Genomic DNA, 114,145 nt, shown 5'->3' on the forward strand with positions numbered 1-114,145 from the left:
GGAGGTGCTCGTTAGATTCCAGAGTTAGAGAGTCACAGGTTAGGTAATTACAACGGTTAGGTTACTCTGCAATCCTCAGGTGTTCTCTCTGTATATGCATTTTAATGACAAAATCATACTGAATATTTCTCTCCCTTAAAGTAGTTGTTTTATTCCCCCTTTTTTCTGTTTTTGTTTGGTTTGGGTGGGGTTTTTTTTGCTTTGTTTTTTTTTTAACACCGTTTTATTTAGATCTGAATTAATTTAAAAATGTAGCTACTTTGATATGACGGCTCTTTATTACTTCATTTATATAATTGTTACTGTTGTTGGTTCATGCAGTGCTGCATTCAGCTGCAAGAATAAGATTAAATAGATATATTCTGTTTATTCCTGAATTTTTCACAAAGAACTAGACTAAAAGGGTACATATGTTGCTTGAGTTCATCTTGGATATAATTCTACTTGTGGAGTTAACCAAACCCAAACTTAACTTTGAACTTCAGTCGTTTTCAAGTTTTGCTGAGCCTGAACCAGAACCAAACTAGAAGAACTCTAGTAACGGATGAACGTAAACTGAAACCAAATGGAAAAATTATATTAACTTCAGTAGAGTGATACATTTGTGTTCTGCATGTAACCAATCTCCTTTGGGACATTATTTTAACAAATATGTTTAAATTGTTTAGAATAATCGGACTTGTATATTTGCCTCAACCCAGAGCCGAAACGTATGCATTAATTGGTATAGAGTGGTAGCATTCATAACTTGGAATAAGCAAAATTTAGTCTATGCAAATTGGGTAAACGTGCATAGGGAAGCTGAAACATACTTTTTTTCCTGCTTTTTTAATAGTTTTTAAGTCTTTGCTTAGAGAACAGTGGTATGCTTAAGGAATTCAATGGGAGAAGTTGTACAGGTAATACAACGTCATGACAATAGAAATGTATGTGAAAATTCACTACTTGCCATCAGAAGAATATGGAGTACATACAACTGAAAGAGATGAGAGATGATTAAGTCTAACAAAACAGTAATTTCAAATACTGTTCATGTATTGGACAATTTTTAGAGCACTACGTGGTTTATATAAGCATATGTTTGATAAAGTGAAAATTGTTTTTTAGAGCACCTGAGTGGAAAGGCTGTTCTTTACTCCCAAGTAACACAAAGGAGTTAGTTGAAGAAATAACTGTAACTGATACACTAAACAACAGGAAGCATATTGAAATTCATTATCTTTGGTGGAGAAACCATACCAAATCCCAGCACTGTAACACGTAAGTGGTAGTGTTTCTGAATGCCTGAGAAATGAGGAAGATAATAAAAAAGAAATTAAAACCTCTGTACTACATATAGGGGCTATATACACATTAAATCTTCTCAATGTTTTCTAAAACATTTCCCATTGCACATAAATTTCTTTTTCATCAAAACTTATCCTTTAAAGTACATCAGACTTAAAAGAACTACACATGTATATAAATAAGAAAAGGCTACAGAAGACAACAAAATACACCTATTTGTTCTAATGTTAAGGTGGAAAAGACTAGTTAGTCTTGATTAAACAGCTGAAGAAAAATCCATACAGACGGTCTAAAGAAATCCAGATAGTATGTCATGTTAAAATTAAGAGAGGTACAAAGAAGTAAATGCTCAAAGACTTGGAAACAAGAGACGCAAGTAGAGTAGAAGAATGCAGATGTAGATTCTTTGTCCATGTTAATTAGAGGACTGTGTTCAGCCACTAGAAAGTCAAAAGAACAAGGACTAGATTCTGTGTTATTGAAACCTACAGAGCTTTTTGCGTTAACTTCAGTGGCAGCATGATGAGGACTCCTCTAAGGAGGGTAAAACCACTGCGAACTGATGTGTCACAGGAAATGTAGAAATAACTTATTTTATTTGTGCCAGGCGACAAAGCAGTGCTGGAAGCTGAGGTGTTGAAAAAGCAGGAAACAGTGATAGGAAGGCAAGAAACTAAATGCAGATAATACCATAAACTAGATAGTATTGGTCAAGGAGTTTCAAAGGTATTTAAGAATGAACTAACTCATTTTCCAGCAAAAATGCACAATTTTTAAAGGAATTACCTCAGAGTAAATATCATTAGACAGATGATAGTTTAAAAAGGGCTTGAACTGACTGAAAATTGCACTGAGCTTTACTTCCCTCTCAAAAGAATTCGCAAATATGGAAAATAATGTTATGAAACACGTAGGGGGTGACAACCAACAGTGGCTAAACAAAACAAGTGATTTAGACATTCAAAAAAATTACTGAATGAGTCTGGCAGGAAAAGAAAACAGTGACAGGTGAGGCCTTATCCGGAATAAGAGGTACTTTAGAATCAGAAAAAAACCTATGGAAATAAATGGTAATTTTTCCTAGTGCAAAATGTTGATACTGGGTGTTGTGGGATTCTGTATGATGATGTGCAAGTGGATATCTTTAAAAATGTTGTGGAAAGAAATTCTTAATGAAATAGTAAAATCTGCAGACATCTGCGTGAGAACTGATAGATATAAAGGAACTGTTTGGTAAGTTGCCAGATAGCCTATGGCATGATACAAATATGTAGAATAAAAACAGGAGAAGGTAAGTTGCACACTCCTGCTGAAACTTGTGTATTCTGCCAGCAGCAATAAATTGAAGTAGGCAGTGTTGAAAAAAAAGGTTTTTTTTAAAAGAATGTTAAAATAATATTAAAATAATCACACATAATTAATGTGTAAAATTGACTAACTCTCTGAGTGCTGATAGCACTGGAAAAGTAATTTGATATTTATATAGATATTGAAAACATCCATAGTCATATTAAACAAAAAAAGTGTTGCCCAGAATTTATCTGGGAGCTGGATATTCCATAATTCTCCATGATGTTTGTTATGACAAGTCTTACGTAGATAGCAAAATCTTGGATCAATCAACTCACTAGTTTGATCCCACTTGATCATTTTTTATTACTTTGGTCATTAAGCCCAGTACTTAGGTCAGAGCAGCACTTGGAGAATCAGAAATTGCCATGTTTTCCCAGGAAACAGGAATATGTGCTTGCTAATAATGCAATATAAACCTCACATTTTACATCAGCTTTTATAATCAACAAGCTTTGCATATCTAAGGTTTGTAGTGGCCTCAAAGGAGACTTGAATCTAACAGAACTTTTTAAATTTATTTTTTTTAAATATTGATTTGGGACTAGAAAAAAAAATGATATCACTAACTGATATCAATACTCTCAGCTGTTTACATTTTAATGTGATATAAATAGCTTTTAAGACTCCAAGTCTAAAATTACAATTTATGGATTAGTTTTTATCCACTGATGTTTCTTTCTGCTAGTTGTAAGGAGTATGTAAATGGACATGCAATTTAAGGTATGTTAATGACTGGTTATTTACAACCTTACTATTCTGATTGTTGGACTGTGGAGCTAGCTGAGATAGATAGTACACAGATCTTTTTTAGTTTTCTTCTTGTCACATAAAACTAAAACTCTGTAACTTGGTCCCTAAAATAGCTTTTTTCTTTGGCATATTACAGATATAGTGGCAATGAGATACCATCACAAAATGTTGAGTGACACTATGCATTTTTAATGGCATACTTTTCTGTATGTTTGGATAGCAATATTTTAAAATGGGGTGAGGGACAGTATGGAAATTATTTTTAACTTCTGTATAGACACATACACACATGTACACAGTAAAGTTGTCTAATAATTTTCAAAGGCAATAAGGCACGTATATGTCTAAGATTCTTCTTAAAAACCATGCTAGTTTTCAGTTTTAGATCTCTTCCAGCATTGCAGAGGCAGATCCTCAGCTGTTGGTTGAGCAGGACTTGGCATTGACTAAGAATGTCAGAGGAGAAAGAATCCTTTCATTGTGGAGAAGAAAATTTCTGTTGACAGGAAGATGCAAAGTAACTCTTCTGCAAGGTAAATTCTGGCCTTTAGGTCTATTCTCTAGTATTCAAGAGAAACCTAGTTTTCATCCTTTTGCTAATAATGGGCTACTCCAGCTTCTCAGAACACTATAAAGACATAGAAGAAGAGGAAGCCAGCATGCCTAAACAACAAGGTAAGGGAAGTTATTAGGAGCAAGAAGGTATCCTTTGGAAACTGTTTTTAAGTTGCAACAGGGGAGGTTTAGATTGGATATTAGGAAAAATTTCTTCACCAAAAGGGCAGTCAGGCACTGGAACAGGCTGCCCAGGGAAGTGGTTGAGTCCCCATCCCTGGAGGTATTTAAAAGACGTGTGGATGTGGTGCTTAGGGACATGGTTTAGTGGTGGACTTGGCAGTGATAGGTTAACGGTTGGACTCAATGATCTTAAAGGTCTTTTCCAACCTAAACGATTCTATGATTCTATAAATTCTGTTACGTTAATATGATAAGGCAGATCACAACTGAGCTTGAGGAATGACTTGCAAGGGCACGGAAATTAAAAAAAAACAGAACAACAAAACCCAAGTCCTTTTCTGTAAGTATCAGGAACAGGAGGTTTGCCACAGAGTGGGCAGGGCCTGTGGACCATCCAGGTAAAGAAGGAACACTCAGAGAAAGCAAGACCGTAGGAGAAAAGACTACATTCATATTGCATCTGTGTTCACAGTGCAACAGCTTAGGGAAATCCAGAATTTTGCATTATGGGGAATTTAGGAGATCTGTCTCAAACATAAGTGCAGGGCAGAAAAGGTTAGAGAACAAACAGATAAAATAAGCAAGACATCATAGGGACCAGGTGGCCTCCATCCAGTTCTAAAAAACTCAGGTGTCAAAAAGCTGAAGTACTAACTGCAGTGTGTTACTCTAGTTTTAAAAGCCCTTCCCCTGTTAACCAGGTGGGGAAGGCAAATGTGAAGACGCAGGCAACTACACGAGTGAGCCTGTTGTGTTGTCTACGCTGGGCAAATAAGTAATATCTGTCCTACAGAGTAGAATCAATGGACACACATATAAGTATGACATATTGAGGAAGACAACACAGCTTTTGTTACATTATACATTGGTGATGTTAACATATGTGTGGACAAGGAAGATCTCATGTTTAAGGGCTACTGGGATTTCCAGGGGCAATGAGGTCCTTAGACAAAGCTTCATTTAAAAAAAAGGCAAAAAAAAAAAAAAAAGGCACCTATATGCAGTAAGAAGCAAGAGGAATGGATCAAAAAGTGGCTAAATGACAGGAAACAGAAATAAAACAGAAATAAAAGGTCAGTTTTCATAGAAGAGGGAGATCACAAGAGGAGTCTGCAGGGACCTGTGCTGTGACTTGTGCTGCTTAATGTATTCATAAATGATCTGGAAAAAGAGGGTGAGCAGTGAGATATCACAGATTGCTAATGATATTAAGCTATTCAGGTAAAGGAAAGTTAGAGGACAAATTGTGATGCAGTTAAAGGGCTGACTGTGAAGAACTGAAGAAATGAAGAAAGACCGTATAAGACTGAGTGACTGGATAATAAAACAGCAGATAAAATTTAATGTAGTTGTGTAAAGTAGTGCACATGGGAAAAAAATTATATATACAGTGATGATAGGCTGTAAGCTGGTTTTCCACTCACAAATGAGATCCTTGTGTTTTGATGAATATTTCTACGAAAATATCAGCACAATGTTCCCTTTTACTCAGAAAAACAAATCAAATATTTGGAATTATTAAGAGTGGAACAGAGAACAAAACAGAGAACATGGTAATACATCCAGCCCAGTATCAATCCATAGTTCTCTGTATATTGAGTAGTATGTACAGTTCTTTTCTTCACATCTCAAAAAGGCCATAATAGAACTGGAAATGATTCAGAAAAGGTTTGACAAGGATAACCAAAGAAAGAGAATGGTTCTCTATGAGGTACACCTACGGGCTCTTAACTCTGAAAAACAGATGACTGAAGGGAGATACGACAGAGGTCTGCAAAATCACCAGTGGCAGAGAAACGATGAAGATGGAGACACTGCTACTGACTTTTTCCAATATGAGTACCAAGAGTATTAATGAAGCTGGTAGGAGACATGCTCAAAACAAAAAGATGGGTTCTCTACATGATTTTAAGCTTTGCTGCAAGATACTGTAAGATGCTGCAGGATGCCAAAGCTTTGGGAGATGAGATAAACCCAACCAAACAGAATAACAGAAGTACAGTTACATTAAATATAAGGGCTGTGAAATAAGAAAACATCACCCACTGTCCATACTGCAGAAGCCTCCAAACCACAGACTACTGGACACTGGGAGTGCTTGGGGACAACACGCTTACTTTGTTCATAAGCTCTTCCTTAGGCATCCTCTATTGGTTGCTGCTGGAAACCAGATACCAAACTAGATGCGTTTTAAGTTCCCAATATAGCAGTTCTTCATGCAAATACTATAGAAAAGAGAAGATTAAAAGGCCATGAGGTTTACCATTATGACATGATTCAGAGTCATGAAAGGTTAGGAGAAAGACCGATGACTTCAGGAACCATATAGCTGGAAAACAGTGTCAAAACCAGTTAAGCAGTGAAGTAGGTCACCCGTGTGTAAATACCTAACACCAGCCCTCTGCAGGGAAGGCATGATGGTGTCTGAGGGTTCTGCTGGTGATCACTGGGACAGCTGCTAGCTACAAAGGCGTATCACTGAGCAGAGGGAGAGAATTAACTTAGAAAGCAAGAAAAGAAAGAAAGAGCACATGGTGGAAGAAAGGCTACCTCCTTGTAGGAGAAGAGGCCACCTCAAAATCCTTCTCCAAAAAGAAAAGGAAAATCTCCGTGAATTGTCCAAAACATTTTGTTTTTTTCAGGTGGCCACTGCCATTGTGAGAAACAGAAAAGACAAGAGTGCAAATGTGAGAGGTAGTGTTGCAAGAGAGAGCATGACCGTCAGATAAGAAGAAAATGTAATTTCTTCCCTTTGTATTTGTATACTCAGAACTTCTCTCCTTTTAGATGTATGGTAGAACATGGCATAATACTTCAATGCAGCCTGAATTAAAACCTTTTTATTCATTTGCATAAAGGTAACCTGCAAACAGACTGCATCAAAGATGCTCATCTTACCTCAGCTGTTTGCACATTCACCAGATTATAATGCTTGCTGCATTGAACTGTATTAGCTAAGGTTGTAGTTAAGTATCCTTTCTAATCTCCCTTTTTCATCATTTAAAAAATCCTTTTGCACTGGAGCTTTGTGTGCTTTGTTTCAACTCAAGAGTTATTGGGAAACTTAAGCAAAATCAGTTATTTTTTACTTATATAGCATGAAGGAAAATACATTTTCCATTAGTTGCCAGTTGAAATGTCACACAATCATAATGCAAAGATGAAATTTGGCTTGTGGGGCCATTAAGGACAGGAAAACAATCTAAGTCTGAAGAAAATCAAATCATTATTTTGATGCTGCAAATATTTAAAACTGAAATATCTATATTTATGCAGTAAAAGACACTATTCATTCTAGGTGATATATAGCTAGAATTGTTTATAGTCCTATATGAATATCAAGCTGCTGTAGTACTGATTACTCTCATCACAAAGTTACCTTACACCCTTAGTAATCGCCTTAAAGGATTATTTGGTTCTAACTATTCATGAACTGGTCTACTGCCATTGACATTTCTGCTGCAAGTGCTGTGCCATTTTGAGGTGGCAGGTCCAGGCCCCCACGTGTCTCCTATCCAAGTAGGGGACTCAAAGGTGACAGTCTTTAGAAGATTAGGCAGCTAGGAAGGGCTGATGGCTCCATCAGTAGTGTGTAAGCTCTAGAACTTAAGTGTGATCTGTGTACCACAGGTATATAAAATCTGTGTCAGACAACAAACCTTGACACTTGACTAGGAATACGACTAATTTATGAATAGCTTCATTTTATTTAAAGAAATATGTTTATGCTTACTATAACCATAAAATGAAACATGTAAAAGAAGATGTACTTTGGAAGTCATATCAAAACTATAAAGTGCTTCCGTTGGCTCTGAAGAAGCAGTGACTTAACACCTTTTCTTTCAGAACTAACTGCAGCAAAGTCACTGACAGAATTTCACGATACCACTGGAAGCTGTTGCAGAAAGCCCTGTTTTCTGTAGTTTATGATACTCTGTTGGGAAAAAGAACAACAAATGCTTGGAAAACTTCCCTAATTCAGAAGTAACTTTTAAGCAATTTTTTTTTCTTCTGTGCAACACATACAGCAACACTTGTCTGTTTTCTGTAAAAAAATTGTATATTGTTGTCTCTTTGGCTAAGAAGTAGATGATGCTTAGAGCCATCTCGGGTTTGAGTAAAAATTAACGACAGAGCTGGGATGTTTACCATAATTTATTATACGCTGATGTCACTGCCCTGAAAAGCAACATGAAAAAGACAACAAAAAGCTCTTTCTTGTGAAAATCTAAGCTAGAAATATTTTTGCTGCTGTTTTCAGCCTTTTAAACTTGTATTTGGTTTGCTGTTGCTTATAAATTTCCCAAATCAAAATATTACCCTGTCCAAAATAACCCCAACTTCTCCCTATTCCTTCCCATTTAAAAAAAAAAAAGGCGAAAAAGAAAAAAATCAGCCTGAAGCAACACCCAGGACAGAAAACTTCTTCCAAGTAGTTAAAGCTTGGCAAACCTATAAACAATGGGAAATAAACAAACAAACAAACAAACAAGTATTAGTTGGATGTTTGCCTCAGCCTGAATATTCTGGACATAAATTAAAAAAAAACCCAAACCATCACAAAACCCAAAAAACAAGGCCAGAAAGGTTTCAGCTGTTTCTCAGAATGAATTTAGGAGGAAATACGTTATGTTAAATTTCTGTAAAACCCTTAGACTTTAACTGAAAACTCAGTCCTCTGGAACCAGGTTTTAATAATCAATATAGGTGCTGCCCTGGTGTCAGAGAGAGTTTTTCTATTCCTTTCAGATTTACCCCAAATCTCATATTATGAGTGCTCAAGGTTCTGACCACCATGCAGGCAAGTACAGCATGTCCAAGACACCCGATGTATCCCACGTGTAGAATATGGCTCTCCATCACACATTCTTCAAGAGAGTCTGGTCTCAGTGACTACAGGCCATGTACATCAATTGATTATATTTGGTGTCAGGCTTATTGAACATTGGCTTTGGGACCTATTTGAAACTGGGACTTGGTTCTCGCCCCAGGGCCTAAGAAGACAACCGTTCTTATTATCCTCCCCAAGCAAAATTATAAACGTCTAAAGAATCACAGTTGCCCATGCACAGTAGAAACTGATGAATTCCCCAAAGTTCCTGCTTCTCCAAATAATACAGCAGTGGGCTAACTGAAGTTGCTTATTCCAGCATGTGGTGGCATCTGAGTCTGGGCACTCGCACCTACAGCGGCGAGAATGTCTCTTCTGTCTCTTCAGTGTTGCTGCTGCTGAGGTGCAGAGGAACCAAACACCTGAGTGTGAGGGGACAAGGAGCAGGGTTACTGTGGGTGAGGGGATAGGTACAAATGGGGAAAAAAAAAGATCCCTGGGATGTAGGAGATGATAGAGTCAGATGAGACAGACAGGAGTTTCAGCCTCAGCAAAAGAAGTGTCTGTAAGACTAGCCTTGGGCCTCAGGCTTCTTTCGATAAATACTGGTTTTGCTGTACTTTCTTGGGTTAGTACTATGAGCCCTTGCTTTACACCTTAGATACATCCTATGATGTTTTGTAGTATTAGGACTCTGCCTAATTTAATAAAAAGTTAATAACTTCCCATAGCACAACTCAAATATGACATCTTATTTCATCTAGTTGAGCATTCGATCAGAGTAGCTGGCTTTTCAGCATATTGGGGAGGTATGTGCTCTGTTCAGTGGCCACTGGCGTTAACCTAGCAATTAAGAGTAGTATTTGGAGTAGTTAAGTACCAGGAAGGGAGAGTTAGTGATTATAAAAGAGAGGAGCTAAGTAACACAGCGTTCTGTACTCTTTTTCAGGCAGGAAAAACTGTACGCTCTGTCCATTCCAGATATAAAGTACCTGTGTAAATTTGAGCACTGTTTTTTATTAGTCTCCCATGTATATAATTAGTCTCCCATGTATATAATTGTCACTGTGTAATTAGTATTTTATTAAACGAATATAGTCTAGTTCTTCAGAAAATGTATTAATTCAGACTTCTAAGTGTCAAATATGGGATTTACATTCAATACTGATACACCTAGAATAAACTTAAAAAGTCAGAGTAGGTATGCTACATTAATTTTTTTATATACTTACACTACTACAGATGCATCTTGGCTACAGCAAAGATAGGGTTGTGTTAAAAAAACCAGCTTAAATATTAACGTTTGGGATTTTCTCTGAAGTTAGTGGGATTTTGATATGAGCGTTCACAATTTAGTTTTTAGGCACCTTGAATTTTCTATATGCTTTTCATTTAGCTCCGTTATAATTTTTAACTGCAAGTCTTCAAAATTATGTTCTGCCTGCAATTGGGCTACAGTAGCCCAATTTCACATACCTGAGGTAATATCTTTAAAAAACTCCTCTGTCAATACATACAAAATTCCGTTGAGGCTTATTGTTAAAAGACCTGCTACGACATACGTGTTGGAAGGGTGAAAAAAAATGGGCTTGAAGTAATTTTTCAGCTTTTGTTTTTCATAACTGAGTTTTATATACCAAGAGATAAACTTTATGTGCTGTGAGCATAACTGTTATGTGCTCTGCTTATAAACTTGATGATGTGTGCACTCATAAGCATGACAGTCTGTGCATTCATAAACTTGATGGGCCCTACTCATAAAAATATTAGCTATCTGGAGTTATGTTAATTTTATTCTCCAGAAGGGAAAGAATTTATGAGCAATGCACTTAGCAGAGAACAGAGAAGTGGTTTTGTGCAACCGCTGGCATAGTGAGTTTCATGCGCAGCTGCTGCTGAAGGAAATCTTCCACATCTCTACAGACTTGCCACCTTTACCAGTCCATTCTACAATTTAAAAAATGACAGATTTCTTGTGAATGACAGATTTTTTGTGAAAGTGTAAAATACTATTTATGAAATACCACCAATGCAAACGTACAAAACCCAGCCACAAATGAAACAGCAGTACAAGTCCTCTTTCTCCTCCACTCACAATCAGGTTTCACAGCACTTACGCAAACAACACATCTCATCTTCCATTATGCTACCACTGCTTGCCAGTATTCCATCATCCCCAATATAAAACATTTTTTTCCATACATCATATAACTGTATCCACCTTCCACAATTAATACTGGTGCAGATAAAGGGGAGCTGAAGGAGGTCTAGGCTAGTTACATACACATAACAGAAGTAATGTGATTGCCAGTGGTGGTAGATAAAGTCAAACATAGTTCAAAATGCTTGGCTTCCTGAAAGCCAGAACACCTCCGTTTAAGAGCCAAAAGGCAGTTTTAGACGTTTACATTTAAACTAGATCTAAGACTTTATTCAGAAATGCACTCAAACATTGACACTGATAACACTTGACCACAAGTTTAGGCAATCTGTAGTTACGACTTTGTTGGTGTATAAACATATCCTAAACAAATCAGTGTGACTGCAGGAGTTTCAGGCAGCTGTAGCACACTGCTGTACTAGCTGTGCGTCTTGTGTTGCCATAGATTTACCCAATGTACAAAGCCTGGAACTGACCTTAATAAAACAACACGTGCCAATACACACTCCTGCAGAGGGAAAAACCACTAATAAAGAACAGTCCAACTATCTATTCTGTAATGCTTATAGGCCAGTTCTTGCCCAGCAAGTGTTGCCAAAACGCAAGCATCTGGCCCAGCTCAGGATTTCCTGAACTGATTTGGAGATGGTTCAAGCCATTTTTTGCTAAGGTCTTTTCACAAGTGTATCTGGGCTGAATAAATGAACAATCAGACCTCCTGACTGCAGAGGAAGAAGAAAAAAAAGATTCATTACCCCAGATTCTTTTTGGGGGGCTGGAACCCTTGCAAGCTTTTGTCATTTTCTGAGACCTGAAAGCCATCATTTCTCCAACCTAATTTTTTTTTTCATACTGGCAGTTCAGCTGGCAGTCAGTTTAATATTAGAGTCCCAGCACAAGAGAATTTGGGGTGGAAGCCACTAACACTGACACTAGGAGACAGATAGCCCTGTAGCCTCTTTAAAAAGAACGGGGATGGAGAACTGTAAGATCCAACAGAGTCAAGCCAGCCAGTCATTGCAAACCATCTGGTGACCTTCTGGACTCATCCCCCTTATTATACCTCCAAAGGGAACTGGGACCTGACTTAACCACAGGAAGAGCAGGGCTGGCTGACATGCTAGCACCAAATTGTTTGTATGACATTATTCTTCCCACACCGGTTTCATATTTGTGTCCACGTGTGCGCATCCCCCACAGGTGCTTGAAGCTGTTAAAAAAAGCCTCGGGAACCTACAGTAGGAATACTTAAGGGATATCCTTGCACCAGCAGAAAAACCCTGCCTGGCAGCCGACGCGCTATTTTAGTAGCTCTGTTCTGGCAGGGCTACCCCCGTGGGACTTGACACCGCAGGCCTGGCGGGCCGCACCGCCGGCATGCAGGACTGATCATGATGAGGTGGGCAGGGCCATTCTCAGCATAAGGTCAGCACCAACCTTGCCTGCCTTGCCAGCTCCCTGGAATAGCTCGCGAAGGTGAACCTGCAGGCCCCTAAAAAGCGTGCCCTACAAAAAAAAGGAGTGCTGGCCCACATAGCAATTAGCCTACATAAGTGATGCCACAGAACATGCTCGAGGGCCACAGCGGTGTGGACAGCCAGGGAACTGAGTCTGAAATATAGGAAGGTAATATACACACAGCTGATTGGTTTGACATGCATATTGGAAAGAAACAAACTCTTTTTATTCTGGTTTCATAGGGTGGGGTGGACTGCCTCTTGACTAGACCCTCAGTCCATCTCTCTTAATCGTTTTTTAACTCCTAGTGATCACTGGCCACTTCACGATTTGACAGATCTGTCTTGGGCAGAGATCTCGAATAAAAGAGGTTCAAAGAAGTTTTGTGAAAATTGGTGGCTGGGTTGAGGATTGATCCTGGTTAATTAGTTAACCGTTGCTCACTTCGAGAAAAGCTGAACTGTAAGCTGAACTGTTAATGGTTCTGTTTGGTCGGCTAACTGGCCAAGCTGCACACATGTAACCCCAAATAAGCCACAGTTCACAGTCCCCTGTGCTCAACAGACAGTGCAGGGTCACATGCTGCAGCTTTGGGGTAGTTCAGTGCCTGAGGTACAAAGGGAATCTGAAAACCTGAAATAATATATTGGACTGGGAGGAGATAGAGGATCTGGAAGGAAAAAGGGATAGACAACCAAACATTCTTGCTTCTACTGCTCAAAGAACGATTTCTTAGAATGGTGAAATGCCGTAAGTGGCCAGTTTAGAGAAATGTAATTTACAACTCGTCACAATTTCCTTTTTTTAGCTAGCAGGAGCTTTTATGGTCATGTAGGCACCTAGCAGAACATACTTCTAAGAACGTTCTTGAACAGATTTGTGAAGTCAGGATACTGCAAATATCATGCGTTGGAACTTCACAGACAATATCCCTCCAGAGGGAGCACAAGAAGCTTTCTCCTGACAAGAAGAACAAACTTTTCATTTTAGCCAGCAAAGACATACATTCTGCTGCACAACTACAGAGTAAGGAAATTGTCCTTTGTGTGACTGGATAAGCTTCAAAAGAAGCTGCCAATGAAGGACCTAATTTTAACAGGATTGAGGACAGTTTTTGACTCTTCCAGGAATTCCTACGGAGTAGCAAAAGCTTTATTCTGAACAGGTATAGGTAGATTCAACTTAGCTATGTTACAATCAGCAGAACCAAATACGAATTTTTAGAGAGACATGAGTTGTGTTGCACTAGTCCTCTTGGATGTGAGTGAAACTTTATGATTAAATTAACATAATGTCTTTTTCATCTTTCCAAACACAGGGAAACCAGATCCCTCTAGAAGCTGGAAATGGAGGATGTAGAGGAGTTCCCAGAGGGGAAATACTTGACATTGTAGCACTTGATTTGCACAATTTTTAAAGAACCACAATTCTTCAGGGTGCCTGATTTTAACAGAAAACTGTTCTGCACTCCTACAATGTATTTATCATGGAATGTGATTTCAGGAGAACTTCTGTGATACAACTTTGAAGTACACGTTCCCCTAAAATAAGTAACACAGCCTCTTTCCCAGAGGTTTCTTCCCCCAAAACCTCCAATGTTTTAGGGAAGGACTTTGAAATTGGAGTGAGGAACTTGTCATACTTAGGAGTGTGATCTTCAACCTGCCTCTTTATAGAGTGAGAACATCAAGGAATATATGACTGCCATTCAAGAGAATATCAGAGAAAACTCAGGGAGTCGCTCAATTTTTTTCGTAGCAAGCCTCATCCGGCAGCAACAGCAGCAATTCCAGGACCTTCTGGTCCAGAGGCGTGCCAACCTACACAATATGCAGTACTGGCTGTCAATCCAAACGCTGTACTATCAAAGCTGGGCTCTGATGATGACTCAAAAGCATATCTATCTACATTCCAATAGGTTACCATGGCAACCTCTCTGGCCTAAAAAGAGATGGACCACATTAGTTACTTAGCAGCACCTTTTTGACAGGCGAAACACAAGCTGCTCACTCCAGATGATGGTTTGATTTAGAATTAAGTCTGTCTGAGAGCTGCCGTGGCGTTCTCTGAAGTGTTAATGATGTAACCCAGAGAGAAGAACTTCTTCTGGGACTTAACTTCAGAACGTGGCCTAGTACCAAAGGGATTGAGCTGTATGGTGGCTTTGCCTGAGAAACACAAGTTAACAGAACAGTTGACATCATAACCTTTTTCCTATATTACGAAGAAATCCTTTCTGAGGATCTTCTAAGCTGGGTCTGCTGGCCTAAGAACGCCACTCTTGCAGAGGATGTGCAGGATACCAAGGATAATTTGAATTGCTACTGGCACAACAAATCTTCTAGATTGAAACATCTATTCCAACATTAAGCCCTGGAAGGGTCAGAGTGCCCATGACTGGTGCGAAAGAGGTCCGGAGTTCAGACAGAAATGCACACATTCCAAAGGAAAAACTGCTTGGCTACGAGGGCTTTTTAGGGTTTGGATCACAGAATGAAGACACCCAGAATGTATGGTCCCCTCTACTCAATGCAGAAACGTTGAAAAGGGAAAAACTGGGACGTATTACCCATGGTCACACTCCACTATCAGGCAACGGTGTGGCTGAAACAACAAAATGATTATCTGTAGTCTGAAGCAGGAGGAGATGGAACTACGCTGATAAGATACTGAACAGCTTCCATAGACTTGGGAAGTACTTAGCCCCTTAATTAGGAAAATGTCTTCATCCCCAAAATGGTAGAGATGATAGTGTTACTGATATAATTCTGAAATTATCTACTGCTTCCAACATCTGGGAACCCAGGTAAGTAAATCTGGCATCATATGCAGACTTGTAGACTACGCCCATAATCAGAGACAAACAAATGAACCAACAAATAAATGAGCGGAACTGGCCACTGTGGACGCAAGAAGTGCCACATTTAGCACACCAACAGTCCATCCACTTCAGTAGTGTCTCTTGCACAGCAGCTTTCACTACCAGAAATTTTAAAGAAAACAATTACAAACAAAGCAGACCTAACAACTAATTCCTTTTTAATCTTTACTGCGTAGAAGACTCAAAGGGTGAAAGTAATGTTATGTAATTTTCAGCTTTTCCCTCTGATTTATTGATCTCTCTAATCTATTTCTTTGGTAAAACAGAAGGTAAATAGGAACACACAAATATTTATTTATTACTTTATATTCATCTGCCATGCCATATTCTTTTATTCTTCACTTAGATGACAAAGTCTGTGTTTTTTCTAATACTACTACCAATAATTAATAGCCATCAGTCTGGGAAACCCTTTGTTTCTATAGCATACTTTCTGTGGTAGTCCTGCAGCTTTGGGAACTCTTGGATTCTTTTAAATGCCAATTACAACCATTTCTGCACAGGTCCTACGTCTACTTTGTTGACAGCACTGATGTAAATGCACACCAAAAAATAGAGGAAAACAAGAAGGATTACATTTCTCAGCATAATCATACTGAAAGACAGGAGAGGCAGAATAGGCAACCAAGGTTAACTGTAACGTAAATTTCTGTCCCATTAAGTTACTGTAATTTAATGTTTTGAATGTTGTGTCTCACCTCACCTTGTACCTACTGAACTAAGAAAACTTTTATACTGTTTTGTTGTTTCTTTTACATGTTCTGTTTCTCTAGACTGTTGTATATTATTTTCTCTCTTAGATCTTATTTCTCCATACTATATTCTTTCCTCATTTTTATGTACTTTCCCCCTTATTTTTTCTCAAGTTTTCTCCTTATTGTTGTTCTTTTTGGCCCAAAATATTCAGCTTTCTGAGGGGTTTGTCTCTTAGGAAGAGAAAACCAAGTATTTCTTAGGCGCATGTCTACTAATTCATAAAGAATGTATGCAAACTCCTGTTTTCAAGTGTGATACTGAAATAGTGTCAACCTACTCTAGGGGGTTTTTGATGAAGAGTTTAAAAAAAAAAGAGACTCAGTCTTTCCTGTCTTGACAGTTCCTTCCTTCCTAAAGAAGAAAAAGTGAGATATGATAACTCATTATAATGTTGAACAAAGTAGAAGAAGTTAGCAAGTATTTGGATCCCCTTCTTCTAGATCACAAACTATTTCTCATTGCTCCATCTTCAGTCTGTATTATCTCAACTACTTCTCTCCAAAGCTGTCTCTTGCTGTAATATTTATTTTGGCCTGTTGTATGGAGTTCACTAGCAAAACCGGTGAAAGTGTACCTTCATCTTCTACCCCTTACTCCCACCCCACATCTATGCAATACCGACTTCTTGGTTACTCCAGTACAACTACTTACGGGATGTGTTACACAATGGATCAGGAAGTTGACCTGGTTTTAAAATCAAAACAAAACTTCTCTGGATGGAGCAAGATTCTGGCGGAGCCCCAGCTTGGAAGACCCTCACTTCCCAAACGCTACACCCAACCTTTACCCTGCCTGTATCTGCAGCACAGAAGAGGACTCCTAACTCCTAGTGCTAAAAAGCTCTGTCCTGCTCCCACCCTGCGTGCTAGGTTTCCAGGTGAGGCAGGATTCTGGTAGAGTCCCAGCCTGGAAGACCAGCTCTAATCCGAGATTCTGTGGCTGGAACAGGACTCTGGTAGAACTGCAGTTCGCAACGGCCTTGTTCCTTAATTATAATAATTACCAGCTTCACAACTGTTGAGGACCTAAACAGAAAATGTTGTAGACTATCTGTAGTGTGTACACATGCTTTTAATGAAATGGATATTTAAGAGAATACTGTTGTACAAGAAAAGAACTACAAAGGTTATTCATTATCAAGATAATATTAACAAATTAAAAATATATTTAGTTGTTTGTGCTGGAAAAAAAATTTAAAAAAAGGCCATCACCTTTTAAAGGACATTTTATCTCAGTCCAAGTTGCCACATACCATAAGCTTGAGTATAGACAGCAAAATAAAAGTAGAGGACTACTGAGAAAGTGCACAAACTCATGAAAATTCTGTAGTATTTTTTAAGTGTTAGCAAAAAAAGCCCTATGAAAAGAACCCCAGACCCCAACAAATTATATGCTGTAACATACTCTAATACAGGAAACAGTGTGACAACTTTCTATGAGCTTTGTAGCTACCTACATCGAACAACAGAGAAATTATTCCGCCACTGCACATCACCATTCACACAGAATGGCAAAGAGAATTTAGCAAGGTTTTCAAAATCCTCATAGGGATGGACCCCACTGGCCCCAAGGGAAGAGCTGCCCTACGTTACTGATGAATTGGGCAGAGCATATGTAAGACAGCCAATGCTATTCTGTATGTTCTGGATTTCCTCTACAATACACCGTGCATGCAGGTACCCTAGGCCAAAATATGATGATACTAACTTGGGAGTCCTTGGCTAGAAGCAGGCGATCCTGTGTGCCGTTGTTACACTGCAGAACACATGTGTTGGTTTTCCTCATCCTGAGGCAAGAGCTGCATTCTGGTCATACTTGAAGGCAAAGAGAGAAGTGTCAAAAGCAGCTCAAAGCGACCTCTCAAATGTTTTCTGGGGCTGAAGGGAATGAGAAATGACTGCTTAAATCATGGTGCTCCCAGACACCTACCACGGCTTTAAGGTGCAATTTCATGGGTGATTTAATCTAACCTAACACCGTGCTGTTACTCAGTGGGGTGGTCCCACAATTCCCCCGCCACATGTTCCTGCTGTCTCTCCTGTGCATCAGTATTTCTCCTAGCCATACAGAAAACTTTTTATTTTGGATGGGTATTTGGGTTAGTTTGATCGTGCTAGCATTCCTGCTGATGTAGAAAAAAGAGGCAGAGGGACTGCGTGGCTGAAGATAGAGAGACTCTGGACTGCTATTTTCAGCTGCAACAAAATTTTAGCTTGGTTGAACTGTGTGTGATACTGCATTTGTAAAGCAATGCTTAGATTATTTGGGGGACCTACGACTTTGGCTGTTGCTGCACCTGTCTCCCTCTCCTTGGCTGCTTATTTCCACCTTTTAAGCCGAGATAAAAAATATTAAAATAGAAAGAAAAGCAAATGGAACAAGTGTTAGTAATATGTCCTAATTTCTTCAAGGAGGCTGGCTGTGAACTAAAATGACTAGATTAAAGTATCACACGTTAGAATTAAAGTATTAGATAAAGGCCATACTCTACTTTTTGATCTTTGTGGGCATTCCAGAAAAGAAAGATTAAAAAATCCCCGCCACGGATTTAGGCTAGCTGCACCGACGCCGCAACTCCACTCCGCTCCGCAGTTACGGGCGGAAAGGAGCCTTCCCTGAGCAGCCCGAGGCTCCCTGCACAGAGCACACCCACACCGCGCCTGCCAGGCGAGGCAACTCCGGCGTGGATTTTTTTTTTTTCCCTCTTTTCTGGGGAATATATTTATTTTTAGAGGGGGGGATAAGGAGGACCCCTGCCCACCCGAATCCCCCGGACACACCACAGCGCTCCGAGGCCGGCCTTCACCACCCCCGCGGCGCGGGAAGCCCAGCCCGCTCGGCCTCGCCTCTCCTCGCCTCGCCTCGCCTCGGGCGGCCGGCGGGCCCCGCTCCCCCCGCCCGCCTCCAGCACCGCCCGGCCCCGCCGCCGCTGTGCCGGCGCCCCCTGCGGGCCGGGGAAGGCGCCGCCGCAGCCCCGTGGGGCGCCTCTGAAGGCGGGCCGCGGCGGTGAAGGGGGGCCGCTCCCTCCCGGGCGCTCACCGTGCGGCGGGGGCAAGGGCGGGCGCCCGCCGCCGCTGCCCCCGGCCCCGGGACCGTCCCGCCGGCGGCGGCGCGGCCGCACGGCCACCGTCACACGCCGGAGGGCGGGGGCGTCCGGGGCGGGGGGGGGGGGAGCGGTTGCCCAGGCGACCAGTGCCCGCCTTTCACCCCTCGGTTTCTTCCCCGCCCTCCCCACGTCAGCGCCGTCTCCCGCCCGGCCGGGGTGGGGCAGCCGGGGCCGCGTGATTGACAGTTGCCATAGAAACAGGCTCGCCCCGTCGCCATTTTGTCAGTTGGCTTTTTTTTTTTTTTTAAAAAAAAACACCTCTTCCCGCCTGAATCGTGGGTTTTATTTTTTTTTTCCCCTTCCTCCTTCCCACCTCCACCCCGAAAGCCGTTATCGCACAAGAAAACGAAAGAACACCCGCAAAAAAACAAAAAACCAAAATTGTCCCCGGAGGGTCCGGCGGGGGCACGCGAGAAGTTCGTCCCGCGCGGGCGGGCGCGGAGAGGCTCGAGGCGGCGGCGGCGGCAACAGCAGCGGTGCGGCGCGGAGCGGAGCGGCCCGGCGCGGGAGGGGAGCGGGGCGGCGCAGCGCCCTGGCGAAGCCGGTTCGCAGGGAGGGGGAAGGAGGAGCGGGCGGGGAGGGAGGGAGGGAGGGAGGGAGGGAGGGGGAGGAGGTAGAGGCTGGCAGGCGGGGGAGGGAAGGAGGGAGGGAGCGAGGAGTTCCCGGGGGCTCGGTACGGCGCTGCGCTTCCCCCCCACCCCCTCCTCCTCCTCCTCCCCCCGCCCGCTCGCTCGCCCGCCCGCCCGCCGCTGTCCCCGCGCTGCCTGGCCGGGGCTCAGGCCGCCGCCGCCGCGCCGAGCCGAGGTGAGGCCGGGCCCTGCCGTTGCCGCCGCCGGGCGCTGCGCAGGTTTGGAACGCGCGCCATTTTGTGAGCGATAGAAAATCCAGCCCGGCCAGGAAGCGCCGCGGATCCGCCCGCCGGGCCGGGCCCCCCCGCCTCTTCGCCGCCCAGAGAGGAAGGCGCGCAGCGGACAGACCCCGCGGCCGGTGCCCCCCGCGCCCCGAGCGGCACCGGCACCGCCGCCAGCCGTGCGGGCCCGAGCGCGACGGGGCGGCCGGACTGCGGAGCGCACAAGAGGGAGGCGCTGCCGCGCCGGGGCCCCTGGCCGAGGCCGGGGGAAGCGCTCGCTCCTCGCCCTGCCTGCGCCCGCCGCCCGAGGGGAGAGGCCTCAACCGGGAGAAGCCGGGCCGGAGCGCAGGGCCCGCCGCCCCCCACACGGGTAAGTGAGACGCCTCAGCCGGTGGCGGGGAAGCTGCGCAGCGGGACGAGCTGGTGCCACCTCCCGGCCCGGCGCGGTCGAGGGGGGCGCAGCGCAGGGGGCAGCTCCGCTGCCATCTTAGAGAGAGGAGGTGGGGAGAGCGCAGGGGCCCGCCGAGCCCCGGGCCGGAGCTGGCAGGGCCGGGACCCGTACCGGGCTTCGGACCTGGCCTTCTTCCCCGCCCTCCCTACCGCCGCCCCCTTCTGGGGCAGGCCGGGCATGGCCGGGGGGCAGCGGCGGCCGCGGCCTCTGCGGCCCTTTTCCCCTCGGCGTCCGGGAGAGGCTGTCGCTGCCGGGTTGGGAAGCAGAGCGGCGAGCAGGGCCGCGGGACCGGCAATGGAGGAAGGCAGCTCGCCTGGCTCCTCTCGCTCTTATGCGCAACGCCCTGCGGTGGGCGGGTGCGAGGTCTCGCCCCGGTCTGGGAGCTGGGAGAGGGAGGCGAGGAGGGCGTCAGGAGTTGAACCATCAGCTGAGCGGAGGCACCTGTTGTGGTGGAGGCTTTAGGTGCCCCTGCCCGCAGCCGTGTGAGGGACTCGTGTGGTAGGTGGGGAAGTTGGAGGCCGATGTCGAAGGAGTACCTGTGTGAGATGACTGTCATCTGAGCGGGGGGTGGGGAGGAGGAGGGAGAAGCAGTTGGGAATAGGCACAGGGACACACAGGCACTTCTGTATTTTAATAGCTGGTTGCAGTCTTTTAGGAATTTAGCTTTGTGTTGCTGAAGAAATTGGAGACCTCATCTGATACGTCGGGTGCTCCTTCTCTGGAGTGGCGTTCCCTCCTGCCGCCACAAAATCAGAAAAAGCAATTAAAAGTACTGTAATTTGAAATTTCGAAATTGGTGCATTTTTGAATCTCAGTCAGCTTTGAAGTTTTCGGTTTAGTCTGTCCAAAGACTATGTAGGGGTTCTTTGATCGTGTGTCTAGATTGCTGCTGTTACTTAGTTCTCCTATTACTCCACAGTCATTGGGGGAAATAAACATTCATTGTTCTTTAAAATTAACAAAGACAGAATATCTGGCTACAAAACAAATCAACAAGCATGTTTTTGACAACCTACTGTTTTAATCCGAATGAGAGCGTGCTGTTAACTTCTGCCAGCAGGTATATATAGTCACACTTACATGGAAATGGGGGGGGGTCTAGATAAGTGGAAGTTAACAACTTGTTTTATTATCATGTTGGTATTTCCTTCTCCGTTCCTTAAGAAAAGGAGTGTAAAGCTGAAGAATACGTCGATGATGTCTGGTGATAAATAAGCAAACATTTTGTTTGTAGTAGTATTTATTTATCTGCCTGCAACCAAGCAGAATTTAACTTATCTCATTGGAATAGTCTGTAGCCCTAAAAAGTTTTGGTAAACTTGTTTCTCTTTTTTCTCCACGCTCCCATCCCCCCAACCTCTGTAGGTTGGGTATTTTTGGAAAATTAATTATACTTTATAGAATTAGAATAATACTGAAAATAACTGTTGAGTATGAGCTAGTATTTGTTAACTATTATCTATATATATTTGGTGAACTCGGTGTGTGTATATATATATAGACTACTTTTGTAGGCTACGCTTCATTTTTTGGGCTTATATGAATTATTTAGAACTAGAGTGTTTTTATTTGCAGTCTGAAGTAGAATACGTGTGTGATGTGTTAAATTTACCTTTTCTGCTGTGAATTAAAAATTCTGACAAAGTTTATGAAGCTTATTGAGTTAATTCATGGTTTTCGAATATTCTTTGAGTAAAGCAAGTGTATCTTGTTCAAAATTGAATAAAGAGCACCGTCTTCTTAAATCAAGAAAAGAGGGCAATTCCTTTTGTTAAATTATGGTGTACGCGTTTACATATGACAATAGTTTAATATTGTTTCCAGGCAATAGGGAAGAAAGACAGTTTGTTACAGGAGCAGCAATGTTACAGTTCCTGAATCAATACTTGGGTGGATTTAGAACTTGTCATTGGAATCCCCTCCCCCACATTGGACAGTGACGGAGAAGCTGCAACAAGGATAATTTTACCTAATAGCAGCCAAGAGTTCTCTATTTCAGTGTCGATTTATGGGTAGTATTGTCTTACTTCTGTAAAATAATGAGGTAGTCATCAGGAATTTATCAATTTTTAAAGTACGTGGGTTTTGCGTAGACTGGGAATTTACATGTGATGACCGTAAATGACTTTTAACAAACTGGTTGATAGTTTACACAAAGTAGAAAAACATGACTGGTATCTAGTAAAAACTGTGTGCCTTGTCTAAGCTTTTATAGTTACATTTAATTAGGACATACTTGCTAACATGTATACCACATTTTAAAGTCTTAATTCTGATAGGGCCTTGCACAGAAACATGTGTCTGGGTTAACTGTGTTATTAGGCTTTGCCTTAATGGACTTACTGTGAGATTTTTGTCATTTTAGTTCAAATTAGTTAGTCAACACCTTAAAGTGAAAAAGTCCCTTTTAGGTTATGCTGACATATTTGAAACTGTACCACCTGGTCATATGGTAGTATGCGAAAAGACTAGTTAATAAAATGCATGAGAAACTGTACCTTTATTTGCTACGATAGCATTTTACAGTTTCATCTGAACTGAAATGGGTGGTGATTTAAAGACTAAAACGTACTCTTACCAAAGAAGCAATTTTGCTACTATAATTAGATTCTCTTTTCAGCATTCCTCTTAAAACCTCTTTATTTCAGGTGTTTTTAACTCTGGCTATGGGACTTTACGTTGAAAGTTGTTGTTACAGCTTATGTTTTTGAGTAAGAATTGAAGACTGGTATATGTTTAGTCTTTCTATGGTAATTTTTAATGCCATTTGGAGAATTGTTCTCCAAAGTGAAGTCAAAAACTTTCTGATATCTCTGTTTTATGGGAGCATGGGAGACTTGTATAACTTCTGAAATCCTTTTGTAAATAGATCTGTTGTTGTAGAATAGGATTATTTACAGAGAACTGCTGCTTTTGGTTTTATAACTGAGTACAATAGATTATTTAAGTTTACAGTTTCATCTCTTTTTCAGTAAGAGTTTGGTAAGAAACATCTTTTTTTTTTAATTTATGTAATAACTTTTTGCGAATCAGACTTTAAGAAGTCTAAGACTTGATATGTTTATACAGTGAGACTTCTTTTTTGCTCTAAAACTATTTGAAATAATACAAAAATATAGATAAAAGGAAGAAGTTTTTTGCTATGATGGTGGTGAGGCACTGCAACAGGTTGCCCAGTGAAGTTGTGGATGCCCCGTCCCTGGAAGTGTTCACAGCCAGGCTGGATGGGGCTTTGAGCAACCTGGTCTAGTGGAAGGTGTCCCTGCCCGTGGCAGGGGGGGTGGAACCAGATGATCTTTAAGGTCCCTTCCAACCCAAACCATTCTATGATTCTATGAAAAACCCTTTCTGAGCAACCATGCCTTTCTTGTAAGCTTACGAGTCGGGGGGGGGGGGGGGGAGTAAACAAGACATTCTGAGAAGGGGAATACTCACTTTTTCCTTCCTCACCTCCATGGGTCCTTCAAGAGGAGAGTTATGGGAACTATAGTCTATTGATGGTTTAAAACCACTGGAGAAACTTTTGGTAATTACCAACAGTTGTTACTCCCAGAAAGACATATTCTATATGTACAGTTATCTAGTACTCTCTTTTTGAGGTGACACAATATACCAATAGAATTGCAGTGACCTAATCAGTAGTTGCATGTGACAATTCATGACAGATTGATATCCATTGGTCATCTTTTTCCCTTATGTGGAAGGAAGGTAAAATTCTGGGTTTGATTCTGTTTTATGCAAGCATGACTGAAAAAATAACTGCTTTTGCTAGTACAAATGTATTTCATTACTTTAGAATAGGTTTCTAGTTCATACTTGCTCCAGCTTTATTTGGAGTTTAGCTCCATTTCCCCTAATACTTATATATAATGAGTCTTGTCCAGTATCTGTGGGTGCTTAATTATAGCTTGCTTATGGCACAGACCAAAAAAGAAGCTCCTCTTTGACTGGAAAGCACATCATGATGAGACAGACTAAGTCCCATTGTTTCCATAAGGTCTCCTTTCCCCTCTCTCACTCCCCTCCCATTTTTTTTTTCCTTCCCCTCCCCAATCTCTAAAGGATAGGCGAGTTTTTCCACAGTTGAAAATGACAGAGATGGGGTGGCTCAGTGGGAAAGGTACTGATGTTATCGTATCCTCATTCATTCCTAAATGTCCTGTCCATACGATTTACAGGGAGAGTACCCACTGAAGGGCTAGGAAAATATGGAAGATCATTCCCCGTCAGCTCTGCTTATGTCCATACAGCGTGAATACTCTGGAGCCCCTGAAGTCTAGATAGTAGCTATTTCAGTTACCCTGTATGAAGACATAATGAGTTTAATTTCAGCTCTGAATATAGCATTTCTTAAAAGCAGTGAAAATGTTTCTGTAATTAAAATAACATAAGCTAGCACTTATTTGTAAACATACTCCTTGCAAAGTTTCCAGGGTCTTAGTAGCACTAAATACCTGAAAGTGAAACTGAGTAAATGAAAGTGAAATTAACTCCATTGTCAATTTTGTTCCAGCTGTGAGAAACCAAACTTTCAGTTTATGTGTTACATAAAGTTCCAAAACCTTCTATTTTTCTTCCCCCCCCACCCCGAGGCAAATAAAAATAAACTGTGTTTAATATATTGATACATCTATCTGTTGAAAAGTTTCCTGTTTCTTTTTAATAACTGTTTGGCTGGTGAAATAAGAGAGGACTAGAAATGTACAAATTGATTTCTGATGGCAGGGTTATTCTTTCGAAATGTAATTGAGATAATTTAGAGTGAATTTTGATGAGTTACTGAAAAAAATCAAACTAGTAGAATGACTAGTTGGCACAATCATAGTTAAATACATTTTAGTGATTAAATGGAACTTTCCAGTGAAACTTTAAATCCTAGTGTCCCGAAAACCTATCGTTCATTGGTTTTTGGCTTCCTGTCTTCAAATGTGCGTAGCTAACATTTTTGTTTGTTCGAAATCCTATTTACCTGCATGTGCTCAAATCTTAATTTGTGTTCCTGTGAACTATGTAAATTGTTAATAACTTCTCATTTACTTTGCCAGTGGACCTGTTGCTGAGGAGCGAGTTGGAGCATAGCACATCCACTTCCTTTGTAGAGGAAATGGTTTTGTGTCCACGCTGTCAGTTCACTGCTTAAACTGAAGGAAGGGGTAAAAAGAGGAAAAAATATTGTCAGGTAGGGAAGTCAATGTATTAGTACTTACTCAGTTCTATATTTTCCTGAACACTATGAATTTTCTTAGACTGATTTCTATTTGGTCTGTCCAGTTGTAACTACAGCTTTTTTTCCTACTTAAAAATATATACCCATATATATTCTTGTTTTTTAAATACAGTTTTACCAGGACTCATACATGAAATACATATAGGGTATGTGTTTGATGACAGACAAATCAGTTTCTAATACACTCTTACAAAATCTGATTGATATTGGAAGCTCAGTAACTTTCCTGGATCATGTCTGATTCTGGCTTCTGTGTTGTTAGTCTTTCTAACTTGTGGATAAGTAGGCATTAATTTAATGGTATGCCAAAAATTGCAAGTTAGTGTTTGAAATATGTTGATGTCTTTGTCAACGTTACAAGAAGTGATTATTGCATGAAGATCTTGGCGGTTTCCCTTTCTGTAGAAGTTACTCATAAATACTACAAATACTGGGTCATAGTTGTGGAATAACACAGCTGAATGTACATTTTTCACCACGATCAGATGTTCATAAGCTTAGAATTGTGTTATTCTATTTAGGGTGACTTTCCTGTCAATGTCATAGTGTGCCTTCAGAAGTTGAGATTTTTATGGCAGGCCCTATGCAGGAAAATGAGCATTACTGCAGATGCTGCCCATGTTCATGATTCCACATACCTGTCTATGTCTTCCTGCTGAAATCAGATTTTTGCTGAAGTAAAGTTCTATATATGCTAAGGCTACAAATTTATGTCACACTTTCCCCCAAAATCAGAAGCACTAGTAGGTGCAGTTCTGGGGAGGGGTCAGTTAACTATGTAGTTACTACAGCTTCATTTTGAATGACCTTTATATCTTCTGAAACATTTCCTGCTGGTTTGTTATTTTTAATATATGCTGCATTTTACAAGCTTTGTTTCTCAGTGAATTCATGTCTTCTGTGAACTAAGTCTACTAGAGACAGCGTCATAAATGATTCATTTATGTTGAAGGCTGAGTGGAAAGAGTATATATGATACTGTGTTATAACCTATACTTGGAGGTTGTATTATAAGGGCACAGTTAAAAATTGTTTGGTTTTGCATTGTTGTGCTACTGAGAGACCTTAGCTGGGATCTGATTTCCATTTTGTTTTGTACTGTACAACATGAAGTAAATATTATTTCTTTCTCCATTTAATCAGGATTTCATGACTTTGAGATGCATCCCCATTCATTGCTAATGTTCTCCTATGTAGCATTTTTGTTACGGCATTGTGTAAATGCGTACGTGTTTGTGGTTTATTTTTTTCTGGTAAATAAAAGGGTTGTGAGTTATTGTAATTTGATAGTCTGCTGTACAGAAGCTTAATGATAGAAGATCTAAAAACTAATAATCTGGAGGTGTGAATGGAAATCATTAATGATATCTGATGTGGTCCTTACAAGAGGGTTTATTTCCTGTCTTTGTAGAATTTGTTTGATGGTATTTTCACCTGTGTAATTTACACAGCATGCGTTCATTCGCTTTCCCTGGACTACTGCTTCTTTAAAAAAAAAAAAAAATCTTAATTTTAATCATTGTAGGTTAAAGCAAAGTTTTGTTTGCATAAAACAAAACAATCTGAGATCTGTGGTTTGAGGTGAGGCAGAAGCTCAAAATACATTTTTAGCAAGCATACAGTGGCCCAGAATACAATTTCTGTGTTAGTCATTATGTATATTCTGAAACCTGTGAGCTCCCAGATTGACAGTGCCAGTTTATTTATGTGTTTGAGGAAACAGGTATGCATTATATTCCATATGTTGTAAGCATGGTTGTTCTCCTTATATTTTAATCTTGAATACCTTTGCAGAGTTGCATTCGACTTTGTTAGTTATTTCCATAAAAATTCCCAAACTTAAGCACTTAAACAGTGCCAAAAATGGGAAAATTATCTCTTGCTTTTGGTGGTCTGAACTATCTTTCATCATGCAGTAAATATATATATATATATATATATATATATATATATATTTTTTTTTAGGTACAAGTTGTTAATAATTGCACTGTCCAGACCTTGCATTTAGTCTCAGGTTTGTGACTTCCTCATAGGCTTGTGCACAGATACAACGTTTTAGTATCTGAATCTAGCAAATGCCAACAGATTCTTTTAGCATCTTGCGGAAGAGAAATGTGTTTCAGTGACTGCGATCTAATGTGCAGAAAAAAACCACCAAATGTAGAAATGTTTATGTATCTTGCTTATTGGCAGCGTAACCTAAGGCACTGAGTTCCTGTTTTTTTGGGGTGGGGAGAGGGGTTTCAGAGATTTGAGGCATTTTGTATAGCACGGAAGTTCATGTTGCTTTCCATACATAATGTAGTTTTTGCCTTGCTAACAGGAGATAAATACATGTTACTGAGCTGCTTTTTAGCAGGGGGAATGAAAGCAAAAAAGGTAAAGTGACTTGCCCAAAGTTACACAGTGACGCAATGGGTGGAGCCGAGGTTAAGGGTTTAGGCGTCTTATGTCTTAATAGCAGGATGCTATGTATTTGCAGTTGCATTTGACTTGAGTTTATATTCTGAGTGCCTTGTAACTCAGAGAAGCAGTCTCTTAAGGTTGGAGAGTGACTCAGCATATCCAGATAGAGGTCTGCTCAAGGAACTTAGGATTTGTTTGGAAATTTGGGGGTATTAGGCTTCGAACTCATTTTTCCCAAAGGGAGTTTGCTTGTCTTTAAAAGAACTCATGTTTTACTTGCAATCTTTTGCCCCATTTCATACACATACCTCAATTTCAGAAAGAACTGATGGAGTATTTCAGTAAATGGCATCATTTATGGTATAGCTGGCATTTACTGTATAGCTTTGTTTTCCATGTGCTATCCTCCTAATGATAAGTATCTGTTCAATGAATAAAATAGCATTTGACTGTGTGAGTATAGATTGTGTTGCAAAAGATGTAAAAGACAGAATTGTGTATCAGGTCTGCCTTAAACATTTCTTAACTTAGTCTGTGATTGTATGACATTTACAAAACACTTTGTCACATGGAAGGAGAAAGAGGCATATATGGTAGTTGCCTAGTTTGTATGATTGAAACATCTCCACTTTATTAGTACAGGCGCTCCTGACCTCTTACGGGTCAACCACTTGAGAGCGAATGGTTCAGGGAACAGTGGGTTACCTGTGCAAGTGTAAATTAGTTGTGTAAACCACACTTTTGTATGCTTGGGTTTGGTTGGCTTTCATGAGGGAAAATTGGCTATATGTCTTAAATTTTACGCTTCTACAATAATAATCTGTGTTCTAGTGTCAGCTGATCAAACTTGTCAGAGAGTCTTGAGACATTGCTCGGTAGTAGTGGCAGTGAAGGGAAGCAAACTGACAGAAGCTGATGAGTGAAGATTGAAACTATTGGTCTTCTGCTACTATACCTTCTTAAATTTTGGGGAAATTTGTAGAAGACTTCATTATCTCTTTTTCATCCAGATCAATTACATCTTCTAGCATGAGATAAGACTGTAGGCTGGTACATAGTTTCAGTGCTGAGAGAATGCTGAAGGGCAGCACAGCAAAGAACAGTATATTCAGAGAAAAACACAAGCAACATTGATTTTTCTCACCCCTTTGCTTCTACCCTAAACCATTTTATCCTTCCACCCACCCAAATCTGTATATGTTTTCCTGGGGCTAGTGAAAATTACCTTGCTCTCCCCAAAACTCTACCTATGCCAAATTTGAAATAATTGATTAAAAAAAAGCAAAAAATGAAAGGCAACAACTTTTTGTTTTCATATCTGATCTATGAGGGGTTGTGGGACATGCGCGGTATTTAATCAGATGACGTTATATGTGTTTGTTTTACAGCATAAGTATTAGCAAACTGATGTGAAGTTCATGCTGCAAGGTGTAGAGCCACTGAAGCACTTTGAGGGAAATTGTTGAAAGAGTTGTTCTAAGGTAAAGTGTGCAACAAGGACTTCTTTGAAGGCAGTTACAGCTTAAGCAGCTCCCCTTCTCTCCAGATTCTGGCTGCTTGTTCCCACCTGCTTTGTGTTGGCACAGCTGTTTGTAAGACCAACCAGTGAATCAGACTTGGAAACTGAGTTGGCTGAAATATATAATTTTATATATATAACATTTGGGTGTGTGTGTGGGTGGAGAATCAGGTTACTTTTCAGTCAGATCGGTTCCCAGACCCGGTACACTGTGCTGCTGCTCAGACATTTGACAAGATAATGGAATGGGTTGTGTGGGTGGACAGGAACAGGGTGCCTAGAAGAGGCAGGGGTTGGTTAACTGGCTCTGATAGCACTGTTACTTAATGGAGAACATCATTCTGAGGAATTTTTGCCACCCCTTGTGTAGTAAATCACTCCCCTGTCAGTTTCTCACTCTCTCTGTCTATCTCCCTCCCTCTCTCTCTGACTTCTGCTTGCTATCTCAAACTTCCATGCTTATTCCCTCTCTAATGTTCCTACTCTGATTTTGTCCTGCTTGTGTGCACTCTTAACATGTGCTACCACAGTCTTGATAACAAGTTCTCTCTCCAGCTCTCTTGCTTGCTTTCTAACTGTCCTGCTTACTTTTGATGCATGTTTTCTTGTGCTCTTTTCACTTGTGCTCTTCCTCTAGTTCTTTCTCGCTCTCACTTGCTCTTCTTTACAATCTTCTAATTTCTGCTCATACCCTTTCTTCCATGTCCTTTCCAGTGCTCAGTCTCTCAAATGTCTCTTTTTTGTCACTTGCTCAGTCTCTTGCTTGCTCAGTTTTCTCCTGCTTGTTCTTTCTCACTTGTTCTTACTTTCTCTTCCCCCCTGTAAGAACAGTGCTTTTGAGGGGAAAAAATATCCACATTTTAAAGACTAAAACCTGTTAAGAAACCCAAAATTTTTAATTTTCTGTTTGTTTTTTTTTTTTCCCAAATATTACCACAGAACAATACAGTATGTAGATTTCTTCTCAATCTCATGCATTTCTGAAATTCTTACTCGAATTCCATATTGCCTTAAGATAGATATGTGCAAACAAAATGTGTATTTTTCTTGTTTGGACAAACTGAAAGATGAATTGACGTTTCTAAAGTTAATGTCCTAATAAAAGGTATTTTTCAGCTGTCTTTTTATAAGAGGTAAGCATAGCTTCTTGATACCAGAAGCTAAATTGCGGAGTAAAGATGCTTAGTTTTCTTGTTCCTGCTATACTAAGGAGGCATGAAAAAATGTTTCTCTTGATAGCCCAGTTTTAACATAACCACCAGCTGGACCGGTTATGTTAAAAAACAAACAAACAAACAACTCGTTCGGAAATCCCATGCTTGCTTGTCCTCTTAAATAAGTGACCAGAGCTGCTGGGATTATGCTGTTGTTTCGCTTCCATGTATTCAGATATCTGATATTTTTGTTCAAGTTATATGAATTTTGTTGGTAGCTATTTATCTGTTAGTTGGGAAAGTAGACAGGAGTGCTGATTCCTTAATATCTGAATCCATCCATATTTTAATATCCATCCATATTTTAATAATCCAAAGTGACTTCAAGTAAAAACGTGGAAGATTGGACAATACACTTGCTCTTTATAGCAGGAAAAAAGTAATATAATTTTTCTGCCCATCTCCTTTGCTTCTTTAAGCCTTTGGGTGGGCTGAGGGCAGGAACACCTTAAGTACCTTGCAAGGCATGCTTTCTCCACGCAAAATGCGATGGACATCATCTTACTTTTGCATTCTTATATGAGAGCACACTTAAACATATCACTCTCTGAGCTTGCAGATTTTTGTTTCGGTAGGCCAGCTGCTCTAGGTCAGGTTCTCAAGCAACTTGCTATCAGGATATACATGCTAAGAGGGCAAACACTATTCTGAAATACAATAGTTGTCTTTGGAAATGTTCAGTTGGTTCCTTCTTGGTTAGCAAATAAAAGTATTACTCATAAAAGCTGTATCTCTTCAGTGGCTTGTGGCTTGTCTGATTTTTTTTTTTTTTTTTTTTATCCCACCCGTCTTTTCTTCTGCTTTGAGTCTTCTTCCAGTCTACAGTAAACTTTGTTCATCGTGCTTGTTTTATGCATGTTTTTTTTCCATGGCTAAAGGCTTTTGGCTTGTGATAAACAACATGGCATTGCTCAGTTTCTAGGAGCAGTTGAGGTTCCTTAGTCAAATAATGGTTTAGCTACTTTGATGTTTAGTGCCTGTCTTTCCCTCCTCCCATCCCCTTCTTCAGCAATCCATTGTACTTTTCATAAAGCACTGTTTCTCTTTTTCCTTAACTTGCTTTGGGTTGACTATTCTGCATTTTAGAACTTCCCACTTTGACTGTCTTAGCTGCCCTTCAGAATGTCATCCATCTCCTTGACCCCTTCAGGAAAGGGAGGAAGACTGCTCAGTGTTTTCAGGCAGTGTCTGTGGCAGATATAATCTGTACAGGTTAGCATGTCTCTTGCTCTTTCCTAAACATAAAGGCACCATGAAGAGCATCTCCATGTTTTGCTAGTAATTCCTGTAAATCCAGTATGAAGCTAACTTGAAATATTTTGAATAAAAATCTCTCTGAGCAAAAAAGGGAGAGTAGGCTTTGGCTGCTCGATCCACGTGGGGATCCATCTTTCCTCAGGTAGATTCAGTGTAGCACCACTGAACTCCACAGACATCTTTTTTTCTTAAGCTCTGAAGCTATTAAGTGTCCTTTGTGTTCAGTTCAAGTAAAGTCTCGAATTAGCAGTGTGGAGTTCTGGCTTATTTCCCATGGTGGTTCTTTCTTGTTTTAAAAAAAAAAAAAAAGTGTTGGGAAGAGGGAAGTTTCAGTTTTGAAGCCGTTAAATGTGGCTTTGCTTCTTCTAACCTTGGAAAGGAAGATGTCAGTGTAGTATATGGTGTTACGAATTGGGACAGAGTTCTCTGTTGTGACCATCTTGGTGACTACATTGTCATGCTCAGTGTTTACTTTTTGCCTTTCACTGGAAACTGGTCGTATGAAGGGCTATATAGATGAGTCTATTAGAGTGCAGTTGGTCCATTTGGTGCACCTGGTATGAGCTCTGAATCTTGCTTTTCTTATCCCTTTTGCTATGCCCCTGCAATTTTATATGTTGCTCTGCTGTTTCAGATGTGTCTAGAAAAATTGTGTTCTTCTTAAGGATACCTCTGTTGGCATCGTCCACGGAGTGTGTCAGATCACACTCATGACCTTCTTTGCAAAATAGGAAAAAGAGCAGGTCTCTATAAAAACTTACCATTTTACAGCAGTCTTTCTTAAAAAGCACAGCACATCATTCTATGAAGTACATCAGTAACATTAGTAGAAAATTAAAGAAAAAATCTGCTGGAAAAGTGGCTTTGTTTGGGAGTCTTTTCCATCTAGCGAGCTATTCCTGGTAGTCTTCAAGGACTTCAGGGGGACACTAAATATTTTCTTGCCTTTTTATTTCCTGGATACCTCAGACGTGGTAATCTTGAGTACTGTTTGGAGGTCTGTAAGGTCAGGATTTAAAAGTCGTCTTTTTTTTTAATTAATTTGTCCTCATTTCCTTCCTGCAACCTGCCTTATTAAAATCATTTTAGGAACTTTTCTCAGGAAAAAAACCTTAGAGGAAACCAAACTCTTCTGGTCAGAACCCTAGCAACTTCCTATGCTGGCAGAGATACTATTAAAGAATCAGAAAATTGTATAATCTTAGTATGTCGTAGAATTACTTAAATGGATAATTTTGTCAAAGTTTTAGTGCAATATCTGCTTCTTGAACAATGACAGATAACTCGGAGAGCATTAGATTGATCAGTTTATACCCAGTATTCGGATGCTGGAACTGATGAAGTTCATATAAACTGTCCCAAAGGTTCAACTTTTTCTATTTAACCTCATAAAAGTCTAGGTGGAGAAAATTAATCTGAAAGGTGTCTGTTAGAGGGATTTTTACTGGGCTTTCATCTCGTTGAGAGATGTCTTTTAGACTTTTGTCTTATGACTGCCATCAGAGAATATTTTGAAAAATGAATTCCATACATCTCCATAGTGACTGTACTCAAAAAGGGATTCAAAACAACATTATCTCAAGTTGGCAGACTAAGCTTGAACTACACATTCAGGACCATAATATAACATAGTTATTTAAAAAAAAAAAATTGTCCTGAGTTCTTTGAAACCATTAATACATCAAAAAAATGACAAAATAATTTGGCATTGTCTGTGTGTGTGAGAAAGCCAGTAAGCAAACCTGAAAAAAGTTTGTTTTCTTTTGGGTCAATTAGTGCTAGAGCAGTGAGGACTGGGAAAGGGAGGAATGTGGGCAAAACAGCCCCACCTCCCACCCTTTTTTTTTTTTTTTTTTTTTGGTAGCAGCAAATGATTAGATTGCCTTAGCAATCATGTGCTACTTCATCCTGAGCCTTAACCTTCTTTTTCTGTTGCATGAGTGAAAGCAAAGTCTCTCACATTTGTTGTGGGCTAAAGGGGTGTGTGTGTGGGTGAGTAGGTAGGTATGTGGTCAGTTACTGAGGATAAACTGACAGAAGGTAACTTGTTGTAAACATGATTGTGAATTTGAACTCTCGGCTGTCAAATTGAGATTGAGTTACCTTATGGCAGGGTATCTGCAACCTCTTGTTAGATTCATAAAGCCTTTTCCACACTAGAAAGTCCTTGTGTTCTATATTGATAAGCAGGGTATCGTACAGTTATAGTGGTGGTTGGCAATCCATTCCACTTGATGAAAGCATGTCATGGTTTCTTGGTCTTTGAAGGCTTTTAAATGAGCAGATCTTTTTGTGGGGTATTCCATACATTGATGAAGGCTTGATGAGGAATTACTGGATGAAATTCTAAAAAAGTTGTGTAGAAGGCCATATTAGATTATGATGAGTACGTTCGGGGCTTAATGATGTGGTTATTTGTCCAGGTTTGTTGTTGCTGGTGGTTGTGTGTGTTTGTTTTTTTTTAACTTATAGCAGAAAAGGCAATGATTTTTACCTGGCAGAACTAGTGTTCTAGAGTCTCCAATGAGCTACCTGTAACCGTATTTTGTAGAGGTATAGAGCTGCCATGAGTCTTTGATGAAATCTCTATGCAATATGATAATAAGTGTACCCCAGTAAAGCTTTTGTTCGTTGATGTGTACCCACTATCTCTACTGGCTCTTCTCCCTATGTGTACATGCATCCACATGCATATATGACTTGAATAGGGTGTTTGAATTCTTCTTAATGGATTATAATACCATTTAAAACTCAGCAAAATTTTGCAGCCTACTACCTTTGCAGTAGTATCTTGGTATATCTTGGGATATACGAAGATTTACTATAATATTATGCTTGACAGCAGGGATGGAGGCTAACAAGATAATAAAACAAGACCTCAGAGTTTTAAATCTGAAAAAGAAGGTATTTTGACTTCATCACTAGATTATATGAAAATTTACTGAGGTTTGTTAATTTATCTCCTCCTTCAATGAGAGTTTTCTAGGTCAGTGGTTCCTTAACTGGGGAATAAGGCCATGGTAAATGAACTACAGATGGAACTTAAAACCATGTTGAATTATGTTAAGTTAAAAAATATTATGTTAGGGTGATTCATATTTTGTTAAAAATTTTTGGAGCTGACAGTGATCTATATTCTGAGAAATGTTAGGGCTGTAGTTCTGGAGTGAATGATGTGAGGAAAATGTGGAATCTTTCTTTATTCGTGTATTTATTTACTACATTGAAGGAATGAGGAAGGCGAAAACCCATTTGTGCATTTTTTGTTGATCTACTTTGGAGACACTTCTTTACCATAGTTTTGGAGTGCCTTGTGATGTTACACACGTTGGAGATTACCTCATGAGCATGATACAAGAGTTACAGTAGTTTCCTCCTTCGAAGATGGTTTACAAGACAGAGAGGGATTAAGCTAGGGCTGCAGATGGACTTGTAGCCCTCAGCATTGCAACCCCTGCCTCTTTGGTGCCTGGATGTTGCAGGGGAATATGACATGGCTGTTTGATAGCACCCTAAACTGGATCGCGAGAGACTGTCTGTTTTCTCTCTTGGTTAAGCATACTTGCAAGTTCTCTTCGTTGGCATTTTTGCTTTACTTTTCCATGTTGGGCCAGCTTAAGAAGCTGAACACAAAAACCTAATGATGTAAGTAAAGGTAAAAACTTCACTGCCAATTTAGCTACCGAAACTGTTTCGTCATAAGGTGGAAGAGCGCCAGGAAGATGAGTCTCATGTGTGACTTGCTCTTTTCTTATAAGTAGTAACCCTGAGTTTGGTCAGCTTGTGAAGGCATGCGCTTGGTGGGAAGTTATGTAATGTGGCATTAACTGAGCTAGCATCTTTTTAGGCACAAAAAGGCCTGTTAGCCTTTTTCTTCTAGCTTTAAGTTTTTCTTATCATTTGGTGAGCCAGTTCAGTTTACTAAACTGGCAGGAAATGAACCTGATAAAGGTGTGAACAGCTTTTAATTGGGTCATTGAGTTGATTTGTTTTACCCTATATTCAGTGTGAACGCTGAAGCTTTCCAAGAGAGGGGGCACAACTGTGCACCTGAGAGTTGGGAAGAACAGAGTGGGAGTGCTGCCCTTCCTGGCAGTTTAGTGTGTCTTAGACAGAGAGAATCCGAACTCAGTTGTTTAATTCCAGTGAGAATACCTAGATCACCTGACTTTTCAGGTGTTCTTTGCAACTGTCCTTGAGTCCCATGTAATCTGTACTATTGTACGAAAAAGAACCAAAGAATCATGGGACAGAAGGAGAGAAAAGGAAACGTGACTCTCCAATCCAGTGATTAGTGTGCTTAACTGAAGGGAAGAGGAAGAAGAAACTTTCTGGGATTTAATCAGTCCTTATGCTTTTTACAGGAAATGGCTCCTGGATAATGTTTTATTTTCTCAGTGGAAAGATATTATGTGAATTATGGAAATGTAGCACAACCACCAAGTTAGGAATGATATGCAAATAAAGTGGAGCGAGTGTGGGAGAGTATAGATGGAACATAGAATACTTTGTATCAGTGGGATTATATTCTACTCACTCTTCAGTTATTTGTTAAGGGACTTTAACGCTAACTTTTTTAATAGCGAAATTAAGTTAATTTTCTGAAGGACTTAATCTGATAAATTGCGTGTCTTTGCATTTATTAATTCACATGTTGAAATACAAATACTCCATGATATTTTCTGAAATGTATTTGAATGTATGTAGTAACTCGTGCAGCTCATAAGAAATAGATGGTATTGTGCTTATGCTAGAGGTGTCTTGAATTTTGAAAACAGGGCATTTCCCTAGCTCCTCTAAATTGGGATCTCCTAAGATAATAGAAATAATGTTCCCTATGTGATTGCTGCAGTAATCCAAAATGGAATTATTTTTGCTTTAGAGTTCAGATTTCTCTCCTACGGTTACGTTGGTCAACCTGAGCCTGAATTAGGACTTAAAGCATATCGTGGAAGTCTCTCTGTATACTTAGGCTGGGACATTGAGAGCTGAATGGTAAGGATGCTGGATTTTACTGTGGTGAAAAGTCTTTTTTTGTTCATTTTGCTTTCCAGCATCAGAGAAGTTTGTAGTTGTCATGCCTGGTTAAATTTATTTCTTCAAATTTACTTATGTAGGCTATTATGACAGACACAAACTATATATAGAAAATCCTGTAAATATTTCACTTGTGTTCTTGAAGTAGAGGTGGGGTCTATTACTATCGATATCAAACCAGATGTTAGCTGTGGTCTTCAAGGCGCTCTGTGGCAGTTTGGCAAGAACTATTGGAAATACTTTAGCTAGGTTGCTCTTTACTTCTCTGGTACTGTATTCTTAGCCTGTACAGCAAACCTTATTATAGATAGCTAAAGTCTGTGAGCTCTCTACTTTTGTCTTTCTGTGGACAAATGTGTTCTGTTTAGATAGTGAGCTTTTTAGGTGAGGATCACCATTTTATTGTGTGACACAACGCCTAATGCAATGAGGTTCTCCCTCCCATGAGCAGAATGCCCTGTTTATTACCCCAGCACAGTCCTAGAGCATGGCTGCCTCACTTCCAGTATCAGTAAGTAGTTGGACTCCTGGCCCTAACCTAAGAACTGACAGTTTCAAAGATTCAAAATATCAAAGACTTCACAAAAATGGAAATAAAGTTCTCTGTGATTGAGTAGTATTATGCAGAATATGTGTTAGCTGTATGCACACGCTAAAAAGAACAATTAGTTCCTTTTACTCTGTAGTTTTTTACTCTGTAGATTTTTAAGCTGAAAGTCAGACTCGGGCTCTGGAGCTGTGTGGAGTCAGCAGAAAACTGATCAAAAAAGATGAATATTTGACATCATGCTAAATTGCAGAACTGACTGAGCGAGACTGGGGCAGGTGCCAGATGTGGTGCAAGAGATGGGCCTGCACTGAGTGGTTATGGGCAAGAAGGGGTGTGGGCAGGAACACAGCAGCCAAATCTAAATCAGCTTTGGCTTTTGGGGAACTGCAGCCTGGGAATTCTTATTTTAATGAAATAACTCAGTTTATTCACCATCAATTTTGAATGCATCTGGTTGTCATGGAGCCTGAACTTGACCACTGTCAATTTTCAAAGCTATTGAACTTCATATGAACTGCTATTTGAAAGCATGTTGAACAAGATTTTTAAACATGGTGTTTCTGTACTGACATGTCTGGCGAAAGCTGGAGCTTGGTTTTTGGTTTCCAAGTTAAAAGAGCTGGAAGAGCAGTTGTGGTCTACGTAGTTTTGGAAATAAGGGGTTCCTCCTCTTTTTCTTTAAACAACTTTTAACTTCTCTTTCCTGTCGGTGAGCCGAGGGTCCCGGTTACTTTGTCAGTATCCTAAAATCCTAGTAGTAGTCCTAAAATTCCCTTCAAGTGCCTGTTAATATTGATAGATCTAATTAAAACGCAGATCTGAGTTCTATAAGCAAACTTAAGTTGTGGTTATGTCCCCGTTTACTACACTTGCATGGCTATGCCATATTCTATTTTAGTATTATGCTTGAGATATGTAGAAAAAGAGAAATAATGCGCTGGGACTTTGAGTTGTGCAAATACAGACAAAGGCTATCCTTCCACTTGGAAGAGTGTGTTTAGATTTACTTTTAGGAATAGCCATTTGTGAGCCAGAACTGCTTTGGTTGCTGCTGTCAACATGCTAAATCAGTCTCTTCCCCTTGCCTTTCTGGAGAGGCAGCGTATACCCTATTTCTGAAGTACTGAGTTTGACTATTTTAGTATAAATGTGAAGCCTCTGAACTTGTCCTGCATAAAAATCATCACCTAATGATAGGATAGACTGTGTCTTGTCTATTTCCCCGAGAGGATCAAAAAAAAGGCGAAAGCTTAGAGCTGAGGCCATCCTCCATTGCAGACTTCTTAAATGACTGCACTCCAGATAGAGTAATTTTAGTATTTTTTCCTAGTGAGTGGTGAGTTTCCCATCAGAATGATGTTGTGGCTGAAGTCTTGTTGGAAAGACTTATGATTTCGCTAGCTTGTTGATTGATTTTTTTTTTAAGGGCTAGAGATTTTTTTTTTGTTTAGAGAAGATTTACATTGAGTTCTGCAGGATTTCTAGGATGATAAAAGTATGTATTTGTAACTGAAGAAATGTCTTCCTTTTTCTGCTCCTTTTAGATGCAATGGCTCAGAAACATCTCTGAACAAGTGTCCCCAGAAAAACCCATCTAAGTGGGTGAAGTCTGATAGATGCGTTAAGGAAAATTCTGAAGTTTGAGAACTAAATATTTTCATTTAGTTTCTTTGGATACAAGGTGGAAGTAGACAAGCTTCAGTTTTTCAGCCTAAACTGATTTATCATGTTGAAGTGGAAAGGATATCAGCAGTACTTCTGCATTATCACTTTTCATATCACAAGTACACCTGCTTTGGCAGAAGGTATGGGGATTTATGCGGTGAAGTCTGGTTTAAGACCCAGGCATATGGCTAGCATATGACCAGAGAGTACCTAGCTACGTGTACGCCCGTCTGGTCTGACTCTCCTGAGTAATGAAAGGCAAAGGTAGATTGTGGCATTGCAGTTGTCAATGGGAGCTGTCATATGGGAATCAATTAAACAGCAGTTAGTTCATGGTGTGTTTGAAAAGGTTAAAAAGTATTTAAAAAGACACACAAACCAAAGTATGGCTGAAACAAGCCACTTACCAAAAGTCTTATAAATAAGCACCATCTGTTCACAGAGCTAGCCAGCAGTTTACAGTTGTGTGTGGTTGGTTGTTTTGTTTTTTAATTTGGAAGACTATAGGTGTGCATATCTCCATGTATTAAAATATTTTGGAAACCTTCAAGATTAAAGGTACTACTGTATCAGGGCAATGAACATCTAGGTTGTTATAAATGTACTTGAAATACGTAGCTTTAGATTGCCTTTGAAAGTAACATTGGAACTATCTTCTGCCGAAGTTGAAATGGAGAAGTAGCCTTATTTCATTTAGACGTACGATAGCAGCTCTACAGATTGTTTCCCAGAAATCTGTATATGAAGTATTTTTGTAACCGAGTTTGTTGTGGTCTGAGTAAGATTTTACATTCTCTGTTTTTGATCAATTCTGTTACAGTAATGTTTACTGAAGCATGATGATAACCTGTGACTTCATTAATTTCTGGTTCCTGTTACATGTACATTGCAGCATGATATGGAATTTGTCATGCTTCAGGGCAGAATTAAAAGGGGAAAAGAAAAAGGAAACACTTAAAACAAGGAAACAGTAATGATGTCAAAACCCAGTAGCACCTGAATTTGATAAGGATTGGTCACTTAGAAAGCTGAAGTCTCTTGAATGCGTCATAATATTTTTTTTTAAACCCTGGTAGCTGTGAAAATACTATTACCATTCAGATGCCCATTTTATGTTTTCCCATTTCTTGGAATTCCTCTTTCTTTTCCTTTTTTTTTCTTTTTAAATAGCTAGTTTTGCAAACTTTTGGACAGAAATGGTTGTCTTCACCTGTTGAAAAATAAGATTTTATGGTTTCACCAGTATAAAGGCATTGCAGTTAAAATAGTCTGTGTTTGCAGGGAAGAGCAACTGCCCTTACCTCCCATATATGTATAGCGTGCATGTGTGTGTTTATCTATACGTATGTATAATGTGGGTCTGAGCTCTTACAGTTTTTGAGAGGTAAAAGCGTTCCAGTACGCATTGCTTGTCTTGAGAGCACTCTTAGTGCTCTCCCTGTAGTGCTGTCCCAACTCTAGTCTAGGATTAAAAAGTTGAAGTAGCTGCATCTGAGTACCCTCTATGGCCAGGTCTCTGAGAAGTAGAAAGTCTGTTTTGTAAATAAAGGGTACAACAAAGAATGGAAGTAGTAGTTAGTGACCACTAAATTGGAAGAATAGTAAGCTGTAGTAATATCAAGATTGTAGTAAAGACCTGTAAATTGAGCCATTTTTGGCCACTTTCTGTGGAAATTTTAGGCGTTCCTTTAATTCTTTGTTTGCTTGCTTGCTTTATGGCTGAAAAAAATGAGGGAGAAGTAGGAAGGTTATACTCTCTTGAGACTTTTTAGGTCTGAAGTTCTAAACTGATGAATGCAAATATATAGTGGCATATGTTTTGCTTTGCATTTTTAAAGTTCTTTTCCCAACCACAAGGAACAGAAACAGTTTTCTGTAAATGAAATGATCAATCTTTTTGAGGACGTCTATAGAAAAATCTCAGCTCTGAAAAGCATTTCACAACTGTGAGAGCAAATTATTCTGGATAAACTAGTTTACAGCCCTCATGGATATTCTACTTTGAAATATGACTTTATTTGCATGCTACTGTTTAGTTCATGTTTAATGTATTAACTAAAATGGCCCTATTTCTTAAAAAAAAAAATAATTAAGTAGTTGCTTATCAGATGTCACCTTTTAAGGAAGTCATAGGTAGGGTGCATGTGTTAACATGAAAAAGAATTAGATTGTTACATACATCTCTTTTTGTAAGATGACATAGAAATAATTAAAAAAATATCTGGATTTCATAAATATCCTTCCCTTTCCTGGAATTCTGTTGTCTTCATGCTTATGTGAATCTGAGGTGGAATTATTTTCAAGGATGATGTAAATGGGACTCCGTAGGAACCGCATTTATGCTTAGTGAGGCCATTAAACGGTATAGAAGGAAGGGCTTCGTTATAAGAGTTCAGTGCTATCCAACACTTGTGAATGTTGTAGCTGATATTGCAGGAGATGGGCAAATCCTGCTGTAGCATCTCTTTGCTTCTTTTCGATGAGGGAGTGGAATGTAAATACAGTAGTGTGACTTTGCTGTTCCAAAACAGTTAAAACGTAACCACACCTGTTTTCCTTGACACTATTAAGTGGGTGGAAAAAATAACCACTCCCCCCTCTAATTTGTGGTTCCTAATATGGTCACTATACTGAAAAATATTTTAAGTTTGTGCTTCTAAAATTAGTATTTTTAGTCAATGAGTAAGAAAAGAAGCATATGCAAATTAACTAAAAAATCTGAAGTATTTGAACTTTTATATTAGTGTGTGGTGGGTTTTTTTCCTCTCTCCCCCCCCCCTCCCCCCCCCAGTTGTGTCAGTTTAATTCTTCCTAAAACCATAGGCTTTATTCTGGGGTTCCCATGAGCAAATAAATATTTAAAAAACAAATCCCAAGTTGTCTGGCTGTAAGGGTCAAAGATAAGTTTTACAATGGTCAGTTCCTTCATATACAAGGAAAGCAGTACATTTTTTAGAAGGTATGCATTTCTTTTCATAAAAAGGATAGGTTTAAAAAATTGTATGTTATAAATCGGGTATTTCAGAGATTCAGATTGCACTCTGAAGTCTTACTGAATTAATACTGGTGTGACACCGCTGTAGGTCCTTCTATGATAAAATTAGGTGCACTTCAGTGTTTAGTGTTCTGACACCAATACTGGCCTAAGAAGCCCCTTTTTGTCCCAGCTGTTTGTTCCTGCTGCCAGGCTGCTGTGCATCTGAAGTGGACCAGATTAGAGAACTGATACGGGATAAAAAGTAGCGGTCTTTTTTTCTGTTCTGCTCCCCGTTTTTCCACCTGCGTCAGTTCCCCAGTGCAGTTTGCTGAGTGTGACCCTGTAATAGTAGCACTGTCTCAGCCAAGCAGGTAGTGGTGGAAAGGATACAGGCTGCTTAAGTGCTACTGCTGCTGAAAAGAAATTCTTGCTCAACTGCAACTGTGGTTCTGCCTTTGCCAGGTTTGAATTTGCGTGAGAAACTTTGTGATTTCAGTAAAGCTGCTTGTACATGCTTTCACGCTTAAAGGATGGGTTCTTGCATCACATGTTATAAATTTAGCATAAGAATGAAACTAGTCATTCACAGTATATTCTTTTTAGAGGAACTAGTGCTTTTTGGAACACTGAAAATAATTTTCCAGTATAGAAGAAACATGATAGTGTGTTTTGTTTTAGATGCAATTGTTTCATAAGCATCTCACAAATATTGATGTAGAAAGTAGCATAGTCTTCTAGTTTAGCAGTGTGCATTTAAAAGTCATTGGGAGTACAAAGTATAATACAAGCCCTTACGATGAATGGTGTATTGGTGAAGTCTAGTATAAACTCAGTTCTGATAGTTGTTGTCTTTTCGCCCTAACTTGAAAGCCAGTCATGTAAAAAAATGCCCTCTTCCCAAAATTTTAACATTCCTTTTTTTAAGCGTGGGGTAAACTGACATACGAAGGTGACTGTGCTCATAGTTCTGTTGAATACGCAAACTAAACTGAAGAGAGGTATATTATTTTTTTCTTACTGAATTACGAGTTTTAAAACCTAAAGATAGTCTTAATGTAGTTGCTGACTATTTCAGCGAAAACATTCAGCTAATGGGTTTTCCATAATACCGAAGCACTTAAACCTGGAGACAGGGATCTCTGACTTCTTTGGGAACATGCTAAATGTGATGCTGGTCACGAATTACTTGTATTTTGCTTAGTACTCAGTATATTGGCTATCAGGTATAGAAACATGCAGGTGTCCATGACAGTGGAGGGATATATTGGGTTTTCATGCTGAAACCGTATCTGCTTTTAATTCTATGTATGTGATTTTGTGGGTGGACCTGAGATGTTGTACTGAGTTCTACTTTGTACATTGGGTATAAGAAATAGTCTGATTTTTTTTTCTTTTCATTCTCATGAATTATTTCTTATATATAACATCAAATCTGTTGGTCCTAAGTAGAACAGAAGCAGTAAATACATGTGTGTGTGTGTGTGGTTTTCAGATGTATGTTAATTTGTACATCTAAACACACAGGATTTTATCTAGTAACAAAAGATGCTGTATGTGCTAGATGCTGTAAGAACAATGATTTTGGAATTCTTCAATTGTGTCTCTCTGGGAACCAGTCCTGGAAGCTGACAATCCCTAGCACCCCATGACATTTATTTATGTATTTTAAATTCCAGTAGTATTGGTTGTACTTCACATTTTATTATGCAGTATTTTAAATAATACACCAAATCTGATGTATTTGGTGAATCCTTTGCCCTGTATGTCTTATGTCAAGCAACACCATTGGCTGGTCGTGCATAGTTGCAAGAGTAGGCTGTTGAGATGCAGAATAACAAGAGCTTAAGAAATTGCTATTCTATAGATTTATATATGTCTAGATCCATTATATTCCAGTATGTTAAGAATCTCAATTTAATGGTTTATACTTCAGGATAATTTTCCTAGTAAATAAATAAATATTTTTGCTTCTGAGTAAGTATTTATATTTTATGTTGCTAGCAACAGGCCTGCCTGCATTTACCAAAGGTCAGTGACCTGAATTATGTTCATCTCCGACAACAGTGTGTGTAGTCATGACATATGCAGAGATTTTTCTGGTACTTCATGAGTATGACTTTAGAAATTACAAAATAACCTTGTCACAGAGGAAAAACTTCCAGAACTTTGTTGTGATTAGTTTGCAAAATCTTTCAATTTTTTACTAAAGGTGCTATATTAAATCTTATAATATAGTGATACTGAATAAGGAAAATAGATCTATATGCAAAGTGTTTTAATTAGTAAAATGTAAAAAGTAAGACCCTCCCTAGCAGACTTTTCTTTTAATTCAAGCTCCTGGGTGTGCTATTGTTGATATTCTGAAAACTGTCATGGAAAGAATTCCTCATATATGCTTAAAATTAAGGCAAAATTGTAGTGAAAATGTGACCTTTCTTTAAAGGTGTTTATGATAGTTGCCTTTAACACTTTGCAAACTTGTGTTGGATAGAATTGGATAGAATCTTTTAACTCTAGATGCTTTAAATTAATATCTATTATATAAACTAAATATGCAACGTATTATATGACTTACATTCTTAAGTTTATGAAATAATATAGTTTAAAAAAATCAGTCTTCCTGCTCTGTTGCATCTAGATTCAGCTGAACTGGCTTCTTACTGTGCTCATATATAATAAAATTGTCTCCATTTGCAAAAACTGATCTGATTGATATCCAGGCAAACACAAAAAAGAGAAATGGGGGAGGATGATGAAACTTCTTCAGAGAGATGTTAGTAATGGTTTTTGCACTTTAACTTTTTGGTTTTTACAAATATGATTGCTCTGAAACCAACTTTGATTTACAGTGAACTTATTGACATAAGTTGGATACTGAGTGTTTTGAAGGAAGCAGTGGATGCTCTTAAGGAATACAGTGGAATAAAACATTGGTCCTCAAAGAGGCTAACAGGTAAACTAGGCTTATGGTGCAAGGAAAAGTCAGAGATACGTGAAAGCTTTATGTTTTTCGCAGTCACCATCTTTATAATACAGTGGAGTATAACCTGGGATAAAATGTGCTCAGCATCTTTGGCTTATTTAACTAAACATTTTGTAGTAAAGCTGAACTCTACACTTGAAATTATTCATGAATGTGGAGTGGCTTTGGATAGGTAATCCCATTATCTGTATTTTGAGGAGATCAGAGGAGCATTGTGTGGGTAGGAAAGATGAAGAGTAGAAAGCAACAGTAATTAAAATAGGAAATAAAAGCATGAAGTAAAGTTTTAGCATGGTAGCTTCGTAGACAGCTGATTTCTAAGAACTGCTCTCTTTGTTTAAATGAAAGACTTAAGCTTTTATTCTTTTGTTTGCTATACCACTTTCAATAATTTGCTTTTCAACACCTTTCTTGTTTCCTCCTCCCTCTACTTCTTTATTTCCAATTTGCTTCTGTTCTATGCCAGTGAGTAGATAAAACTGGGTTCTTGAAGCCCAGTAAATATTATTACGAAGGGGATTCTCCTAGTCATGATCTCACAGACTGTGATGAGTGGGATTTGTTCTTGCCTCCTCTTATCACCAATTTATTATCTAAACCAGCAAGCCTATGTGCAGGCTGTGTAAAAGGCCTTTTGGTTTTAAGAACTTGGCGATGCAGAGGCACAACAGAAGACACTCAGTTACCGAGTTTACTGTGTTGCCCTGCAGCTATTATATGCGATTTGGTTATATCTATTTAAAAAAACCAAAAAACAACCATGTTTAAAATGTTGCCCTTTTATGTTGTGTGTCTGTGATACTGTTACCATCACAGTAACTCATTGTCTTTGTCCTCTGCTAATGTTTTAAAATTACTTTGTATGTTGTGGAGCCCTTGTTAGAATATGGTGCTACAATAGACTCCTGCCTTTCTACTCCGGATCTTAATTCCACCCTAGTTGTCCAGTTCTTCAGAATGTGATAATTGTTGGAGAGTTGTAAGGAGACTGAAGAAACACATTGGTTTGTGATAGATATGTTTTGCTGGTTAGCTATGAAGTGGGTGGATGTATTGATTCCCTCTTAATAAACTGTTAATGACTTTATAGTTACATCAGCAACTCTTTCTTATTGCCGGTAGCTCTAAGGTCATCTTCTAAATTCTAAAATAATTCAGGTCTATGTGTGTAACCTTTCCAGTTTGGTTTCTCCTTTCTTACACCTTTGTGAATTCTTTGCAAGGTAAATACTTTTTCAGAGTTAGTATTATAAGTGATCTTAAAATATTCTGAATTACTTTCCAGTCAGCAAAAAGCATAGGTTCCCATATGTATGAAGTTGCTTTACTGCTTTTACAAAATCAGCTGTGTGATTTCAAGTTTTGTAGCTGTAACTTGGTAGTCTCTGTGTTTATTGGATAGTATGTCCTTATGAACTGATTACCTCTTCTCATGGTTTGGAATAGAGTTGGCAGTCTGTTGTCCATGACAGTGCTGTATGTTGCTAGCATTGCAGTCAGTTTGATACAACATTAGGCTGTTGTAAAGCGCCGGAGATGCACTAATGTGCTGCTTTTGGAGCTTACCATTCCCATTGGAGAACTGGCAGAAGACAACGTATGAACACTCGACAATCTATTTTGGCTGAATATCAGCTAGCTTTGCTCAAACTGTGTTTGTTGATAGTTTAAACTAATCTGGCTTAGTATTGAAACCGGCCTTGATCCTTGCTGTATTTGAGGTACAAGGTGGTAAAGACAAAAAGAGTGATGCCTTCAGTCCTTGCAGCTACTGCAGCTACTACTGAAAAAGGCTTTCTATAATCTTAGTGTCCATAGGTACTTTTTTTAAAAAAAAATTGCAGTATCTTGGCCAGAGAGGGCTTTCAAAAATGGGACTATAGGTCAGTAGCCTTAAGATACCCGTGCAGGCTGGACATATCTGATGCTCCAGGACTTCTGTTTTTTGTTTGTTTAAATGCAAGGACTATTTAGTGTAGAGAAGAGTTTATTCTTCCTTCCTTTTTTTCTTGTTCTTGAACACAAGGGACTGCTTCTGCTGAATTTAGTGGGACTAAGCTCAGTGCAAGATACTGTGTCTGTGCGATGTATACACCTAGAATACATACCAGACTGAATCTTTTATCCAAACTGAAGCGATTTAGGCATGAGAGTGCCTACTTTGTAGGATCTTGTGTAGCCTTACGCAGTACTCATCAGCCTTGCCACATTCATGGCTACTGTGGATATGGCCGTGACATTCTAGGTCTTTCTGGAACTTAAGTAGTGAAAATCTAAGGCTGTTGATTCATGATGTGGGATGGCAAGTTTTTGTTTGCCCCCTCCATCTTTTGGAGGCATGACAGCAAGAATTCACCTGCTCATAAAATAGCAATAGAACCGCTGCAATATATACTCCTACATGTATCACGTAAGTAATTCTTCCTTGTCTTCCCGCCACCCCTTTTTGTGTGTGTCTGTGTCTGTGTGTGCCTGTCACATTTCCATGGCACAAGGAAGAAGCCAGTGTGGTGGCAGAAAAGCTGTCTGGGCTTAGGGTACATGCAGTGCTTAAAGAGTCATTGTTGATGAAGAAATGGAGTGAACTGCAACATTTTCTGCTCAAATTGCACTATCTTAAGTGCATTTTAGGCTAGACACATTTTCTTGGAGTTACATATATCAGGAGGTGTTTAAATAGTAATAATCTAGACTCTACAATTTGAGCTGTTAGGTAATTTGCAGAGGTTCTCTAAAATTCTCAGTAATTTGTAAGTGGTTTTGATATTTTCATACGTTGTAGAGTACTAATGATATTTTGTTGGAGAACAAGTGAAAAGCAAATACTTGAAAAATACTTCGACCAGGGGTTGGTTAGTTGTTGGGTGTTGTGTTTTGGGTGCGGGTTTGGTTTTTTGTGTGTGTGGTGGGTTTGGTGTTTTTTTTTGGTAATCCCACCATTCTTTTTAACTTCTGTTAGAGATTTCTTCCTAGAAACTCATGTCTTTATATTTCTTTGTCTTGTAGAAAGTTATAATTTTATTTTTCTGAGCATATTTCAATTTGGTGTAAGGTGAACCTAACTCAATTTCATGTGAGATATGAGGAAAAAATGGACTTGTACATTTATGGATTTATGTGCACTTACAGTTCTGTAGTTTGTTGATTTGGTAAAATTGCGCAGAAGTTAAGTTGTGTTTTATAAATATTGTTCTGAGGTTCTGTAAAAATCCACATATCTAAGGGCTTTGCAAGGATGGGTAACTATCAGTAATTTCACTTTTGCAGGTTTGAGAAGAACTTTTTTTTGGATGACCTTAATTTTCAGAACTATTCAATGACCAGTTGAAATTTAAGTTAATCTCTGAAATTTTGACATTTAGATAATTTTTTTTTCTAACAATAGATGTCAGTGGAAGACAGTCTTTGTAATGTCTGTCTCTACATTTACTGTTGGAAACCTACACTGTCTGTTGGAACTTCCTTGGTTTAGCTCTGTGGTTGTACCTGAGAGCTAGGGTTGAACTAAGCACCATGTGGATCTAGTGGAATGGAGGTTTACAGTTTTTTAGCTATCTTATTAATTTGTATTTACATGTACTTCTTTTTTCTTCATTTTGCAGTGTTATTTGCTGCTGGACTCCCCCTGTCCCCCACACCCCCGCAGGATGATATGAGACTTGAAAGAAGACGATGCATACAGGTGATCTTATTTTCAAGGGCTTTTAGAAGGGAAAAATCTTTGATGTTCTTGATCTACTTCTTGTTTCTATTCCATTCTCTGTACCCCCAAAATTATGTTGTTGCAACCTTAGTAGAATATTTAAGAACCTGTGGAATTTTGAAGTCTTTCTTTGCCCTTTGAAACTCTTTTGCAACTGTCCAGGAAGAAAATGGTTTCCCTGAATGGAAATATTGTTTCAGAAGTTCTATGCAAAAAAAGGGGGTTGCTTTTAAAGATGCTAACTAAATGTACTGCTTTTAGTCTTGTCTTGTTTGTTATTACCCCCTTCTAATGCCCCCCACTTGCCAACAGATGTATGTCACCTGTTCAGTGACAGACTATTTCAATCATTCATTAACTTTCTTTTAAAGAAATGTTATGGATCCATCTGAAAAAGAGCATAAAAAATTAATAGCCAAGAGTTCATTATGCCTTATCACATGCTTACATCCAGTTACTGTAAGATTTCTCGAGAACTGAGGATAGGATCTTTGAACATCTTTGAAAGTCACTAGCCATTCTTAAAATTGATGGTTTAGGAAATTCTTCCATTTTTTGCTAATCAAAATACTGTAAGTGCCAAGTGTATTTGCAGATTAAATAGCTTATTTTTAGTGATACTGTTTTGCTGGAAATATGGTTAATATTTTGACATCGAAAATCATGATCAGCAGAAGTAGAATAAAATTTAGGTTGTACAGGAAGATTGGTGTAGTTCTTTATACCCAAATGCCCTTACTTAAGCAATGAACAGTTCTGTGACTTACGTTTTGAGACCTGTAACAGTGAAGTACACATAAGACAGATCTTTCATTTGCTTGTTCAGCTTTAAAACCCATGAATCCTTGGGGCTGGGAAAAAAGCTAGATAGATTTACAAATGCATGCAGATCATCTCCTGATTGACAGTTTTCAGTTGCATCAGCTGTTCATGCATAAACAGCTTTAGAGGGTATATTTACATGGACTATGTTGGATTAAGGCCAAGATGCTGTAAGTGGATATTTCATTCTGTGAAAACTAAACATTCGTTCATTTCAGTTGAATGTTTGTAAGTTGTATGTTGATAGCTCAAGTAAAACTGGGTCTAAAGAATTCTAAAATTAGGTGGGGCAAGGAAGAGGAGTAAGAAAAAATATTCTGAAGGGATATTTCATTTGTTTTAAATATATAAATCTAGAGGAATAGCATTTGAAGTCTCAAAATTGAATCTTTCGATGTCCCATCAAATTTGTGGAGCTCTGTCTAGTAGGCAGTCATTGCAATTGGTAACATTGTAGGTCATTTGCTTGTTGCAGTGCAGATTAAAATATAACCCAACTTAAATATTGAGAAAATGGTTTGAAAGCTTTAAAAGTATTCATCCCACCACTGAAAGGAGAGAGAATATTATGAAATAGTACCTTAGGTATCTTACACTGACAGAATTAAGTTTCACATTGTAATACATTAATCTGATTTAAAACTTAAAACTTAAGCTCTTTCAGTTTTGGTCAGGTTTTCTGATGATGGTGAGCTTGTAGAATTATGAGCTTGAAGAATAGAAACGTATACAAGATTTTGAATTTTAAGTAGTAATTCTATCTTCTAAAGCCCAAATTATTTGTAAGTCCCATGATGAACACAGAGTGATAAACAGTGGTACCTTGACAAACACTTTCAGGCTTCTGATGTGTCATATAAGTTGGAAATTAGACAAGTAAGATTTATTTGCAGTTTTCTGTTTATTAGGAGAGCCAATATTAGTATGCTGAGGTTCTGAGAATAAACATGATTTGCATGCCTTAAAATGAAAAAATGTACTGTAATTATTTTGTAATGCAGTAACAGTGACAGTCATATGATGTCTCTGCTGATATCTTTCTCAAGTTCAAAGTAGCTGGTGAGAGCTCAGGCCAGACACTGAAAGGTTTTGTGGTTGAGGATCGTTCTTTTGCATTTTCAACAAGGCTTGGCTTCTGAGGGTGACTGGTCTGAGTGGCTGATCAGAGATGCATGGTAATGTCTGAGCTACCTTTGGCTAAAGGATGAAAGCTTCTATAGGGTAAATAAATTCTTTTTTATAATGGGCATCACTTCATTTCACTGGAAACTGACCTACTGTAAAACCCTAAAATTATCCACAGCATAACTGAGGGAAAACAATCCTCTTGAGGAAGAGGATTTTTTTCACTTTTGATATCTTGGAATACTTGAATTTTAGATCACCTCTTATGCTGAAAACAGAGAAATGTATTAATGTCCACTGCTTAGAAAAAAAAAGTGAAAATATGAAAAAATGGTGATACTGAATCTTATTTTCCAATTTGACTAACGAGGAAAACACATTTACAGCATGTCTGACTTCTCTTTTTGCCCTGTTCTTAGCACCTATGATATGTAGGACACATATAGAGAAGGGCACTTTAAGATACTGTTTCAAGGACTGAAAGATTTTCAATAATTGCTTTTTGTCAATCTTGTTAACTTGTAGATTTTATAGGATCTAGACTGCTTTTCTGTGAAACACTGCAAAAAGCAAAGCTGGGGGTTCAGCGCATTATAGGAAAAGCTAAATGTATATTTCAGACATGCTTGTGCATTGCAAATGCGTGTTGTGATAACAAAGTTCATGCCTTAGAATGTGGTTTGTAATAAAAAAATATTTTCAGAATGTGAATTTTTCTTTTTTACTTCTTTGTACTTTGAAAGTCAGTCTCTCCAGGACATTTTGTGAAAGGAAGGAACCATAAGTGCCAATGCTGTTACTACCATTATGGTTGTAGTTATGCTGATAATCATACTAGCAAGCGTTCACTTTTTATGGTGTAGTACCATCACATGTGGGGTTGTGCTGTGTACTCGCAAGCAAGGATTCATCTTGTGTTTCAAAGTTCATGTTTTCAAAGTGATTGCTACATCTTGTCCTGCACCTGTTAAGCAGAGTGTAACTGTGGTTTGCTGCTTACGTTTTTTTCCTTCTCTTTGTGGAGGCTACCTTATAAAAATGGATTGGTTTTATAACAAAGAACTTTCCGGTATTGGCTTTGATTTTTCTAGTTAGCTGCAGCCTAGGAATATGTAACGAAAAATAATTAGTTGTCTGATCTTTAAGCTTTTGAAGAGCTTGAAGCTTCTTGTCTTTTCTTAACCTTTGTAAGAAGAGGACTCGTATCTCTGTTGAGAGTACAAGGGACTGGTATAGATCTACTAAACCAAAAGTACAAGTTCCAGAAGGATCCATTCCTTAACACCACATGCCGATCCTCTCAGAGCAGATTAACTGGTAACAGTTATCGTTGGGGTATTGTTCTTGAAAGCAGAAGGGAAGGAAAAAGAGTCTGCATGTTCTGAACTGCTTTTTGATGATGATGCACTTTATATTAAAACACAACAGATATCTCTTCCTGATTTAGATCTCCCACAAGACCATTGAACAATGTTGCTTGGGACATTTGTGCATTCTAAGGGCAGCATGGAAACAGGGTAACTGTTATCAGTTGTGTCTTAAATAGACTTACATAATATGTAAATCTTATAGTATTTTTGTCCAATTATTATGCCTGTATAAACTGATCCAGAGGTTTGATCATGTAAAATCATTAAAAAGAAGTGTAGAGTAGTTATTTTTTTCTTTAATTGTGTGGTCGAATTTATCATGTATTAACTTTATTTTTTTAACACATTCACATTTTCATGAGTAGATTTGAATGTAGAAAACAGATCAAAATAATAGTTATATCAAATTCTTCTCATCATGAAAGTATGTTGAATGCACCAGAGATGTTGGGAACCAAGCAAGTGACATAAAATGTGAAAATGGTATATTGAAGTTTGATAAAACATTGGAAGTGATCATATTGCTCTTAACTTCAAAAAAATATTGTTCATGTTTGGAAAAGAAAAAAAAGCCATTCCAATACTACTCAATAAGAATAGTGCAAGAACAATGGAACAGTAAATACTTGCATAAATACTTGCCTTCCTCCTCCCCACCCCAGCTGCATTGCTTATTAAAATATAACAAATGCAGAGTAAAGACTTCTGGGAAGGTCTTGGATTGGGTTGAGTTTATAATCTTGCAAGTGATCAGGTTTTAGTTTTATGTAAGAGTGAAAAATGAAAATTTAAAATTGTGCCACGTCCCTCTCATCTCATATTCCTAATATTTTAGCTACTGATTTCATTGAGCCTGTAGCTATTTTGAAGAATGTTTATATATGTGTCAGTAGTAAAAAAACAAACCAAAGGAAAAAAACCAAAACCCACTGTTATTCTGTAGTCAGAAAAAAACTGTGTTCAATATTGCTGCTCTGTATTTGGAAGTTCATCTGTGTTACGTTATACCAGATCTGCTGATATGCCTTTGAACTAGTTTGTTGAGAGCTACTTTAGGTTTTACTAGGGAATTCCAGAAACTTACTGGAGCATCACCTTTTTATCACTTACCTGTATCTTCTTGTGGAAATGACGACTGTACTATCTATGCTTCCACTTAAGTAATTGCATGCCTGGAGTGTCTTTTGTGAGATGTATGCTGTTGGCATAAAACCAGAACTGGGTTGTAGAGGGGCAAACGTTTGGCCTGTGTGCTAATTCCATACTGAAGCATGGCATGGGCTGATTCTGATTTTTATTCCAATTAGACTGATTCTGTCCATCAGTAACTTGTTCACATATTTGACTGTATCGTTACAGGCAGTTTTTGTTGCATATTCAGGTCTTAGCTGGGCAGATAAACAGAAGTTTAACATAAACAGAAGATACCAAGAAAATAACATAAGAGACAGGGTTGCTCATTAGTAGTGGAAGTTTTAAATATAGATAGCTAATGAGCACTTCGCATGAATAAGAATGCTTTTAGGGTTAACCACTGTTTTTACATAGATGACTCCCTTTGCAGGAGTAGTTTGTGCTGTCTTTCTGGCTGTTAGTTTTTTGTCAGCAGTTGTGAGAAAGCAGTCTGGAACGAGTTGAACACAGTTGCTTACTGAAGGGCAACAGTTATCATATTGAAAGTGGAAGTTCTGCTTTTCAGAGATGGAGTCATTGACCTCAATGAATGATAACCTTGAAGTCAAGAGACTAGATTAATGCTCTACTTTCTGTATTTGAGATCAGAAATGTGAAAACCTGGACAGCTAAAGTTAGATTAATGCATCCATATTTAAAAAGAAGTTGCCTATTTAAAAGAAAAGGGATTTTTTTTTCCCCTCCTCCAAAGTTGCTTAGTACCCGTGATATTGAAGATACAAGTTTTCAGCCTCAGTCCTCATCTAAGAGGAAACAAATGACAAAAATCCTGTTCCAGAGTTTTGGCATGGAAGTATAGCCTGGTGGAGGATGCTACTTTGGTTATTCAGGAACAGGCTGAAGCATCTAAACCAGAAAATCTTTAGAGGCCTCTGTTTTTATTTAATTTGCTTCCTCCTAAGAGAGAGCAGCTCTCTTCCTCTTAAGAGAGAGAGAGGTGTGAATTCCTGTAGAAAGCCCGGTTAGTAGTTGTCTAGTTTTTTTTCACGTCTGGAAGTTTCATTTGTATTTTGCAGCAAAAGTAATCGAAATATTCTTTCTTAGCCTGTTCATAAGAGTGCTCAGTGGGGCTCACAGAGGCATTGGGTGGCAGTAGTCAACAGCAGCTTGTTTCTTCAGGAGGGCAGGGAGCGGGGGGGGGGGGGACACAGGGCTCCAGCCACTGCAGCCAAGTTTCCCTCTCCTGTGTTGGTGGAGTTGAGATGTTGACAGCTCAGTGGACCATTGAGATAGGAGATTCAGAGGAGCATTGCACTTTCAAAAGCATTATGTGGCTGCATAATGCTTGAAATAAAAGTATCTTAAAGATGCACATCTATAGTTTTAATATTTTGGAAAAGTAATTTCTATTCATTTTGTGTCCTGATTTATGTGGTCCTCTTTTAAAAACTTTTTTTTGAGGTAACCTTCAACAAAGTATTAAGTGAGGAGGACGTTTCTTTTTAATGAACAGTAGAGCTCCAGCAGCTATATTGCGAGGCTGAAATTTGTTTCTGCTACCTATTTCTAAGAGCAAAGACTCACTTAGACTTGAGAAAAATTTGATTTTTAACAAAAAAATTCAAATTTAGATTAAGAATTACAGTCTTAACTATTATAAAAAATAGTGTACATTTCCAGGATTATTGGTCAGTCCACTGAGAATGCCCGAGGTCTACAATGAACATAACACTACAAATATAGAGTCTTTCTTATAGCCCTTAAAGTCATCAAATGAGCAGCTGTAATGAAAAAGCCCCTGTGGTGTCAGTGTTCAGTCTGTGAACGAAAAGTAAAGGTTCTCTTGGGTAATGCAGTAATAGGATGGCTAGACTGCATTTAGAGCTGCTAATATAGTTTCGGCATTGTGCTATATCATGTTGACTTACTGGCTCAGGTGTTTGCTAGTATGAGTGTTCCTGTCTTAGGCATCATATGGTACAGCAGACAGCTTTTTTTGTCCTGTTTTGTGTGCTTTTAGTAGCAAACTGTGTTCACGGAGTGATACTGTTTGCCTGGGTTGGGAGGTTTTTGAGTGAAGTTAGGAGAGGAGATGGGCTTTGAAGTGAATCTTAACCCTGTGCTTCTTGGGAGAAGGCCATTGGTTTATACCTAGAGGAAGCTTCTTCCCTTGAACTCAGCAACACTAGTTCAGGAGCTTGCCTGTTAGAGCTTTCTAAGAATCACATCTGAAGTCTTGCGTTCCTAAAGTACATCCTAGGGTGCAAATCTTTCATTGCACACAGCAATAGCTTTATTTGGATTTGCTGTCTGTGGAGACAGAATACCCTAAATTCATCGGTTTTGACCAGCCCTAGCACTAAACGAGCTTAATAGTGGCTTAACTTCAACATGCATCACTGTAGTTTCTTAGCATATCCTGTGTAGAATCCATAAGCAGGGGAATAAATGTTTGTAGGAGGCATCCTATTTTATAAATCACGCAGTCAGATGTAAATCACCTCTCCCTCCATCCCTGAAGAGTTATATACTTTTGGGGTTAGGTTTTAAGATACAGAGAAAGAGGCCATAGGATGGCTCTCTTAACAGCCAGTCCTGAGTACTTGATAGTTCTTGGCAGGAATTCTGTTGATAATACTTTATCAGGTGGGGGGAGTGCAAGAACTATGCAAATATTGTTCATAAATCTTGATGAAATTGGACATTATAACTTCTTAAAAACTGTTATTTCTCTGTTTCTAGTCAGCCTGCTGTTTCCTATTTAGTTCAATTCATCCCTTCATATATGGTTTTTAACATGTTTATATTAAATGCTATTCCAGACAGTGGTGACCACAAGTTCTGTTAGCTTGATGCCTAACTAGTATGCCAAGCTGGTATATTACCAGCTTGTCAAAGCAACATACGATACACTAAGACCTGATGATGGAGTTTTTTGCCTAATTGTACATAGGGGAGTAAGTGTCCCCCTTACCAGGTTTTATGATAGTTTCTGTGTCTTAGTATGCAATCAACTATCCATGCTTATTAGCTTGGATATTTTCATAAGACAACTTAAGGACATACTTGTCAGCCATTTTATGTACTAGATGCAGTTCAGACATAATCTAAGTGGGTCTCGTTAAAACCTTCTGTACTAAGGAACATAATAAAGCTTGGAAAATGTTGTAAAACTGAGAATGTTTCAGTTCTCAGATTTTCATCTTGACACTCTATTCTCAAAAATACATATTTGTTGATAAGCTGTTATGGACAATGATTAGATTAGAGAGCAAGAAACAATCATTTGTTTTTATGAGTGGTAGTGAGACATCAAATTTGCAGTTTTGACCTTTCAGTTATCCTGGCAACAATGGGTAATAAGCAGCACAACATAGATTGATCAACCAAAGTGTCATTCTGAAGCCTTGCTTCTGAGGCCCAGCACTTCACTGATGCTTACATCTAACTCCTGTTGACATTTTGCTGAGTTAAGTACCTAAATATCTTTGAATATCTAGATTTTAGTATATTGCAGATAGAGACAGCTGTTGAACATATTTGCTGTAAAGGTGGAACAGGTGGCAGCAGTTTTGTTCCAGACATAGAAGAGAGATTTGTTCTTGATTTCCTCCTCCCCCATGGAAATCTATTGGTGCCTGCATTTTCCTAACAAATTGGTTCTTAAGGGCCCCTTAAAAACTGAGGATACAAGCATAGTATTAAGTTCTTATTGAATCCACTTTATGTGTGAACAGAGAATCCAACCTAAAATTTGGTACGCCACCCAGCACTGTTGCCTTGTCTCACAGTGTCTTTACTAACATCACAGAGAATTTTCATATTTGTGCATCTGGCCTGTTTGAGGCCAATATCTTGGAGTGAAGTTGCCACTTTTTTGCACTACCTCTGAAATGTAATGTAGAAGGATCGATAGATGCACTCTGTCAGGAAATGAAGTAGAAGGGTTGTGTTTGCAAAGGTGGGTGAAGTTGATTTCATTCTTGCCTGGTATGTGGACACAAGCGATGTTTTACCTGGTTAATGTAGGCAGTAAGGCATTTGAATAGAGAAGTAGTATTGTAATACTGTGATTATAGTCCACAGTTCCTCAGGGCTGTCTCACCATTCCAGAGGCATAAATAACTGTTTCTGGCAATACATGAAGAGCCCTGTACACACAGCAGCGATTATAGAAGCCCAAGAAGTGGGATGAATACAACCATATTTTGCTGGATTCTTTTTTATGTGATAGCTTATCTGTTGTAGGACTTTCATCCATCTTCATGATTCTCCAAGGTCACTGAATATGCCTAGATGGCTTGAACTGAGACTGCAAGTTTTTATATGTTAGTAAAAGTATCTATGGTTTCACCTGTCATTAGTATGAGTACTGACTTGCTAGTAATGTCCCTCAGAAGTAGATCAGATCCTTCTCTGTGAGTTGGACTGAATATAAAACTGGTAAGTAATGTCTTCATGTAAGTGTGGAATATTGGCTTACATGTATTAGATCAGCTTATTAAAAAATAAAAATTAAAAAAAAAACAAACAAAAACCAACAAACAAAAACAACAAAACCAAACAAATATGTTTACCATGTTTTGTACCTTCCGGTAATACAGAGGCTTTGTGCTAGCTTGGAATGAAAGGATGAGTTTGCCCTTCGAAATATTTCACTTACTAAAGTTTATCAAAGTATCTGTGAAAAGCAACGGATATCCATCATACTTTCATTTACAACTTCGTTTTAGGTAGTGGTCCATATTTTTATGTTAAGGAGATGCTTTAAGTGGGCTATGTGTTAACTCCTTAAAGACTGTAAAGGAGCAGTAACCTATTAATTGATTTACTTTTGTTTCTTCATAATAAGTTATACATTTCTAAAACTTTCTGCTTTGAAATTAAGTAATCATTTTACAGGACTGAGTAATTCTTGGAGACTTACCTGAGTAAAATGATGTATCCATAGCATATAATTTATTTCTGGTGCTTCGTCTCAGAAGGTGGTGTACAAAAGTTAGTGTTTCTTCTGAGCTAAACGTTCACATCTCTGGAGTTTTCTCCAAAATTCGGTTTTTCAAAATTGGGATGTTGAGATGTTGAAGGAAAACTTTGATTCTAGCATTAAGATGATTCTGATAAATAACTAACTGAAAAAATAAAAGGTAGTTTTGCATACTTCAATTTAGACTCGTTTGTGAAGATCTTTGCAGGTATGTGTTTTGTACTTGGTGATCCTCACTATCAACTAACTGTTCCTGTCCTTTGATCTCCCTGTCCAGTTGTCTGATTGGAGCACTAGCTTCTTTTAAACCAAACACCTTGCAAAGAAACAGATTCACCAGGACAAAATCTTCAAGCAAGCAGTCCAGTTTTTAGACAACACCTTTTGGCATGTGTTCCTTTCTCTTTCTTTGCACCCCAGTATTTTATAAAAAAATGCATTCACAACTGCACCTTTTCTGTTTTGCCATTTTCACTATTTGGAAGGAGATTTTCTCAAGATAGGTAGAAGACACTATTTGTAAAGTACTCCAAAAGAGAGCTGCAAGAGCAGATGTAGTCTGAAGAGGTTTAAGAATAAAATTTCACAGACAAAAAGGCCCACTTCTCTGTTAGTAAATTTAATGTTCCCAGCCACTGAAGCCGATCACATGGAACAGCACACATCTGTGCTAGTTAACTGTCCTAGCCTGTAAAACTGGGTGGCTGCCTGAAAACTGCCTATTGGGAAGGATTCCTGGAACTTGCTGACTGCCACACATTCCCAGGAGTTACTGGGGAAGAGTGCTAGTTGGAACGGATGCTATGAATGCTCTAACGTTTTACGAACACAGTGGATCATAGTTCTGTGTTTAGGAACCTTCCTCGGCCCAGCCGAATCTGTTGGTATAGATGCACACAGCTGCTAGTTCCATGTTTACTGAACTATTAAGTCTGTTGTTGTCTACTAGTCCTTCAAAGAGGACGGGTAGAATCCTTTTTCCTTTCCCTTTGGACTTACTGTTGTCTCAGAAGAAAATTGCTTTTTATCTTCCTGGTCAAAACAAAGAAAACACTGTAGTTTTACCTTTTGTTATGTATACATAATATATGTAAATATATATGTGTGTATATAACTTTTTTTTCCTGACCTGGAGCTGCAGGAATATTGCTTTGCTTCCTTCTCACTTACAAAGCCTGAGAGAATTTTCTGTTGTTTTCCTGTAGGATTTCTTTGGAAGTTCTCTTTTCTTCCATCTTCTGACAAATTGTATCTGTAAAGTTGTTCTTGTTCTCTGGCTTAGGCTGAGTTTATGGCCTTTATGGGTCTTTGTGACTTCTCTTCTGAATAAAAGAGATTTTCCTCAGAAAAAAGAGGCTGTTTCACACCCAAATCAATTGGTCAATTTTCAAGTGAGGATTCTGAAACTTCATTTTAGAATGCTGTGTTCAGCTTTGTATTCCTACAATGATACTGGTAGCAAAAGGCCCCAGGCAACAACTGTTCGAATCTTGAGAAAGGCAAAAAGTAGTTGTTGTGTTTTTTGTTTGTTTGGTGTTTTCTTCTATGTCTGGAGGCATGTGGAGCTCCAGGGGAAGGCAAGAAGCAAAACTTCATTTTTTTTTTCTTGGGAGAAATCCAGACTCTATAGGCTGCCATCCAAATGCAAAAATTCTGACACTCTCTGTTGAGAAAAAGTGCCACCAAAACGTAGCTAGCTGAATACTCCACTTTTTCAATAGAAGGCAGTTTCCTTAAATAGAATTTGGGAGCTAACTTCGTCTAGAGCAATGATTTGGGTTAAAAACACTGCCAGATCTATAGCGACGTCTTTTTACTTGAAGTCTTCCACTCTGGCTACAGGTATTTGACTCAGATGCATGTAAACACTTGACAGCTCACAAATAATCTGTCCTGTAACTCCATGATCTATAGCCTGTATAACGTGAATGAAAAAGCTACTTTACCGTTTTTTTTCGGGGAAGGGGCTGATAGAGAAGAGAATGGAATTCTTGCTTTGCGCAAATACACATGATTTACAGCTTGGTTATAGTTTAAGAATATTTTAAAACAGTATTTTATTGTTTTACTTTTTATCACACTTTTTTTTCCAAAGATCTGAGTTTATTAGCAGTATCTTTTTGCCATCAAAAATCCACATTATCCTCGATAACAGATTAGCAGTAGCTTTGTCTTTCCAAGAAGCTGCAGTAAACCATTAGGAAGATGGTTAATCTCCCTCTTAGATAAGCCTTTTGATCAATTTAAAGAAAAGCAAATTGGTGTCTTATGAGCAAGTCTATGCAGAAGGCTACTTAAAGTGATTTGGTCTCCTTTCAAGATTAGCTTCATGGTTATTTATCTAATGAATCAGCTGAATTTCATTAAAGACCAGGTAATTAGAGAGGTATTGCACCTTTTGGATAAATGGGACCTCTGACAGAGGTCTGTCTTTCCTTTCTGTCTTTCCTTGTTCAAAGATAGGAACTATCTGCAAGAGTTGATCAGGTTTTGAAAGTAAGAAATGCCTTAGAAAGTTATTAGAAGTGTCTGTATAAGATGCTCCATGGCGAAGCATCAATATGCTCATTTTTGAAGAGTCGGGAGTCTCTTTTATTCAGCTCGTTCTGGGGCTCTCAGAACAGTTAGAGGGCAAAGGACAAGCATGTTAACTTCTAAGTATGAATGTGTATGCCTCACATGCTTCTGGCCTTCAGTAATTAAATCCTGTCTGTCTAGTTCCTCATCTGAGTAGACAGAATGGCTGTAGTATCTAATCTACTTGATAACAGAAGGGGGTTGTATGCATGGGCCCACTGACTGTTGATCTTTCTTCAAGTTACATTCCTTGATTCTCACCTTATTCTTTGCGACTCTGTGATCATTCCTTCAGAACTCAGAAATAAAGTAGTAGGCGTGCGCGTGCACATGCACACACATTTCTTCCAGGCAAACTGCCCCTTCTGCTGATGAACATAGAGAAAATAGTTTGGATGAATTGTTCCCAGTGGATGAGCTGAACTCGGTTATCTGCCATTTTGGGTACACATAAACTGAAGAAAGATGGAAAGTCTTCTAGTGTTTCTTATAAAGTTTTTCCTTATTTGTTTGAACAGAGTAGAGCAGAGTGGAGTATGAAGCACCACCATTAAGGAATATTAGCTGCTTTTATCAGATTTGTCAAAAACTGGCTGAATTTTGCTGGGGAAACTCAAGCTAACATAAAAAAAAGAGAGAAAGTGGGAAGGTGTCTGTCCTTCCCCAGTTTTGGAATTGAGTCTAGTTTTTAGAGTAGCTCTGCAAACTTTATAGATTATATACATAGATAGCTATTAAAAATATTTGGTAGTAGTAAATAGATTAACTCTTGGCAGCAGATTCATTTACACCAAAGGCAAGTAGAAACAGATTGGGACATACATGCATAAATTTGTATTCTTATTTAAGAGCTTTTCAAAAGCTTTGTTTGCACAGCTATGTGTCTGTGATAACCAAATGATAAAGCTCCACATTATCTCAGTAGGAATTTTGGTCAGTGTTGAGAACTAAAAATTCTGTTCCATATGCAGAAACATGTATGCATGGTTTCTTTAAAAATGATGATAGCTGTATTGCCCTTGATAAAGAAAGACGGGAGAATGTCCAGTGAGAGAGAAAAGTGCAAAGGGAAAAGTGGTAGTGTAATCGTTTCTATGATTTTTTGGGGGGTTGTTTTTGTTTGTCTGCTTGTTTGGGAGTTTGTGGGTTTTCTATTACATCCCCATAATACTATTTAGTACAAAGTTTACGTTCTTACTTGGCACACGTTAGCCTAGACATATTCACTTACTTTGTTATTTCTTTAACATGTCAAGGTTAGATAGTTCAGTGTTTTTCCTTTGTCATCACTAAGCCAGTATACCGAAATTTTGTGATCCTGCATTTCTGTAAATAAAAGAATTGTAGCTTCCCACAGCAGAGTTCTTTCCTATTCCCTCTTCAAATGGGATATTGGAAACTTTGAAGAGAAAATGTGAAGAGAAATGCTTCAATATAGACTAAACAAGGCTGTAGGAACCTATCAGGTCATATTCTTGTGTTCTCATGGGTTCTCCCCATGACAGGAAGATACGCTGCCTCTTTTTGGATGATGAGCACAATCTAGCTCAGTCTTCTATTTATTGGAGCTTTAAACCCTAGGCAAGACAGGGGCACCAGCAAATTTCAAGATTCTCTCCACAGATAACTTTTTTCAGCCTCAGAATCAAGCAGACAGGTAAGTGTCTTGAATCCTCTGCCTTTTGGGAAGGGGTAGTTGGCTCCTGATGATTAGTCTGCAGTGTGCCCAGGTGCAGACCTCTGATTTGCTTCGTGGGCAGAAGACTAATCTCCCTTTCTCCTGCGAGGTGTTTCCCAAGTTTTTTAGGCCTACTGAGAATTCAAGAGACGTTCACTGTAATGTCATACCCACAAGTGTGGTAGAGACAGACCATTTAGAAAAGTTGTAAGAAAAACAGAGCATATGCAACCAAAATCAAAGTCTTTGCAGTTAATCTCTGGGCCAACCTTATTGCGGTTTCCGCATCTATAGAAAACACAGTGCTGTGACCAAGTATGAACGTGCTTAGTGGTTCACTACTGAGGACTTTGCTTCCCTTGAAAATCTATGGAGGTTGAAGTGGAGCTGATTGGGGACTTCATTGCTACTACAAACTTGTTTCTCATGCCCAAGAAGATGATTTGGCTTGCTTTCTCTATTTGGTACCGTGAGCATTTCAGAGAAATCCCTCCGTGGCCTTTGGGACATGCTTATATAGGAAGACAGATCAGGTTACGTTATTCTCCATTGTTTCTACAGTTGTGGAACACACAATGAAATAATTATCAGCACATGAAGAAGGCTATCTCTGACTTCAGTCCTTTTAATACTGTCTGTTCATCATTAGTCTCTGTGCAGCTCTACCTTACCATATGATTCCCCTTTTGTAGCATAAAGTTTAATCGTTGCTGACATTTTGAAACATTGGATTATTGGCTAAAGGTGGCCGGTACCGTGGTACTCTCAAGAGTCTACCACGCTTCCTTCTCGCAAATAATGGCAAAGGCAATTTATTCCATTTCTGTCCACTCCCTTTTGTTTCTAGAGATGTTAGGAAGTCTTCCATTACCTTTTTGTGGGGCAGAGGAAGAGAAAAAGAGGGGAAGGTCCCCTGTGGCACCTTCTGTTTGTACGTGATAGGGCTCTCTGAAGTTGCTAAGAATTGTAGCACTTCTGCAAATTCCTATAGGAGTCTTGAAGAGCCTGTCTGAGATTGACTGACATTTGAAACAGTTTTGTGCTAGCTTGTACAGCAATGCCAGTGAACAACACCGTATTGCTTTCAACCCAGATGCTTTGGCAAATAGCAGCTTCATGTGTTGCCACTGCTTGGCATAATGACTGATGTTACAAAGCAGTAGCAGGTGGTTTGGATTTTTTCTGCTCATTCTGCGTCAAGTCCCTATTTTTTTGCAGTGGCTTTGGAGCATGATAAACAATATTGCTCTTTTTTTTTCTGGTAAGGATTTTAAACTCTTAGATGCACTTGGTAAAAAGTTGGGCTCAATGGCAGTCTACCGGATGAGGATACTAAGTTACCCAGCTCTCATTTTCTTTTACAAACATCTTATGGGTGACAGATACTATGCTTGTTTTATACTTTCCCCCCAGAATTAATCACTGTAGTAACAGAAAGTCTTTGAAGATTGTTTTATAACTGCTCTAGTTTATGCCCTGCTGTCGGTAACATCCCTTCTATACCCCTTTTCAAGCATCTTTTCCCACAATAGCTTAACATAGCCCTCAATCTAATACATCTGCTTTTTCAGTCATGGGAAGGAGGGCACTTCCAACTTCTTCCCTCTTATCTTAGCATCTACTTGCTAGAGAAGAGTCATGCTGTTAAAATGTGCATCTTCAAGTGTATGTTTGCCAGAGTCCTCACTGTGGTAGCTGCCTGCCGTACATGAAGCAGGGTATTTCATAAGCGTTGGCTATATATGCCCATTCATTCTATAGAGCTGAAGAGATAATGTGCCTTATTACAATAATGCTTGAATTAGAAAGTTTCCTGTTCTGCTTTTTTTTTTCTTTAAAAAAAATATAAAGTAAGGAGAGATTTTGTTGTTTCTACATCAGGTAAAACTATGTTTCATTCTCTCACTTCACTGAGAACGCACTTTTAAAATTTACCGTAATGCTGAAGCTTTGAAATGCATTGGTACTTAACTTTTTAAGATAAAGAGATCGTGTGTTAATTGTTTCACTTTTCTTGACTTGCAATGCCTAGACCCTTGGTAACATGACATTTTAGGAGATCGTGGTTCTTTTGCATTACAGTGCAGTTGTGTCTGGTGCCTATAAATGTAATGTTCAGTATGTGCTTATGAACTGGAAGTATACTCTGACCAGACCACTGGCACAGTTGTGTTTGAAACTCTGTAAGAATTAAAAGCCTGCAGGGCTTAGAACTTCGTTAGCATTTATGCTATGAACTGAACTTGTGATGATCTTTTCACAGAACACAGTTGTTAGCTGAACCTTGAAGAATTGCTTGTCTGTTTAGTGTTTGGATCCCATTAATATTTTTACATAATCCCCTTTCCTTAAAAACATTCAAGTCTCTTTCCTTAGGTGGAATGTTCTTCTCCCTCTGCACCTCTGTGGAGGCAAGAAAACCCCAACCAAATCCAAAACCATGCCTAACCATCTGGTCAGATTTTCCTTGGCATAGTTTATATATCCTTCAGGGAATGGTGGAATGATTTCTTCCCTCCCTGCCCCATTTCTGCATCCCCTTTGAAGTAACCTGTCTTTTCTGGTGTCCAGAGTATACCTCTCTATCTCTGCATTGCTCCCCATATTGATACTGCAGACACATGTGACGGGCAGCTTTCAGTAGTTTGCTCTGAGAATTGGCATGTAAAACCCAGAGACTGATGGAAAGAGAGGCTTAAATGTTACAGTTTAAGCATGGCAATTGGAACACATTGTCTTTGGTTTATGCATCTTCCATAATGTCCCTAGAAGAGAGAGGTGGCACTTTTTGGAAAGGAGGAGCCCAGTCGTGGCAAATGTGAACTCCAGTCTCTGCTTACAGAGTTTTTGTGACCTGGGAATAAGATTTATAGAAGGATGTAGCTGAAGAAATAGACAAAACTTAAAGGTTTAAATTTGCACAACTCTGGTACTTGAGTGGCGTTGTTCTCATCATTATTATTGGTGTGAAAAACCCCCACAATTTTAATTGTTAGCTGTAATTTTTTAATACATACTGCTTAGTTTATACTAGAAACAGTAAAGCCGTTGAAGGAAATGTATGAGTTACACTTCAAAAATAATTTTCTTAGATCATAGTATTATCCTAAAGGAATAGCGATACAGTTTGTTTTGTTTTGTCAGTGGGTTTTTTGTTGTTGTTTTTTTGTTTTGTTTTAAATTTTTCTGTTTTAAAATTTGTGCTACTTGCGAGAAATGAATGCAATTTACAGTGAGCCCTGCTTTGGGGTCATATTGTTGGTTGGATTAATGAAACCCAGCATCACTGTCTTTTGGTGGTTGCTACTTGCAAGTACGTATTCAACCATGCTTACATTTTTTCTCATTGAAAGCTAGTACTTCAATGTGAGACAAATAAAAAGAAGTAATTACTTAAACTTAAAAGTGTGTATGCTAAATACAGAAATTATTACAAGGGCAGGAAATTGGTCTTTCACATAAGTGCTTTGGAATTGTGAGGTTTCACTGTACTTGTGAAAGCTTGAGTTTATTTCTGACTTTAGTTGGAGTTCTCTGTGATTAGCAGTACCTAGATACAGAAGAGTTTTGTAAGTTTTTACTGGGGAATGATTTGTTATTTAATGACTTAAGTCTGAATGCAGTTTGTCAGGAAGTAAGGACTGGCTTGAGATGGCTATTGTAAAATGCAGGTGTCAGAATATCGGTTATCAAATTGTTGAGAATACAGCAGAAAAATGATTTAGTTACAATTTACAGCTTGTCAATATTTTATAGAAGAAAATAGTTCCGGTGCTTCCAGTCTACTTTGGAGTTAGGAAAAAAAACCTTTTCGAATGTTGTTATTTTTATGAACTATAATATGGATTAATATGGACAGCATGCCTAGGAGTTCATAACTATTCTGGTTTTTAGAAACTATACCAGAATTTCTGGTTTTAATACAAAGTTTAGAAACAGTGAACTGTCTCCAAATGCAACATAACTGCTCTGTTAGTGGCCAAAACTGAGTATGTACTATAAGCTTCTGTTTGAGTGAAATTAACTATTTTAAGATCATATAGGAAATCCGCCACCGAAGGCATTCCATGGAATCATTACACCAGCAGATTCCCCATAATTGAGGTGTAATTTATAATGGTAGATATTTTTTGTTGCTCAGTTTGTCACTTAAAAAGCCTTCTATCTGTGTATCTAAGTCTAGAAAAGGCTTCTGTTTGACATGAATTAAGTGTATGATATGTTAATTTTTTGCCAGCGTAGCAGTCCCAGAGTGTTGTATAAGCCAGTTTGAAATCAGTAAAGCAAAAAGAGTTGCAGTATCAATAGGGCTATGCATTATCCAGATCCTGCAAGTGGAAGGAGGGGACATAGCAGAAATTCTGAAAATACATGCTTGCCTATGTACCAAATCATTTCATTTTTACAGTTGGTTTTATTTTAAAATTTTCAGCACTGTATCAGATGAAATCTACCTTTATGGTAAACATCAGAATACAAGTTGGATTGACGTAACATAGTGAAATAGTTTGAAAATACATGTGATTATTTAACTGTGGTGTAGAGTTAGAAAGATTTTTCATCAATTCATAATACTGTATTTATTCAAACTACAAAAGTACTTTCAGATCCTCCCCCTCTCTCCTGAAAGCTGTTTTCTTTGGTCAGGTATTGAATAATTTATATCATGTGAGGCTATTGCACATGATGTATTCATCCCTTGTTTAGCTCTTACATTAATGGTTTGGCATGCTAGCTGTACATTGATATGGTAGATGCTTTCCATTTTTTCTGTACCAACTGTTTAAATATATCTTGTGCCTCAGTAACTACAAATGGGAAATGACTTGAATTATTCTATTTCCCTTGGTGGTTTTTACGCGTAGGAAAAGATTCCTTTTTTAATATATATGTATTTGGACAATAGATTAAAGGAGAGCTTTAAAGATTATTCAGATATTTATGCTAACCTTATATTATGTTCAGCTGGAAATGCATGTGGGATCTGAAAAGTGACGTTTAGACATTAGGCTAGCTGTTAGCCACAGGTATTGATTAGGTACAAAATATTTGGTGTTTTTCACCTCTTGTGTGGATGGTATGGTTTGATGTGTTGCCATGTAGCAGGTAATTTGTATTCGGTCTTTAATTAGTTTTGCACTGTAAACTGAAAATTCTAAGTACTGTTATTTGTATTCTCATCAGAGGTGGGGAAAAGAGAAGGCACTGCACCAATACAAGAAACTCTTACTTAACTGCTGATAAAAGTATTATTTTGAGAGGACAGTTCAGCAGACTAGGAGAAGGATTAGTGCTGCAAGGTACCAGCCCAGGCTGGATTGCTTGGAAAATCTTGTAAGCCTATGGTCAGATAACACCCTGCTGCTGCTTTCTGCTGGTGCTGCTGTGCTGTTACAGGGTTTGCTAGATGAGCATAAATCAAAAAGCAGTAATTTAGTTTAAAAAGCTAACATAAGATAAAGAATAGATGGACTCGATTTTCGTATGTGTCAGAGGGGTTGCTGCACATACTAAGGTAATTCATGTATTTTAGGACATACAAGGAAATATTTTAGTAGTTTTCCTATTGATAAAATTTCCAAAATGAAGTTGTTAAATTTTCTAAATGAGAGAGCCAGTAAAACTTGTAATTTCTGTTAGCATCAGACTGTCGAGCTGACATTTTGGGCACGTTTAAAAAGCAGATTCTGTGATTCAGATCGGAAAAGTTTCGAGTGTCACAGAGATTGATAAAGAAATACAGAGCCTCTCTCCTCTTTAGCCAGGTTAGCGGCTGACAGAAAGTCTTAGCCCTCCTTTAGCTGATCGGCGGGCAGAATAGTGTCACGATCCTTTGAGGGTCTGAGACAGAGAGGCTGCTGCCGTTGCTTGACATCCTGTACCTGGTGTGTACCTGGGCAGGAGATGTCGGTTGCCAGTGTCAGGCACCTTCCACAGGCACGCGAGAACGAGAAACACACAACCACCAATCTCCCAGGTGAGTGAATTGCAGTAGCACTTTCACATCGCTGTCGGGCGGAGGAAAGTGAAGTAGAACATGCACAGGATCATTTGCGTCCGCCGCGGTGTAGAGCGAGGCTCTGCAGCTGCGTTCTGCTTTAGAAGAGAGAGACAGTTGCTTCCAGAGTAAGTCTGTCAGTCTTTGCATTTAGAGACTTCATTGGAAGGGGGGCTGAGCAATGCTGGTTTTCAAAATGCACATCCGTGTGTGGGAAGGGAACCTCCTGGGGAGCGCTGGAGGTGGTGATGGTCAGTAGCTGCTGTACTCCCCTATGTATTCACACTGTGTCACAGGCAGAGACACTTAATGGCAGATATTCTTTCAGATAAGCTTAATTTTTGAAATCGGTAGGAAAAAATGGCTTATTTCTTGTAGGATACTTCAGTTTCTTATGTTCAGTCTTTATTGGTGGTTCAGTTTGGTCAAATGAACTGAAACTCATTTACTTGAAATCCATCAGTAGGGTAAATAATGAAGGAGGTGCGTTCTTTAGCCTCTTCCTTAAAAACAAACAAACAAACAAACAAAAATGTAGTGCCTGTGAAAAAGGGGGTGATATAAGTGGCAGGCACTATCTGATACAGTACAGCAGCCCATATAATTTTATCAGGCGATCTAACTGAGCCAGTGAAAGGGAACTTTCCTGCTCTTAACCGTTGTGTAAAACCCTCTGAAGAATTTTAGGAGAGCGGTGTCAGGCTTGAGGGTGCTTGAATACGATCTTCTTGGGCTGTTTTAACATCTCAGCCCTTCCAAGCGCGTTCTTGAGGCCGTCCCGGAGCAGAGCTATTTTGCGGGAAGGGAAGTTTAAATCCTAATGCAGCGCTTAGCTGTAATCCCCGTGTCTCATTACTGCATTGCCCTGCCCTTGCTGTGGGGGTGAAATGTAGAACATGAGTCTAATCCTCGGTAGATGGAGCTAATTTTGCTTTAAACTTGAAAGTGTTAACAGCAACTTGAAAATGTGACAAAGCTCAATTGCATTTCTTGTTTATTGCTTGTTTTCCGATTGGACAATGGGCAGCAGCTCTACCCTGGCAACTGAGGGCTGCGATTTGCATAGCCCCCTTCGATTGGCCGCTTGGCTGACGAGCTCGCCCAATCAGGCGGCGGGCTTTTAGTGGTAGGCTATGCTAATTACCCGCTGTTGCTGGGGTTCGGGGTGGTTTCCGCGCGCCGTTCTGCTGCATTGTGTTGCCTGGTGAGCGGCGTTGATAAATGAGCAGTTAATGATCTGCAGCAGCGCCCGCGTACTGCGGGCAGGCACAGCTTTCGGAGCAGAAGCGCAGGGAGGGTTTAATTGCTGTTCAGTCTCGCCCTCTCCCCGTATTGCCCGCGTGAATGGATGTGTGTGTGTGTGTGCGTGCGTGTACCCGGGTGCGTATATGGATATTAAAAAATGTGTGTGTATACATACACCACGGTAATTAAAAAAAAAAAAAAAAATCTTCACTGGAATAGCTTGAAACCAGGACAGAGTGCTGTGTAGATGAAGAGGGCTGTTCTCGCTCCTTCCCCACGTAATTTTTCCTTTTTTTGATTTAAGTGCCTTGTATTAAAATAACCAGATTTATGTAGAAAGCACAGCTATGGAACGTTAATAAAGTCAGCTTTAATATCAGTACTTCCTAAAATGCAATAACTCTGTGTCTAAGATAAGTATCTGTAGCTGGTGTGAATATAGAATAATCTATTTCTAGAACACACACTTGCCTTTTAAAAATGGTGTATTCACATGTCTTTCCCCCCTCCCAAAACCCCCCCCCACATCAAAAAACCAAACCCCACCTCAGCTGTAACAGTTGAGTCTGGATTTTTTTCTGTCCTATATATCATTCCTGCCTAAGAATATTGGGAAATCTGATCTTAAAATATTTTTGTTGCTTAAATCCGCATCTGTTTCTTTTTTTGCTGCTTTCCAAACCTGCTTTTTCTCCTGTTCAATCATGGATTAGTTCACCTTCTTCAGTCCTCTTCCCCAGTCTCTCCCTCTGTCTTCCTTAGCTGTCCGAATTGTGGGCTTTCTTTGCATAACTACTCACGTTCTTTCTGTCCAACTCAGTAAAACTGACTGTAACATTAATGAATTATTTAACTGTGTAAATCCATCTACATGGGTTCCATGTTCTTTTTTTTTTTTTTTTTTTAATTTTTTCCCCTGCCCTTCCCCTTAGCATAGGTATCAATATATGTCTGAGGTTTGATACCACCTAGCATTTACTAGTAACGGTGAAAATTACTTCCACTGGCATATTTTTGACCAGGTATAACCCTGGTGTCAGCAGATTTGGAATTCTTTATGTTCAGTTGGAAATGGAATTTTGGTAAAAGTGGTTCCATATCACAACTGTTTTTTGTGAAATAGTTCTTGAAAAACATCTGTACACAAAGTATTTTTTTTTTTTTTAATTTTTACAAATTTGGATTAATTGGTACTTTAATACCAAGAAAACAGACAGCATTTTCATTAATTAATGCTTATAATTAGGACTAACCACGTTTCGTTTTTTAAACTAAACATGGGAGCGCATTAGTTCAGATGAGTGATAGTCTGCAGCCATTTACAAGTTGTGCTCATCTTGAAGACCAAAGCTTACTGTTAAAAAGCAGCCTATGATTAAATCTGATTTTTACTTTGGTGGAATTTTAATTTTTTGACTGTTTTGTAAACCCTTCAGAAAACTGACAGCAGAGGTAAATAATTGCTTTTGCATACAGCAAACATTTCCTTTCAATAGGGAAACTTGGTGATTTCTAGGGCATTTTAGAAGCTAAAAACTAAGATAAAGTGTAATTTGTGCGTACTTGGAGTTTGCTTGAAGCCTTCTGAAATGTGAGTGTAGAGATTCTTTTATAGCATGTTTAATGGAACGACTTTCATAAAATCATGTCAATTTAAACTTTATGTCACTAAATTTCTATTGTCTATATCATGAGATTACCGTGACTTATAAAGTTGTTTTCTCCTTTACGCTTTTTTATTTACTGAATTTGACAGAACTTTTTGTATAAACAGTGCTTTCTATTTGTATTTGTGTTTTTCACAGGTTGCACTGGGAACTGAAGGACAGGTGTGGGCCTGTCTCCTAGATGAAATATGCTTAAATAGTTGGAATTAAGTAGTTGTTTTTAAAACTTTGTTTGGAATAATATTCACACTTCATTCTTTGTTGCTATTTCAAGAGCTGTTATGAACTTTCACCGTGATCGTAAAAAAAGCAGATCTACATTTTCCCCTGTCTTTATATTCCTTCTTTTTAAATGGCAGGGGTTTAATTAAATTAGAAAACTTAAAAACTGCATAACCTTAAAATAATTGCATAAAATCCTAAAATAAATGTAAATTTGTAGGGGGAGAGAAAAAAGAAGTATCAGAACCGTAGCTGTGGCACATTTTCACCAGCATTGGTGTCCTAGGAAAAATGAGTGGTTTATTCTTTTGAATATTCTAATAAAATTGTAATTTTTTTCAGTTTTGAAACAAATGTTAATTCTCTGCTTTAAATACGGTTTATTAAATATTCAATAGTTAAGTATTGATTGCTCAGCTGGTTGGTTTCACTTACTCATTTGGCATAATATAAATACCATGTTGGGCTGAATCATCAGCCAGACTACTTGAATTGGACCAGTGTTTCTCAAGCAACAGGTTTATGATGAAGAGTTGGACAGAGTTACAATGTGGTAGGAAAACTTCTGAAGAATATTAAAGGTGTATTAGAAAAAGATAAAACCTTCAATAATAAATATGCTGGCGTGTATACAGTTGCAGAGTTGAGAATGTTTCTTCTCTAAATACTAGAATATCCTCTCCTGGAGGATCGCATGAAGTCAGTGTGTCAAAAAGGAGCTTAAAAAAAAATAAGCCAATCACCCAACAGTAGAATAAACAAAGTTGCTGATGTGAAGCCTCTCATTCATTTCTTCATGTCAGTATCATTGCCTCTTTGCAGGAGGGCAGCATTAATTTTTGTTACTATTCAGCAGAGGCCATCAGATGAAAAAGGCAAGTTCACAACAAACAAAAGGAGGTGGTGCTTAATGCTGCCTGTGAGTAAGCTGTGGAGTCTTTTGCCATGCAGTCTTCTGGATGCTAAAAGCTGAAATGCAGAAAGCAGTTCAGAAAGTCCATGGAAGAAAAGGATGCATGATATATATGTATATGTACATGTTAATCACAAAGACACTACTTCATGTAATTCCTGGACTGGAGACTGGATGAATATGCCAGGCACCTACTGCTGTATGCTTACCCTGTTCTCTTCCAAGATGACTGCTCTTGGCCACTGTCAGAGACAGGATGCTGATTTGAATGGATTTTTGGTTTGGTATATGAGTAATTCCTATGTTAGTGCCCCGTTGTTTGAAAGAACTATGTTACTTTTCAGTCCTTAGTCCAACATGAATCAAGTACTCCTTCTTGTTTGGTTTTGTTTGCAAGCAGAAATGAACATCCATTTCAGACCTCTCTCATTTGGTTTACTTTTCCCAAATTGTTGAAACCTAACCTGTAAAGCTGCTCCTCTGCGGAGCTAGTTTACCTACTAGTATGTGTTCCTTTGTAAAGTCTTTCAAATTCTATATATACAAAATTAGAAATATAAAATCATGGAACCCTTTTGTGTTTAACCTGGGTCTCCCTGTTCTTCTACAGAACAGGATAAAATCCAGTCTTGTAAGAAAATTGCGGAAGGAAATTGTTGTTTGTGAATTACATGGATACAAAAACAATGACTACTCTATAGACTATATATGCAGACAGTAATAATTTTATTTGGAGCACAGTCTGAGGAGCGTCAAGGGATATTATGTTAAATACAATGAAAATAAAAAGATCTATTGTATGGCAACCTATTCAGTGAGCACTACTTCCATTCTGTCCCTTAAAATAAATAGGGTATTCATGCAACTAAATAGTATCATGACTTATTTACATAGAGGCACTAAATTAAAACGGTGGAAGTATTCTGGTGTTTCCTAACTTCTGTGCACAGTACTCTTCAATTTTAATGTTCTTTCAGTCCAGTGTATACCTATGTGGAGGCTTCTGGTCTATGTGAAGGCCTGTACATAGGTTCAGTTCTCAGTGTTTATTTGTGGGGTTGTAGGTTTTTTTTCCTCAGGTGTCCTCTTAGGCAGCCTGCTTCTCAGGAATAGAAATGTGAAAGCAGAGTCCTCATAAAGCTTAAGATTTTGACTTTGCAAGTTAGAGTACTTGTGTTTCCTGTAGGTTTTAGCTGAGAATTTTGGCAATCTTGGGCTTCATTTATAAAAAAAAGTAGTTTCACAAAATTTTCTTAGTTCTCAGATTCTCCAGAGTATATTCAAAGTAATATTTATATGTTAATGAAATATAGATTTATATAGTGTTGCCAGTGGATTAAATCGTAAGTTGCTCATGAGTTTTAGAAAGTTCCTTCTCTTGTTACGGAAGGATTATAGTGAGCAGTGGCGTTTAGACTTTCTGATACCAGATTTTTTAAGTGGCTAGGGAGAGATACATACCACAATCTCTCCCTGTCACAGGTCTTAGCCACCATATTTCTACAGTAGAGGGAACTAGTTGTCCCCTGAGTACAGGCCTTACTGCACAAAAGCAATAAATCACGTGCATGCAAGTCCTGTCCGAAGTCCACCTCCTGCTACAGCTCATCCAGGGAAGAGGATGGCCAAGACAGGCACAATGGTGTCAGAACAGCTGATGAAGCCTACTCTTGGCCTGTCCTTTCTCCAGGTTTCTTGCGCCATCTCTGCCATATGACCAGACATGTTGACAGGAAAGTCATGTCAAAGGTCTGCAAACTGTTTGGAAGGATGGCACCCAGAAGTAATTTTGTGCCACCTCCTAAGCACTTTGTGTTCTCTGCAGCTCTATCAGTTAGGAAAGAGCACAAGCAGGAGGTTTTTGTGGGCTCGGTGTATGGGCCTAGTGAACAGGACTTGAGAGGGTGGTTGTTTCTAAGCCTAGGGTTTAATTTTGCTTTGAGAGAAATTAGCTTTTGGCATTTCTGTACAGGGAAGTTGACTGAATGGTTATTGTAGAATAGCTTCTGAAGTAGCCATTCTTAATAATATAATTCCTCCACAGTAATATAGTTCCTCCAGTGTGGGATATTTATAACGGAGTTGTTTGTTCTACAGTAGCTGCTGCAGGTAATTTCCCTTTGTTCCCTGGGTTCTCTCAGCTTTCCTCATTCCGGAGCAAGCCGAGTGAAGTCCATGTCCCTTCACATTCTCATGCAGTCATTTTAAATGCAGTGTATGAGGACAATAGGCAAAGCAGTGTTTCAGTAGAGCAGTAGTTCACTTAGAGTTCAGGTTGGCATTTGCTTATAGCTTAAAAGATGATTGTTCTAAACATTAAAATCCCAAGTGCTGAACATTTATTATGCTTAGGCAGAGCTCTGGTAGGTCTAACTTGTCTTAAATGTGGGTTTATTTGAACAGAGAGTTCTCAAGATACAAGTGTTTGTCTCTATTGCTAATTGCTCACTGTCTGTTTTAGGATGTGCTAATACATTGCAGAGGTGGTTGGGTATTAAAGCAATGCAGAGATCAGTCTTCTCACTTTTCCAGACTTGTTTCTTAGAGGTATACTCAACAAAATAGCTGAGGTGTATCATAATGCTTATTGGTACTGAGAACTTTTCCAAGCATGCATTTTGAAAAACAAGGTTGACCAGAACTCTGCAAAATGATTAACTTTGCAAAAAAATGTGGATCCCGTGTGAAGGAAGAGGCCTGTACCGTTCCTCAACTAATACAGGATTTTCTTTGAGGAGACATTTGGCTGTTTTCACATTCAGCAATTTGAATACAGAAAACAAAAAAACCAAGAAGGTGGATACCTTCATCTGTGGTGGCATAGCAGGGATTAGAAAGAAAAAGATTTGATGTCTGAAGCAGTCATGTGCAGTACTGAGAACTACCATACTTGGTCTGTGGTGTAGGGCCACAAACTCTTGAACTCTGAGTGTGGAAATGAGAATACCCATTGTGGTGAATGGTACAGTTCACACTTTTGTTCTCTGGTCGTGTTTTCTGGTGGGTTCTCATTCAGCTGCGAACATATCACTGAGATGGATCACCTCTGTACATTGCTGAATGATCTAAATAGTAGATAGCAGAGATGGAATAGGGAAAGGGAGGATGGGGCAGGAAGGAGAGGAGGTGAAAGGGAGCTCGAAACATTTGGGGCCGAAGCAATGATCTTTATAGGCAAAATATTGAAGAACAGGAAGAAAAGTACTGGCAATGCCAAGAGAATGAAAGAAGAGGAGTTGTGCAGAGGAGAAAGTTTCATACCGCAAAATGAGATGACCCCATAGTCCAGGATAAACCCCCAAAGAATATTGCCACTGATTCCAATTTAGTTCTGCATTATTTCTGCCAGTTAAATGCTGTTGTGCCATACTTGACTGGTCTTTAATTTATGGATTTGGTAAGAAATTCTGCCTCTTCTTTGAGCTGAGTTGAACAAGGAGGTGGGAAAATGGAGACAGTGACATTATTAAGAAACGGCCAAAGCGTTCTGCGGAAGTTGTAATCGCTGCCTGGAAGCCAGATGCAGAGGACTTAGGTACTATGAAGGGGCTATGAAGTTGTTAAATTCTAAAAGAAATCAGTTACCCAGATAGCAGCTTAGTGGTAAGTTCTCAAACATGGAAAATGACTACATTTGAACTTTAAAAAGTATGAAATAGAATGCTGCTGTGACTTTCACTGCTTTTACCTGCTTCATCTTGCACAACAGTCCATAGATGGTGAAGTAGTTTTAAGGCTGTTGCAAAGGTTATGTTATCAAGTAGAGAACTCTCTATCTCATGAAATCAAGATCAGCTGCTGCACTGGGAGATGCTTTTGTCAGTCTTAGAGCCAAGCTTGTGTAACTCACAGGGTCAGAAGTGTTAAAATGGTCCTTTTTTGGTTTTAATTTTTAATTGTGAGGTAAGTAGGTATGAAGAAGTATTAAGGAAATGTGACTTCTTATAATGTTCTAATGATTTTAATGTCTGAGTTTGTTTCCTTTTTTTGTCCTTCACTATATCTAAATAGAATACTGTGGTAGAACTGTGACAGAGGGACAAAGAGAGTCATACCTACACTGAGAAGCAGAGTATATATTTAATAAGTTGGGTGACAGAAATGCAAAGAAACTAATTGCTATGGGGATTTTCAGATGCAGTCCCACATGACAGAGGAGCTATCTAAGAACTCCTTGATTCAGAGAAAGAAATCCTGTCACTTAACTTTGTGCTGGCATTTGTGGCACAGAATCACAGAACCATCGAGGTTGGAAGGGACCGCTGGAGGTCACCAGGTCCAGCCTCCCCCTGCTCAAGCAAGGCCACCTACAGCCGGTTGCCCAGGACTGTGCCCAACTGGGTTTTGAGTATCTCCCAGGGGGATAACTTGCTTCTCTGGGCAAGCTGTGCCAGTGCTCAGTCAGTGACTGTGGGAAAGGCTGTAGCATGGCTTCCAATTTTATTGGACGTCAGTCACTCTTGTCCAGAGAACAGACTTTACAATGGCCCAGCTGTAGGGAAAACTTAATTTGAAATTTTCGTATTCTTAGGTACCAAATTTAAATGACCACAATACACAATTTTTTTCAGAAACAGTGATCCACTCTTGGGGTGACATGCTGTCACCTGCAACTCTTCACAGTCAATCAATGAATATTTCTGCCTTGCTTTATGTTGAAAGAAGGCCAGCAATGCATTGCACCACTTGGTTACCTTATGATACTTTTTTGGGGAGGAGGTAATGTTTAAATGAGTTATGTAGACTGATGTCAAAATGGGAATAACAGAATCTAAAATGGATGAGGTAGGAAATTGAATTTTGAAACGGCATTATGTTTTTAAAAATCTATGCAAAATTGTACCAAAAATTTTCCTGTCTTAAACCAACTATAGTACATTTATAGATTGTTCAGTAACTACCATCTCAAGTATTTTTCTACTTTGAGTTGCTAATTTCTTTGATATGTGGAAAAGTCATTTAAACCAAACCTATTTTCAATGAGAGAAGTATTTCCCATCCTCACCAAAAAAAAAAAAAAAAATATCCTTCAACTTATACTCTTCACTGTGTTGAGATGATGCTTTAAAGAAATAAACGCTACCTTCTTCCATATGATAGGATGATTCATTTTTGCCGTATCTGTATTTTCAGATAGTTCTAAGTTATGAACCTCTTGAGGTTATAATTTAAGTTTTCTCTATCATCACATTTATGCCATTGGTCCCCTTTTAAACATTTTCTTCCGGTTATAGTTGCAGTGGTTTGCTCATACAATAGTGTAGCATTTTATTAATGCTCACTTCTTCCTCACTTGTTGCTTTCCAGAGACAGTAAATTCATAAAAGTCAAGAAGTTACTATTGTTATCATTTATATTTTGCTTATATTATGGTGTATGGAATGTCACTAATGAAATAGTGTGTTCTGAACAGCTCACTTCAACAGAGCTGTTACGTTCATGACTGTAGGAGAAAAAGGACATACGCTCTCAAAGATGAAATAAGGGATGCCTTATGTAGCTGGACCTTCTTTATGACAAGTTCTGATTTAAATCTCATCACAGGCAAATAAGTGTTTGTAAATTGTAAAAACTGAAATCGTAAACATACATAAAATTGTATATTTTTATGCCATTCCCTGAACTAACACATTAGGTAAGGCCTATTTGGAAGATAATTCTACACACTCCCAATCTGTAATTTCTTCCCTTAATGTACTTCATGCATAGAGATCTTGGCATACTTTTTGTTTTCTGCCACTTTGTTTCCTTCCCAAGGTTCTTCACAACGTGTAATCATTTGACCTTACAGTGGTTAGAAAGGAAGATTGATGATTGACTAGACCTTGTTCCTTAGATATTTCTATCCTGTGAAAGTTACGGATGTGGCATGGTGATGAGCTCCTGTGGATTTTAGTACTCCCCTGGTGGTCAGTAGATAACTCGCTTTTTTGAATGTCTAGTGCTCTCCAAATGAACTTCAGCCACCAGGGTTTTTGTGAACCTCAACTAACGGATGTACACAAATGTTCCTATTTCTATAGCTGGCTGACTCCTCGGCCTAAAACTAAAGGAGGTCAAGATTGCTATTCTAGCCAATTCTTCTTTCTCCCCTCATGTCTTCCTAACATGTCATTAGGTGTTTCTTGGCTCATAATAGTAAGCTATGAATGTTCTCTCAGGATTAGTTGTACCTGGGTAGGATTGCAGGTATCATGGAAAAAGTGGCAAAGGCAGGTATTTCATCTGGGACCATATCCTGAACGTTACTTGTTTTTGTTGATAGCTAAGACTGCTTTCAGCAAGAGAAGCTTGTGAACTTGTGTGTCTCCATTTCAGTGACAGTAAGAAATCGTAAAGATGAAAATTACTTGGCTACTGATCTTTTAGAGCCTGTAGTTACAGTTCTTAAACTTTTGACCCAGGTAGTTCTTGCCTGTTGCTAACACGGTTAAGGGTTGATACCACCATCTTCACAGAGACTATTAAAATGTCTTTCTAGTTGGTATAAGAACATGTGGTGTGAGGTAGCCAATTTCCATCTGTCTACTTGTAACAGACTTCAGGTCATGAGACTCTAGTCAGGCTCTTGTGTTTAATAATGTCCCTTTTTCTCAGATTCAGTGCTGCTCTGTGAAATCAGTTTACATCTCTACCAAAGAACAATAGTTTATAAAAAGTTTCTTGTTGGATACAATTTTTATTTGTGCCTGTTGACATCGTAGGTTGTGAATGACTTAACCTCCAAGCAAATAGGTAAATGCTTATTAACCACAAACACTGAATCTTAAAAAAAATTTAAATTGAATGAATGAAATATTTGTCAAACTGTGGTTCTTAGAGAAACTATCTTTGTGATTCTGCAGACTAGTCACCTTGTCGTAAATTATGAAGCTCTCTTTTCTGGGATGTTACTGTTGAATTAACGGAGTTGGTCCAGCTGACCATTGTCAGTTTGGAAGAAGAGGAGAGCTGCAGCCTCATTGTCCTGCTAGTGGACTCAGGAGAGAAAGGGTGTGCGAGCATCAAAAGTTTAAAGCTGAAGTGAAACATCAGTATTACAACTGTTCTTCTGTGGGATAATTATACTTCTAATCCTTTTCTACTTTTTTTCAAAAAGTATGTGCAGTGCATTATTTAGTTTATCCCCAGATTTGTTGTGATCTTGTGAATGAATGTCAGAAGATACTGTGAAGTCAAATTGTAAATGAGAACCCCTTGCTACGGGGATTTTTGTGTGTATATATGTGAACTTCCTGCTTTTTTAAGGACACGTGCAAGTGCAGAATTTCTTAAAATAAAACTTGCTTTTATTAAGTTGTCTGAATTACTAGATATCTAGTATGCTATTGGGAAATTGTGGCCTGGGGTAAAAAAATACAAGAAATAAAACTTTTAAAGTAGTTGGCTCTATAATTTAGAATTAATGGTATTTTTTTGCTATCTGATTTAAATATTGTTTTGACTTTTAATTCAGTCACCATGATGTTGCTAAGTGAGATTATTTTTTTTTTTCAGGTTAAGCGGAAAATGAGCAGAAAGTAGACATACCAAATAATGTCTTACATGTGTTCACCCATTCTTACAGGAGTGTTCAGTATATCTTGAAAAGTAAATGTATGCTGAATTTACCAAGTTGAATAGATGGAAGATTAACTCTGATTCTCTAGTAAAAATGGGAGTTTAGATATTAAGAAAATACAGTAGTGAGGAAAAAAATATGTATATACAGTTTTTACATGATCTAAGTGACAGATGCATTACTATGTGAAGGAGCCATGATACCTTTGAGAGAGATCAGCTGATGTATTAGAATCTTCGCACATATTTTCCCCCGTATTTAAATGTGAACTTGTAAAGTTCATAATACATAATTTTAAATTTAAAAAAGAAGGTGACAATCTGTTGCCCAACTCATAGGTGAACATAAGATGTTACTTTGAATGAAAACAGAAAAAGATGCAAGTATTTTAAAAAGTTTACACTCAGGTATTTAACTAATATTTTCACTGTATGCTTAAATGTTGGAGGACAGTTTCACTTTCAGAGCTTACTAGGATCTTTATTTGTGTTAAAAATCACAAAGCAGTTTTTAATGAACGTTTTACAGAAGAGTTAGAGTAATTTTCTCTGCAATGTTAAGTTCACTTAGCTTATAATGGTTTTAGGTCAGGAATTTCTTTATTTAATTTCCATTTGTAAGGTCATCTTGATACTTTATCATGTTACCAGAGACACCATAATGCACACAAAAAAAAGTTTTCATGTATCATAGTTATTTCATGAAGGTTTTTTTTTTGGTACCTTTTTTGTTTGTTTGTTCTTTGGGTTTTGGTTTTTTTTTTTTTTTTTTTTTTTTTTTAAGTAAAATGTTTGAAGAATTAATGAAACATTGTGAAAATATGTGGGTGCTTGTGGGCAACCAGTTCATTTGCTGGAGCAGTCTGTTATGTTAGTCTTCTAGTAGTACTGAATTGTAACACTGGAGAAAAATACCAGTGGTCTGTCAGTGGGTATTTAACTGTACCATTTTACTTTACCTCTTTTAAAGTAATAGTGATTATACTATACATAGGCTTTCTTATTTATAGCTGTTTGAGTATTATTTTGACTTTTTTATTGAATATATTTTTCTAAAATGATCTTAATGTAAGGTGTTTGATTTCATCCCATGCGGTTCTTCTACTGCCCTGATAGGTGCCGAGTCAATGATGCAGTATCAATTTCAATATTTTATTTTTTCTTAACCTAGTATAGGTGGTGAATTGAGCAGTCAGTTATTTTTAAGAAAGTCAAATTGATGCGTGGTGTTCATCAGCTGTTTTCTACTGATGATATTTTCTTGCAAGGTTTTGATTGTAAAGGAAATTTCCCTTGCTGGTTAAGGTGCTTAATTATTTCACATCTTGCTTCTAAATTTAATCTTTACCAATAATTGTGCTTCCAGATTTCAGCTTCTGATTCCACACGTATTCCTTCAGTGGCAATGTTGGCTTCAGTGTGCCTGGCTGCTTGTCCCATCCTGCTCTGTCTCTTATGTTGTGCCAACATGGCATCCATTTAGAGAATTTCCTCCCTCTGGCATAGTCAGCAAAAAGCAAAAGGATAGATGTTAAATGTGGAACATGCTAAACTTTCATTAGCAAACAAAGAAAACTGAATTGTACTTTAATCGGTCTTCCACTGTGAGAGGACAGTGAAGATACAAGTAGACTATGAACCAATTAAATGCCATCTGATGGATGTCTGAAACAAGAGTTGAGGTGCGGGATCTGTCCTGATTAGAGGCAGATTCTGTGCCTGTGGAATTTGGCATTTTTCAGGATGTTATGGAATCTAGTACTTTGGCCATACGGTTTGCCATTCTCCTGCAACTTGACACAAAGTGTTTCGTTTGTCTCTTGCTTTGCAGTTGCTTCTTGCAGTCTGATTTCACCTTCCCAAAAATAAATTAATTCAAGTTACAGTGCTTGCTACCTATAGCTTGATGAAACTCAGCAGTGGGAGTCAGGAAGCTGAGTTGAAGTATGGTGTGCATTGGAAGAAGGGTGGAAGTTAAAAATGTAGGCTAGTGAGCTAAGCAGTTTGTAGGATGGCATAAACATTGAGGCCAGGGAAGATGAGCTGCTGGGGCTGGGCACTAGCTTTTCTTTTGTTTTGGTACAGTCAGCCCAGAAAGTTGCTGTGAGCAACCTTGAAAGGCAGAACTTGTGTGTTTTTCTGGCTTTCGTGGAATCCATAGACAAAATTCATATCTTTGGAAATAACCCCTGTCAAATTGCAATTGAGTTACAACACATAGGTGAAGATGTTAGAAAAGGGATGTTACGGATAAAGGGGAATGAAATGGGAAGAAGTACTTCAGCTAGGTAATCTTTACATGACGATGATTTCTGGATTCATTGTGTATGAAAACTCCTGCCTATGTTAAAACGGTGAAAATGTTAGTGTTTATAAGCTCTGTACGCTAGGAAACGGAGTCTAATGGAGGTAAATATTTTCAAGCCATTAACTGCATTAAAAACTCACATTGTCTTTGCAGGAGGAGAGACTTCAGCATGCAAACCTTCATCTGTTCGGCTTGCACCATCGTTTTCATTCCATGCTGCTGGCCTTCAGATGGCTGGACAGATGTCCCATTCGCATCAGCAGTACAGTGATCGTCGGCAGCAGAACATAAATGACCAACAGGTTTCTGCCTTACCATATGGTGACCAGATTCAGCAACCTCTAACATTAACAAACCAGGTAAGTGATAACAAAAAAGGCATTTTAGATGCAAGAAGTCTTTCTCTAAATATATTATACACCCATAAATTATAGAATCAGAGCATACGTTTTTGTAGGTGTGGGCTTGTTGCGTTTTGGGTGGGGTTTTTTTGTTTGTTTCTGTGTGTTGGTTTGTTGTTGGGGTTTTTGTTTTGTTTTGGTTTTTTTTTTACCTAATTAACTCCTGACTTCAAGGTGGTCGAATAAGTTTCTGGAAGTTGTTTTTAAACATCTGGTACATATGTGATTATTCTACTTCTAACATTTTTTGAGATGAGAGGGGAGAAATATTGTCCAAGTGGAGAGTTGGAAAGAGAGTTTAATAACGCTTTTTCTTTTTTTAGTGCTGTTTGTTAGAATGTGATTGCTTTATTACTTGTTCTAATGGACAGTGTTTTAATGCAGAGTCAGTGGTTAGTGTATTTGGAATAGAGAGGTTTGCACAAAAGACACATTTTATTAAGGAAGATATGCCTTTTTTTAAACAAAGCAAAATCTAAAGCTATGCTATCATTGAGAGTTTACTACTACTAATTTATTGCAAGTATGTAAAATGAACACAGGGATTATGATGATTGTGGATGTTTTTGAGCTGTCAAGATCAGTGTTTCTTACTGCTTTTGAGTTGCTAGAACCGCTGAAGTAGCTTCCTAACTAATAGGGCTAGGTTGCTAGCCACAAGAGCTGGTATTGCCCTAAGTAAAAGATAATTCTGTTGCTTGCTTAAAAATGGCACAGCCCAGTTGTGGAGACGTGAATGCAAATGGGTTTCAAAGCTTAAGATCCAGAAGTTTGTAAGTCAGAGCTTCAGAATTTGGTGCAGGCTGTTGAGGCATGTTCCACTTAAAGAGGATCGAGAGTGAAGTCTTTTGCTGCTACCATATTCAGGTGTGTTGTGTTCAAGATGGCTTCGGCAGAAAAATCTACAGTATCATCAAGAGATGCTCTGTTGGTATTGCTCTGTAGGAACGCACTTATGCAGAAGGAAGGAAGGATTGGAGAGGATGACAATGGTCAAACTAAGTGCTAGGATACTTGATACTAGGATTTGGAGATCTGTAATGACTTGGGCTCTGTGAAGACTAGCAAAGTGAATGGAGCTGGCAAAGGATGTTTTTACTTTCATGAGAGCCACTCAGAAGGAAGAATAAATCTGCTCATATATAATAGTATTTAGCTTGAGAAATCTACAAAGGTATTTTATGTGACTTTTTTTAGGTTAAAGGTCCCCCAAAACCTCCAGAATGAGGTTAGTGAATCAGTCAGCCAATTAAGAAAAGTTGCTGTGTTCCTTAAACCTTTCAAGGTACTTATCTAAGCATTACAATCTGGCACCGCATTTGTGAGCTTTAGTGTACATTAGTGCTTAGCTGTTCATGTTTTCAAACCAAAAAGCAAAATCAAGGAACTTTTGCAATGTATCACCATCCGTTGCTGTTTGTGGTCACAATGGGTTTAAAATGGTAGCTGAATAATAGAAAGCTGAAGAATTTCGGACAATAGCCAAGAATTGTTGACCAGAGAATGCAGCCCACAGAGATGAGGATGTAAATGTAGGGAAAAAGCTGTGGTTGGCTCTGGGAAGTTGTCCATATGAAGAAATGATCATCTGACTACCTTGATAATGGCAATCAAACTGTCTTTGCACCACTAACACTGTTTTATAGAATCAATGTTTTTATTTTTCCAGTTCCATCTTGCTTTTTCTGCATTGTAGCTTCTGTCTTCCTATGTTACTGTAATGGCGTCATTCAAGTCTTTATAGTCCTCTGCCTAAGCAGCTCAGAATTGTTACTCCTTTATCCTTTGTGAGCTGCTTTCAGCACCCTTGACTTTGATGGTGGGCAACTTTTTGAAGTCTTCTGACTACTTGCCTTTTGTGACTCTTTCCTTCTTTGAGTTCTTGTCCTTCTCCAGTCAACAAGTCCCATGAAGAGTTCTCCTCAACAGATTCCAGGTTGGTATGGAGGTTCTATATGAGCCTCTGTTGGGGAGTCTCAATGGCTTTTTGCCTTTGCCCTGCACTTCTGGTTAATCTTAGCCTGCAAAACCAAATCCAGCTAACATCTTTATGCTAGTGAGTCAGATCATCTGCTCTAGACCTTGCCTCTGTGCAAAACAATTTTCTTCTTCTTTCTCTTTCAATAGCCCCTTTGGCAGCTCTAGTTCATCTTGGTTAGAAAGTAACTCTTACTCTTTTCTTATAAAAGCCATGGCCCTCTATTGTTGAAGGCTTTGGGCTGTCTTGCATTTCTCCATTGCTGTGGACTACCGTCTTGTCTTTCGCTCCAAATGTAATCTGCATACCATTTAGGTTTTCATGTCTAAATGATACGTACATCTTACAGATTCTTTCTTTATGACACTTCTACAGGAATCCTTTTTATTCAAGGTATTGCTTTGAATATGCTGCAACTTGTTTCTCTCTGTCCTTGGTAAGAGCAGTTCCGTCCTGTGTATGTCAATTCTGAAAAACTCTTGCAGCGATCATTTTCTGAACCGTCCTTGTGTGGTTGTTTCATTCCTCTGTTGGAATCCTACCACTAGTTCTTTCTGTTGTTAGGTGCTTGTCTGTTATTAAAGCTTGTAACATCAGACAAACCTTTGAGTAATGGCAAACTCTCTTCAGTCACATAAGGTGAAACACACACCTCTGTGTTTTCAAGTACATACGGTTAAGAAGATCATGTTTTTAACTCGAGCAGCAAAAAGAATAGGCTGAATGTCTGTTGTAGAAGGCTTGATAGATGGATCTAATAGCCATAAAAAATAGGAGGAAGAAAAAGGTGACTTTTGGCAGGTACAGGAAGCGTAATTCTTAAAGCATTCGGTCAAACAGATGAGAAGTTAGGTCTCTGAGAGCTTCAGTTTCCCAGAATTTCCTAATGTACCAGTAGTCGTCAGCAGCCTAGACCATTGGGTCGGCTTTGGTGCTGTTGGTTTCAACAGCCTGAAACAGCCCATCTGGGTGCAAGCGTCCAATAGTTGATTAATAGCGAGTTGCCAGCCCCTTTCCTCCCAAGAGTGCTCCATCACCTTGCTGATTGAGTAGGCAGATGGGTCAAGGAAGCGGGAATCTCCCAAGGTCGGCGGTGGTTGTGCCGGGACTGCCAGGCAAAATCCTTTCCCGAGCTGCAGCCACCATCTGCTGGCCGGAGCGCCGCACTGCATTGCCAGCCTGACTGCAAGGCGGCGCGCTGCCTCGGCAAGCTGCCTTTTGCTAGGGAAGTCTGCCCTCTCCTCTCGAAATATTCCATCATTTCAGTCAACTTGCTTCTGTTAAATAATTTGCGGAGCAGTTTAGCATATCTTTGAGCGAATCTTTCATTGAAGGAATTGAGAATACAAATGTTACAAAGGTTACTTTCTTGATTGCTACGTTTGCTGAACTTTGTAAACAGAGTATTTTGTCCGAATCCAGACAAAATCGTCTTGCTTGAAGGTAAAACCCAGGATGAACGCTCAGCTTTTGGGATGCTGAAGTTCTATAGAAATAATAGATAGCAAGTAGTTCCTCTCTAAAAGTAAATTTCTTCAGGCTGCAGCAAGATACTGAAGGATACTGCTTGTCAGTTGCTAAGAGTAGCTGTTAAGTTTCAGCATGTAGAACAGCAGCATTTTCTGTAAACGGCGTCATTTTGATGATCTGCTTTATTATGGTTTTTTCAGGTTATTTTTGTGTCTGTCTTTTTACTGAGGACTGACTCCTTTTTTGGAGGAGTATTGTCTTGTTCAAGTTCCTGTAATGATTTTCATTCATAACCAAATAATGGGAAAGCTAGGCCTTGAATGTTAATTTATTGTTTTTATTCCCGCTCTGTCCTGCTTGTTTTTTGATTTGGAATGGCTTGCAGACCATATTCTGGTATTTCATGAATCATTTGTACTTCAGATTAAAGGTTAGAAAACAGTAATGACAATTTATATTAAAGTTATATAAATTATATGTATTTATATTATACGTTACCCTTAAAATATTATTTACATAATCTTCCCTTGCGCCTATTGCTTTACGGCTATGGTGGCCAAAACTTACTCATCTCATCATTGGCAAGGAGCAAATAACAGGAAGATACTTCAAAGCCAACCACATTGCTTTGTTTTTCACTTATTTATGAGGTTTTAAATTACAGTTAAAAACTTCCAGCTCTATCCTTTTTTTTTTTTTTCCTTCAGTAGTTAGGCTTAAGGCTTTTGTTTCCTGAAAACTGCTGGATTGTAAGGGTTTACTTTAAATCTGTGGTTCACCAAGTACGGGGCCTGCTGGCAGGATGGGAGTCCTGCTCTTGGTTGTGTGGTCTTACCTCTCTGACGAGTGCCAGAGCCAGCTTCAGGAAAGGAGTAATAGCATGTGGCCTAGAGTGAATAGAAAAGATGAGATCTGTGGGACCTTTCTCCTTTAGCAATAACAAACAGTAATATTTCTTTGTCCGGTTTCTACTGGTTGCATCTTGAGAGTTCAGCATAGCCTGATGTGAATATAAGATAAAAGCTTAAAACTTTTCACAACTTCAAACAAGCATTTCTTCTGTGCTCTGCTAATGTTTCTCTTCATCATGGATACTCAGTTTGTCTGAAACATTTTCCAGTTAAGTACAAAAGATTAGAAAATTGATTTACCTGATAAAAAAGTTCAGGTGAGATTCCTGGGCAGATTTTGGTAACAAATTCCAACAGTTCAGCTTTCACAAAGCACCTGGAATTCAAAGGTCAGGCTGACTGTTAAACATCTTTCTCTCTATATGTATCTAAGATCACTTATCACCTGCAAAATTCTAGGTTTTACTGACCAGATGTTGGCCAGAGATATTACTGATTGCAACTAGATCATTGCAAAGTTAATGTGTTCTAGCAGGCAGTAGCAAATCCTTAGTTGAGTTACTTCAGCTACCTAATCAGCAACATTATTAGTGATGGTCAGACTTCACCAGACTCTGTCACGAATGTGAGCATGCAATTTATTTCAGTAAAAGCATTTCTCTCACTTTCCATCTATCGTGGATGTTTTTTAGAAAGAGATCTTTATGCTCTAGCAACAAGAATTTCAGAGTGGGGATTTTCCCTCCCTTTCTCTTACTCCCCCTGCTCCCCACTGCTTTTTGTTAAAAACGGTTGGGCTGAATCGGGTAGGATAAAATCTTGGCCGATGACCCCTCTTTCTTTGCTGGTTTTCTTTATTTATTTAACTTTAAACATATCCATTTCTTAGTATTACTTTTATTCAGCAACCTTATTTATTTGGGGAAGTCAGGACAGGAGGGAAATACTCACAGCACACAAGTCAATGATTAAAGTAATTGGACTGAAATTCTGTCGCTACCTGCATACAGTTCTGGCTCTGAGTACAGTCAGTTTGAAGAATAGTCTTGGATTGCTCTTGTTCAGTTCTCTGGCACGTATGCTTTTTTCTCTTTGGTAATTTTTCTAAAAATCTGGAGTTTGCTGTATATTATGAGGAAGTGTTACTGTGGCTTGTTGTTATAGCAGTTAAACACCTGTTTTGTTGACCCTCTGGAGACGCCATCTATTATGTGGCTGCCCACCACAACACGAGATTAGTGTTGACTTCCCATCCTATATTATTGTGATGCAAGAAGGGTTTTGAATAGCAAGTGGCGTAGGAGTGACCGGTCCATTCATTTCTTTAGTATGGGAGCCTATTAAGTAGGTCATTACAATTGGAATTCTTGCTAAAAGTTACCCTTACAGTATAAAATCTTCATTATTTATTCTGTCTGTAAAATGGAACATGTACTGTATGCAAACAGAATTTCTCTTTTTTTCTTTCTTTTTTTTTTAATGAATGTGAATGGTGATGAATCTTTCTTTTTAAAAAAAATCTGAATTAAAGCATTCCATTAACAGTATATCTGCTCAGAATTTCCCATAATCATTTAGTGAGGAACAGTGCCATCTGTTTTTTAGATAACAAAGCATATGTCCAAAGAAAGAGAACTATGTTGTCTGTTCCTTCATTCATTAAACCTCAAAGGCAATGCTAGTTTAAATAACATACCTGAATTAAAAGTCATAGTTTCCTTAAAACATGTTTTGTCTCAGATGTGCTGAGTATGTGTAAGCGGGGCTCTTGGTTGCCTTTTTTCATGTTTATTTGATTCTTCTTTGTTTAGACTAGTTACAGGTAGCTTGTCAGCACTGTCATGTGTGTTTGGTTAATAGGTAAGAAAATCAAATTTCAGTTCCTTACTTATAATGTAATTTTCATCATGGTACCATCCCAGGTAGCTGTACTGTTTCCACTGAGGCCTAAGTGTGGACCAGTCAGAACGTGATGGGTATTTACTGACATATATAATTGTAATGAAAATAGTTTCTTGTCTCGCAGTCTTGAAATACAAGCATATCTTTTGATTTGTGTTCTATCTTCAGGAAGATCTGAGGTTGCAGTGTTGCTGTCTGGCCACCAGATAGAGACTGAAGCTTGTGCAATAGTATTTTTCTTTTTTCTTTTCTTTTTTTCTTTTTTTCTTTTTTTCCTTTTTTCTTTTTTTCTTTTTTTCTTTTTTCTTTTTTCTTTTTTCTTTTTTCTTTTTTCTTTTTTCTTTTTTCCTTTTTCTTTTTTCTTTTTTCTTTTTTCTTTTTTCTTTTTTCTTTTTTCTTTTTTCTTTTTTCTTTTTTCTTTTTTCTTTTTTCTTTTTTCTTTTTTCTTTCCTTTTCTTTTTTTTCTTCTTTTGTGGTTGAGCATTCTTTGAAGCCAAGAGGGGAAATGAGTATTACCCCAATGATAAAGAATTTGAGAGTGTTATTGTGTAAAATGGATAATGACCACTTTGCTCCATAGTCTTCCATCATCAGGAAGAAGGGAGCAAGAGTCTCCTAAAGGATCTTGGAAAAAGAAGAGAATGTTACAAATTTTGCAATGTAACACAGGGAGGAAGAAAAGGTTGATTCTTTCTCCTCTCCCACCCAAAACTTTATGAACCCAAGACGGCAAAATAGTACCTGTTAAAAAGTTTGTACAGGTTAAAGTGTGTCCTCAGAAATGTGTGATCGTCTAAATGCACAATTAAAAGCACAATTTTCAAATAAGGTACTGGCTGCAAGCAGCATAGGAGTAGCCTGCAGAATTTTAATTATTTATGATTAGGGAAGAGCAAGAAATTAGATCCTGCCCCCCCCGCTGCTTATTTCAGAGTTGAAATTAGATGATTTTTTTTTTTTTAAGTAAGCGAGCAAATTTGACTTAGAAAATAAACATGAATCCTTGTCCTACAAATTCCCTTTCCAAATTAGAGCAACCTTATGTCTGAATAGTTGATCTGAACTTTGGAGTTCTTCCACACTGACTCTTTCCTCAAAACTTGTAACCTGCGTAACGGAGACCCTGTGCTGGTCATGTCAGCCTAGGACAGAGACTGGTCCCTGCCACTATCTGTGCACTGCAGCATGGTTTCTTTTACCAGCAAAATCTACCAGTGTTCCCGTGTTCCAATAATCTGTTTAAGTCAGATTAAGAAATTTGAAGGAAATACTTGCATTTTAAAAGCCTGTAACAGTGACAGTTGGGATTAGGACTAGATGCTGTTTAGTTGTTCAACAGGGCCGTGGGAGAGAACCAAAAGAGAGCGTACATAGGTGTGATTTGTTTAATGGTTCTCATTTGTTTGACAGATGAAAGGAAGAAACAAAAATGTTTTGTAAATGTCAAATAATTTGTTTAGGAAACTCTGAAACAGACTTTCGTGATGTTTACAAAATGGTTGTGCTTGTAATAAAAGAGAATTAAGGAATTAATTTGGTAAACCTGCTTAAGGGAAATTGATGATAGTGGGCATATCCAAAAGTTAATTGACTGGAACAAACACCGAGGGCATGACTTGGGTTAAAATTCCCTGAGGGAAGTTTAACTGTATCGCATAGTCTCTCAGAAACATTCCCTAATCACAAAGACCACAAGTCAGCAGTCTTGCAGGGGTGTAAAAATGTTACGTGGGCATATTTGGAGTGGTGTGCATCAAAGTTTTGAATTGCCATTTTCGGGAGCCTTCAGCTCCACTGAGTTTTGTACCTGTCCCAGCCTCATGCAGATGCGGTATGCTTACTGGTAGTGTCTTGGCTTTCCTCCCCTCTCTTTAGCTCTCTTGCGTCTTTAGCTGTCTTGCTCTCTTGCTCGTGCTCTCTTTTTTTCCCCCATGCGGTCTGCACATCCACCAGAGGAGAGCATGGGCTTAGCTTTCTAGTAGGTTGCTTGGGTACCTGAGTTCAGGTCCAGTTTCAGAAGCACACTCTCTTTATCGCTTCTGTTTGTGAGAACTGTTTTGGATCACTTCAACCTGATTTTTTTTTATTTGGTTATTGAGCAAAACAAATGAGCTATTTGCACAGCCACCATTATAAGTAGTAAGTAATGCCGTAAAAGATAGAGGACCAGTTACGCGTTTCAAGTTCATTTATTAGTTCAGCAATACTGATACAAAAACCAGTTTCACTATTTCTGTTGACAGCTTACGCTTTTTCCTCAGCTCTGCAGGAGGCTGCATATCAGTTTAGCTGTAATAGGAGGCAGCAGATGAGATTAAGCGCTTGGAAGCGGAGAGAGTTATGAGCGTGAGCGTATTTGATGGCATGACATGAGATAATGGGAGATGAGAGTTGTAAGGCTGAGCGTGGTGGTGCTCGGTCACCTAACCCTCTTAATAATGAGTAAGGAAGTAGAAGAAGCTTTTACATACATGAAACAAGCTTTTCTCCAATGGAATTGCTTGAACTTGCCCTGTGGTTTTCTGTCATTGGGAAGAGAGGGAGTAGAGAGAGGCAGGCTAGGGGACCAGTCACACTAACCTCACCGCTCGCTCTCCTAGCTCCCCATCTGACACTCGCACTGGGTGAGACAGAGAAGTTGCCAGAGCTTGTCTGGTGGTACAGTTGTGCTGTTAAGTAAGTGTCTGCTGAGCAGATAGTCAGCTTTAGCCAAACGAAATGGTTTGTGACTTAGTTTTTTCTGCCTTCTCTTTACTGGGGTACTACTCACCTCCAGCTTGCCACTTGGAACTTTATCTTTTCAGGAACTTTTATCTTCTGAGATTTCAACCAAATCTTAAGGAGAAATAGAAGTTGATTGGTAGATCCAGAGTTTATGTGGCGTATGTGTGCAAAGAAAAAAAAGGCACACAAATAATTTTATCACACATAAGTCTTGTTCCTTCAGGAAACCAATACAAAAAAATGGCCTACTGTTGAAGATGGTTTTGTTCTAAATGTAGTCAATTTTAGGAGACACAAATGAGGAACATAACTACCTTTCCAGGGGCATTGTTTTAAAACTTTGAAAGTAGGTATGGTGTTCATGTGCATGCTTTAGATTTCTTTAGATTTTCTTTAGGTTAGATTTAGATTTAGGCCTGGATATTGCAAAGCATGGTAGACCTGAGGGATTTTTTCTATTTGGAATTTAATACAGTTTAAATGTGGCAAACTGCCGCAGTTCTCCAGTAGTTATTACTGTTAACTTCCATTTGTGGTTTTAATGCAGCTATACATTAAATACAGTTACAGTTCACGTATCAGTCATGAGGTAGAGGAGTAATGTCAACAAGAATCTCTGTTGTCAAAGGAGCTGTATTTTTAACTGAGGGAAAAACTGTTTATTGGGATTAAGCCTGTTAGGCATAATGGGAGGAGAGGCAGGAATCTTGGGATTTCTTTCTTTTTTAAAATTAATTAAATATATTAAAAAGTAACTTAACTGTTAATTTCTTCTGATTCCTGTATTTGTTTTTCTTTTTTGAATGTCAGCTTAAAGAAAAAAATGTTGCAATGAAATAACTCATTTCTGTGAGGAATATCACGATTTGGTGTAGTAAATATATCATTAAAGTCCTAGCTTTTACTCTAAGTTATGATATGGTCATATTACAGAGGCGGATGCCCCAAACTTTCCGTGATCCAGCCACTGCTCCATTGAGGAAACTCTCCGTAGATTTGATCAAAACATACAAGCATATTAATGAGGTAACGGCTTCAGCTATCTTTGTAATGTGTATCGATGTGAAGTTTTTGTTTACAGTACATTATTAAGTGTATTTTCTATGAATAATCTCATGAAGAAATAAGAAAAATTCTAGCTTTCTCTCTGTTGTTCACATCTCATTTGAGATCATTGATGCCATGGCCCTGCTTTCTGTCCAGCACACAGGAAATTTTTTGTCCTGGAATTTATTTTCTGTTGTTTTATAAACAAATGGTGAGCTTTTCTGTTGCATGATAAGGAAGTACAAGTGGCACAAATGCTCTTTTAGCTCATGCTATAAACCTTTATGAATGTGTCTAAGGACTTTTAAGGAAAATAGTAAAATGTTTTCCCTAAATTATTTAAATGTTATTGGCAAATGTAAAGCACAAAAATTATGTGGTTAATAGAGGAAAGCATCAGTTAGAAACTAACTCTTTGGCAATTGTAGGGAATGTGAAGGAATTTCTGCCGTGATTACTGGCTTCCTTGGAATTCTTCTTTTCCAGTCTTGTGGAAAGAGCAACTGATAACTCTGGTTTCCAGGCTACTTACCATTTTTAATTTTGCTATGTGTATAGTGTACTGTGTTGTATCTTTTCTTTTTGCACCTATGAACTCCAGGGATCAGTGTTATTAGTACATTTATTTAGATCTGCTTTTGGAGTTTTTAAATTATTCATCAAGCCTTTGCTTTGGTATAATGACTTGACTTCAAATAGAGTGATAGCAGGAGAGGATTGTTTGTTGTTTCCAGTAGTAGAAGTTGCATTTTAAAATCACAGGATTAGGTATCATGATTATAAAAGCTGATACTATTCTTTATTGAACTGATGTTCTAAAAAGTGCTCTTAAGCGATATACTTTTCACGTTTAGGTTTACTATGCAAAAAAAAAACGGCGGCATCAGCAGGGCCAAGGAGATGATTCCAGTCACAAAAAGGAGAGAAAAGTTTACAATGATGGCTATGATGATGACAACTATGACTATATTGTAAAAAATGGAGAGAAGTGGATGGATCGTTATGAAATTGACTCTTTAATAGGCAAAGGATCCTTTGGACAGGTAATGTGTATCAGCTGAGCAACCTATCATTCATGTGAATCATAATATGCATTTCATTTGAAGTGGTATTCCTGTTTCATTTAGGAATTAAACTTTTTACTTAAACCTATTATACTGAGTGGCTGCTCAAGACATATTTTGTGCCGTTTCTTGTTACTGCAGTTAACATTTGAATATACTTCAGTATGTACGTCTGGTAAAGCATTTTGCAATGAGCAAATCCTCAGCCTTTTGCTATCAGTTCACATTTTTAGCTGTTTAGCTTGAGTTTTTAAATTTAAACAATAGTCTGGTGCTAGTTACTTAGTGTTTGTTTTGACTGTTCATAGCTGTAGGCAAGGCTTGAGAAGAAGGCTGGAAGAAGGATGGAGCTTTTCTTTCGTTGTTTTTGTTAGTTTTTCACAGATTTTGCCAGTCATTTTACAGTATTGTTTTTGATTATTTGATAATTGCATTTGGATATAATGCTTCCCTTAGTGAAGCCTCAGTGAAGCTCAGTGGAGCTTCTGAACTGGAACTGAGTTCTATTTTGTGACATCATTGCAATAAACGTCACACGATCAATTGTGGCTTTATTGTAGTATCATGTAAGAGAAGAAATTTAATAAAAGAAATTTAACTGGAAAGAACAAAAGTTCTAAAAACGTTTTCTCTGAATTCAGAAAGTGAAGTAAGTTTAGAAAGTGAGTTTTGCTGTATTTTGAAAACTCAAGTGATATTTCTGATGTGTTTGATGTTCTCTTTCAGGTTGTAAAGGCTTATGATCGAGTGGAACAGGAGTGGGTGGCTATCAAAATAATAAAAAACAAGAAGGCTTTCTTAAACCAAGCCCAGATTGAAGTGCGACTGCTTGAGCTTATGAACAAACATGACACTGAGATGAAGTACTATATAGGTATTTGAATAGTTATTCTTCATTTTTATTTAATCAAATTATGAATATTTTAGATCTTGCTATATAGCTTAGGATGCTTCTGGTACTAAAGAAATGAAAATAATAACACAGCTTTTAAAATTATTAATATTATTTAGTGCAAATTTTCCAGTTTGCTTTGCAACAGGACCAGATCCAGAGGAAGAATATATAAAATTATTTGGGATAACAGACTTGTTACTTTGTAGCATTGCGATCTTTTGTAGAATTTTCTTTTTCAAGGTAATGATATGGACCAGCTTTTCCACAGAAGCTGTGATCTGTGGCAGTTTGCATCTCTTTCACTACTTTGAATATATCTTAAATATCTCAGAACTGTCATGGATAAGAGTATGCATATTTAATGTAAACCAGCATTATACAATAGTTTTATGGCTAGCTTCATCATTAGTTTTTGATCGTGTGTATTTAAAAAGCTCAAAATTTTGTATAACAAAACTGAGATAAGACTTGTGTAAATTTTAAGACTTGCCCATTCATAGCTCAGAAAATATTTTAGAGCTTATGATTTTGATGGTTCCTGTAGATTGGAATGCTGTTCCCTTGACTTATTATAATGCTACTTGAACTTTAGAATAATGATGAAATTAAGTCAGCTCGTGTAAAAAGTTTATTAAATCCCATCTATCCTCTGGAGTGGAGAATTGGGCAAAAAGATGATGGAAGGAAAACAACGGCATGTTGTAAAGAGAGATGGAGAAGTATGAAACAGAGGGATTAAGGAAAATGAAACTGATTTTAATCATCCTTTAGTTCGTAGAAGATGAAATGCTGACAGCTATGCTTTTCTGATTTGCGTGTATATATTGGATTACTAATTTTTCTTTCTGTAGTTTAGAAAGAAACTTTTGAAATAATGTTAATATACACTGGTATTAAATTACCTGATGAGTATTGGGTTACTTTTTAACTTGTTTTGTAGAATATTATCTTTAGAATACATTTTATGTATTCAGTGTAAAAGTTTTTAAGGTATTTTTAACTTAAATTTATTAATAACATGTTTACACTGAACGAAATCTAAACTCCACAGCATACTAAGTCAAAAAGATGTTTCAGGAACGTTAAAGACATGAGCAGTTTCAGATTAATACACAGCAAATAAAGACACTATAGGCATCATCAAATAAGCTCTTGGAATTTTAAATTTTTAGAGTCTGTTTGTAACATCAGGTAAAATGAAATGGACCAAAACATCATATAATCTCCCTCTGTGAGTTAAGGCAGGATGGCTTTATACAGAGAGCAGTGCTGAAACAAAAAAAGCAAAAAAAAGTTCTGATAATTTTGAACAGTGGAGAAATAATATATGCTGCCTTTGCTCAGGCAGGTGATTTTAGGCTTGTTTTAGGCTTGTTTCAAGCTGATTTCCAAATCTATTAGGGTATATTTGAATAGTTTCCCTTTTATTTAACACAGTATTTAATGAACATGACAGCATCAGTAAAGATCAAAAAACCCCAAACAGATGATGTTTTGAATGAGTACCTTGTATTGCATGCTGGGCAAAAACTGACCATGGAAAACTGAGATCTCTAGGCACTTCACTGGAAAATATTTATAAGTATAGGGACAGTTGCTTATGAACATATTTTTGCAACAAGACTTAATTGAAGCATTCAGCATATTAATGTAAAAAATAAGTTGTCTGTAGGACATGCGGACAATTTACCCTCGCATAGGCTTTCAGATACATGGTGCTGAGAATAACTGAATAAGGCTGAAAACATTGCAAGTATTACAATGTACTGTGTGATGTCGAATGTAGACTTAGGGAGAACATGGGTTAAATACGCTGTAGCCTGATTTTTAAGGACATAAAGTTTAACTGCTTATGCTTCTGTCAGATCTCCTCTAGTACCTTTAAACCTTCTGACTGGCCTCCTTCAGAACTAACACAAGTGTAAGAATGCGTTAAGGTCTTCAAGTTTTGTGAAAACTGGTGGCAAAATGGAGGAGAAATGTTCAAATGTCATGTCTTCACTGAAGGAAAGATGTGGCAAGTTCAGCTCTTATCCAAACTATTTCAGCTGTGTGGTGCTTGCAAGCGGTACTAGCTGGCCAGTAGCATGCTGGTAGTTACAAATCAGTTGGGAGTAAGTGGTGTTTCTTGCCAAGTTGGCAAGTCCAGTAAGCTTAGGTGGTGTGGGGAGGAATTGGAATCAAGTGTAGGAAGACCACAAGGACATGAAAAGGTGCTGGTGCTTTCATGGTGGGAGGATAGTGGAAATATGGCAAAGATGAGAAAATAGGAAAGGTCTAGACAATTATGTATTGCAAGAACTGGTATCGGGGTGGAAGCAAATGGTATTGCTACAGGTAAGTTGTAAGGGACACATGAAGAACTGGCTTATGATAATGGAGAAAAAAAAATCCATAGGACACCAAGTAATGACCTTAACTGAAAGTCTGAATTCTCATTGTGCTACTATTGGTTCAAGATTTTACTATGACAAAAAGGGAAGTGCGTTCCTTTTTATCTGAGGGCTGAAGTATTTTTCCTATTTCAATTTTCTTTTACTTGTGGCAACCAACCTGAATGATTGGCAGACTGATAAACCCTTTTTGCCTCTAAACAGATTAATGTGATTAATTTTTCACCTATTTAATGAAAAAATTGATTCAATCTGGACTGGATTGGTTGCTTTCATAAATTGAGATTGTGCCTGATTGAAATTAATATAGTGCCTTTGGGATATTGATCAGTTTTGTTAACTGAAGTAATCAATCACAGCTTATAAATTGCAGTAATGTCTTAGTATATTTTAAATGAACCTGACAGTCAAATATTTTCTCTGTAAATGTAAGGGAATTTTCTAATAAAGAATTCAGTCTAAAGTGCTATATCTGCTTTACTGCTGAGAATGCTGCTGTATGTGCACTTTTTTCCAATCTGCTTGGACTTGAATACAGTTTTAGCTTTAGGAGCATGGAGAAATGAACTCTCCCCTGAAAAAGATCAAGAGTGTTGTAACAAAGGTTGTGTTACACAGTTTGCACTTCTTGTCTTTTTTGCTGATATTTTTATTTACCAACAAATGTGTTTGCCTTTTCTAATAGGGGAGTGATAGCTTATTTTGAAAAACAAAACAAAAAAACCCACAAAAACCTCTCTTCTATCTTTTAAATCATTTTTTGGTTAATATAGCTTTACTGAGGTACACCTGAGGACAATTCAGATGTGTAAAATGTCTGCCTGTACCCTAGGCATGGCAGCAATATTCTGTAAATAACCATAGATCTAGGAAAAAAAAGCAACACTGTATTATCTTACTCACAGGTCAGCTTCCTACATATTGATTAAAATATTTAAGCATTGTGTTGTAATTAGTATTTAATACTTTACACACAGGATATGTGTTAATTATTTTCTTCCTCTTTTTAAAGTGCATTTGAAACGCCACTTCATGTTCCGAAACCATCTCTGCTTAGTCTTTGAAATGCTGTCCTACAATCTGTATGATCTGTTGCGGAACACCAACTTCAGAGGTGTCTCATTGAACCTGACACGAAAATTTGCACAGCAAATGTGCACTGCATTGCTTTTTCTGGCGACTCCTGAACTTAGTATCATTCACTGTGACCTAAAACCTGAGAATATCCTGCTCTGTAACCCCAAACGAAGTGCTATCAAGATTGTTGATTTTGGCAGTTCATGTCAACTTGGACAGAGGGTGAGTACTAGTAAAAATTCTACTTATGCTACTGTTAGATACATATGAAAAATTTAATATTTTTAGGTCATAATACCTAGATAGCTAATTTAAACTTTATTAATGATGACTTAAGTGAAATAGTAACTATTTTTTACATAGGGTGTTAGAGAGCAACAGTCCGTAGGAGCTTCAAATATGAATCTTAATGCCGTAGTAGAAAGTAGAACTTTCACCATAGGGATAAACTTTCCATCTTTCTTTTCTCCTTGGTTACTTTTTTATGCCGTGTTAATGCAGAATGATTGATTGTACTTGATTGTAGAAGTCTGCAGTGCTGTTACATAAAATACTCTTTTATTATTTTCTTATGCCATATGTATTACTCCTTCCACTTTAGCATGTCCTCTATTTAGTGTGCCTTGGAGACAGAAGATATTTGAGGGCCTAGACAGTGCAGTAGCTGGCTCTTAAAGATACTGGTTATAACTAACCTATTTTTAGAAACACTGTAGCAACTGTGGAAAGACTGAATTGAGTTTAGTGGTGGTATTGCTGCGAGTAAAGATGCATATGTGCAAAGCGTTTCCAGGACAAGGGGCCAGATTGCTTTCTGTCGACAGTTCTTCAGATTAGGATAGATCTATATTATTAAATAGTTGTCCAAAAGTTTTTGTATTTGTGTCCTGTTGTTCATGTACTTTGAAGATGAGTGTGTTTTTTATTTGAGCTGTTAGAATCTGTTGAGCATAGTCTATCCAGCATAGCCAATTAACTATATTAGCTTTAAGAAATGTTAAAATATATACACCTAGCTATTAATATATTAAGATCATAAATAATTCTGTTTGGATGCCAAAGCCTGTTTTCTTTAGGAAGAGCTTTGAATCCTATTCCTCAAGTGTTTGATTTGTACTGACGATTTGCTCACTGAAAAGTTTATCAGAATGTGCTGTTCAGCTTGCGCCTTATAGTGTAGTACAAATAGACTCTTTCCTGGTTGAAAGAATTGTATTTGGCTGAGCAAGTGACCACTTCCATTCAGGGTGCCTTTGCTTTAGTTGTTCGCACTGAAAAAAAATTGTTAGCTAGAGAGGTAAGGAGGACTTCTATAGAAAAAAGTTAGACTTCAGTTACTTCGAAAAAAGGATTTTGAGCCTTCCCCAGTCAGTTGTGTACCTTTGGCGGTTTTATCTATAAATTTGTGAATGGTATGTTTTTGCTTTGAGAAAGCTGGGTGTTAAAAAACCCAAACCAACCAACCAACCAAAAAACCTCCAAAAATGTGCAACGTTTGCAAAAGAGATGACGTTTCAGAAGTCTGACTGGTAATACTGCAGATGAAATTGTTCTATGAGAAGAATTAAGAAACTTCATGGCCTGACTTTAATAGAAGTACCCTGATCCTTTTTTGAGGAGTTGGGGCTGGACAGTAGCACCCCATCGCTTTTTCCCATAATAAGTTTGGGAAGAGTGGGTCAGAATATTGACTGTTATATTGAAAGCTGTGGTAAGATGTACATTCAGATTAATAAAAGGACTTTTTGCTATAAACCAGAAACTTTTCAGCCCGGGGTGAAGGAAGACACCAGGAGGTGAAATGAGGTCTTGATTGTTTAGGTCAATAATAAGATAATTTTGAGATGTTAAGAAGCACAAATACAAAAACCTAGTGTAATTCCTTATTAAAATTAACTTAAATAGCAGTAAGGAAATACCAGTATTTTGTGGAAAGTGCTGGATAAAATTGCATGTTACTTAGAATATAAAGTATGGTTCTGTTTTGGGTATTTTTTTGTTTGGTTCATTTTTTGCTAAGGGTATTGGAGTTTTTTTTTTTTTTCTAAAGGGTTTTTGTTTGTTTGTTTACGGGTAAGCCAGTCTCCAGGTTTAGAATCAAGATAGAATTATCTGTGTTGTGAAATAAGCAGGATAGCTGGGGGTGGAAGGAGGTTACCTTTTTCCGTGTGGCATTTTGTAGTTCCTGGAATGACCTGATAATTTAATCTTATTTCATCATATCATAATTGTGGCTTTTGATCTTTTACTATAGATTTTGTCTGAAGTGTTACGTGATTCTGATGTGGCTTGTGGAATACTTTTTCTTTGGGTGATACCAGACTAAAATTTTGTTGTATGATTACCTGTAATTGCTTGAGATTACACTTATCAACCCTAAAGTGTAAAATACTGTCATCATGAGTGAATCTGCACTTTTTTCTTTTTTCTTTTTTTTTTTTTTTTTGTGAGAGTGTGAATGCTATTATTTTCTTAAGAATTAACATTTACATATTTTTACAAACTTAATGTATAGACACTTTTTAGTGTCACTGATACCTTGGCTTTCCCTACACTGAAAATGTATTTCATGGTAGTTCTGTTTTGTAATACAGAGTCATAATAGTGCTCTTTGGATGCTGTGTATTACCTTTAGATGCTTTTATTTCAGATATACCAATATATCCAGAGTCGTTTTTATCGATCACCAGAGGTGCTACTGGGAATGCCTTATGATCTTGCAATTGATATGTGGTCCCTTGGGTGTATTTTAGTTGAGATGCACACTGGAGAGCCTCTTTTTAGTGGGGCAAATGAGGTATGTAGCTATATTACAGTACAAGTAATTTGATTATTTTTTTTTGTTGTTCATTGTCATCATGACTTTCATCTGTTTAATTGTAATGCATAAATTAGGGAAGTGTAGTAATTCTAAAATGAATAAACATCAATGCATCAATGACAGCAATGTCTTTTGTCAGAACTCTAAATTGCCTGTTAATAGTTTTCTGTTTCTGGGTCCCCCCTTACTCCTTATTCACTAATTTGTTCTGTACATATTGGATTTTTTATTAAACTCACAATTAATTTAAAACTTGGCTGGGTAGTTAACACTTGCTTCCCATGTGACTATAGAATATCACTCTGTCACACTGCTCAGCTGTCACATGTTCTTCACAAATATTCTTTGTTTGGAACAGGTGGATCAAATGAATAAAATAGTGGAAGTTTTGGGGATACCACCTACCCACATCCTTGACCAAGCACCAAAAGCAAGAAAGTTCTTTGAGAAGTTGCCAGAAGGCACTTGGAACTTGAAGAAGACCAAAGATGGAAAAAGGGTAGGTTACATAACTAGGATGAGAATATGGACTGTCTCTTTAAAAAAATATATATAAAAAATGGTGAGATGTTACTTTGCTTTACATCTTGCCTTACTGAAAATGTAGGTTTATTGTTGTTTATTATTGTTCCATGTTGTAAGACAGGTTGATTAAATAACACTTTCCTTAGTGTTGAATAGTTTCTTACTTCTATTTGACTGACTTCCTTCTATGGCATGTTTAAACTATGCACATCCAAGGCTTAATATATAACTTGATTTCAAGCAATTTCTAACTTCCCAACAGGAATACAAACCACCTGGAACTCGTAAACTTCACAATATACTAGGAGTTGAAACAGGAGGACCAGGTGGACGTCGTGCTGGGGAATCGGGTCATACTGTAGCTGACTACTTGAAGTTCAAAGACCTCATCTTAAGGATGCTTGATTATGACCCTAAGACACGAATTCAACCTTATTATGCCCTACAGCATAGTTTCTTTAAGAAAACAGCAGACGAAGGTACAAACACAAGTAACAGTGTGTCTACGAGTCCTGCCATGGAGCAGTCACAGTCTTCAGGAACCACCTCTAGTACATCTTCAAGCTCAGGTAAGTTCTCATTAACAGATAACGAATTATATTTCCCAATCACATCAAAGGACTCCTTCCCAGATAAATGTAATTTTTTTTTGTTGTTGTTAAAAAACAAATATGTCAGTCATACTCATCAAAACAATTATTTTAATCAGCTGGAACAGGTAACTGCTCCAAGAAAAATATTAAAAGCAGATGAGGAAAAATGTGCGTGATTATCATAGGTCTTGTATTTTTACCTTGAAGCAGTTTAAATATCTTCATGCTGTCATTGTTTTACAGATTACTGTAAATTTTGTGTCTCTTAGTTATTGTGCATGTTATAATTTTATAGGTGGATCTTCTGGAACAAGCAACAGTGGAAGGGCACGGTCAGACCCCACACACCAGCATCGACATAGTGGTGGACACTTCACTGCTGCTGTTCAAGCTATGGACTGTGAAACACACAGCCCACAGGTATGCTTAAGTAGAGCTTTGGTCTGTTTGATTTATACAAATTTTCTGAGAATATTAATTCCCTAAAATTTAATTAACACTTCCATTTCAGGAATGAAGTGGTTTAGACATAGAACTAGGTATCAGATTTGGTTTGTTTTTTACCCCCAACTCTTGTATGGTCTTGTGCATGTTAGGTCAGTCATTTAGGCAAAAGTACTGCAGGTAGCTGTAAAAATTTCCATAGATTCTGCAGAGGTGAAGGTTTTGAATCAGTAGCAATAAGTCAGGTGGAGCTGTCAGTGCTTCATCTTCCAACCCAGTGAAGAACTAGCTTGTACTTCAGTGGACTCCTGGGGAGTTCTTACTTCCATTTTATGGTGTTCAGGTACTTCACCAACATTATTATTGGCTGAATTAGTGTTTATTCAGTACTTCTTGGAAAGAAGCAACAACTCATTTATTAACTACAAATAATGCAATAATACTTTTATTTTAGTACAGAACAGATAAAAATATAAATCAGTGTATGCTAGCTTGTTTTATTCCTGGAAGAATAAAACTGAAATGTGATAGTAATTTATCATTTCTGTTCATCACTTTTACAGATGTAGAATCACTTTTACAGGTGTAAAGCAATAGCCTCCAAGCATTATACTCACAAGAAAATAAAAGATCATACATGCTTCTTTGCATCTGACAGAAACCAAACTTTTTCTCCCAAGTAGACAACTTAGTTTGTGCAACAAATTGATGTTTAGCTAGACCTTGCTATTATAATAATCTTTAATCAGCTGTGTTCTTCCGGAGAAGTGGGTAGTACTCCTCTAATGCTGTTGACGCTGTTAAAGATATAAAGCACAACATATTAATTTAGCTTAGTATGCTAATTGTATCCAGAGGCCTGAGTCAGAGATCAGGGCCTTATTGTTCTAGGTGGTGTACAAATATTATATTGTTTAATACTACTGTTACATAAAGCTGCTTCCATAATTTTGACAGTAAGGTCACATATTGGACTGACTTAAACTGTTTGAAAAAAGCATCCAGAATGTGAACTCATTTTTCTTAAGGTATATTTAGAAAAGTGTGTTGGAAATGCTTCTTAACTACATGCTTACATTTTTAGAATAATTTTGCAACTGCAAGGTTCGGTTATTTTTTTTAAAAGTTAGCATAGACCTTAATAACTTAATCTCTCTCCTGTATTGCAAATGGACAGATTTGATTAAGCATTTTAATTTTATTTTGCTTATTAACATAGGTTCGACAACAGTTTCCTCCTCCAATTGGTTGGACAGCCACTGAAGCTCCTACACAGGTCACTGTTGAAAACCATCCAGTTCAAGAAACCACCTTCCATGTAACCCCACAACAACAGAATGCATTACATCATCATCATGGAAATAGCTCTCACCACCACCACCATCACCACCACCACCACCATCATCATGGACAGCAAGCCTTGGGTAGCCGGACCAGGCCGAGGGTCTACAATTCTCCAACAAACAGCTCCTCCACCCAGGATTCTATGGAGGTGGGCCACAGTCACCACTCCATGACATCCCTGTCTTCCTCAACTACTTCTTCCTCTACATCTTCCTCCTCTACTGGTAACCAAGGCAATCAGGCCTATCAGAACCGCCCAGTGGCTGCTAATACCTTGGACTTTGGACAAAATGGAGCTATGGACATGAATTTAACAGTCTACTCTAATCCGCGCCAAGAAACTGGCATAGCTGGACATCCAACGTACCAGTTTTCTGCTAATACAGGTCCTGCTCATTACATGACTGAAGGACACCTTGCAATGAGGCAAGGGATTGATAGAGAAGAGTCTCCCATGACAGGAGTTTGTGTTCAGCAAAGTCCTGTGGCTAGCTCGTGACTAAACTGAAACTAAGTTTGTTTCTTGTGTGTTTTTATAGAAGTGGTGTTTTTCCAAAAACAAAGTGCAAAGCTGCTTGAATCAGAAGGAGATAAACTCACTGAACCGCTACAGGAGGGCAAAGCTGACTATTTTTTTAAACTTGAAAAGATTGCAAAGGGACAATGAAGTTTTTTTTGTTGTTTTTTGGGGTTTTTTTTGGTTGTTTTTTTCTTTTTTTAAGAGCCATGTCCGGACCCACCGTAACGGATAGCTTAGTGGTGTTCACCTTTTGCTTCCCCCATTTTAACTTGCCACAACCTAGTCATAGTTTGGTTTTTTTGGGGAGGGTTTTTATTTGGTCTCATTCAACAGGGGTTATTGTTCAAATGTTAGTTGTAGTTGCAAACTAGTTTCTTTTTAAAGGCATTGCACATGATTTATAAAAAGGCCCTTTGAAGTTTTTGGGTGGGAGGGGTGTGAGTAATATATATATATATTTTTTTTTTTAGTTCCCCAAACAAACATGGGCACAGAAATGCAGTACTGTAAGAAAGAGGGACCTTCAGATTACACAAATATATATTCTTCAGCTGTAAAAAGGGACGGTTGTAATGGAGTTTGTAAGGCACATTAAGCATGCTAAGTGGCGGTGATCAGAACTCTCCTTTTCTGAATCTACTGAGGATCAAAGCAGCAATTGTAATGGGATTCTGTGGGTCTCATATTTTGGAGACCACAGTCAGTTAGTATTGAAATATGACTGGTTTCATAACTGAGGTGCACTGAGAAGCAATCAACGGGTCGGTCCTGGCCAGTCCTGGGGAGGTCTAAGTGGTGGTCTTTGGGATAACCTTTGGCCTTATGGATTTGGACTCTTAAGTTAGAAGAGCCTACCATTTCAGATGCAATCACTTTTGGACATGCTTTTGCAGACAGTCCTTAATGCTGAAAACACAGAGAATGGGTAATTCAAGAGGCCTTTCTTTTAAAGTAGACTTTTGTGACCCACTTATTGTAAGGTATTGCAAGGTCACTTTGCGTGTGTCATAAAGTTGACTTCCTTATTGGTTGAAGGTCACAGGAGTAGTGGTTTGCGTTTGATGGAAATAGCTACAACTGTGTCCCTTCCTGCTTTTTACTTTTTTCTTTTGCTTTTTCTCGGCACGTGGTTTCTCCACCATTACTTCTGCACAAAGACGTCTTCTGTTCATCCTGAACATTTTTAAAAATGCAGAATTTTATGTGACTGCTTTTTTGCCTCACAATTATGCTGTGAATTTTACAAAAATTTATTTTCTTTTTTGATAATTTATTGTACCAAAGCTGTTTTTATAGCACATAGATGTCTGTAACCAATAATGTAGCAGTTCTGCACTTTGACACAAGGTGTAACTAGACCATTTTTAAATGTCAGTTGAAAATTATGGCTGTACTATTGCTTAAACAAAACTGGAACTGTTGTTGAATTCATAGCCAATACATTTACAGCAATCTGTGTACTGAACATAATAGATTGACATCTACTTCGAGACTATAACATCTGTTACATTATAAATGTGTTCAGGCTTCTGAAGGTAAAAGGGACACTAGATCCAGAAGCTATGAAACCAGCAGTTGATTCTTGTATTCCTTATTAACATAATTGTAAACTTGAAGGCAAGACCTTGATTGCATGAGCAGGTCCAAAATAATAGTCTGAGTAAAGCAAAACACTCACATGAGACCTGAGGTTAGCAGGCTGTATTTAACAGGTGCCTAATTTTTGGGTAATGCTGCCTTAATATAACACAGTCAGCTTGGCAGTTGCAAAATTTACGGGCCCATTCAGAGATTTATTTATATGAAAAGTAAAAGCTCCGTGAAAAACATTTGAAAGAATAAGGGTAATTCATTGATTGCCCATCCCAGATGAGCATTGTTTGCCCATTATATATTACAGAAGCAGTGATCTACCTCTGCCAGTAAGCCCTTTTAAAAGTTAATTTAGCAGAAAATTCAGAGTTCATACTGGTCAATTCCATGCGGCTAAGTCATTTTTTTTCAGACTAAAAGGTGGAATTTTTTATACTTACAGTGGCAATGCAGCAGCCGACTACCATGTAAATCGGAATGAATACTTGGGATTACCATTTTTTTGTAAATCATTATTTTTTTTTTAATCAAGTGATCCATATTTCTTTTGTATTGACACGTCAACCCTGTGGATGAAAGTGGGTTTTTTTGGGGTTTTTTTTGTTTTTTTTTTTTTTTTTTAAACTCAGTCATTCAGAGAAGTTTACAGGATTTGGAAGGCTGTCACCTTAGAAACAGGATGCTGAGTTTAGCAATATAAAAAGGAATCCAGTACTTACTGCTGTCTAGGAATATAAGGGTAATATAATATCTGGGTGATTTTTGTGTGCGCAGGTTGCCACACCTTAGCAAGCGCCAAAAAATAAAGCAGTTAAAAATATCTACACAAAGAAGAAATCATAAAATCCAGTGCTTCTGCATACTGTGTTATGTTACAGTCCAGTTTTGTGTGCTTTACTACACAGTTTGGTTACAGGACTTCTGTGCATTGTAAACATAAACAGCATGGAAAAGGTTAAATACCTGTGTTCAGATTGTAAGATCTAGTCCGGACTTGCTGTGTATATTGTAACGTTAAATGAAAAGACAAGCCCTTTGTATTATAGTCATGCAGTCTTATGTATGATAAACAGTTGAATAATTTGTCCTCAGACTCTTTACTGTGCTTTTTAAAAAAAGAGTAATTTAAGAAAAAATGTAAACATAGTAAATCTTCCTATGCAATTAACCTACTCCAAGCCATGGTATGGTAGGTATAATTATACTATAATATGTAAATATTAGATACATTGAAACAGACTTAAAAATATGAAAGTAAAAGTTGGAGGCATAACAGATAATTTTGAGTTTTTAATTGAAACAGCAAGGTATACAAATCATTGATGTATGAACACAGCTCTGCTTGATTCTGATGGACTGTGCTTGTAGTTTGAGTTCTTTATATTATCATCTGTTAGTTTGAATGTTCTTATATGCACTGCAGCTTTCTACCTATTACAGACTAGCTCATTTTAAGGCCAGAAGTGACCATGGTAGTGAAATAATCTGACTGGCATGCCATTATCCCTAGAATTCAATCTAGTTATTTCTGCATCATGAAGTCCGTATCTTTTGGGTGCAGTAGAACATACTTTTGAAAAAGATAGCTGATTTTCATATAGATTCTTCAAGTGTGAGGATTTTTCCGTGTCTCTTGAGTGATTCAGCTAGTTTTATTTTCCATACTCTTAGTCCTCCTTCAGTTTTAGGACTGTTTAGTTACAGCTGCTGGCCATCAGATAGCTAGCTGCCTATTAGAATAACAAATAACTACTCTAGTTTTAAACTATTTCACTTTATTCACATAAAAATATGTTAACTTTAATAACGTATATAGATGGAGTTCCTTAAATCTCTAACTAAAGCTTTTACGGCTCTTCTGAAACTTCAGATGTTTTAAAATTCATTCTAAAGTGTGGACATAAGAACTGCATACGGCAGCTGGTAGTAATTTCAGTATTGCTGTGTGCGTCTAGTATGTGCAGGTACATTCTTGAACCTTTCAGTTTATATCTTTGCTTGTTTGTTTATACCTCCAAGGACTGCATTTTTAAATCTTTCAGTTATTTGCATTAAAAGATTGTAAATTTAGATGATTATCCATCATGATTCCTAAGTCCTTTTCAGAACTGCTGCTCTTCCAGGATGTAGTCTTCCATCCTGTAAGTATAATGATGTCTGAATGGGACCAGTTTACAGAAGGGTTGGATTCACCTATAGATGTGACTTTGTCTTCATTGTTTATCACTCTGCCATCGTTATTTTCATTAAACCATCAATGTGCTTATATTTTATTCTTGATAACTGAAAAATCTTAAATACCTTGGAAGATAATTCCTGTTGAAACCCATCAGAAGCATCTTTTTTTAATGAGGAAGTAATCTTAAAACTCTAACCTTCTGACACAGAGTGGTGAATATGTTGTGTTGATTTATAGAACAAATATATATTTCAATAACATCATTATATGGAACTATGGAAGTATCTTTCTAGTCAAAGTTACACAAATAACTGACTACAAAGTAGAGTTATTGCTGAGTGTTGATCTCATGAGGATAGTTTGTACGGGATCCAGCATGACTGGCAAGTGTGTTTTACTTAGAAGGATGGATATTAGAACTGCACAATATCTTGCATCTTTCAAGCAAAGAAAGCCACCTTGCCAAATTGTAGTTTTCTGTTATATATCCCTGGTTTTGTGGGCTTCTACAGAAGCAACCTCATGTTGAAAAGTTTGCAGTTGGTATTTATTTCTCCACTTCGTAATGACAGTTGAACTATTTTTTCCTTATTGATTAAGATGCCTTGTTTTTATTTCAACAGTTGTCCGTACTAGCCCTATCAAATATATATGATCTGCCTAGACCTGGGAGGATTTGCAGTTTCTGTTGTTTATTATGTTTTATGCTAGATGTTACAGAGCATCACGGAGTTCAAGCACAAGACGGTCACTGTGGCTATCCTTGAGGACCTGAATGATACGAGAATGTGATATACTTCATGAGCCAGACAAAGGTGGTAGTTAAAATTTTAAACTTCAGGCTCCTCTGCTGAATGGCAGAGAGAAAATTTAATTCACTTTAAGCAATGTTCATCGATTCTAGAAGGAAAGTGAGGATGGAAGATTTCGAAGAGGCTAAGGGTTGGAATGGAAAGGATGTTTTGTGTGGGAGGGAGTCTAACCAATCGGAAGAATAGCATAGGGAGGGGAGAGAAATACCCTTAGCTGGAGTGGAATCATGCAGACCTTAATTGAAAGCAAGACTGAGAAATGTTTATGTGGTCTTGGCCCTAGGAAAGCATGTGAGAGAAGCTAAATGAAGAACTTCATGGCCGTGTTGAATGAGACTTAACGGATCTATTTTGACTGGAAAATACATTTTTCACAGAAGGCTGGATTCCAGTAATTAACATGAGAGATGTCTAGAATGCAGCTGTGTGTTTTGTTTCAAGGTGGATTTGAATCCAGACTGTGTATCAAGTGGCAAGACTTGGGTCAAATGTGGAAGTTTGCAAGAGAGCAGAAACGAAAGTTGGGATGATTTTATTGTGATTCAGAAAGGCTAAATTGAAGGAGGAGGATTTGATTTCTGACAGCAGACCACACAAGGGTATGCTGGAGAGATCAGACTGGCAGAAGCAGCAGTAATGGATAGAGTGGATTGTCAGCATGTAAGCAACTGAAAGGATTTTAATGTATTTACTAACTGGGGCTGAGATGTATAGGTTAAAATGGACTGAAAGCAAAGCCTAGTGAGACCTTAAAAGAGGCAGACCACAGCAGATGTTATAAATAGAGTTTTAGAACTGTAGGAATAAAAAACCCCAAACCCCAAGTAGTGTATGTTTTTGAGTGCGTGATTATCTATTAAAACTTGTACATGTCTTTAGTAGGATGAGAATGGAAGTGAGGCTGACCAAAGACATCCTTAAAAAAAAAATTGTTGCCACGGAGTAGAAAGGGCACAGGATCTATATAGCCTAAAAGATGTTTTATTGTGGATCCGCCTTAGGTCCTCATTCCTAAGGCAGGACCTCCTCTGTTTCACAACCAGCAATTTTTCCTCAGTGAGCAACAGTGAAAAGTATCCCAGCTAAATAATGATAAACAGTGTCATAGTGAAAAGCTGCAAACCTCAAATAGAAAACTGGCAGGTAAGGAAAACAGCCCCAGTATTTTCTGTCTAAATAAGAAAAAGCATCAGCTATTTTTTGAAAATTAAGGCTAATAACATCCTTATTGGTAAGACAGAACTACCATTATTGTAAAAACGTCATAAATCCTTTCAGGATGAGCGTATCAGACAGATTTGGCTTTCTAAACCAAATTCTAATAATGCTAAAGAGCAGATGCATCCTGGTCTGGGGCAAGTTGGTCTGAATTTCAGGAGAATCCAGTACTGAGAAACCTGCACGTAGATGATGGCTTTTGGAGAACAGAATGTAATGTGGCTTTAGGTAAACAAGGCAATGCAATTAAACTTCTTATGTAGTACACTGGAATTTTCTTCTATTTCTCTTTCCTTGACGTCTTCGCAAGAGGTGTTTTTCATCTCTGGTAAGTCATGCAGTCCAGCTCTTAGTCTCCAAGTACTCCGTAGGAACAGCTTCAACAGGAATTTCTGCTTCCTACTGCTGCAAACTCCAGCGTCCTGGAATACAATTGTCGTGATGTCTTGGCATGTGTTTTGGTTATAAGGGCATTATATTTTCTAGAACACCAGATCTTACGTGTCAAATTTAGTTTAAAGCTGTTCAGTTAACATAAGTACAAAAATGTTTTGACCTTTTGCTTCCATCATTGTTTTGCATGCAAACAGACAAATCTCATGAAATTGTGTACCGTAAGGCAGTGTTGCAGCGTCTCCTAGAAACATGTTGGTCTCCAATATGAATGCTTTTATAATACATGCAATGCTCCCTTGAATACATTAGCCATTTGGATTCTTCGTTGTTGCAGCCTCCTGGTAGAGTGTCATGAAAACTTCCTGGGAAGACATTGTTTTGCCAGTGGAGCAATAGATGAGCAGTTTTGTTCCTTCTAGAAAAAGCAACTTGAGTCTGAAGAATTGCCTTTTTTTTTTTTTTTTTTTTTTTAAATCATGTATGCATTGCTGGTTACGATTTGTACCAATACCAACATCTTAATTCAAAGCATTTATTTGTTAAAGAGTGTTGAAAGTTGGCATGTTTGACTGCAGGATACGCTTGTTGTCTTAACATGTTTGCATTGCATTTTTCCATTTATTTTTTCTGCATAGTGTCAGCCAGTTCTCACTGCTTAAAGCAATGGTATGCTTATAATTTTGAAGATTTGGCTTGGTAGCTTTCTTTTGGGTTTTTCAAAAAGAACTCTGGCTTTCCTACTGCTGTGCTGACTTTCTGCAGTGTGTATATAAAGAAATTTGACTTAATTTACAAGGCAATCCACAGACTGGTCCCTAAAGAAATAACTACATGATGAGGAAAGGGTTAAAAACATTGCTCCTCAAATCCAGTTTTGTGTGATCATCACAGAGATGAGTCCTGCTGAGATGTTAAGAATTTCTTGAAACGTCAGATCTTACGGGTATTCCGTATGGTTTTGAGTAATAAAAAGAAGAGTAGCATAGATGAGCCAATACAAATTAATAACCAAATCCACCTCCTGTAGGTCTCCCCATGAGAAGTGGGAGGAAAGGAGATTAATGTGACAGATGTTGACTGTCAAAAGACAATTAGTTGGTTAGTGATTGGAAAATGATATATGAAAAAATAAAAGCTGAGCTTGTTTGTTCCGAAGAACCTAATGGCAGATGTCAAGCAGAAAACCCCTCCACCCAAACTGCCTTCTTCAGGATCTTTCTTCCCTCTGACCAGCAGAAGAGGTCTCTCGGTACCACTTGCTGCAGTGTTCCAAAGCCTCTCTCGTTCTTCAGATTTTCTTGCCAACTTGTAGCTCTTTCAGGACTCCATTCACAACTCCTTCCCAGCATAAAACGTCAACAGTTGGTAGACGGAGTTAATCGTATTGAGACTGCAAGGATGGTGATGAAGAGGAGTTGTCTTTACCTAAAGCAGGCAGAAAGGCTAGTCCTGAACGGAGCATGTTCTGAGCTATTCTGCATTTTCAGGGCAACAAACCCTTTTGTAATTTGCAGAGAAGAAACTCCATTCAGAGACCTTGGAGTCAAGAGTAAGCTGAGGGAATTTTAGTTTTCAAAGCTTCAGTCTCACTTGTCTTTCCCAATGCGGGGCTAGCACAGTTTGGTACCGGTGGGATTCCTCCTCTTTGCTGCAATGTGCCAGAGCTCCCATGCATTTTTATTTTCATCTGAATTGGTCTCCTGCCTGTATAAAATGCTTGCCTTGTGTATGAGGAAATTTTATCACTTTTTTGTATACTAGCTAAGTTAGCGTTTCTTCAAGAAAAATGCTGTACATAAGTTTATTCTATACTGGAATAACCCACTTTATTGTTGTACTCTATGTATGCTATCTCACATCAGTCTGGTAACTTCAGTACACAGAGCTAATACTGTTCTCTGTGTTTGTGAAGGGGTGTTTGCTCTGTAAACAAAACATGCTACAAGTAGAAACATTACAGGGGCACTGCCTTGAAATCAGGTGTGTCTGTAAAGGTCACTTTGATGTAGTGACAGTATGAAGGTTCGTGTCCTGACATAACCTTAGTGACCTGGGAAGACAAATCCAGGAATCTTGGGAGCCAGAGCTTTGAAAATCAGAAATATCATATTCAGAGTTCTTTCATGAGGACAATGAGAGCTTTTTGTCTGAAGAAAAAGTCAAACATAGTAACTTTGGCTAAAATCATTTTAATACCCTTTTCATTTTCTTCTCAGTAGAAACTGTAGTTCATTTCCCTCTTCAGAAACGATAACATTGCATGGCCTTTTCTCCCCCCCAAAATTCCCGTCCTTTCTCACTGCTTCTCACTCCCATCCCCTTCCCTACTTTCCACTCTGGCCCTTCTCCCCACTTGGCTATACTTTTCAACCGTTGCTTTTCTCTCCTTTTCCCATCTTTCAGCCTTTTATTTTTTCCCTGCTTTTTCTGTCTTTTCCCTGCTGTTCCCACTGCTTTTCCTTGCTTTCCCCTGTTGCTTTTCAAGTCCTTCTGCTTTTTCTTTTCACTGTATTGCTTTCCTTTTCCTGCTTGTTCTCTTCCTGTCTTTTCACAGCTTTTCCTGTCTTGTCCATGCTTGTCTTCCCTGCCTTTGTTTTCCTGCCTGTTCTTCCTGCCATGCTTTCCCTGTTTGCCTTGCTCCCCCCGCCCCCTTCTTTTCAATACTTTTCAGGTCTTTCACCCCCCTCCCCTGCTTTTCCCTTCCTCTCCCTGCGTGTTGCTCTTCTGGCTTCCTCCCAAGTCTTTCAGGTTTCCCCCTTCTCTTCTTTGTGGTGCTTTCCGTTCTTTTCCCTGCTTTGACTTTTCCCCCCTTGCTTTGACTTCTGTTCTTTTCCATTCTTTTTTCCAGTTTTTCAGGTTGTTTCTCCACTTCCCCTCCCCTTCTTTTCATGGCTCTTCACTATGTTGACTTCTTTTCCTATCTTTCCCACTTGTTTTTTCCTGCTTGTCTTTCATGCTTCCTTTTCCACTGTTGCTTAGCACTGCTTTCCCCCCTTTGCTTTCCCTTCACTGACTGTCCCTGCTTTTCTCTTCTTTCTAATGATTTTCAGGTCTTTTCCCCCTTCTTTTCAATGCTTTCTGTGTCTTCCCCTTCTTTTTTCCCATTCTTTTCAATGCTTTTCAGGTGTTTTC

The 114,145-nt window shown here is 38.3% G+C and overlaps 1 protein-coding gene and 1 long non-coding RNA gene across 6 annotated transcripts; one reads left to right on the forward strand and one right to left on the reverse strand.

Annotated features, from left to right (window-relative positions):
* Positions 1-8,327: 8,327 nt before the first annotated feature.
* Positions 8,328-19,339, reverse strand: LOC148055725 (uncharacterized). The gene is made up of 3 exons (XR_015704990.1): positions 19,255-19,339; positions 17,923-18,029; positions 8,328-9,381 (listed from the first exon to the last, which is right to left on the reverse strand). It is a non-coding gene; the product is annotated as an uncharacterized LOC148055725 (long non-coding RNA).
* A 228-nt stretch (positions 19,340-19,567) lies between these two features.
* DYRK1A (dual specificity tyrosine phosphorylation regulated kinase 1A) lies at positions 19,568-108,478 on the forward strand. 5 transcript variants are annotated; one of them, XM_087756676.1, is made up of 12 exons: positions 19,568-19,865; positions 49,060-49,139; positions 82,920-83,125; positions 93,026-93,118; positions 93,994-94,182; positions 94,930-95,077; positions 98,504-98,790; positions 101,219-101,365; positions 101,748-101,888; positions 102,177-102,483; positions 102,803-102,927; positions 104,171-108,478. In XM_087756676.1, the coding sequence occupies exons 2-12, from the start codon at positions 49,130-49,132 to the stop codon at positions 104,792-104,794; spliced, it is 2,277 nt and encodes a 758-aa protein (XP_087612802.1). In that variant the 5' UTR covers positions 19,568-19,865; positions 49,060-49,129; the 3' UTR covers positions 104,795-108,478. The 5 variants fall into 5 exon arrangements, with proteins under 5 accessions (XP_087612802.1, XP_087612805.1, XP_087612801.1 ...); XM_087756675.1 differs by lacking the exon at positions 19,568-19,865 and adding an exon at positions 20,403-20,541; XM_087756677.1 differs by lacking the exon at positions 19,568-19,865 and adding an exon at positions 25,779-25,801.
* Positions 108,479-114,145: the final 5,667 nt, after the last annotated feature.

The sequence above is a fragment of the Nipponia nippon genome, unplaced genomic scaffold (genome assembly GCF_047370975.1).
Source record: "Nipponia nippon isolate SJK-2023a ecotype South Korea unplaced genomic scaffold, ASM4737097v1 scaffold_2, whole genome shotgun sequence".
Classification (NCBI taxonomy): domain Eukaryota; kingdom Metazoa; phylum Chordata; class Aves; order Pelecaniformes; family Threskiornithidae; genus Nipponia; species Nipponia nippon.

Excerpts from the sequence above, each read along its gene's own strand:
- DYRK1A (XM_087756676.1), top strand. Across the intron at positions 101,366-101,747 it reads TTTTTAGTGGGGCAAATGAG|GTGGATCAAATGAATAAAAT; the intron begins GTATGTAGCTAT and ends TGTTTGGAACAG. Across the intron at positions 102,484-102,802 it reads TAGTACATCTTCAAGCTCAG|GTGGATCTTCTGGAACAAGC; the intron begins GTAAGTTCTCAT and ends ATAATTTTATAG.